At 41.8% G+C, this 144,179-nt stretch overlaps 3 protein-coding genes across 3 annotated transcripts in view; 2 read left to right on the forward strand and 1 right to left on the reverse strand.

The window, feature by feature from the left end:
• Window positions 1–1,382: 1,382 nt before the first annotated feature.
• On the forward strand, window positions 1,383–65,878 carry kbtbd12.L (kelch repeat and BTB (POZ) domain containing 12 L homeolog). The gene is made up of 6 exons (XM_018257135.2): window positions 1,383–1,494; window positions 4,486–5,672; window positions 8,328–8,598; window positions 18,474–18,624; window positions 27,539–27,736; window positions 65,177–65,878. The coding sequence occupies exons 2-6, from the start codon at window positions 4,603–4,605 to the stop codon at window positions 65,344–65,346; spliced, it is 1,860 nt and encodes a 619-aa protein (XP_018112624.2). The 5' UTR covers window positions 1,383–1,494; window positions 4,486–4,602; the 3' UTR covers window positions 65,347–65,878.
• A 29,572-nt stretch (window positions 65,879–95,450) lies between these two features.
• Window positions 95,451–105,734, forward strand: sec61a1.L (Sec61 translocon alpha 1 subunit L homeolog). The gene is made up of 12 exons (XM_018259078.2): window positions 95,451–95,685; window positions 98,129–98,196; window positions 98,823–98,888; window positions 99,117–99,195; window positions 100,689–100,820; window positions 101,614–101,723; window positions 101,884–102,037; window positions 102,138–102,298; window positions 102,533–102,730; window positions 103,578–103,769; window positions 103,859–103,935; window positions 104,755–105,734. The coding sequence occupies exons 1-12, from the start codon at window positions 95,679–95,681 to the stop codon at window positions 104,939–104,941; spliced, it is 1,431 nt and encodes a 476-aa protein (XP_018114567.1). The 5' UTR covers window positions 95,451–95,678; the 3' UTR covers window positions 104,942–105,734.
• A 20,533-nt stretch (window positions 105,735–126,267) lies between these two features.
• ruvbl1.L (RuvB like AAA ATPase 1 L homeolog) overlaps window positions 126,268–144,179 on the reverse strand; it is a 32,288-nt gene continuing 14,376 nt past the window's right edge. Inside the window, exons 5-11 of the mRNA XM_018259079.2 lie at window positions 143,740–143,829; window positions 142,127–142,276; window positions 139,903–139,966; window positions 138,480–138,678; window positions 132,611–132,713; window positions 128,710–128,801; window positions 126,268–126,654 (exon numbers count right to left, since the gene is read on the reverse strand). Coding sequence (XP_018114568.1) covers window positions 126,495–126,654; window positions 128,710–128,801; window positions 132,611–132,713; window positions 138,480–138,678; window positions 139,903–139,966; window positions 142,127–142,276; window positions 143,740–143,829 — 858 coding nt within the window. The 3' untranslated portion in view covers window positions 126,268–126,494. The remainder of the gene's footprint in view (window positions 126,655–128,709; window positions 128,802–132,610; window positions 132,714–138,479; window positions 138,679–139,902; window positions 139,967–142,126; window positions 142,277–143,739; window positions 143,830–144,179) is intronic.

The following is a 144,179-nucleotide window of genomic DNA, read 5'->3' on the forward strand; positions in this document are numbered from 1 at the left end:
TGGTTTTAGGATGGAGCAAAAAAGTCACATTGGTGACTAATAAAAAGGATGTGTTTCATGCCTCTGCAGGTATTTATCTCCTTGTGTAGCATAAGCCTAACTTTTAGGCCATGCAAGACTCCAATCAATCAAAGACAATGGCCCCCTGAGCAATGTCATGCCTTTTGCCACCTGTCTGCAAAGATGGAAATTACATGGGCAGCAAAACTCGGTGGGGTAGAATTGTGGCGAATTTTCGACAGCGTCAGCTTCGCACACCTCGCACCACTTTGCAGGGTCAAATGCGCTACGACTACACCAATTCACTAATATGCAAAGTTTCGTCCTGGGCAACGAACGCTTGCGACTTTTTGCTAGTGTTACTTCAGCAGTGCGAGCATTTCATAGCAAAGATGCGCTTGCGCTCGTTTATACCTAGTGAAAATTCACTAGTGATCTTGTGCTTAGGTCAATTTGCATAGGGTGGGTAATTTAAAGTTGTATGGACATCTTTATTATATTTGTTGGTGCAAATGCTTGAAGTGGCCACTTTTTATTACAAATGTCCGGGGAACCTTAATAAAGACAAGAGAGTTAATATAATGCCCTACACATGAACCCACTGTAAAATGAATGTTCCATATGTTATGAAATATCTGGAGAAAACCGTTTACCCAAAAAAGTTTGATAGGACTTTTGCAGGCAATCTCGCTTAAAAAAGAGAAAAGTCGCCATTGTTTTTTGAACTTGAATGCATTTTCGGCACACAGGATATGATGTAAGTGACAGAAGATTGAGGAAGATCTAGCTGCTTTATAGCACTTCGTCTGGTCTGAGGTGGCAAAGTCAAATCTGGCAAAAGAGGTAACGTTCAGTAAAATCTGCACTTTACTGACTTTGCGGAGTAACGACCTTTCGAGAGAGCGAAAAGTCAACTGCCGATAGCGTGCGAACGAACTCTAGCGACAGTCTCTTTCGCTAGCGAATTGGCGGCTGCGCCTGTTAGCGAATAGGCGATGTCCCTGCGGATGGTAACGCTGGTGAATTGTCACTAGCGTCAATACTCACCTTGACATCCTTTAGTGAATCTGCCCCTGTGTGCCATAGCCCTAGGATCTAGCTAAATAGGTGCACAGTCTGATCACAGGGCAACCAAGGTGAGTATTGACTATATTATTATATAGATAAACGGGTATATTCAGTGGCTCTACCATGAACTAATGAACTGGTTCTATTTTCTGACCCCCTGCACTTCCCGGAGAAGGAAGTTTTTATTCCCCTGTTTGCAGAATACCATTGCGTCCTGAAAAAGGGACAGCTTGTTTACAGACAGGGGTGGGGAAGGGTTTAAGAATAACCTTGTGACTCTCTAGAGCTCATATCCCTTTTTTAAGGTCCTATTTATATCCCAGGTTTTGACTAAGTCTGGGATCCACAACACGAGCAGGACGTGAGCAAGAAATTCACAGGCCCAAACACAGAGCCTTCCCAAGAAAAGCGAAACAGCAGATATGGGTAAGGATACTGCCAATAAAAAACAATGTTAAGCACTGAAGAAAAAGCAAGTGTTTTGTAACGGTGGGGAAGGCTGAGCCTATTGGAATAGGGACTGTGGTGTCAACCTAGGGAATTTGTTAATGCACTCATTTTTATTATATTTAGGATACGCTTTCTGGATTATTAACAAACATTCTCAAAAAGTAAAGAGGTTTCTAAAATACCTTAAAGGGATCCTGTCATGGGAAAACATGTTTTTTTCAAAACGCATCAGTTAATAGTGCTGCTCCAGCAGAATTCTGCACTGAAATCCATTTCTCAAAAGAGCAAACAGATTTTTTTATATTCAATTTTAAAGTCTGACATGGGACTAGACATTTTGTCAATTTCCCAGCTGCCCCAGGTCATGTGACTTGTGTCTGTACTTTAGGAGAGAAATGCTTTCTGGCAGGCTGCTGTTTTTCCTTCTCAATGTAACTGAATGTGTCTCAGTGGGACATGGGTTTTTACTATTGAGTGTTGTTCTCAGATCTACCAGGCAGCTGTTATCTTGTGTTAGGGAGCTGCTATCTGGTTACCTTTCCATTGTTCTTTTGTCTGGCTGCTGGCGGGGGGGGGAAGGGAGGGGGGTGATATCACTCCAACTTGCAGTGATTGAAGTTTATCAGAGCACAAGTCACATGACTTGGGACAGCTGGGAAATTGGCAATATGTCTAGCCCCATGTCAGATTTCAAAATTGAATATAAAAAAATCTGTTTGCTCTTTTGAGAAACGGATTTCAGTGCAGAATTCTGCTGGAGCAGCACTATTAACTGATTCATGTTGAAAACATTTTTTTCCCCATGATAGTATCCCTTTAAGTTTTACCCTTTAGTTAACATTAACACAAAATATAAACATATAACTTTTGATAAAAACAATATATTTTTCTGCATGGCAGGGATGGGCTTGCACTGGCAGCAGCCTAGCTGTCTGTTTAAGTTCCATTAAAGCTAGTGACAGGCTTTATGGTCAGGGTTGGGCACATGTCAGTAGGCCCCAATTATGATCCAGGCACTGGCTTTGGGGGACAAACAATTGGATCATCATGATTTGGCCCATTTTGTTGGTGGTCAAATCTTAAGATGAATTGCTGCCAGCTTAAAGGGAACCTGTCACCCTAAGAAATCATTAAAAATCTAATTTTATTGTGCTTGTCAGGCAAAACAAACTTTATTTACATATAAAATATTGAAATATTGTTTCCTATATTCTTTTTGAATATACAATCACAGCAGGCAGGCAGCAGCAATTTTGTGGAAGCTGTTGTCCAGTTTGTAACATCCCAAAATCACGTGTATGAACCAGAAACGGGAACCTGATGCCCATGTCCATGCACAGGGTAGAAAATTATAGACAATGAGGACCAAGGGCGAATGTGAGTACTGCAAATACGTCTAGGAAGTACAGACTGGAAAGTGAAGCCATAGAGGCAAGGAAGGCACAATAAGATTGAAAGGCTGTGATTTTTAAGTGCAATATTACAGGTATGGATGTTTCAATAAAAAAAGGATTTGGGTTTCATGTTCATTTTAAAAAGGACTTGTATTATACAACTTTTTTTGTCCGGTTGACAGGTCTCCTTTAAGAAGTACATAAAGGCAATCAACTCCAATATATTGTTACTTATCTAGAATAGGCTGATAGGATTGTTGACAGGGCTAGGTTGAATATTATCTTCAGCCTTTAAAGCAATGTGGCAATTTAACAGAATAACGTTCTCCTTTGGTAGCTGTAATCTCATGCTCTATCTATTGGCATATTTCAGTATCTTTTTTTCCCTAAATTGTATATCAGGGAAATTGACAATGTTCTTCCAATGATCCTTGTGGTTGAACTAAAGCTATCATTATCTGACAGCCTAATAGAAAATGATATTGGGCTTGTACACAAAATCTATAAAAAATCTATACAATATATATCCATATTATACACAAGCGCAGTTGTTGTTATTCAGTTGGTTGCTCATTATGCGAGATTCTTAGTGTGTGAATGTTTACAACACCTGTTTTCCATGGGACATGGTATCATTTGCCAAATAATACATGTTATTACAGATTCCTGTAAAATAAGATTTTAAAATAGTATCTGACAGCAAAAAACAGTCAGCGATCTGTGGACACCATATTGAATATTACTGTAGACTTAGAACAGAAGCTTGCTATCAGAAATGTGATTTGCGGTACAGCATCAGAATTAGTGATGTGCGGGCAGGTTCGGGCTGACCTCGAACCCCCTTTGCGGTGGCTTCCGAATTCCGGCTTCCTTTTTTATAGATGCACGCCTGATCGCCCCGTCCCTTTTGACATCATCGGCAGGGCAGGTCGGTACAGGTCTATAAATGGAAGCCGGAAGTCGGGCTCGGGCAGGTGGAGGGAGGGCGGGTTAAAGTCGGATTTTACCCGCACATCACTAATCAGAATATCATAACTGGCACTAGCCAAAAGGAGGCTATCACTTACGATTACCCTTAGGGCAATGGCAGACATGGAGATTTATCACCCTTGGTAAATCTGCAATACCACCTGCGACTAATCTCCCAAAATTTCTTTACCTTTTTTATCATAAAACATATTACTCGCGATGATTTGGCTTTGGAAAATACATAAGGAGTCGTTTACCCGCAATTAGGTAGGATTGCGTGAGTAATGTGTTTTATTTGTGGCAAGCCAAATGTTGGGAAAAGGGAAGGCAATTTTAGGAGGTTTGTCACCCAAAGTAGCTCTGATTTACTGTGGGAGACAAATCGTGTCTGCCATTGTTCCTAGGCTGCAGTTCTAGTGGGAGACTTTTGCGTTTCCCTTTTACTTGTATATCTGTGTCTGTATATCAATTAGTCTCCAGTCATGTGATCCTCACATTATGATGATCAATGGTAATCTAATTACTTAAATATTACATGTTGGGTGCATTATGTTTTAGATGATATTCCTTTATGTAAAGGTAAGTGTGTGTTTTCTCTTATCAGGGCATCTCACTTTCCGACATTCTTTGAAACATCTGCTTTGAGGGACGTGCTTGGCTAAGGAGACATAAACTGAACCGATTTTATTAGAAATATCATTTTTCTCTGTTGTCTTCTGCTATGGAGAATGATCGTGAGCACAAGAGGAAGCAGCAACATGGTATTGCTCTGTTGGACCAGCTCAATAGGATGAGGGGAGTAGCAGAATTGACCGATACTGTCCTGGTGGCTGAAGGACACAGGTTCCCTTGTCATAAAGCAGTCCTTGCATCATTCAGCCCATATTTTAGGGCAATGTTTACATGTGGCTTGATGGAATGTAACCAAAACGAGGTTCAACTCCATGACATAACTGCTCAAAGTGTCTCCATTATACTTGATTATATGTACACATCAGAACTCACTATCAACAATCTCACTGTGCAAGTAGTTGCCACCGCAGCCTACTTCATGCAACTGGATGACATTTTTACCTTGTGTCAAAACTACATGCTAGAGCATATGGATCCTTCAAATTGTGTTGGGGTATATTATTTCGCAAAGCATATCTGTGGAGAAGAACTTGAGGAAAGGTGCAGGAAATACCTGTACCAACACTTCACCGAGGTTGGCTTACATGAAGAGATTTTGGGGATCGAGTTTGACCAGTTGATGGGAATGATCAAATCTGATGACCTTAATGTTTCTCGAGAGGAGAGCATCTTGGATTTGGTCCTAAGATGGGTAAACCATGACAAGAATGCACGCTCAGAATATCTTGTTGACCTACTGAAGCAGGTGAGATTACTACTAGTCAGCCCTTCCTTTCTCAGGGAGGCTAGAAAGAGGAACACTGTGCTCTTATGCAACTCACGGTGCTATGACATAGTCGAGGAAGCACTGGAAACTATAGAAAAGTCCAAACAGACTTCTCTAAGCCTACGTTATGGCATGGAGACCACAAACCTTCTCCTTTGCATTGGCAACAACGCAATGGGCATCAGGTCAAAATATGGAAGTTTTGGGGATGCAAGCTTCTGCTTTGCTCCTGCGACAGGTAAATGTTGTTTCATTCCATCGCCAAAACAAGGAGAGGCATTAGGCTCTGTCCTCGCTGGAGTGGTTACTGAGAACAATGACATTATTTTGGCTGGAGAAGCAAGCTCTGTGAGGTTGGCAAGGCAGAAGAACAAGATGGTTGAGATATGCAGGTAGGAATGAGATGGAATATCAGGAACCATTCCCAATTACTAGTAACATATGTGTACACAAAACATTGATTACATACAAATATTGACCAACACAGGAGGTAACAATGGCCCCCTAGGTTTTTGGAAGGGCTGTCTGGGTGAAAACTGGTTGCCCAGATTTTCAAATTAGGAAATCCGGAAACTCGGCTTTAAATTGAATGATGTGATGATCAGCCAATTGCTGATCGCTAAGTCATAACTCCATCCCCTAACTTCATGAACCCACCCCCAAACATCACCTAATCCTCCCCCTGACATCGTCCACCTGTCCCAATATCATTGGGCCCGCCCCTGTCCGGACTCTCAAACGCCAGAAGGCGGGAACATTATGGCCCCTGCTCATGAGAAGTCCAGGTCTTTGATGAAAGATTTCAGTACAGAATTATATCCCTTTGCTTTAGAAATTACAGTTTTGTACCTGTAACATATATTCGTACAATACTGTGTAAAGATTGAACAGCACCATCGATTCTTGAGTCGTTTAAAAAGCCTTTATTTGTGCTTTTGTGGGCATCACCGCAACGTTTCAGGCCATGCGGCCTTTTATCAAGCTTGATAAAAGGCCGCATGGCCTGAAACGTTGCGGTGATGCCCACAAAAGCACAAATAAAGGCTTTTTAAACGACTCAAGAATTGATGGTGCTGTTCAATCTTTACACAGTATTGTTTGCCAATGGGAAGTGGCCATTGCAGAACGTGCACCATCCCTAAAGAATATTGAGAATCCGTGTGCTGACTACTCTTTCTCTACATATACATTATTCGTACAATACACAAGAACCATAAGTACCCGGTAAATTATATCCTTATAAATGGTGCTTAGTGATGTCATTGGTTATAATCGGAGCTTAGTGATGTCACCTCTGTCACATGACTCACTTGTGTATTATAATAAATAATAATAATGACAGTAAGGATACAATTGGGACACGTGGGGAAAGAGATGTGAGTTTTGTCTTGGCTTTGTCATGGGGGCACTGAAAACAAGTGCACAAAAGCAGTGTCATGATCGGCTCCTTGGCCTCAGCTACTCAGATGCCACCAGGTCTTCATAAGAGAGGAGCAAAGCATGAATTCTGGACAGGCAAAGGGGCACGGTTGTTACTGAGGATTTGGACAGAAGGCAACAGTTCAGGGCATAAACGAAAAGTGTAGTCAGGCAGGCCGGGGTCGGTACAGGCAGAGTTCAAGCAGGGCCATTCCTGCCATGAGGCAAGGTGAGCACCTTGCCTCAGGCGGAAGTGAACGGCCAGTTACAAGGGGCAGCAAAAAGCCGCCTCCTGTAACTTTAAGAGTCGAATTTCCGTTTTTTAAACCGGAAATTCAGCTCTGCTAGTGCAGAAAGTGCAGTACGTTCTCGCTGTGCTAGCGATGCAGCCCCCTTTGACCTGCTCCGACGCTAAACTTTTAAGTGTGAAGCGGGAGAGGGGGGTGGCATCGGGGTTGCTGCCTCAGGCGGCAGCAGCCCGCGGTTCGCCAATGAGTTCAAGGATATTCAGGCAGGCAGCGGTCAGTTCAAGTGGAGTTCAAGCAAAGTCAATCATGCCCGGGTCTGTACAGGCAGTGTTCAAGGATAGTCAGGCAATCTAGGGTCAATACCGGTAGAATCAGAATATTAAGGAAGGCAAGGGTCAGGATTGGTAGGGTTCAGAGTAGTCAGCCAGGCAGGCAAGGATCAAAACAGGAATCAAACAATACAAGGATCACACCCTGGAACTAACAAAACAAGTTAGACCTAAAAACGGGCAATCAATTCCAGCCCAAAGCCCCTTTAAATATGTTTGAATCTCATGCCACAACGCGATTGTCAGGCGCCAGGCACGTAAAACCCGCCATAGGAGAGACCGGCACCAGAGGGAGAGGAACCATGCGACTCTATACCACCAGGGTAAGCGTTCATTACAAGCAGCCATCTACCTGGTAAAAAATAACTATTTCTCTATATACTTTGTACAGTATTTATAGTGTGTGTGTATAAAAATACTTTATATAGACAGAAATTACATCACTAAACACCAATAATAACTGATGACATCACTAAGCACCATTTATATAGTGAATAAAGTACCCCCTGTTGCAAAATACGATGATATTAGAAGTCGCCGCAGAGTTCCATGACCTGTATAAAAGCTTGTGGCCGTGGAACTCCTCGGTAACTTATAATAACCCTATATTTTACAATAGGGAATGCCTTATTCACTATATAAATGGTGTTTAGTGATGTAATCAGTTATTATTGGTGTTTACTGTTGTAATTTCTGTCTATATAAAGTCTTTTTATACACACACTATAAATACTGTACAAAGTATATAGAGAAGTTCAGAGGATAAATAGTTATTTTTTACCAGGTAGATAGATGCTTTTGTGCACTTGTTTTCAGTGCCCCTATGACAAAGCCCAGACAAAACTCCCATCTTTTTCCCCCACGTGTTCCAATTGTATCCTTACTGTCAGCATTGTTATTAACCTGCACATAGTCTGTCTGGATCCCATCACCATAGAGGTGTCTGTAGATACAAAGGCAGGAAAAGAAAAGAGTCCTTGATGCTCTGAATGAGAGGCAATGAATGGAGTCTACGTTAGGCAGCGTTTCTAACAAGCTCCCTATTGTACAGGTACCACAACCGAGGGAACTACTGCTGGGAGAGGCTTTGCAGCGCCGAGTATCGAGAGCTTTATGCTCTTGCCAGTCTCTGTAATGACCTCTATCTCATTGGAGGTCAGATGAAGTACAAAAACCAATACGTCATCACCAATTGTGTAGAAAAGTTCTCCATGGAGAAAGAGAGTTGGAGGAATGTGACCCCCCTGCCCATTCCGCTGGCTTGCCATGCTGCCGTCACCTTGAACAACAAGCTCTTTGTCATGGGAGGATGGACACCTCAGGTTGGCTATGAAAGAATGTTACATAACAGGTGTGACCTGTACTGCTGGGTGTTACATGAATGTGCTGCCTACAATACCCTACAAGCAATGGGACTTCTGTATATTGCTGATGAATGAATTGCCCAGCAGCATTCTTGCAGTTGTTACACACCAAAATGATTTTAAAGGAGAACTAAAGCCTAACTAAAAGTAGATAGAAATGTTGTACTTTATGTTTTTGGCTTCTGTACCAGCCCAAGGCAACCACAGCCCTTTAGCAGTGTCTCCAAAGATGCCCCAGTAGCTCCCCATCTTCTTTTCTGATGATTCACTGTGCATGCTCTGTGCTGCTGTCACTTACTGAGCTTAGGAACCCACTCACAATATACAGTACACATAGAATAGAAATGTCACAATATAAGGCTGATTAGTAATTAATACAGATAATTACTACATGGCAGCACAGAAACCAGTGCAATTAGCATCAGAATTTATTAATCAGCCCTGTAGCATCAGCTTATATTACAGACCAACCTCATTTTCTGCTGGATAATTAGTGACGAGTCCTAAACTTAGCTTCTCAACAGCTGCTCAGAGCCCACTGAGCATGTGAGTGTCACAGACACTTTCCAAGATGGTGACCCCCTGTGACAAGTTTGAAGTCCTGGATCATTGCTGCTTTTGACAAGCTGAAACTTTTGGCTGGTGCAATAAGTTCAGTATATAAAATATGGCATTTTTATGCATATTCAGTTTTAAAGTTTAGTTCTCCTTTAAGGAGATGAAATGAAAGGCATGCAGAAATAAAAACGGTGAGCATGGTGACTGCACAGGTGGCTGCATTAGAATACAGGCTCAAAGATTTGCAACAATGCATGCCTAATTCAGAAATAGCAGTGAACTTTTTACCCCATTCATAATACATATGAATCAGACTCATTTGTAAGATACTGAACAGCAGAACAATAGTCACTAGGGATGGATATTGCTGCCAGTGTATAAGAATTTCTACCAATGGGCCCAAGCCCCAGTGATCACCAGCCTTGGGATCATTGTCAGTTATAAATAAGCTGTCATAACTATTACTTAGCATTTTTTATTGGTGCAGTACCATGGTCAGTATTGAAAATGTGGCTTGTCCATCTCAAATAATAATAATTATAATAATATAATACATAAGAGCCATGAATATCCTGTAAATCATATACTTATAAACAGTGATTAGTGATTTCATCGGTTAAAATCGTAGCTTAGTGATGTCATTTCTGTCACATGACTCACTGAAACTTGTGTATTATAACAAATAAAGTACCCCTGTTGCAAAATATGAGGATATTAGAAGCCTTCGGCCTTGTGCTTTTATATAGTCATGGAATTCCTTGGTAACATAATATCCTTATATTTTACAATAGGGGGTATTTTATTCACTATATAATGCAGTATATACACTTGTGATAACTTGACTGGGTACCAAACTATTGTCTTCACAAATCCAATTTAACCAGGGCATAGACATATGATCTACATTCCACTCTCCATTATGTCACTCATTTGTAACATATACATCAAACAAGGAAAAGGTATACAGTCAGCCTCTATGTGGACTGGCAGCCTACCGGAGACTCTGTTTGGCAGTACATCTGGTTTTTATGCAACTAAAACTTGCCTCCAAGCCTGGAATTCAAAAATAAGCTCCTGCTTTGAGGCCACTGGGAGCAACATCCAATGGGTTGGTGAGAAACATGTTGCTCATGAGTCACTGATTGGGGATCACTGCAGTAAAGGATAATTTTTTCAGGATAATAAACATTAAAATTCACTACACTAACTAAAAAGTGGCCAAAATGCAGCTAATAACAAATGCACAGTACGACACACCACTTTGACTATGCTGTTCTCCTAGATCATAAGTCTTTCTGGGGCAATGTGACAGTTTTGTGCCTGATGTTTTTCACCTACAGTTTTATCATAGAGCTTGCATGCAGTCTCTTTATAACTCCCTTAGCCAACACACAGTTGTGCATGTATGTGGAATTAGCATGGTGTTTTAGCTCAAGTTAAGTTCAATATAATAATACACTATATTTTTATTTAATTTTTGAGGCCTTTGCACTTGAGCATGATCTGATAGCAGAGGCAGGACAGATGAAATGGCGCATAGCACTGCTATACGAATGTGCAAGGAGCACGGACCCAAGTACTTTAAATGAATGGTGTAAAAAATGTCCAATATTTGTGTCCATTTAAGCACAGCTAAACGTGTGGCTGCATTCATAAACGATTCTCATATTTTGAAGAGCTTTATCTGGAATCCAGCAAGCACATAAGTAAGTACAGTAAGGGCAGCCCTTAGGAAGAAGCCACTGGTGCCCTTCCGCCATTCTGGCATGACTCATGAATTCTTTATAGGAATTTTTTAGGATCCATAAGTGGCCAACGATCAGTATGCAGGACTGAGATTTAATTGGTATTAATAATGCCTAACTCTGCCCCAACCAAGCCAGAACCCACAGCTAAAGAAGAATCTGATGAAATATTGCACAGTTTTTGTAGACTTTTCCAGGGCAAATAGGACTATTATATGTTTACATGGAGTGTGCCGAGCTGTAGCTGTTAAGGGACGTGGGCAGAATGTTATAAGCTGCTGCTGTGCCTTAAACTGACACCCCTGTTTACCATTTCATTTCACTCTCAAGAGTGACTTTAATGGAAGCAGGGATGGTCTTTAAAGGTTTGTGTACTCTGAAGACTCGGAAATCCGCTGGTAATAACAGGGAAAAAGCAAAAGAAATGGACGTGAAAAACTGCGCTGAACCTTATAAACCCTGTGGGCCTCTTAATCATGTAGGTTTCTGTCAGAGCCTTTTAGAATATCCTTAAGGGACCACATAGTCCATTAAAAGCTATAATCTCATCGCTGTTGACTCCACACTTTTCCAGAAGCTGAAAATGCGCACGGAGCACTGTTCTGCCATCTAGATGGCAATTAGGAGTGTTAAAGCCTGCTTTGTGCCAGTGGCCATTAAATCCCAGCAGTGGGAACTAAGAACTCAGAATATAGCTGAGCTAAGGTGCCTGTCGCTGCAGCGCTGCCATATTTGCTCACTGCCAAGGTCGTGTAGACTAAACTGCCTCATTGATATGGGGGAACTGGGAAGCAGAGAGATGGTAAAAATGGTATAAAAAAATATATAGCAGATACATAAGGGTTTCATGAAATTCATGGTTATTAGTAGTAGTAGTACAAAGGTGGCCCACAACTGGTGGTATAGACATTTTGAAGTCTCAGATAAGTTTTTTTTAACTTTCACTTGTCACTAGAAGGGGTACTAGAACTGGCAACAGTGTCATAACTACCAGGGGTGTGGGGGATGTAATTGCACCCCCTTGGGGTCCGTTGGAGCCATGACAAATGTTTTTGCGGGCAGCAGGGGGCAATTTCTTGGCCATGCACCGAAAGCGCAATGCCACATGATTCTTTGCAAATTCTGCACCAGGCCCATCAATTGCTACTTATGCAGCTGTCTGGCAAGCAGTTACTAGAAGGGTGCTAGATCTGACAAGCAGTTACTACAAGGGATGCTAGATCTGACAAGCGGTTACTAGAAGGGGTGCTAGATCTGACAAGTGGTTACTAGATGGTGTGCTAGATCTGACAAGTGGCTACTAGATGGGGTTCTAGATCTGACAAGCAGTTACTAGAATGTGTGCTAGCTCTGAAAAGCGTCACTAAAAGGGGTGCTAGATCTGACAAGTGGTTACTATAAGGGGTGCTAGATCTGACAAGTGGTTAATATATGGGGTTCTAGATTTGACAAGCAATTACTAGAAGAGGTACTCGATCTGACAAGCGTCACTAGAGGGGGTGCTAGATCTGACAAGTGGTTGCTAGAAGGGGTGGTAGATCTGACAATCATCACTAGAAGGGGTGCTAGATCTGACAAGTGGTTTCTAGAAGGGGTGCTAGATCTGACAAGCGGTTACTAGAAGGGGTGCTAGATCTGCAAGCGGTTACTAGAAGGGGTGCTAGATCGGACAAGCAGTTACTAGAAGCAGGCTAGACAGGTCAGACTGGACATTGTGGGGCCCACTGGGTTCCAAACCTCTGGGGGCCCCTGCATGCATGCGCCAACTCTGGGCCCATGTGCGCATGTGGGAACGGTGGCACGCATTCGCAAACGCCGGAACGGAGTGCAAACAAGCAGTTACTAGAAGGGGTGCTAGATCTGACAAGTAGACACCATAAACATAGGTGGAGGTTGATTTTTATGTTTCAGGAGACTAATTAAAGTTTTCTTTATAGATGTGTTTATATAATCCCAGGGCCAGTTACACATATAATACACCAGAATTTATGGCAGGATAAATACTGCACCTATTCCAGATATTATGGCCCTAGAACAGATCATAATGCAAATACAGTGCCAATATCATGTAGAATAACCCCAGAACAAATATCGGACTAAATGCAGTGCCAGCCTCATGTATAATACCTCCATCCTGTTTATTATAGGGAAATTAATTGAGTGTGATTTCATTAAATGAATTAGCCTTTATTATAATATGCCCATTACTAGAAATGGCTGTTAGGTGTAGAAAACAGTCATTAAAAGGGACTTTCATTGATCTGTACATTTGGACAGTCCATAAGTCTGGACAAATGAATGTTGTGGGCGTTTACATTAGTACTAAATGAATAAAACGTACTCGATTGTACCTGTTCTTTTGCTATCATTTTCTAAGTTTCAATATTCAGATTGCTGATTGGTTGCTATGGGTAACTATGCAAGTATGTTAGTAATACACCAATAGTATAGGATAGAGTGCTGAAGAGGGAGGTATGGGACCTGTTATCCAGAATGCTCGGGAGATGGGGTTTTCCAGATAACAGATCGTTCGGTAATTTGGATCTTCATACCTGAAGTCTACTAGAAAATCATATACACATGAAATAAACCCAATAGGCTGGTTTTGCCTCCAATAAGGATTAATTATATCTTAGTTTGGATCAAGTACAAGCGACTGTTTTATTATTACAAAGAAAAATGAAATAATTTTTAAAAATCTGGATTATTTGGATAAAATGGAGTCACGGGATGGGACACGGCCTTTCCGTAATTCTGAGCTTTCTGGATAATGGGTTTCCGGATAATGGATCCCTTACCTATATGTCAATTAAAACTAAGGCTGCCATATTCCTAAATGAATCTTAGAGCAAAGATGAATAGAAACGTTCATTTATACAGTTCTACTAATGCACAGGGCACACTGAGCGAGTTAATAGAAAGGGAATGAGAGGTACAATCTGAAGTTAGTATTAAGTGGGAGAAGTCTGTGCTCCATTTTGCAAGACTTTGGGATACAAGAGGCAAAGAAACAGAAGATGCACTTGTGCTATTTATTCAGCCTGAGTGCTGTTATGTGAGATGTCAATTTTCTGAATTGCTGCTTTCGCTGTGGGTGTCTTTGTTGTCTTTAATAAAGAGAATGGAGGAGGCGAAATGAAGGAGAGTAGAATAGAAACCATCCTGGCACCGTGAAAATTGTGATACCTGTGATGCTAATTGTCACGGTGCAAATATAACTCACTGCCAAATATAAAAGGTCTTCATTGAAGGAAAGCTCATATATAATGACGTGTGATATGGCACTTAGTAGCTCACAAGCGCCAGTCATTAGCCTGCTTATGCTTTTATTAAAGAGCCCAGGTGGGAGGAAACAGAAAGGCAATTAATGTAGGGAAAGGTTAGCAGCAGAGACTTGTGGGTACCTATGCACAGGGCTTACTAAGGGCTCTTACACGCGGGCAGTTCTTCCTGCGCTCCCCTGCGTTGCGATTTCTTCCGTTTAGTCGCAGGGGAGCGCAGGAGAAGACGCACTCAATTATTGTGAAGGGGGCTGTACTCATACAGACGCATGTATGCGCCGAACGCAGGTGAAATGCAACATGCTGCGTCCCACCTGCGTTTGACGCTTCCATGCGTCTGTATGAGTACAGCCTACTCCTGGAAGAAAGCGCAACACAGGGGAGCGCAGGAAAAACCGCCCGCGTGTAAGAGCCCAATCCCATTAGATTAACTATTATCAGGTTTTTAGTTCAGCAGCTCAGTGATCCTAAAGGTAACTGATTATGCAGGTGGCACATAGTCACTTAGGGGCTGACTGACTGCAGGGTCAGACTGGGGGGGAAAGAGCCCACCGAGGCTTCTACCTCAGGGTCTCTCGTGAGGCAACCCCATCTCTGCGCGTGTGTGCATGTACGTGTGTGCATGCGCGTCAGCGTGCATTAGCGTGCGCACTCTCACTGCTTTTTCGATGTGACCGGCCGGCCGTGGGAGGAGGAAATCCAGGGTGCAGATCTGGGCTGGCTGGGCCCACTATAGTCGGGGGCCCATCGGGTTTTTTCCCGGTGTCCCGCCGGCCCAGTCCGACCCTGACTGACTGTGAAAGAAAGCCGTTGAATTGAAAGACTGCTATTAGCAGTCTAAAACTGCAAACGTTTCAGAAACCACAAAAGATTTATTTTGAGTGCCCAACTGCTCAGAGAAGCACTCAACATGAATTTGCATCAATTTATTTTTAGGGGTTAGGTCCCCCTTAAGAGCATTTTGGGGCTTAAAAACAAAGTTAAGCGATGCTGTTTATACAAAAGCCCCACAATTGCCCTCACTTATAAAAGTCTTTCCTTTCTTATGATCAAGGCTATACTTGAGGCTGATATTTCAAGTGAGAGGCCACTTAAAAACTCATTAATTTAAGTTTCTAAACCAGAGTGAAAGTCAGAGTGTATTGGTTTTACTTTCACACTTGCACATACCCTCTGGGTTTAATAAATCTTGAAAAATTTGTGTTTTTTTGCCATTAAAAATTCAGATTTTATAGTTAAAAAACTTGAATTTTTCAAGTTTTTTGGATTCGGACTAGTAAATAACCCCAGCAACCACACTTGCAGATGCATTCATAAACGAGTTTATATATATATATATATATATATATATATATATATATATATATATATATATATATATATATATGTGTGTGTGTGTGTGTGTGTGTGTGTGTGTGTGTTGGGGACTAACTAATACTATAAGAAAAATTGCAGCAGTAATTCACTCTAGACGCCGTTGCCCCCTGACTTTTCTAGAAGGGGTTTTCAGTTCTCTAAGAGAATTACAGTTCTGTAAAAGCGACGAGGCAGTGATACTTTGTGATATTCTGTGTCAGTGATAGCGTTTCTAGTGGATTTTCTCCAACTATACTGCACAATGGCGTGTATTGGAATCACAGTTACCCGTTCTGTGCCAAAGAGTCACCCTCAATCTCAGTACGGAGGAGTAAATGTTGATCATTTCATGCAAGGCATCTCGGCAGAATCTGTTTATCATGAAAGATATTGCACTGAAAGAGAAGCAGGTGTGGGAGGCTGAGATTAAAACAGACTCACTAAACAATTTCAGGAGCTAATTAGTCGTCTTGGACTTTCCAAGCCTAAACAGATCTGTTCTCCAGAGCCTCAGAAATGCCGCCGGCATGGACATGGTTAAGGATTTTGTGTTATAGTTAGAGACAAGTTGTCAAGGAAAGTATTGAGGGTCTATTTATAGAGCCGCAAGACAAGAACAAGTAAAACTCAACTCACTCTTTATGTGCCAGAATCATCCAGTGGGAGTCTGGTCTGGTGGTGAAGTGGAAATAGTCCCTGAGGCTGATTTGATTTTAATGATGAGCCTGTGGCTGCTGCAGAATCTCTTGGGACGCAGGGTGGACAATAAACACCATACCGCATATAAAATAGTATCAAGAAGCAAAACTGTGATTGGTACCGCTCATTCCCAAGAGGTTCACAGCAAAAAAACTATTTATTACTCCCTTTCTCCCATATAGATTAGTGAAATGTTTAAGCACAACATGGCTGCACCCGTCATAAAGCCTACAGACCTTTCCTCTGTTGTTGTAGAAGCCACTGCCTGTCAGCACAGGGGTTACTGTAAGATACACAATAAGTGGGTGTTTATTGGTGAACAAAGGCTGGTATTAATATTAGACATTCTGCTTTTGTCAGCCAGTACTCAAAACAGATGGCAGCAAGGAAAAAATATTTTACCAGATACCAGGAATGAACATCAAATTACACAGCTCGGCTTAGTCGCTGTTTTCATATCAGAGAATGTTTTGCTGTTCGAAATCTATGTGCCTTCAGAACATTTCCTCTAATTGTCCTTCTCCTTCCTGATTATATTTGTTAGTATAATGAGGTTCGTTCATCCCTTTTTTTTTTAGAAGAACGATGTCCCTACCTGGCACCAAAGGGGCTTATGATGCTCTTCTACTGTATCTCAGTGTTGGGCTGGATGCCACCACCACTAGCAAAACATTCTATTCTTTTCACCTTTTAGCTTTCCATTCTTTCTTACTACTATGTTCTTTTTTATTCACCTCTTTGGCTTGACTGGTAACCATACTACTAGGCATCCGACCGCATGTAGGGCACCTGTATTATCGTGTAGAGATAAAGAAATCAGCAACTCTTTGGGAATGTTTTGACAGCAGGACCTAATTGCAGCTCATTCTTTCCAGTAAATTGTCCATTAAATCAATGAAAGGTATGATCTCTATAGAACTAGAAGTGTCTTTAGGAGGGTGCAATGCGGTTGATTGTCGGGGTCCCTCTCACTCCGACTGGGGGCTCTACAGAGTAGCATTTGAAAAGAGCAAGAGTACTAGATGATATGTATACAGGAACACATGAAGCTTGATGATTTCCGTAGGGCAAGACAACACTCTATGCTCACGCTCACTGCTCTGTGGCTATCTCTAGTGCTAATGTTCATGCTAGTTTCTTGTTAGATAACCTGTATCTATTTAGGCTAGTGACAAGCTAAGATTCGGGGAAATTTAGTCGGCGGGCAACAAATTGTCTCTTCTTTGGTCGACTAATCTTCCCGCCGGCTAGAATCTAAATCCGCAGCAAGGTGGCACCTGGAGCGCTTCGTTTTTCGAAGTCGCCTGAAGTTTCCTTGTGAGACGACTTTGGAAAACAAAGTGATTCGAGTGCCATCCCGCCGGCAATTTACATTCAGCACGAAGGTTTTTCGGGGAGATTAGTCACCCAAAAAAGCGGTTATTTGTCACCAGGCAAGTAAAACTCCCGATCATTTATCAACAGTGGGCAAATTTGCCCATGGGCAGTAACCCATGGCAACCAATCAAATTGCTGCATTCATTGCTCTACTTGCAGCTGGCTTCAAAAAGCTAATCCCTGATTGGTTGCTATAGGTAACTGCCCATGGGCAAATTTGCCCAGGGTTGATAAATGAGCCCCCCTGAATCTCTCCGTGTGTCACTGCCCTTAGGGCCTGATGCTTGTGCTATAGTAATGTGTGGGTTGAGACCCATGAAATGACCACTGGTCGGGTTGTGACCTGGCCAAACATTGCAGGTTAGGGTTTTGTGCAAGTCAGACTGGGGAGCACACTCCTGTTAGCTATCTATACATGTGAATGTCCACTTCTTTGGAAAGCTTATTCTAGCTTCTTCTTAGGCGACACTTATGTATTTACAGCTCTGATACTTATGTTGGCTTCCTATTGGGTACCTTTAGCTACCCCCTAATGCTGAAACTTTTACTTCTATGCTGTTAGGTGCCCTGTGTCTATGCGCAATTCCGATATTTATGCTGCTATCCTATTCCCAAACTGTCATTTCCCCCAGTGCTGGCACTTTGCTGTTTCTTGCACATGACTCTGTTCTGCATAATTGGCAAAGCTCGAGATAGAAATATGTATGTCACCTAAAAGTTTCACCCATTTACATTAAAAATACTGCTATAACATATGCTTTTGACTTAAGCGATATGGCAGGAGCTAATCTATTCTGCGTTTTATATAAATCTACAGACAGATCGCCCTTACGATGAACCTGATCGTTTAAGCAACCGATTGCTGCAGTATGACCCTGCCCTGGATAAATGGACCATAATGGCCCCCATGAAATATTCAAAATATCGATTCAGTGTGGCTGTTGTTAACAATGAGATCTATGTCCTGGGTAAGTTTACTGTGTTGTTTCAACCTCTGTAAATACTTATACAAGATTAATAATTTATCCGTCACGACTTAAAGGGAGTCTATTACAAAAAAAAAAAACATTTTTCAACGCACCAGATAGTAGTGCCGCTGCTTTAATCCGTTTTTCAAAAGAGCAAACAGATTTTTTTAAATATATATTTAATTTTGAAATGTGACATGAGTCTAGATATGTTGTTAGTTTCCCTGGTGCCCTCAGTGATGTGATTTTACTGCTGTGCTTCAAGTTACATAGTTAGATCGGTTTGAAAAAAGACCATCAAAAGTCCATCAAGTTCAACCCCTCCAATACATACACACACTGACCCCACCATACACTCACATAAACTACAGATACTCATACACTAACTATAGATTTTAGTATCACAATAGCCTTGGATATATCACAATAGCCTTGGAAGTTGGAGTGATACCCCTCCACAATGGGAGAACAATGGGGAAGTAACAGGATAACAGCTCCCTGGCACATGCATTGCTAGGTGTAGATATGAGAATAGCACTCAATAGTAAAAATCCAAGTCCCATTACGACTTCTTCAATTACATTGAGTCGGAGAAACAATATCTTATATGAAAGCAGTTCCATTGTGATGTGCTGGCTCTTTCTGAAAGGATCAGGCACGATGAGATGGTACAGGAATAAAATTGATATGGTAGAGTAAATACAGGATTCGGTTTGGTATTTGGCTTTTTCAGCAGGATTTGGATTAATCCATGTGCCTGGCTGAAATGAATCCAAATCCTTAAAATCACATGACTTTTCATCACAAGCAGTTTAGCGTAATCATGAAAAGATGGTCAAGAGCTACTGTTTTCCTCTTTGTCATTTTATAGAACAGAGTTGGAAAACTTGTTTCATTCCTGATATTACTCAACGATAACATCTATCATCTCACCAGTAGGAGAGGCCTGTTAGGGTACTAATAGCTGTAGCTTAGACAGAGCTGTCTTTGGTATGGGGACTAATAATGGGAAAGGCGACTGTCAAACATATTAATGCAGCTTTAGGTTGAGGATAGAAGTGTAAGAGAGCAGAAGAACAGGTACTTTCTGGGGCACCTTTTTAGCAATAATCTTAAAGTTACACACGCTCACAATTGGCATAGGGGTTTATCTCTAGAGATCATATGGGTTTTTCCTGATTATTCACAAGAGCGTTTTCCTGAAACTGAAATACAGGTCCTTTGAAGATACAGTTCACGGTTTACTTTCCAAATCCCAAGAGGTTGAATGACTGTTGCACCCATGTTTTTGCTATTTCTTTAGGGAGGAGGGCTTATAAGAAAAATGACCTACTACTGCCCTATGGAAATAAAGAGTCCCATTTATAACTGCCATTTTTCCATTCAAAAGCTCATGAATTCTGCTGCAGAGCATGTAGGCCAGGGTAAAAAATGAATACAAATAAGGCCCTTTTTAGCTTTCAATAGACTTAAATTTAACTGCTGGATGGCTCAGCTGAATATGTATTGTTGAAATGCCTTCTATTTGTGATTCATTGATTCAATTTGTGTTGGAATGAATGGAAGACATTTAAACCCTGGGCATCTTGTCCAACCACCCAGAGGCTTCAGTGTATTGCTTTTCAGTGTTTCATAGGCAAATATAGCCAGAAGGCTGTCCTAAAATATGTGATTTTATATGAACATGGCTTTTGTCCCTTTATGATCAAAGGGTTGTATTTAATTTATTCTTCTTATCTCTGTAGGAAGGTATACATAGTTAATGAGGGCAAAAAGGTTCATTTTTTATATCTTGTATTTAAACATTGCCATATTGCCATATTGCTTGCCTCCCTGGAGCCAATTCCTGTAGAGAGCCAGTGTCTATTTTTGATCAGTTTATGGCATTGTTCCATAGACATCTGTAGAGAATTCCAAGTTTAAAACCAATATTTGGGGGTGGGATTTTTTTTGGGTTGTGTGGGACCTGGATAGTGTTGATAATGCCTCAACCAAGGCTAGTATCATGTTCTGAAAACAAACTATGCCCTCATATTGCTGCTGCGTGTTTAAGTGGAAAATGCGGAAATGAATTAAATATTATTAAAGGGATAGAAAAAATTATTCATGAGAATTATAAAAATTCCCAAAAAATATTCATAATGTAATATTTGTAATCAGGGTCGGACTGGGGCCCCCGCCCATACTACAAAGCCCCCTCTGGGCCCGCACGCATGCTCGCCCCCCGCGTGTGACCTAAACAAAGTGCTACTGGGATAGCTGGTGGAGTCGTTTCGGGGCAGCAGTGACAGGGAGTGGGTCTGGACTGACAGGGGCTGAGATCGCCGGGGCCCACCGAGTTTTATCCCGGTGTAGCGCCGGCCCAGTCTGACCCTGTTCGTAATAGATAGTTTTACTGCAGATTTTAAAGATTTGAGTTAACTTTTAGTATGTTATGGAATGGATAATTCTAAGCAGCTTTTCAATTGGCCTTCATTTTTTCTTTTTTATAGTATTTTTTAATGATTTGCCTTCTTTTTCTTCTGACTCTTTCCAGCTTTCAAATGGGGGTCACTGACCCCATCCAAGTGCTCAGTAAGGCTACAAGTTTATAGTTATTGTTACTTTTTATTACTCATTTCTATTCAGGCATCTCCTATTCATATTCCGGTCTCTTATTCAAATCAATGCTTAGTTGGTAGGGTAATTAAAACCCTAGCAACTAGATTGCTGAAATGGCAAACTGGAGAGCGATGATGAATAAAAAGCTAAATAACTCAAAAACCACAAATAAAAATCAATTGCACTTGTTTCAGAATATCACTCTCTACATCATCCTCAAAGTTAATTTAAATGGGAAAACCTCAGTGCCCCCTGAAGTGCATAACAAAGGCCACAGTGTCATAATAATAATGCAATTCCAGTATGGTTGTTCAGACCAGGAAATCCTCACCCCCAGTTTGGAAAGACAAAACTCAAAGATGGCTCATGGAAAGAATTCTTTCTGTTCTGTTTAAAAAAAAACAAAGAGCTCTGGTTACCCTTAGTGCTCTTTATACACAATGTACATAATGGTATATGTGTCATAACATTGTTAGTACCCCAGAAAGGAACTGGTATACAATATGTATTACATAGAATGACCTGAACTACTTACATACAATAATAGTGCCCTATTAGAAAACACAGGCCTATCAAAGCTTGAGAAGGGACATTTTTCCCAGCATTGAATATGTTTTAATTAGCTGTCTGGGAGCAGTTACCTTGGGGAACAAACCAGTACCTCTTTGATCCTTTAAGCTTTCTCTAATAGGATTTCCCAATCAATACCAGCTCTGCACTTCCTATTTAGAAGAAACGTGTAAGAGGCAGTAGGAAACAAAGCAGGACTTATGTAGATGCAAAGAAAATGACATCACGCTTGGATTTGACCTTCAATTGGTGAAAATCTTTTCTTCAGCGAAGCCTTTATAAGAATTTTGTGGGGTGGGTGTCCCTTTGAAATGACACAGATTTGGGGCCCCCGCTCTGAACACTTGCTGTATTTGTATAGACATCTTTATTTGGAGCATTCCATTAAGATGCTTGTCCTGAAACATTGCCTCTGCTTCTGGGGCCCATCCAAGACTCTCTGAATCAGCTCAGTCATTACTGAAACAATACCATTATTTTTAGTGCATCCTGCGAATAGAATTGCTGGCCTGAGAGAGAAAGCAGAACTGAGCCCAGAATGCACTGGAGAAGGGAGCCATACTTATTAACAATGGGCCTGGCTGGCAATAACAGGTGCTTCACTGGGGCCCCCTGCTGCTCCCTATGCCTGGACTGCCAACTGAATTATAGCATGTGCTAGAGGGTTTAAAAACTACAAAAAAACAGAAGAAAATGCATCCAATCTAGGGATTTTGCAAGCTAACCGTAAGCATCTCTTAGACATGGGAGTTACCCCATGGAGTTGGTTTGCACCATGCTAAAGCCATACAGAACTCAGTAGCATTGTAGGTTGCTGCATATTTCACAAACAGTTTGCAGCAGTTAAAGAGACAGCACCATAACATGATTTTTTATAATCCCATGTACATTTCTACACAATCTTATTAGCTGTTGAGATGTTCCTCTTGAAGCTCCTAAGACTCCAAAATCGAATTGAGCCCTACATGATGTATCATTATCTGTGATTGTGTTCCTCTTTATCGGGGCCAAGGTTAACTGTGCTACTAGACCAGTGTTCCCCAGTCTTTTTACCCGTGAGCCACATTCAAACGTAAAATGAGTTAAGGAGCAACACAAGCATGAAAATGTCCCTGTGGGTGCCAAATAATGGCCGTGATTGGCTGTTTAGTAGCCCCTATGTGGACTGGCAGATAGTATAAGTTGAGGTCTACCAATGCAAACACTTACAATTTAGCAACACCCTTATACATGGTGTCTAAATATTTGGACCTACCAACTCAGTAGAAACATTTAGGGGGGTCCCAACCAATACCCAAACTTATAACCAATTGAAGGGCTGATGGCTGGGCAACATTGAATGTAGACACACTGTTTCTGTCTCCATCTTGCCTCATCTTATCCTATACCTGTTATCTCCAGCTTTCCTTCCTACACCCTCTGCTCTCAGGGCCCCACAATATGCAGTTTTTGCACTCTCCTAAAGAGAAGTAGAAATTTCTGCCATGCCTTGTGTAATATTTAATTCGTTCTCGTGTTGAATTAAAAGAATACAGAATGGCAGGTTCAGGTCAGGCGCTTCACAATGGCTATTCCAGGAGAGAAAATAGCCTGTGGGCTGACAGTTTCATTCAAGGGATCAAATGGGAAATGTGAGAATAAGAATAGGTCAGGACAGTTTGGTTCATTTCTATCCAACAATTAGTTTACAGTGCAGATGCCAGAAGACAGTGTGGGTGCAATTGTACACGGATTCCCTGAAGAGAGTGTGGGTGTGATGGTACGTGATTTCTCTCAAGACAAGGATCAATAAAGGAGAAATACATTTTATTCCTCAGATACTCTCTAGACAGTTCAGTACAGCTGTGGTTTCGACCCAATTTCAGTCTTGAATGAGATCAAACTCAGATCAAAGTTAGGTCACTGCAATATAGGATGTTGCTCAAGAAGTGGGTACCATGGGCAATTACCCTAATCATATTCCAGCTGTCATTGTCATTGAGAGAGTTGTAGTTTAACAACTGCTGGAAGGTCAAAGTTTAATTGTAGTAGAGCAATTGTAATTGTAGGAAAAATTGTAGGAAAAACAGCAGATATGTTTTGGTTAGTCCTAGGTGCCTTATAAACTGCTTTGGGCAGGGGCTTTGTTGTGCTAAACATTCTGGCAAAGTGAATTTGGTGATACTGCACTTGTTGGTGGACCCAATGGGCACTTCAGGGCAATACTGCCAATAGGCTGCATGACCAATCATGGCAAGCAATGGCGGTGGTGTTGATGTGATTGAACAGATATGGGGAGTAAGAACATGTTAAAATGTGTAATTTTATGCTAGGAAGGCTTTACTAAGTGACCCATTCCCTTAACCTATTTTCAAACCCGTTCTTACCGAGAACAGACCTGCAAACTGACCCACCAACAAGGCAAGGAAGATGGAAGACGTGCTGAAGACTTTCAAATTGTTCACATTGAATACATTTTGTTCTGTGTTTTTTATTAGATCCCTTGGGCCCTATTCATTTCCAGGTTAAATTCCCTTTTAGGGCAGAGACACAATGGCGACTTCGGAAAACGAAGTACTCCAAGTGCCATCCCGCCGGCGATTTAGATTCTAGCCAGCGGGAAGGCACTGCTGGGAGATTAGTCGCCCCGAAGAAAAGGCGATTTGTCGCTGGGCGACTAATCTCCCTGAATCTCCACGTGTGTCCCTGTCCTTAAGTGCAAAAGTGAGGGTTATCCCATGACCTTGTACTGGATTGGATCCAACATGGTATCACAGCGCAGTAGAACCTCCACCTGCTCCAAATATACCCATCTCCCTCATGAACAACTCCCTTCTGGCTGCATCCCAGCTAATGCATATAGAAGCTTCAATATTTCCATTATCTGATTCGATTGAGATGACTTGCAGCATTCAGCCTGTTCCACAATTCCTGCAATATGAATGTCCCTCAGTATATACAGATCTATTTATATTTTCTGTTTACTTAAATAGCTACCAAGGTTTAAAAAAAATGCCTTCAGTGTCAACCCATATTCAATCTCTATTCTATTTTGCTTTTTTTTAGCTATTTTGTCAGAGAATTATTTTCGGTTATTAAATCTGATTTCTCCAACATAAGGAACCCACTCAGGGGGAAACTTATAAAGACATGGTCTGTATTCTGTCAAAGGCATAGCCAGCCCTTCTTCTTTTCGTTCATATGATTTTCTTATTCTCTTTAAGCCAGCTACTGCTCCAGATATGATATAACCAAATATACACAAGATAAGAGCCACAAGTGGTCGTATTTAGACCTGGGATAGACCAGAAAGTGCACAAGCCCCACAGCAATTTGCATCTCAAGTGGAGAAGCAGCATGACTGGAGCCAAACAATATGGAGTTGGGATGGTGCCATGTTACTCAGTCACTACATCGGGTCTAACAGAAACCTATGAATTGAGGGTGGTTTTAGTAGGCCTGTTCTTATCTTCATCATTTATTTTGACAGTAAATATTTCCCTGCATGTTGATGGAGGATTGTATTTTCCTTCAATATCTTAGAAGCTTTCTCCATGTTTTTGAGACTATTACAATGGACGTTTATGTACAGGAATGAGTGGAATTTTACATTGGAACTGCTGCCTGCATAATGGCCGCTGGTAACAAGCCTTCAACAGTGTTTGGCCGGAGCAGACTCACATATTTTACATTCTACAAGCTCTGGAGGTCAGTCAGAGTTCAACATGGAGCTCAGTCTGCTCTCTGGGCCCAAATGCTGGCCATTTTATACCATCAAGCTGACTGACTGTAGTGGAGACCAACTGCAGCTTTCCGGCTCTACAGGGAGTCCCTGTGTTTTGGTATTTGTCCCTAAAAAAGTCAAACTTTTAGAAATACAGACTACGCAAAGACCTTTCCAAGTTCCTATATTGTTAGAAAGGGGTGTTTAAAGGGGATGTATACCTGACTATTTTGTTTGCTTTAGCTATCCAAAGTAGGCACCCCAAGATGTAATGAAATTATCAAATGAAATTAATTCGCACCAGTCCAATATATGGTGACTATTGTGCAATTTCCTCTATTATTACACTGCAATCAAATGTGAAAAGGACAGATATGTAGCACTCTTTAGGTGCTTAGGGCTAGAAACAAAGTAATTTGGAGTGCAGAAGAACCATTAGGGCTCTGCCCCAAATGCCTAGGGGAAGACTATGTGTCCATGAGGCTCCAGACCTCCCTGACTGTTGCTCAAAGATCCTGAGAAGCCTCATCCGATCTCAGTGGAGAAGGGGACCCTACCAACCAAACTGAAGGAGGATATAAAGACCCTTGGCCCTATGTGTCTTCTGGCCAGGGGGCAGGAATAAAGGGGCTCTCCTTAGTTTCGTTGAGGGAGAGCTGAAGTCTCTGGATCATTTTAGAGCCCTGCACTGTGCAGCTGATTTTAGCTCAGAGCACTTCTTGAGGAATGAAATCATTGAGCTTTAAGCAACATTGCTATGGAAGGTATTTGTCCCAACACATAGGGCATATGTCCATTTCAAGGGCAATTGAAGAAGCAGCACAAGTACAGAACAATGCATTGCTTTATGTGACCAGCAGCTCAGTGCAATATAGGCAATGCAAGACTCTGCTGAGATTTGATAGGACACTGTTGGTACAAAGGTGATCCTTCTATATTAATATTATTACCCACACCTGATAATAAATTATAGCATAACAGCACAGCATGCTAAGAATTGCAGATCCACAGTTACTAGAGGGACCGGGTGCTTGGTGTCAATTTTAATGGCAATACATTGTTTAAAAATAAAATGATAGGTCCTAAAATATAAGACATTCCCATCTGCTTGGAATTTTTTTAAGAGGAGCTAAATATTATTTGTAGTAAATATTGCACAACTTATACGCAGTTTAGGGCTGGGGCATATCTGGAACAGCTTGCAACAAAAAGACAGAAATAAAACACTGCCATGAATTGACTTTTCTCTACAGATCCACTAACCCAAACAAATGAACTGCAAATTACATTCTAGGATACATCTAATTTAAAGATAGGAATCTCATATCAGTCCCAGAGGAGTTGTGTCGGTTAATAGCATTACTGAATCTGAAATAGCAAACTCGACTGACTCCTGCAGGACGCCATTATAGAGAAGCCATTGTGTTTCCATAAACGTTGATGGTGTGAAATTTACTTATGGTATAAGTATACTAAAGGCAGCCATACATGGGCCGATCCTGTACAGTACCCAAGGCTAATCAAAAGGTTGAGGGGCTATACATGATATGACCGTAATTTTTTAATATATTTTTTATCAGTACATACATGCAACTTTGGGGCGACTATAGAAAACGCATTGTCGCGTGTGCATTAGCGCAGGCGACTTTTCATTGTAGCCTGTGGGGAAAAACGCTAAAGCAGTTCAGGGAGATAGTCGCTCAAAAGACGAGGCGATTAGTCGCCAGGTGACAAAATCTCCCTGATTCTCCTCGTGTGGACTAGCCCTTAGGGTTCCAAGTATATGTGCAAAATGCAAGAATTGATCTGTATCCCAAGGAAGTTGTTAAATACAGGTCTCCAATGCACCTCATACACTAAAGGAGCACCTTATGATAATAAATAAGCCTTATAGTATTGCCGGAGCTGTTTTCTAAGCAGTGGGGATGAATTTTGTTTGAACTTGTCATAATGTAAGTTACAACCGCTCACTTGGTAAATCAGATGGGCAACCACTGCTAAGACACTGCCTAACCAGAAGTATTTTTCCCTGATGGACAGGTGGCATTGGTTGTACTGGGCCAGACAGAGGCCAAGCAAGGAAGTGTCTAGATGCCGTGGAGATTTATAACCCAGATGGAGACTTCTGGAGAGATGGGCCTGCCATGCCTTACCCCCTGCTTTCACTAAGGAGTAACGCCAGCAGCGCCGGGACAGTAGAAGGAAAACTGTACGTCTGTGGAGGATTTCAAGGAGCAGGTAATAGCATTCATGAGTGGAGAAAGGCAAACCATTACTAATAGGTCTGAGATCTGGAATCAGGATCATAGATGAACACTGTTCCATATACTCTCTGGGTCTCCTTGGTATCACCATCCAGCAGACTAGGCAGGGATGCCTTTACCTCTTTGCCTGCTAATGACATAGGTGCAATTAGGCATCAAGCAAAGTATGGCAAAAATGTAGCGAACAGATTTTGGTGTTTAAATTCACACTACAGGAAAAATGCTTTGCCTAGTGCCCTTTACTCAGCCATTGCCCTTGAAGGGACATGAGGCAAAACAGACTTTGGGCAGCCACTTATTTATATGAGGTGTGACTGTGCAAACTTCAGCTGTTAACTACCACTCTCTGCACCCCCTAACACAGGGGTTCCCAAAAGGTAGATGGGGGTCTACCAGTAGACTGTTGATCAGTAGATCTGAAGACACTGTCCACAAACAGCTTGTCTAAATCACCCTCCTTGCTTTTCATTCAAATCATTATTATGTTAAGGTTACATAAGAAACAGTTTTTGTGAAATATAGAAATATATATTTTACATGAATCAGTTTTTAAGGAATACTTTCCATGGAACAGAATGCTAACAATGCTTTTATGGATGTAGATCATAATGGGACAACATCACTAAAAGTAGACCTTGCATTAGAAAAGTATGGGCACTACTGCCCTAACAGCTTTTGGCTGTCAGATTCTGTGAATTTGTACTTCAGTAACACTGAACGCCTGGAGATTGAGGATCTCTGATATAAAGTCTTATTGATGGCATCTTAAGCTGGCCATAGATGTTGAGATTTTTAAAAGATCCGATCCCCATCGTGAGACCACGATTTTCTCGGAATGATCGTACGATCATACGAATTGACCATCAACTAAAAAGACCAATTTGCCAGGAAAACAAAGGGGAGCTGCCTGCTTGGCCCTGCAAACATAGATAGATTGCACTGGGGCCGACAAAGATTTTTTGACTTGGCCGATCAATTTCCTGACAGATGTCGTAAGATGGGCGATCGTTCGATTCCCACTAACCGCACCATAATTTCGAAGGATTGGTCGGACTTCCCCAAAATCGGTCGTTCTGCAAGAAGAATCGTCGCGTCTATGGGGAGCTTTACCCTACTATTTCCTTCTTGCCCTACTGGCCCCAGACTATACTTCATATCCACCACTCTTTCTTTGTACAACTTCAGCCCTGAGCAGTCTTCCCAACTCTCTGGTTAATGTGAGGCACAGATAGGACAGCTCTGCTATGGGGCAGTTTCTCCCCCCCCAGTAATATTTAATAAGTAGTCGGCAAACTACAACCATAACAAGTTTGCTTTTGTGCACCTGTGTCGGATTGGGGTGTCCAGGTCACCCAGGGGCCCCCACCCCAATCGCAAGCTCCAGCTTCTACAAATGCCACCCCCTCCCCTGTCACGTACCATTTACCTTGCTTCTCCCTTGTGAACGCAATCAGGGGTGGGGGAGAGTGAGGAGAAGCAGTTTACGGCAAGGGGAGCAGGCTTGGGTCTTGAATGTCCTAAAGTAAAATTTGGGCTACTTCCAAATCTCTCCACATATAAGTCAGTTCAGTTCTGGATCCCCTTTACCTTTAGAGTCAACATTTTATCAGCCTATCCCCTTATCATAATAAAGATATGTTAAACATTGGCGTATCATCAGTGGGACAGCAAAGTGCTCACTCTATATCTCTTTATAACTCCCAGGAGTATCTGTGAGGCGTATATATACGCCCCAAAATCGCCCATGGAGTTCCTCCCTAAAGGTGGCCATACAACAATCGAAAAGATCTTTCCAAGAAAGATTGTTTGTTTCAATATTTCAATACACACGTATAGAGCTGAATCGTCAGATATACAGGTAGAAACAATAGAATTCTACCTATATCTGACGATTCAGCATTAACAATGGCCTTCAAAGGCATCCGATCAAAAATTTCCATCCAGCCCGATATTGAAGTCTTCTGCCGATATCGGTCGGCTCTTTTCCCACCATACATACACTGAATATCGTATGAAAATTCACAATATTATCGGTGCATCTATGGCCACCTGTTGGAGTCTATAGCAGGAAAATGCAAATAAGACAGACCTAACTGCTATGCTTATAGATAACTAAGCTACTGGCTAGGTAAGCCCTATAACTGCCTTAAAAAATAATACCATTTTTAATCATACTCAAATCGTTTTTGTAACATATGTATACACTATTATTTCTGTTGGATGAAGGATAGCACTTACAGCACATAAATACAAAAGTGATTATGTCCCTTTAACCTTCAGCAACCCCCTGAAATGCCATTATGTGGTTCAACTCTCTCAAAGGGATTAATTCTGCATTGCTCATCCCACTGCCCGCTGATAAAATTAGACTCTAAGCCCTCTCATTCTGCAGAGCAGTGGAATGAACACATCACGATAATCGGATTCTGGGCACAAGAGAAACAGCTTTTAGACCTCCGCTATGTGATCAAAGACAGAATCTGGCCCCTGATCTCATTGTATGGGGGGTTCAGATGGGGTTTTCTCTGATGGTCGTAGGTCAATGTTTAAGTTAGTTTAAAAGGGAAACGTGCATTCATTTTTATTATAACCCTATACAGCGCATATGTTTCTTTTCCTTGATGGGCAGTACGTGCTTCTATTTATCAGGCTGTGGGAAGCAATTTAAAAGGATTTCTCACCTTTAAATTAACTTTTTAGTATGACGTAGAGAGTGATATTCTGAGACAATTTGCAATTGGTTTAAATTTTTTATTATTTGCTGTTATTGAGTTATTTAGCTTTTTATTCAGCAGCTCTCCAGTTTGCAATAGCAGCCATCTGGTTGCTAGGGTCCAATTTACCATTGCAACCATGCATTGAGACTGGAATATGAATAGGAGAGGCCTGAATAGAAAGATGAGAAATAAAAAGCAGCAATAACAATAAATTTGTAGCCTTACAGAGCATTTGTTTTCTTAGATGGGGTCAGTGACCCTCATTTGAAAGCTGGAAAGATTTAGAAGCAAAAGGCAAATAATTAATAAGCTTTAAAAAATAAATAATGAAGACCATTTGAAAAGTTGCTTAGAATCAGCCATTCTATAACATACTAAACGTTAACTCAAAGGTCAACTACCCCTTAAACTTGGACATTTCTTTTCCTAATGTATTTTCCCATTGAAAATAAAGGCCTTCGGCAAAGGAAGTACAGAGTACCAAGGAATTAAGTTCCTTAGTTGACATAGCTGAAGAAACAGAGATAATTGAGACAAGGATATTGAAATGAAACAATGCCCTTTTCTTCTACGTCCCTCCATGTCAGTACACATGGGCATTGCCCCTCCCAGACCTGGAGGTAGGACCTATAACATAGCCAATCAAAATTAATCATGACCTATAAGACCACATGACTTCCTCCTCACCACAGTTATTTTTTGTCCTACTGGACAGGGAGGTAGGATCTCCCTCCTCACTTTTTATTTTTTGTTGAATTTTGAGAGAAATCAAACACAGTTTTTGTTTTTCTTTTTGTTTATTTATTTATTTATTTTTTACCTCTGTGTAGACACAGAGGGATGATTCCCAGGTAATGGAGAAGATTTTACCTGATGCCTCAAGACGCATAATCTGTAAATTATCGCTTATTGGGAAGAAATGCAGGTGTGGGCATATCCATGGTCCTAGCCCTGTGCTAAAATAGCCCCCCTGCTATATGCCCAGCGAGGCACAAGATTAAATCTAGTGCTTTTTGGAAAGAGACACAGTTGTGGGCTTCCCACATTATTACCTGTGAGCCTTTTGTTTTTTCTTCTGTATTTTTATTTATTTATTTATTTATTTTTGCTTATTTTTTACCTCTGTGTGGACACAGAGGGATGATTCCCAGGTAATGGAGAAGAATTTACCTGATGCCTCAAGACGCATAATCTGTAAATTATCGCTTATTGGGAAGAGGTGCAGGTGTGGGCATACCCATGGTCCTAGCCCTGTGCTAAAACAGCCCCCCTGCTATATGCCCAGCGAGGCACAAGATTCAATCTAGTGCTTTTTTGGGAACAGACACAGGTGTGGGCTTCCCACATTGTTACCTGTGAGCTTTTTGGACTCCCCTTTTATTTTGAGTTATGTGAGACTTTACAGAACTCTACAGAACTTCTGCAAAAGGGCCTTGGGTATGCATATGGGCTAGTTATAACAGCCTGAAGCTGGTGAGTATGATTCTTCATTATCTACTGTGTGTAGTGCACTGGGAAGTCTGCATGCTAATTAGCTAATTATGTCCCTCAGCTGAGAGCTATTGGGGCTTTGGCTGGAGTTTCCATCCAGCTAATTAGCCACTCTGATAAGGTGCAGGTGTGCCTTCGCCCCGTTTTGCTATTGCTGTTTAATATTTTAAGCCTTGTATGGGTGACCCTGCATCCTCTGTGCAGACACAGAAGTTATATTGGCACCTCCAGGAAGGGCTAGAGGTTGCACTGCTCAAGTAGTATGGCACCTCCTTCCTTCTTATGAGTCTGCTCTTAACAAGCAGTGTTCCACCTGGATATTCCTGCTGACAAGCCTGAGCTATCTGGTAAGGTGCCTGTGTTCCCCTGACTTCTTGTATTATCTGAAGTCTTATGTTGTGAGCTGGCGTCCTCTGTGCAAAATACAGTATTGGCTCTTGCTATACTTTAAGTACTGGCTGGTGAATCCCTCTGCCTAAGCAGTGTGGTACCTGAATCCAGAGATTTTGATTTCTCAGTATCCATTGTGTATTTGAAACATTAATTTCACTGGGAAGTCTGCATGTTAATATGCTTAATATGTCCCTCAGCTGAAAGCTATCAGGGCTTTGGCTGGAGTTTCCATCAAGCTAACTAGTCACTATCTGGTAAGGTGCAGGTGTTCCTTTGGCCCATTTGCTATTGCTGTTTAATATTTTAAGTTTTGTATGGGTGAACCTGCATCCTCTTGGCTGACACAGTGGTTATATTGGCTCATGTGCTCAAGCAGTATGGCACCTCCTTCCTTTCTTATGAGTCTGCTCTTAACAAGCAGTGTTCCACTGGCATGGATATTCCTGCTGACAAGTCGGAGCTATCTGGTAAGCTGCCTGTGTTCCTTCTTATATTATATGAAGTCGTATGTTGTGAGCTGGAGTCCTCTGTGCAAAATGCAGTTACACAAGGTACTAAGTCTGCATGTTAATAAGCTAATTATGTCCCTCAGCTGAAAGCTATCCGGGTTCTTGCTGAAGTTTCCAACCTGCGGACTTTTCATTGCTATCAGGTAATGTGCAGATACTCCTCAGTTTGCTTCTGTTGTTTCTATTGTCCTCTGTGCAGACACAGAGGTTATATTTGCCTTTTATTACACTGGGTGCTTGCAGGGTTGGCTGGAGGCTTGCACTGTTGAAGCAGTATGGTAGCCCCTTCCTTACATTGAGTCTGCTCAGTGCTGTAACCTGATGTCATCCAGAGGTTGTGCTTTTTTTTACCAATACGTATTGAAATTGCTCTTTATTTGGGCCTCATGGGTCCCTATACCTTTTGGGCCCACCTGCAGCCGCAGGGTCTGCTTCCTCTTTAGTTACGCCCCTGAGTCTGCTCCTTAGAAGCAGTCTGCCACCAAGGATCTGTCTGGATTATTCCTACTGTCTAGCGCATATTATCTGGTTAGGTGCCTGTATTCCTCTGACTTCTTGTATAGTTGTCATCTGAGGTCTTAGGTTTGTGAGCCCGAGTTCTCTTTCGCAGACACAGTAGGCAAGTGTGCTCTTATTACACCTGGTATTTCCAGGACCGGCTAGGGGTTTGTTCTGCTGTAGCAGCATTGTACCCCATTTTTTCCTATGATGTTTCCACACTTAACAGGCAGTGTTCTGAGTTATATGGTGTCTTTTTGTGTGATGTAAGCCTTCTCTTAGATATTCTATTCCCATCTGGTGGCTTTTGTTGGGAGCTCAGTTGTTGTTATACTACATCTACTGAGTTTTTGTGACTGTAGGTTTCCCTTCTTTAATTGTTGGTAGATTAAAGGGCACTTACTGTTATGTCTATTGGCACCTTAACATGCTTGAAGCCAGCTTGTAGTCTATGGCCCTTTGTGTGGCCTCGGGCATCTCGCCAGGGAGCTGGGTTTGTGTGGCCTCTAGCTTTCATTATGGCCCTTGGCTTGGGTTAGAGCCCTTGTTTTGGTCCATGGCTTTTTACCATGGTCCTCGGCTCCTGGGTCTGCTGGCCTTTTACAAGGGCCCTTGTTCTGCTGGCCTGTTGCATGAGCCTTTGGCTCATGTGGTCTTTTACCCTTGGCACATTTGTTTGGTTGTCCTTTACCTGGGTTATTATGGCTGCGGGCCTGTTTTCATGGCCCTTAACTTAGGTGCTTGCTTGCCTTTTACCAGGGTTCTTGGGCTGTTGGCCTTTTCTGTGGCCCCTGGCTAAGGTGGCCGCTAGTTTTTATTATAGTCCTTGTGGGCTTGTGGCTGCCAGTCTTGGCTGTGACCTATGGTGCATAGGTCACCAGCCAGGCTGTGGTGGCTGATAGGCATGGTTACTATTCTTGCTGTGGCCCATGGTGGGCATGTCTGTTTGCCTTGTGGCAATCCTTGGCAGGACAACAGCCATTGGTTTTGTCTTGTCTGCAATCCTTGCAGGTATGGTTCTGGTTACACCAGCAGTAGGCATGATTGACTATTTGGTTGGATCTAGCATGGGTTGTACCATCAGCTGGTGTTTGCTCTGAGTTTCACAGCCCATAGCTAATTTTGTTGCTGATTGGTATTCAGCAGCTGATGTTGGTCATATGTTGGCTTACAGCTAACCTTTTCTTCTGCCTTACATGCATTGTTTTTGGTCTTGTATGCCACTGCTTATTATCAATAAGGCTGGCTTGTGGACCAGGGTTTTGCAAGTTCAACAACTGACGTGCTCCGTTGTTGCATGTATGGAAATTGACTTTTGTGTCAGGTGCCAGTGCAGTTGGTTACCTTGTCCCTAAGGGTGGCATTCACAATAGCTGGCTTATTTACTATTGCTTGTGTATTCGAATTCCACTCTGTTTTTTTGCAAACACTTCAGCTGACGGGCATCTTGGCCTGCTAGTGTGACAATGGCCTTGCACATCTATGTTGGAATACATAATAGCTGGCTGGTCCACCACTGGTTGCATGTATGGTGGCTGGCTCTCTGCCAGTGGATTGTGCATCATTGCTGGTTGGTACCAGTTTTTGTAGGCTATAAGCTTCTGGCATGCCTGATTTTGGATTGTGATCCCAGCTGTTGGCTGGTTCAGTAGCTTCTATGTATGGTCACAGGTTTGGTTGAGTTTTTGCATAAACTGTAGCATTGTGCAGCTTGAGCTGTAGTGGCCTCGGCTTTTGTGGGTGTTTTCTAGAACTGTAATTGGCTTGGGTCCCATTGCTTGCTTGTGTAGCAGTTGGCTGGGGCAACAGCATAGCTTACTGGTAGATGGCTTTAAGTCACATTGGTTGGTTCAGCAGCTTATCCTTGTGCTGTTGTATACACAGTTTAGATTTGGTGGTTGGTGGAGCTACTGGGCGGTACCAGCTTGGCTCTACAATGGTTACAATGATATGCTGATTTATGATAACCCAGAGTTGGTGTTCATTTAGTTAAGTCTTCATTAGGTATTATTAGCATGGAGTTAGTGGATCTTGGACTGATCTCTGGTGTAGAGGTGTCAGGGAGCCGGGAGCTCCCTCCAGGGAGGTAGTCGGGATCAAGGAGGAAGCCTTCTTGAGGGTGCAAGGTCGCGGTGTCCAAGGGGTTAATCCAGAGAGTAGTCAGAATCCAGGCAAGAGTTCAGGGGCAGGCAGATAACAGCAAAGTCCAAAGGCCAGGCAGGGGTCAAGGATAATAATCAGGATCAGGATAAGGAATAATAGCACACAGGGAACCCAGGAAATACTTAGGGCAAGGTTTCCTATACTTGGGCGCCATCCTGGCATCTAAACAGGCTTTTTATTTGAATTTGGCGCCTTAATGACGTCATTGACGTCCTTGCGCCGACGTCGGCGCACTGACGTCATCGCGCCGGCGCCGCTTACCCACGTGGCGGCCATGGGCGCCGCCATCTTGGGAGCGACGCCGGCAGGAGAGGACGCGCCGCCCGGAGCTCCTGGGCCTGCTCCGGGCGGCGATCGTTACAGTACCCCCCCTTCACGGGGGGCCTCCGGACCACCAGGACTTGGCTTCTGGGGAAACTTGGAATGGAACTCCCTCACCAGACGAGGAGCATGGACATCAGAGTATCCTTCCCAGGAGCATTCTTCAGGGCCAAAGCCCTTCCACTTGATGAGGTACTGAAGAGACCCCCTGGAGATTCTGGAGTCAAGGATCTTCTCCACTTCATATTCTTGTTGACCATCCACAGAGATAGTAGGAGGAGGAGGCTGGACAACAGAAAAGCGGTTGGAGGTAGCGGGTTTCACCAAGGAGACATGAAACACGTTGGGAATTCGCATCTCAGGAGGAAGCTGAAGTCTGACAGCCACAGGATTGATCACCTCCAGGATGGAAAAAGGACCTACGAACCTCGGACCCAACTTAGGAGATGGTACCTTCAACCGAATGTTCCTGGAAGACAACCAGACTTTATCACCGACCTTGTAGGGAGGAGAGGGTCTACGTCTACGATCTGCAAACGTCTTAAGAACCAGAGCACTCTTCTCCAGACTGGACTTGGTTGCGGCCCAAATAGCAGACATGTGGGCTGCATGGTCATCAGCGGCCGGAACATCGGACAACACAAAGTCTTGTGGGAAGGCTTGAGGATGTTGACCATACACCGCCATAAATGGGGACCTTCCAGTGGAAGTGTGGCAGGCATTGTTATGAGCAAATTCCGCCCACGGGAGGAGATCAGACCAATCATCTTGACAAAGGGAAACGTGGTTCCTCAAGAACTGTTCCAGGGCTTGGTTGACACGTTCAGCTGCCCCATTCGTCTGCGGGTGGTATGCAGATGAAAACTGAAGAACAATTCCCAGGTCTTTGCATAGGGAACGCCAGAACTTGGCAGTAAACTGTGTGCCTCTATCGGAGACGATCTCCACCGGGAAACCATGCAGGCGGAAGATGTACTGGATAAATAGCTGGGACAACTCCACCGCAGAGGGCAACTTCTTCAGAGGGATGAAATGGGCCATTTTGGAGAAACGATCAATGACAACCCAGATCACCGTGTTCCCACAGGAGGGAGGAAGTTCGACAATGAAGTCCATGGACAGGTGGGTCCAGGGACGGGAAGGAACTGGCAAGGGCTGTAGTAACCCACTGGGGCGGGAGTGGCTTGACTTAGATGTGGCACAAACATTACAAGCAGCAACAAAGTCTTTCACATCTTTGCGGATATCAGGCCACCAGACCAGGCGTCGTAAGAGTTCAAGAGTTTTAGCTGGGCCAGGGTGTCCGGCTTGCCTGGAGCAATGGGTCTGTTGCAGGATAGGCAGACGCAGCTCAGGAGGAACAAATGCCATCCCAATGGGAGTACCGGAAGGAGCAGAAGACTGACCAGCCAGGATTTGGTCGGCAAACTGTGGATACAGGGAGGCAATAATCTTGACTGGAGGGATGATTGGCTCTTGTCTCTCAGGAGAGCGGTCCACCGGAGTGAAGCTACGAGACAAGGCATCGGCCTTCCGATTCTTGGAGCCTGGGCGATAAGTCAAGATAAAATTAAATCGAGAGAAGAAGAGAGCCCACCTTGCCTGTCTGGGGTTTAGCCTCTTGAGGGACTGGATGAACTCGAGATTCTTATGATCGGTGTAAATCTGAACAGGAATCAGAGAACCCTCCAAGAGGTGACACCATTCTTCAAGGGCGAGTTTAAGAGCCAAGAGTTCTCGGTTCCCGACATCGTAGTTCTGCTCTGCGGACGAGAACTTCTTGGAGAAATAAGCACAGGGGTGCAACTTCCCATCAGCGGGGTGTCTCTGAGACAGGATGGCTCCGGCTCCGACTTCAGAAGCATCAACTTCGATGCAGAAGGGTAGTTCAGGATTGGGGTGTCGGAGGACAGAAGCGGACGTGAAGGCCTCTTTCAAGGACTGAAAAGCATCAATGGCAGATGGAGGCCACAAGCTGGGTTTACCCCCTTTCCGGATGAGGGCCAGGATAGGTGCAATGCGGGAAGAGAACCCCCGGATGAACTGCCGATAGTAATTAGCAAATCCGATAAATCTCTGGATTGCCTTGGTACACAGCGGGAGAGGCCACTCCTGGATGGCAGACACTTTCACGGGATCCATCTCAAATCCCTCAGGAGAGATAATGTATCCTAGGAAGGGGATCTTAGACACCTCGAAGACGCACTTCTCCAACTTGGCGAAGAGAGAGTTCTTCCTCAAACGAGAGAGTACCTCCTTCACCTGGGAGCGATGGCTTTCTAGGTCTTTAGAAAAGATCAGGATGTCGTCCAGGTACACGACTACGAACCTTCCTAGGAGATCCCGGAACACATCGTTAACAAACTCCTGGAAGACGGCAGGGGCATTGCAAAGGCCAAAGGGCATAACGAGATATTCATAGTGCCCGTCACGAGTGTTGAAAGCCGTCTTCCATTCATCACCCTCACGGATGCGAATGAAGTTGTACGCCCCACGGAGATCCAACTTAGTGAAGATTTTAGCCCCCTTCAATTGGTCAAAGAGTTCGGCAATCAAGGGCAAGGGATACCGGTTCTTAACCGTAATCTTATTAAGACCCCGGTAGTCGATGCAAGGACGAAGGCCTCCATCCTTCTTTTCCACGAAGAAGAATCCAGCCCCGGCAGGAGAGGTAGAAGGGCGAATAAACCCCCGCTGAAGATTTTCTTGGATATACTGCTTCATAGCAGTGGTCTCCGCTGGAGAGAGAGGATAAGTACGACCTCTAGGGGGCATGGTTCCAGGCAGGAGATCGACAGGACAATCGTATTGTCGATGTGGAGGAAGGAATTCTGCAGACTTCTTACAGAACACATCAGCGAATTCCTTGTAAAAGGGGGGTAGAGTCTTCAGATCAGACAAAGAGATATTCACCCTCCGGAGGGGTTCAGCAGGAAGGCAGTGCTGCTGGCAAAATGGGCTCCAACGGGAAATCTGTCCTGCGGACCAATCAATGGAAGGATTATGCAGGCGCAGCCAAGGAAGACCCAACACAACTGGAACGGATGGGCAGGAAATAATTAGGAACGAAAGTCTTTCTTTATGCAATGTCCCAACCTGCACAGGCAATTCCCCAGTCGTCATGGAGATAAATTCAGCCTCCAGGGGTCTGTCGTCAATGGCTGTGACTCGGAGAGGAGTAGACAATGGGAATAAGGGAACTTCCAAGTGTTTGGCGAACAGAGCGTCCATGAAGTTCCCCGCAGCTCCAGAGTCAATGAAAGCAGAGCCAACAATAGTCTTAGTGGCTAGGCGAATCTGTAAAGGAAGGAGAAACCTGTGAGTGTTCTCTTGAGACTTTGGAGTAGTGCCCCCTACATGTGTTACCCTAGATATACCTCGGGGAACAGAACTCGTGGGCTTCGCTGGACAAGAATTCACAAAATGAGACTGTCCGCCACAATACAGACATAAGCCAGCCATTCGTCTACGGAGTCTTTCTTGTTCGGAGAGACGAGCCCTTCCAACCTGCATCGGTTCCTCCGGAGGAGAAGGAGGAGCTTGAGCAGCTGGAGTTTGCAAGAGAGGTCTCTGGAAGCGAGGTGCCAACACGGGTTGAAATCGTTTACAATGCTCCCTCTCTACTTGATGCTCTCTGAGACGAGTGTCCACTTTAATGGACAGTGCAATCAGATCTTCCAGCAGATCAGGGAACTCCCTGGAGACAAGATCATCTTTAATGCGAATAGACAGACCTTGATAGAATACGGCCTTATAGGCATCGTCATTCCAGGAAGTTTCAGCCATCAAAGTTCTAAAGTCAATAGCATAGTCACTGACGCTGCGGTTTCCCTGTCGGAGTTGCAGGAGACGAGAAGGAGCATTAGTGACCCGACCCGGGGCATCAAACACAGTACGGAATGTTTGCAGAAAAGCCTTGGCATCAAAAGTCAGTGGAGAATTCTTCTCCCAAAGAGATGTTGCCCACTCAAGCGGTTTGCCCACCAAACGAGACATTACATACCCCACCTTGGAACGTTCATTGGGGAAGTGCGAGGGTTGAAACTCGAACTGGATCTGGCACTGTGTAGCAAAACCTCTGCAGGCCTGTGGGTCCCCACTGAAGCGAGGAGGAGGCGGAATACGAGGCTCACCAGACGAGAAACTTGTGTTAGATGAGACGTCCGCCAAGGGAGGATTTGCAGCCGCTTGGGAAGCAGGAGGCGCTGGAGGCACTCGGGAGAGAAGGGTATCGAGTGCCTGTGCAATGTGGTACTGCTGGGCTTCATATTCCTCCATGCGGGATGCCAGTCCGCGGAGCGCTCGTCCGACATCAGGCGTAGCTTCCTCAGTAGGATCCATGGCCCAAGTATAATGTCAGGGAGCCGGGAGCTCCCTCCAGGGAGGTAGTCGGGATCAAGGAGGAAGCCTTCTTGAGGGTGCAAGGTCGCGGTGTCCAAGGGGTTAATCCAGAGAGTAGTCAGAATCCAGGCAAGAGTTCAGGGGCAGGCAGATAACAGCAAAGTCCAAAGGCCAGGCAGGGGTCAAGGATAATAATCAGGATCAGGATAAGGAATAATAGCACACAGGGAACCCAGGAAATACTTAGGGCAAGGTTTCCTATACTTGGGCGCCATCCTGGCGTCTAAACAGGCTTTTTATTTGAATTTGGCGCCTTAATGACGTCATTGACGTCCTTGCGCCGACGTCGGCGCACTGACGTCATCGCGCCGGCGCCGCTTACCCACGTGGCGGCCATGGGCGCCGCCATCTTGGGAGCGACGCCGGCAGGAGAGGACGCGCCGCCCGGAGCTCCTGGGCCTGCTCCGGGCGGCGATCGTTACAAGAGGTGACTCCGGTCAACACTGGTTTGAGCTGCTTCCATTAAGATGCAGGACCAGGCTAATGTGGGCCAAGTCTTTTTAGGGCCACTTGCTATTGCTGAGGATCGTGTATTTCTCCAGCACTGGTGATAGATGCATTCAAGTTGTGTTTAGTTTCTGATCTGATTGATTTCCTGGTGGTTTCTAGGGTGTTTTAGTTCTGAGATGGCTATTGCCATCATTCTGGTTTTGTCCTAGGCACCTTTTTTGTTTTAACAGTTGCAGGATTTTTGTTCTTCCCTAGGTGGGGTTTTGTCAGATAACCATATTGCAGGTATCCCTCTAGTCACTGAGGGAACCTTTTTAAACAGAATATGTTTATTCTTAATCTGCAATGCTTGATCCTCAAGTACCGGTCTCTGTAATTTTGTGGTTGATTTTGTAGCTCTTGTTAATCGTTTACCATGTCCTAGGACATGTTGTTATTGTGCCTTTTATCTACCCTTTTCAGGAGATATACATTTATCAGCTCCCCTGTTGGATGGATGTGATGCTGGCCTTTTCTCAGGGCCTCCTTAGCATCAGTTTGGTTTTTGCATTATGTTGGTTATTCCCACCCCTTGTTTTCGGTGCATGGCTTGGTAGATCCCATGTGTACTGACATGGAGGGACGTAGAAGAAATAGAGAATTTTACTTACCTACTTGACGTAAATTCCTTTTCTTCAAGTCCCGACATGTCAGTACAGGGTTTCCCATCCCAATTATTTATTTTGGTTACTGTACTGCTATGGCAAAAGTATAACTGTGGTGAGGAGGAAGTCATGTGGTCTTATAGGTCATGATTCATTTTGATTGGCTATGTTATAGGTCCTACCTCCAGGTCTGGGAGGGGCAATGCCCATGTGTACTGACATGTCGGGACTTGAAGAAAAGGAATTTACGTCAAGTAGGTAAGTAAAATTCTCTATTTCCAATGACCGGCTCGATTGTAGTGCGATGATATCTTTACACACAGACTTAAAGGACCTCCATACCATTATTCTTTTATCTGTATTTATCTAAACAATGCACATTTTAACACATATAATTATTTCCCTTTTGCTTAGTTTGAAATCATTTCTGTAAATGCCTTACAAGTTTGCAGTTTTGAGTAATACTTAATTGTTCCCAAATACTGTAGCTTGGCCGTAAGCTTTATCCCCTCCCATAGCCCTCCTGTATTGCTACAATTCCATTCCATTGCTTGTGAACATGGCAAGGTCTGACATAACCGGGGATGTTGTCAGCCAAAATAGTCTGTAATAGGAGAACAAGCTCAGCAATAAAGAACATATAAGTATGTTTGTAGTCTGTACAGACATTTAAGTATGAAACTAGGTCATCCTAGTTTTTTTTCTGTAATAAAACCAACTGCGGGAAATGTAATGGTATAGTAATGGTGGGAACCTAGCTGCTAAAAATATATGATATAAGTGTTCCCATAAAAGAGGATGCACTTTGATAATACAATAATGTCATACATGTAGTTTTCATTTAAGATCTAGCACAAGGTCACTTAACTCTATCCCCCGTTGCTATATATACATTATATAATTATGTGTCATTCTAAATCACCATCTTCTCCTGACCGTAGCATCTCTGTGAAGATCCTTTCAAAGACAGATTTTTTTTTTTTTTTTTTAAAGTGCTTTACTGGATGAATTCTTGGAACCCAATGGTAGTGACTGAGTGGTTCTTGTTGTGAATGCACAACTCCCTGTATTTTATTATAAGCCAATATAATTAAGGGGAGTTGCGCATTCACCGGAACCACTCAGTCATGACCATTGGGAGCCAAGAATTCATCCAGTAAGGTATGTTAGCAAAATCTGCCATTTTTCTAGTACCATCATCATCATCATCCATGACCCCACAATGGGCAGAATTCAATGGGATACTCTACAACAGGGCCCCAAGCACTATATCCCAAGAACCACAGCACGTGAGAGTTGGCCGATGAGGAGGAAGGAGAAAGTCAAAAAATATTTGATAATTTATGAATTATATGAAACATTTAAGGAAAAACTTTAAGAAAGAGTAATCCTACCCCTGAAATAGAAGTGATAGGTAGATTTTGCCTCTTTGGATCAGTTACATAGTAACTTAGGTTATAAAAATTGCACATATCCATTGAATTCAGCCTTTTATGTCTATATATAACCTGCCTAACTGCTAGTTGATCCAGAGGAAGGCAAAACACCCATTGAAGCCTCTCCACTTTGCCTCAGAGTGGGAAATAATTCCTTCCTGTCTCCAAAATGGCAATTGGACAAGTCCCTGAATCAATTTGTACTATGAGCTATTTTCCATAACTCTGCATTTTCTCAATTGAATCTAATGAATGATTGAGGGAGAGAGTTCCACAAGTTCACAATTCTTGCTGTAAAAAAACCAGAATATTTGTCAGGAACCTCCTTTCTTCTGATCGTAATGGGTGACCTTGTGTCTGCTGGAAGGACCTACTAGTGATTAAAGCATTAGACAGATTATTATATGGTCTCCTTATTTATTCATACATAGTTGAGCATTGGAGACCAAACCTGCACAGCATATTGGTCCTTACCAGCACTCTGCAAAGTGGAAAAATAACCCATCCTCCCAGGAATCCAGGGGCAGATTTTAACCCCCCGCCATTTGCATACTACCACACGCTCGTCCACCAACTCACAATCCCTCCCCGCTCGCACCGCCATTCCCTCACTTTCTCCCAGCTTGTGCCATTCACTGATTGCCAGCACTGGGGACTGAATGGGTGGGAGAATCAAGCAACTGTCACATTCTCCTGCCTAGTCCCCAGTTTGCATTCGGCCATCGGGCAGCATGCTGCTCCCAGATCTTTGCCCCTAGGCCCAGGCCTTTGAATCCTGCCTACAAATCCTGGCCTCTGTGATTCTATTCCCCTTTAAATACAGTTCTAGACCCTGTTGCATACCTCCAAACATTTTGGAAATAGAAAGAGGGACAAATTGATTTGCTGCACAGATCACGGCAAACATTTTTTGACCACGCCGATTTGTGTGGCCACACCTCCTAATTAAGATGTTCATTTTACAAAATGTGGCAGGTTATGAAGGTTTGAACACATTTCTGTGGTTTTTATGTGTTATTTCAGTTTTGCTAATGAAGGTGACATGCCCTTTAAGCTGCAAGTCACAATTTCCCCAAGAGACCTACTTATCTTAAATAGTAACAATTGTTTCTTTGCTTATATTAAATTACAAAAGTATCCAAGTGCCTCTGACACTTATTCTGGGCTCTCTGCCAAAAGCCAATTAAGTTAGAAACATTTATCTTTTTCTGGCTGTTCAGTACAGGAGATCAAAGAGAAAGTCGGGCGATTTCAGTAACAAACCCGGGACTGCGGGTTGAGCTGTCAAAATTGGGACTGTCCCGCGAAAAACTGGGCAGTTGGGAGGTATCCTGTTGGCCCTTGAAGCTGCTGACTGGCATTGCTTGCTACAGCCAAGTTTATTATCTACAATAACTCCAAAGTCCTTCTCCATTATGGCTTTGCCTAGTGCAGTCCCATAAAGGGTATAATTGGCTCCTGAATAAGCTTCTTCACCGGCAATATTTGAAATCACCTGCAATAAAACCTATGGGTCTCTTTGTTCTTCCAAAGTTGCCTTTTGAATTATTGCAAATGGTGAAGCATTTTGAGGAGATCTGTTGCCAACAGTTGTGCATTTTAATTGCGGACAAGAAATCTCCCCCTTGGCCATTCTTAAAGGAGAAGAAAGGCTAAAATTAAGTAAGCTTTATAAGAAAGGTCTATTTAAATACACCAGTAACCCCTCAAAGTAATGCTGCTCTGAGTCCTCTGTCAAAAGAAACACATCATTTCTTTCCTTCTATTGTATACTCATTGGCTTCTGTAACAGACTTCCTGTTTTCAACTTAAAGGAATAGTTCAGTGTCAAAATAAAAACTGGATAAATAGATAGGCTGTGCAAAATAAAAAATGTTTCTAAAATAGTTAGTTAGCCAAAAATGTAATGTATAAAGGCTGGAGTGAACAGATGTCTAATAAAACAGCCAGAATCAGACTTCCTGCTTTTCAGCTCTATAACTCTGAGTTAGTCAGCGACTTGAGGGGGGGCCACATGGTACATTTCTGTTCAGTGAGTTTGTAATTGATCCTCAGCATTCAGCTCAGATTCAAAAGCAACAGATATGACCCATGTGGCCCCCCCTCAAGTCTCTGATTGGTTACTGTCTGGTAGCCAGGGTAACCAGTCAGTGTAAACCAAGAGAGCTGAAAAGCAGGAAGTAGTTTCCTGACTGACTTGTTATACGTCAAATCACTCCAGCCTTTATACATTACATTTTTGGCTAACTAACTATATTAGAAACATTTTTTATTTTGCACAGCCTATCTATTTACCCAGTTTTTATTTTTACACTGAACAATTCCTTTAAACCACCAGGGCTAGGGCTTGAGCATGCTCAGTTTACTCCTCTCCTCCTTCCTCCTCCCCTCCCTGCTGTAATGTGAGCCCAGAGCTATGACTGAGCAGGGAAACTCAGGCCGGATGTGATGTCACACCAAGCTAATATGGCAGCTTCTATCCTAAACAATCAGAGAGAGCTTCTAGAGCAGTTTTCTCAGATATGGTAAAACATTCTGCAGAATAATTAGAGTGTTATAGCTTGCACTATTGTGGCTAATCTATTGACAATAAACTGCTTTAGTACCTTTCCTTCTCCTTTAATGTTTACAACACATTGTCTAGCAATGAGCAATACAATGTAGACTGCGTGTGTTGTACTGGACCGTTGAACTGGACTTTTTAGGACACACCAGATAACCTGAAATTGAGGGTACTCTCACATAAGCTTCGATGTAGACATAGTTAAATGTAATAGGCATTATGTTATGGCGGAGATAAAAAAGTGTTTTTCAGAGGACTTCTAGGGCCCGCTTGCTCTGGATCTACTATTGTTCTCGCCACAGTTCACTAGAGGGTCATTTCACAGCTCTCACATTACTTTTCCAGGATTTTTAAGGCATATTTATCACATGGTGAGCGTTCACTCTTTTGATAAACATGCATGAAAAATTCTGAACAAGTGCATAGAGATTTGTTAAATTACCCTCTGATAAACTGTAAAGAGCTCACTTTTCACCCTTTCATAAGTACAGTCATGGGATCCATGATCCAGGAACCCCTTATCCAGTAAGCTCCAAATTATAGAATGGCCATCTCCCTTATAATGAAATAATTTTGATTTTTTAAAATGATCTATTTTATAACAAAAATAATTCACATTTTTAAAAACTATTTCCTTTTTCTCTGTAATAATAAAACAGTAGCTTGTACTTGATCCCAACTAAGATATAATTAACCCTTATTGGAAGTAAAACCAGCCTATTGGGTTTATTTAATGTTTCAAAGATTTTTTAGTAGACAAGGTATGGAAAAGATCCCTTATCTGGAAAACCCTAGGTCCCATACTGGTATAAGATTCCCAACACTGATAACTTACTTACATACCCAGCTGGGTAACGTAGTTGCATACCTCCCAACTGTCCCGTTTTCAGCGGGATAGTCCGGCTTTTGACAGCTCAACCTGCAGTCACGGGTTTGTACTAGAAAGTCAATTTTCTCTGCACTGAACAGCTAAAAATAGATACAATGTTTCTTAATTGGCTTGTGGCAGAGAGCCCAGAACAGCCACAGGTTCAGATAAGATACTTTGTAACAACTGTGAGCAAATAAATAAAGTAATTGTAACAATTTAGATAATGAGGTCCCTTGGGAGAAGTTAGACTCACAGTTTAAAGGGCAATTCACCTTCATTAGCAAAACTGTAATAACTGGAAAAAAAACAAAGAAATATGTTCAGACTTTCATAACCTGCCAAATTTTGTAAAATTAAAATGGAAATTAGGAGGTGATGCCAATGGGCCAAATCAATGGGCGTGGTCAAAAAATTTAACGCGGCAACATTTTTGTCCCTCTTTTTATTTCCAAAATGTTGGACCCTGCAGAGCCAATGGTTTTGTGTCTTGGTAACTTAACAGTAAAACCTTCAGCCGCTTCACATTGCAGCCCACTGAGTCTATTTGTGAACCAACTCATCCAAGGCTGGGAGTGTTAATACTATAGCTCCTTTGTTTCCCACACCCCATAAACTGTTCTGAAGGGCAGCACTGGAATAGGAGGAACCCCAGGCAATGCAGTGAGGCTGATGCCCAACCATGGGGCTAGGAGAGTTACATAAACGAAGAATGGCCAACCTGCTTCCTTCCAGATGTTGTTAGACTACAGCTCCCACATCCCCTTGATATGAGTGGCTGTTCAACAACAACAACATTGTTCTTTCATTTTACATAAATTCTCAAGTGCTAAAGGGGACCCAGGGCAAATGCCTCCTTCCCTACCCTAAAACTGTCCCTGTATCTCTGAATTCCAGCCAAACCATGAAAGCCGCTGATATGTTGTCCCAGTTTGATATCATCGACTATAGAGTATTAGCTGGGGCTTAGTCAGCACAGAACGCAGCAGGGAAGTTGATGGGAAAATAATGTTTTGGAGAGGGAAAAGTAATTATTGGCAGAAAATTGGTTTAAAGTTGTGGTTGTATAAGTGCATATTAATGCACAGCTTGCAGTATAGTGTATATTGCTCTCATTTACATTGGAACACAGTCTTCTAGGTACAAATTGATATAGATCCATGCAGAGCTGTGAATTGTTCCCTCTGGCTGCGGGATTAGTACATTAACCCACTATCTCTGTCTCCTGCCTTACAAAACACAATATATAAGGATAGATCAGGGTTTTTTCAAAACTCTGCCCCAGGCTGTGGAATACGGAATCCTTAGTTATAAATGTCAAGTTACACTTCAGCTACAGCTAAAGCACAGCAGGTTGGATATTCTGCTGCAAGATTTACTAGGCCTGTACTAACACTGAAATACAAGAGATAGGGGGTTAGCTGAACTTGGAAGATAAATAGGACAGCAGACAAGTCAATTCTAGCGTATTTTTTAGGAGCCATCGCGGTAAGAGCCCAGTCTCCTGGCCTAAATCACTCCCTAAACTATTTCAGATACAGGCAATACAGGCAAAGCTGGGGGTGAGAACAGGGGTATGACTGTGGGTGTAACAGGGGATGGCCAGGCTACAATGATGTGTGTGTCCAAGACACTCAAAAAAAACAATAATGGCTTGACAACTGTGGGTTGAATCAGGGTTGGACTGGGCAGGCAGAAAAAAAATGGTGGGCCCGCTGAGCCAGACCCGATCCCTGCCTACGCCGTCAGTCACCAGCTACCATACCTCCCCCAAACCAGCAAAAGTAAGTTACAGTGCCCATTTGGGGGGAAAGGGGCTGTCAGTGTGTGAGAGGGTCGTGGGGGCCCCTAGGGAAGTAGCCTAGGTGGGTCTTGCACACCCTAGTCCGACCCTGGTTACAGTGGTAAACCATAATCTCTCCACCCTGATCAAAAAACATAACATAAAAACAGGGTGGCATAATGAAAAAATATATATTTTTACTCATATAGTAAATCCATACAAATGACCAATTAGTAATATTAACACCACATATTACAAAATACAGTACAGCAATAACGAAATACCACCTAGCTATAATGGAACAATTTTCCACCAAAAAACAGATGCGTTTGGTTCAATGAGAATCACCCCCATCTGTGGGTAGAGTTGCCACCTATCTTCCAGGGCAATACAAAGTTAATCTTTTTCCCCAATGGCAACTCAATGAAATTCACAGAATTTTAAAAACTTGCCACACGACTGTACTCTGCTCAGTCACAGTTATCAAACTGCTAATTGACTTACCTGCAAAATCTGCCCTTTTTGCAGCTCCAAATCCCTGGAGCTCAGAAACACATTGAATCAATAACATTTCCACGTCCTTTTTCTTCTCATAAGAATAGTTTATGGTGGGACCCTGCACCATTGGGGTCTTGGTATCTGTTCCAACAGGACACTATCTGCCTGTCTATGAAAAGCCAATAGGATTGTTTGTGCCTCCAATAAGGAATAATTATATCTTAGTTTGTATCATGTACAAGGGACTGTTTTATTATTACAGAGAAAAAGAAAATCTTTTTTAAAAAATGTAATTATTTTATTTATAATGGATTCTATGGGAGACGGCCTTATTGTAATTCAGAGCTTTATGGATGACGGGTTTCCATGTAACAGATCCCATACCTGTACTAGAGAAGGATAACAATATACTCTAACATAGTAATTTCCAAATTATTTGTGGTTGTTTCAGTTACCGGTATTAAACTTTTTATTCAGCAGCATTTCAGTTTGCAATTTCAGCAATCTGGTTGTTAGGTTTGAAATGACCCTAGCAACCATGCATTGATTTGAATTAGAGACTGGAACATGAATAGGAGAGGCCTGAATAAAAAGTAGCAATAACAATACATTTGTAGCCTTACAGAGCATTTATTTTTAGGTGGGTTCACTGACCCCGATATGAAAGCCGAAGAAAACAAATCATTAAAAAAAACTATAAAAAAAAGAAAACAGTTGCTTAGAATTAGCTAACATGCTAAAACTTAACGCAAAGATGAACCATTACTTTAATTAGGGGGAGATTCAGGGACGACGCATTACTTTCCTAGATTTTTTGGAAGTGTATCTGAATAAATTGTCAAATGTTGGACTGCAAAGAGGCCAACGTCGCTAGGTGTAAAAGCACCTCTCTTATATTTAATATTTGGATATTTGCCTTCTTCTTCTGACTTCAAGCTTTCAAATGGGGGTCACTGACCCCATCTACAAATAAATAACCTGAAGTTTTCTGAGATTTCGGGCAAAAAGAATAAGAAATCAGAAAATTGTGAAAATCTGATTTTTTTCCCGCAAAGCAAATTTTTGGGAAAATGTAATAAAAAAAAACCTGAGCGGATTTGTTTGGAGTTTGTAGCAGAAAATATTGAGATAAAATCGGACTTTGATAACTAGCCTCCATAATGTTGTATTTAGTAGGGATGTAGCGAACGGCGGAAAAAATATTCGCGAACATATTCGCGAACTTGCGTCAAAAATGCGAACGGTTCGCGAACGTCGCGAACCCCATAGACTTCAATTGGAAGGCGAATTTTAAAAGCTAGAAAAGACATTTCTGGCCAGAAAAATGATTTTAAAGTTGTTTAAAGGGTGCAACGACCTGGACAGTGGCATGCCAGAGGGGGATCAAGGGCAAAAATGTATCTGAAAAATACATTGTTGACACAGCGCTGCGTTTTGTGCTGTAAAGGGCAGAAATCACACTACGTCACTCAGGTGATGTTTCTGGACACGGAATGTGAAAAAGCTCACACAGCGAGGTGGCACTTGGTTAAAGACTGGGCAAACAATGCCTGCAAGGGCAACGTATACAGTAGTGGATACGGATATTATATATTACAATATATTATTGCTGCTGTATCACTCAGGTGATGTTTACGGACACAGAATTATTATTGTTATTTAGACAGAATGTGAAAAAGCTCACACAGCTAGGTGGCACTTGCATACCTCCCAACTGTCCCTCTTTTGACCACTCAACCCCCTGTCCCTCTTTTGTACTGGAAAGTCCCTCTTTTCTCTGAACTGAACAGCTAACTTAATTAGCTTTTGGCAAAGAGCTCAGAACAGCTAACAGGTGCAAATAAGATACTTTGTAACAATTTTGACTCTGGTTGGTGCTGGTAGTGATGAACTACTAGGAGGAGCAGCACACCAGTCCCACTCCCCAACACAGCTAGACTAATAGCACTGGGCTCTTATAGTAGCAAAGTAAAAAAACAAAAAAGAAAATAAAAGCAGTCCTTACAAGGACTATTGGGTTACAGGCAGCAGTCAGCAGATGAGAGATCAGCAGCAGGACAGCTGCCCACAGCAGCTACATACAGAGCACTGCAGTAGAAGGTAGATTACTAGCCAGCAAAGCTACCTAACCTAAAATGTCCCTCAAATCCCTGCAGAGTTCTGTCCCTACAATACAGAGCAGTTATCAAGTAGATTACTAGCCAGCAAAGTTACTATCAACTGTTCCTCAAATCACTAACCAGCTCTCTCCCTACACTAGCTCTTCCAAGCACACACAGGCAGAATGAAAAAACGCTGCAGGAAGGAGAGTGGTCCAGGGGGTGTAGGGGTGGTCCAGGAGGGAGAGCTTCCTGATTGGCTGCCATGTATCTGCTGGTCTGGGGTGAGAGGTCAAAAATAAGCGCCAGCTAAGGCGAACCCAAATTGGCGAACGTCGCGCGACGTTCGCGAACATTCGGCGGACGCGAACAGTCGATGTTCGCGCGAATTAGTTCGCAGGCGAACAGTCCGCGACATCCCTAGTATTTAGTTATGTGAAGAACAAGGATATCATGTGAGAGCAGACGGCTGGGAGATGCAGTTCACCAAGATGAGGAATGTTGAAGTGCAGCAGTGAGCCCAGGCGTGAATTTCTTCTTCATAAAGACAGAAGAAAGGAGCGTCAATTGAAATACACAAGTGTATAAGTGGGAGTGTGGCTGGTAGCAGGAGGGAGAATTTCCAGCAGTTATGTAGGTCATTAAAATGTATCAGGTTCTTTAATGAGTAGAACAATATGCTCCACATAATTACAATATCCCTTGAAAGTTTCCCTTAGAGCAGGCAAATACCAGGCAGAGGCAAAGCATAGCTATACTAAACACTTGCACTTCTTGGCTACCACTGAACCCTGGGACAATAAGCTTAGAATAATTATTCTACACACCAAACCCTAAATTATAGCAGAGCTGGACTCTGCCCGTAGCTTCTGGGTGTAGAGCAGAGACCCTAGATAATATAAGGTACGGAAAAACACACAGCAATTTACTGGCAAGAGGCTTCCTGGGTAACCTGTAGTATCTGCTATGAGAAGCTCCTCCAGCTTTACTTCTCCATCTGTTCCACAGCTGCTACTATCTGTCAGACTCTCCTTTAGGCTACGGCAGAGGTCCCCAAACTTTTTTACCCGTAAGCCACATTCAAAAATAAAAAGAGTCGGGGAGCAACACAGGCATGCAAAAAGTTCCTGGGGTGCCAAATAAAGGCTGTGATTGGCTAATGGGTGGCCCCTATGTGGACTGACAGCCTACAGGAGGCTCTATATAGCAGTACATCTGTTTTTTATACAACCTAAACTTGCCTCCAAGCCTGGAATTCCAAAATAAGCACCTGCTTTGAGGCCACTGGGAGCAACGTCCAAGGGGTTGGTGAGCAACATGTTACTCATCAGCTGCTGGTTGGGGATCACTGGGCTACGGGCACACAGGCTTTGAACTGCCGCAGTTTTTAAAAAAGCTGACCGCTGCGGAAATCCACTAACAGAATTGCCATAGCCTTAAGTTGAAACCACAGCACAGACCACAGCAAAAATGCAGTGGTTAAACTCATGTGCTCCCTTGTTCTTCTCAGTAAAATAGCCCATTTACTCCCTTGTTGAAGGAGTGATTCACCTTTTAGTTAACTTTTAGTATGTTATAGAATGGCCAATTCTAAGCAACTTTTCAATTGACCTTCATTTGTTTTTGAATTATTGTGAATCTTTCCAGCTTTCTAATGGGGGGGGGGGTCACTGACCCCCGTCTGAAAAACAAATGCTCTGTAAGGCTGCACATGTATTGTTATTGCTACTCTGTATTACTTGACTTTATATTCAGGCCTCTCCTATTTATATTCCAGTCTCTTATTCAAATCAGTGTGTGGTTGCTAGTGTAATTTGGACCATAGCAACCAGATTGCTGAAACTGCAAACTGGGGAGCTGCTGAAACAAAGGCTAAATAACTCAAAAAACAGAACTAATAATAAATGCAAACCAATTGCAAATTGTCTCAGAATATCACTAATTTAAAGGTGAATGGTCTATTTAAGCTGCAGACTGCAAGGCCTCCCCACTGAAACATTTGGCACTTCATTTATAACCTCTCACCTAGTTCCAGGCGTTCCTTTGCTTAGCAATGTCCTTACTCCCTGGGACTCTCTCTCTGAGATACAGGAATGCAATTGAATATAACAACAACCCTGTCATTACTCCAGCAGCAAATGCGACATGTGGAGAACATATGAGTAGTCAGATCAAGGGTAAAAGTTTAACACAAGGTGGAGCACAATCAGCCCCTGCAGTTGGGGACATTTATCATGATAAATATAATTTTCCATTGCAGGTCGTTCGTATAATTTGTCCTTCCGCCATTCATATATATATATATATATAATATCATGGCTGCCACCTGTCCCACTTTCTATTTTTTTTTTTGTTGTCCCTGATTCTTAAACATGACCAACTGCAAAGAAGTAGTTTACAGCCTTATGACTAAAACCAATTCCTTGTATTGGCTTTCACTCTACAACCTGCAATTTTCACCCAAAGAGGTTGCTTAAACCACAATCACATTGATATAGGGATGGGATCAATTATAAAGAAACCCAAGCCCAAATTACAGAAAGTTTCCCATAGACTCCATTTTAACGAAAAATTAAAAATGATTTCCTTTTTTCTCTGTAATAATAAAACAGTAGCTTGTACTTGATCCCAACTAAGTCATAATTAATCCTTATTGGAAGCAAAACCTGCTTATAGGGTTTATTTAATGTTTACGCGATTTTCTAGTAGACTTGAAGGTATGAAGATCCATTATCTGGAAAACCCCAGGCATAACCCCCATCTGCTATATTTTTCACAGAACAGTCCAGATTTTGACAGCTCAGCCCACGGTCCCGGATTGTTACTGAAATGTCTTGAGTTTCTCTTTGATCTCCTGCACAGCCAGAAAAAGATTCAAAGTTTCAGAAATGTAATTACATAAGAGGCTTTTGACAGAGACTTCCGACTACGCGGCACCTGCACTTAGATACATATGTAACAATTTAAGATAAGCAAAGATACAGTTGTAACTATTTTAGATAAGCAGGTCTCTTGGGAGAACTAACAGCTTAAAGGGCAATTCACTTCCATTAGCAAAACTGTAATAACACATAAAACCTCAGAAATGTGTTCAGACTTTCCATAACCTGCCAAATTTTGTAAAATGGATGTGGCCATAAAATGAGTGCGCAGCAAATCTTTTTATCCGTCTTTCTATTTTTCAAATGTTGGGAGGTGTGCCCAGGTCCTGCGCATTCTGGATAACAGATCCCATACCTGTTTCACTATGTCACATATCCCAAAGCCTGAACCTGCGGGTTTCAGGCCAGCCCGCATATCCCTAGTGACCGCATAGGTTGACCAACTAGGGAGCTACAGGTGGTCAAGCTTGAAATCTAGCTAGGATAAAGTCTATGATGAATGTTTATTTGATCTCCTAGTTATTCCTGGAAACAAAGCCCACTTGGGATGAACACTTATTCTAAATATTCTTGGGACTACAGCAAGAATGACTGAAAGGAAAATGTTTCTAAGGGGGCATTAAAGTGCATATAAAGGCAAAAAAATAGAACCCCATTTTTACTTTCTTTAATGAAAAAGAAACCTATCTCCAATATACTTTAATTAAAAAATGTGTACCATTTTTATAAGAAACCTGACTGTATGCAGTGAAAATCTCCCTTCATTTACTGCTGTGGATAGGAATTGTCAGACGGTCCCTAACTGCTGAGAAGGGAAACAATCATACTTATGAACAGCAGGGGGAGCCCCCGCTTTACTTCCCAGCCATGCAGAACTCAAGAAGCTTTGTTTATGATGATCCCTAAGCAGCCCAGGCCACATTGAGCATGTGCACAGTCTTGGTCTTGCAAAAATGTTTAACAAAGTTACAAGATGGTGACCCCCTGTAGCCAACTTTGAAAGCATTAATTATTTGTTTGATTAGGCTTGTGGTGCAGTAAGTTCATGTTTATATTTAGTATACAAAATACAGCATTTCTAACCTTATTCTATTTTAGACTTTACATGCCCTTTAAGTAAACAACTCCCTGTAGCTTGTACATTGTCGTTATATGCCGGTAGCTGTACTTGACTTTATTCCATATAAATAAATACCGCATGTCCTGACGCGTTTTGTATCTACTGATACATAATCATATTGATTACGTATCAGTAGATACAAAACGCATCAGGACATGTGGTTTTAGTCATATGGAATAAAGTCAAGTTTTATCTTCACCGGTTGGTTCAGGAGTGCGTGCTCATTTAGATGATTCCTGCATTGCCACACCAATCTACGGGTTCGGGGCGCAGCACCTGAGCCATCCACCGACATTGGTGAGTACGAATTTTAATTGTTTTACTTTGTATCGATTGATTATACTGAGTGGATCGGCCCTGAAAGTGATGGACCAAGGGTATTTACACCCAGGTCAATTCCGTTATCGAGTGAGCCGTAGTTTAAGCATGTAGAGTTTGGGGTTTTACATTCCCAGGACCAGTATATTTACATAGTCAGCCATTTATCCACCTTCCTTTAGGATAGAGCCGCTTTTTTGTCTTATAATAGTTTGGTATGGTAATTGTGCTTCCCTAACAGCTGTAGAGTCACAAGTTGCAGATCTTGGCATTCTGACTGATCCCAATAAGTTGTAGATGTGCTGTGTGGCCCTGGTCACATGGATGGTGAAAAAGCAGTGATTTTTTGTTTTGATTGGATGATCAGATGTGTGGTCCTTGTCACTTCCATCCCTTCTGTCATACTCAGCTGCAACGTGATAGAGTCGCCTGCATCAAAATTGGCTCTTGGTGGCTCCATCCATGCACCAATGATCTAATGACCAAGTTTAACTAAACTTTAACTAACTGTTCCTTGGCACGTTTGATTACTGCAGTATTTTTGTTGTTTGGTTGCTATGAGTTCCACCTCTTTCCAGATCAGATATTATATTGGTTTTGTGAATGATGCTGATTTTATCAATGTATTTATGTCAGTAGCACTCCATTGCAAATCCCTTTTTATCATTTCCAAGATGGCAGCACCCATGGCTGCATAGTGACATCACATTGCTGCGTCATTATGCATTGGCATTGCTCCGCGTATCTGCGCAAAAATTCGAAATAAAAGGACACCAGAGACCTGGGTTCAGTGGCTGAATATAGTCCTTTCTTGGTAAAGTTGCTGGGTGCCCCTAAATTCCTATTTTGACTTGATCCTTTGGTTCTTGATAGGGATGCACCGAATCCAGGATTTGTTTTTTTTTCGGCCAGGATTCGGCCTTTTTCAGCAGGATTTGATTGAATCCTTCTGCCTGGCCGAACTGAATCCGAATCCTAATTTGGGGAAATCACGTGACTTTTTGTCACAAAATAAGGAAGTAAAAAAATTTCCCCTTCCCACCTCTAATTTACATATGCAAATTAGGATTCGGATTTGGTTCGGTATTTGGCTGAATCTTTCGCAAAGGATTCAGGGTTCGCCGAATCCAAAATAGTGGATTCGGTGCATCCATAGTTCTTGACCTCCTGCCTTGATTCTGACTTCTGTATTTGCTGCCTGTCTGGATACGACTACAACTTTCTTAACCCTTTAAATATATTCCAAATTGGACCCTGTAAATAGCTTCCTTCTTGAACCTGACTCCTTCTTTCTAGACCCACTAGGCCCTGACAATTTATTTTACAATACTTGGTTTTTGTTTAAGAGGGTCAGTGGCAAAATCAGATGCCTCCCCAGAATATAGAGTTTAAAACTTGGGCCCTACATGTATGTGTGTGTGCTGAGAGGCATGGAGACAGTGCATGTAGATAAGACATGGAGAGAGTGTGCAGCTAGTACAGAGGCCAGTTGGCTGAGTGATTATATAGGGCAGTAATAGCTGTGCTGGTAATTACACGCTTGCTTCAGTGCACAAGCAAAATACCTGAAGTCCTTCTCTGTGTACATTCTCCATCTCGGGAGAGAAATCGATGTCAGCGCCTGACTAGAATGAGAGATCAATGATGCCACCAAACAGTCCTACAGGAGCAGCAGAGCAGTCTCATTTGCAGAGGCACTCGAGCATTCCCTGCTTTACTAAATTCAGAAAAAAAATACTGAAATCAGAGATATTAAGGGTCAGGGCCCACGCTCAGATTTGGGGAGATTAGTTGCCCGGCGACAAATCTCCTCTTCTTCATGGGGACTAAACTCCCCGAACTGCCTCCAGGCGGCTAGAATGTAAATCGCCGGGGAGATGCCAAACGAGGAAACTTCGGCACGACTTTGGAAAACGAAGCTCTCCGAGTGCCATCCCGCTGGCGATTTATATTATAGCCTGCGGGAGGCAGTTAGGGGAGATTAGTTTCCCTGAAGAAGAGGAGATTTGTCGCTGGGTGACTAATCTCCCCAAATCTGAGCGTGTGCCCTGACCCTAAACCTGCAGCCCTTCAGTTGTTGTTGATCTACAACTTCCGGCACCCCAAGATGCAGGGAAGTGGACTTCAAGGGTCAGACAGGGGTACCCTACCATTGAGTGGAGCAACTCGCCTTAGGCGGTAGCACCAGATAGGTTTCCAGGGGTGGCAAAAAGCTGCTACTGGTACATTTAAAAGCCGAATTTCCGATTTGAAACCGGAAATTCAGCTTTACTAGAGCAAGAGAGCATAATTGCGCTCTCCGCTCTAGTGTTCCTGCCTCCCCTCTCAATAGGTAAGCCCGCGAGTGGGGGCGGCATTTGAGGAGCCGCCTCAGTCAGCTTCTTCATCAGAATCAAAGCTGGCGCCAGAGAGCAGGCAGGGCATCCCTGATTTAGATATTTTAACCCCAATCTGGTTACCCGAAGATGAGGAGATGTTACCCAGGCAACTCATTAGGGGTCATTTCTGAACGCACCTACAAGTGCACCGACAAGAAGGTGCCCAATAGAGAAAGTATAGTGATGAAATTCATTAAAGGGTGAGTCAATCCCAAAATAAACATTTTCCTAATAAAATAAAACATAATTCTAAGCAACTTTCCAATATACATGCAGTAAAATTTTTCAGTGCTTTTAAAGTTATTTGTAAAAACAATTGTGATGGAAAGCAGCATTCGCTTAACTCCTGGTTGTTACTTTTTAAACAATGTTGCAAAAGTCTTAGAATGTCAGTTCTGTTAATCAGCTGCCTTGTCTTACATTGTATCAAGAGTCTAAACCACCAGTGCAGAGAATAGAAAGGAACAGACACTGGTTTCAATAGTAATACATATACTAATAACTTTAAAAAAAAGCATAAAAAATGTTTAATGAATGTATATTACAAAGTTGCTCAGAATAATGTTTTCTTTAATAAGGCAAAACATTTATTTTATGGGTTGACATTCTCTTTAAGGTGCATCCAAACACGCTCCTGTGTTATTTTTTTTTATTTAACCTTTTTTAAATCATTTTTGAGAAATAAGAAATAAATGAAACCTAAGAAGATAATCAGTATAAAAGGTGGATTTCAAGCCCTGTCAGCGCAGCCTGCTTCCCTGCTTGCTCACGCAGAGATAAAAAGGCCGAGAGCTGAAAACAGGCACAAAAATATCAAAGGTTCAGTTAAAAGTTGAAGCTTTTGCAGCTCGAATTTTAAAAGGCTGAGGAAGATCAAAAAAGAAATGGGCCTCATCTACACTTTCCTGTATAATGTGCATCTGTAAGGGTTTCTGTTCGGAGGCTTGGATGTCTTTTTACTGAGGAATCTCTGTTGTAGCTCTGCATTCTGTACTACTGATACCTAGGCCTGAGCAGAAACTAAAGGTGCCATAAACCCTGCCCTTTGCCACTAGATTGACACATGTTACACTATACCCTACCTACAATATCCCCCACTGTCCATTCCAAACATCTTAATTTGGCTGTCACAAAGCAACGAATATTTGTCTGTTTACTTTGCCTTCTCATCCAGTTAGACATACTATCCCTTGGTCACAATCCCATCCTGGAGGCTAATATGCCTACTGCTTCTCAACGGAACCATCTCTCCCTACTATACAAAGCCACACTCCCTTCCCAGAGACCATTATCCCCACTGCTACTATAGGCACCGTCTCTCCCTACTATACCTGCTATCCCACAGTCACACTCCCTTCCCAGAGACTATTATCCACTGTTACTATAGACACCATCTCTCCCTACTATACCTGCTATCCCACAGTCACACTCCCTTCCCAGAGACTATTATCCCACTGTTACTATAGGCACCATCTCTCCCTACTATACCTGCTATCCCACAGTCACACTCCCTTCCCAGAGACTATTATCCCACTATTACTATAGGCACCATCTCTCCCTACTTTACCTGTTATCCCACAGTCACACTCCCTTCCCAGAGACTATTATCCCACTGTTACTATAGACACCATCTCTCCCTACTATACCTGATATCCCACAGTCACACTCCCTTCCCAGAGACTATTATCCCACTGTTACTATAGGCACCATCTCTCCCTACTATACCTGCTATCCCACAGTCACACTCCCTTCCCAGAGACTATTATCCCACTGTTACTATAGGCACCATCTCTTCCTACTATACCTGCTATCCCACAGTCACACTCCCTTCCCAGAGACTATTATCCCACTGTTACTATAGACACCATCTCTCCCTACTATACATGCTATCCCACAGTCACACTCCCTTCCCAGAGACTATTATCCCACTGTTACTACAGACACCATCTCTCCCTACTATACCTGTTATCCCACAGTCACACTCCCTTCCCAGATACTATTATCCCACTGTTACTATAGGCACCATCTCTCCCTACTATACCTGCTATCCCACAGTCACACTCCCTTCCCAGAGACTATTATCCCACTGTTACTACAGACACCATCTCTCCCTACTATACCTGTTATCCCACAGTCACACTCCCTTCCCAGAGACTATTATCCCACTGTTACTACAGACACCATCTCTCCCTACTATACCTGTTATCCCACAGTCACACTCCCTTCCCAGAGACTATTATCCCACTGTTACTATAGGCACCATCTCTTCCTACTATACCTGCTATCCCACAGTCACACTCCCTTCCCAGAGACTATTATCCCACTGTTACTATAGACACCATCTCTCCCTACTATACATGCTATCCCACAGTCACACTCCCTTCCCAGATACTATTATCCCACTGTTACTATAGGCACCATCTCTCCCTACTATACCTGCTATCCCACAGTCACACTCCCTTCCCAGAGACTATTATCTCACTGTTACTACAGACACCATCTCTCCCTACTATACCTGTTATCCCACAGTCACACTCCCTTCCCAGAGACTATTATCCCACTGTTACTACAGACACCATCTCTCCCTACTATACCTGTTATCCCACAGTCACACTCCCTTCCCAGAGACTATTATCCCACTGTTACTATAGGCACCATCTCTTCCTACTATACCTGCTATCCCACAGTCACACTCCCTTCCCAGAGACTATTATCCCACTGTTACTATAGACACCATCTCTCCCTACTATACATGCTATCCCACAGCCACACTCCCTTCCCAGAGACTATTATCCCACTGTTACTACAGACACCATCTCTCCCTACTATACCTGTTATCCCACAGTCACACTCCCTTCCCAGAGACTATTATCCCACTGTTACTATAGGCACCATCTCTCCCTACTATACCTAATATCCCACAGTTACAGTCCAGGAGTCTATTGTGCCTGCTGCTAATGTAAATGCCATTGTGTCATTGCCATGGTAAATATTGGGTGCAATGTTAAGCTCTACTAACAACTGCTTCCCAATTTGTACCTGTCTCGCTTCTCTGGAAGGTATGTTGGACGTGGAAGCAGTCCGGGATTGAATGCACCCTGTATAAGCCAATAAGTAAGTGGTGTGCAGCAAGATAGTATTGTTATTTTGCTTCTCTGGACACCACACTAAAAACAGAAAGTCGATTTTGTGCAAGAAGGAATTAATTTATTCCTCATGTAAACATGAACTAAGGTTTAGAAGGTAAATGATATCATTGTAAATGGCTGGAATAGAAATAACTGCACAATCTGATCTAATTATCTGGAAACTTGGTTTATTAAAGTGCTTTAACATTAAAAGTGGGAACAATTCCAATTCCAAAATCCTTTTATTATCATTTGTTTATTTTACACTGAATATATTACATAGTTCATGGATAAATGTATTAATCTTTGCCTGGAACTGTGCTAAACAGATAAATATTTAATGCAGAGAGTGAATAAACATTTGTGTGAGGCACATTATAAATAAAATTAGGATGAAATATATGTAAACTAAGAACATTTTGGCACAGTAATTGGAATGCAAAACTCCTGAAACCTCCAGTACATTGACTTTAAATCCAGAAACCCTTCAAATGTGCATTTTAAGTCCGTTTATGGCTTCTACTAGAGGTTCCAGGGGTTTTCTATCCAAATAAAAGTAACCGCAGGAGGCGGCATGTAGCAGTTTTTATTTGGTTAAATTGTGCCATTTATTACATGCAGAGCAGGGTGCAAAAAGCAAGAAACAGGTACAATACAATATGTTTTTTATACCATGCTCTACATTTTAGAAATTGTTGAAAAGTCTCTGTAACGGTCGGCACCCAACACCAGAAAATATGCCAAGCACCCTGGTCTCGCCTCGTGCTTCACCTGTAGTGTGACCACCTTTGGCCTCGGGAGGAGCCCTCAGCCACCAGGACTTAAACGAGAGGTGCAAGGCTATAGGTTCTGGATAGGCAGAGGGGCACGACTGTAAAGCAAAGTTTTTGGGCAGAAGGTCGTAGTACAAAGCGTTAGGCAATAGAGTAGTCAGATCAGGCCGGGTCGAGGCAGGCAGAGAATAAACGTAGTCAGGCAGGCAAGGGTCAAACCAGGAAGTCAATCAGAGGGTTAAGCAGAAGAGGTAGTCGGAATTCAGGCAAGGGTCAGGATCCAGAGGTCAGAATAGTCAAAAGCCAGGCAGGGGTCACAACAGGAATCAAACAGGTTCAAAACAGGATTAGCAAAAGCTCAGAAAGCACCAGGAACAAACTCCTATCACGGGCAATGTGTAAAAAAAATTTACTTTTACATTTCGCGCCTTTAAGACTCAAGGAGGCGTGCCTCAAGCGCCCTAGGAAATTGGCGCAGCACACTGTAGAGGCGGGCGTCCCCGTCGACCCCCACGAACCCCACCAGGGTAAGATTTTATTACAGTCTCTTTGCTTCAATAAGAGGGAGGCTTCCACAAACAGTTTCCCAACCTTCCTACAACCCTGCCAATATTTCTGTTTGTTTGCTATGCCTTACATAACATTGACACCAGAGGTACACATTCTGTCTTCATTCTCTCCCCTATTTTTTAGCTTCTAGTAGGAACTTCTGCTTACCACTACTACTAATACTACTACTATTTCCTTACCCTCAGTGGTGGACCTCTATTAGTCCAGGCGGTTGGCCGGAGTCTATAGGAATAAGGGGCTTGGGCTGGACAGGGTTGGAACTGGTGCTGGTTGTGGATGGAGTAGAGCCCCAGACTCATGTTGGTAGATATCTTCTATAAAGTTGACCAAACATGTGAAGATCTGCTAGTTGGACAAGGTCGCCAAACAAGTGGATCTCTCTCCAATATGCTAACCTTGAGGTGGGCGATAGGCTGATCCGATTGTGGGCCCTAGGGCCCAACGATTGGATCATAAGGGGTGGTTGGATTGAGGACCACATCAATGAACTGAAGCAGTCCTCGATCCGACTGGATTTTTAAGCTTGGCCCGACCTACATCTGCCCGACTTATGGACAAATATTGATCGGGGAAGCCCGTCGGAGGGCCCCATAAAGTCGGCAATAAACTGTGACTTAATCTTATATCTGCTCATGTATGGGGCCTTAAGTAATTTACCTTTAGGTATAGCTCTAAGTGTACTTGGATTGTGGAATTTACACATAACAGATTATTTCTGTCAGTAGGTTTCCTGTGTGATTTTACCATTATTGATCTTCATTTGCACAGCCAGGAAATTAAAATACGTCTCAGAATTTCCCACTGTAAAATGGTTTAATATTTTTGAAGGAAGTGTACAAAACTCTTTATTGAACCCTCGTTGAAAGTATTTTATGCAGGCAAAACCTGTAGTCTATTTAGTAGATCATTAGTTTTGTCAAGGCAAGTGGGTATTATAACCACAAGTGGTTGTAGAAAGGTATTTACAAATGTAGTTTAAGAACTGACCCTAGCCCAGATGCTATAGGTCTAACTGGTGGGTTATTAAAAATGTTCTTGGGATTATACCAATATCAAAGGCATCATTAACGGGGGAATGTAATTAAAGTCGGTAACTGAAAAACGATTTGAATGCGATAAGTTATGCCTTTGCGCGAACACATTTTGCTTTGCACTAATTTAATACAGCTTTTGCAAACCCGGAAACTGTTTAGTGACCACTTCCGACAGTGGAAGACCGTTTGCGAATTTTATAGTTTGATTTGTGTAGTTTGCGCAGTAAATGTAATAAAACGTCTTACTGAAAAGGTTCGCAATGCAATAACAGTTTAAGTAACAATATTACATTGCGAGATGTGGATTTTTATACTTACTGGTGCGAATTGTTTTTCTCTTTGCGGCTTTAATTACATTCTCCCCTAAAAGTACTATCCACCAGTCTGTTAATCTGATTGGTGGAGTTTGAATCAATTTTCCCGGGACCTCTAGTTGTTTCAATGCATCATCGATGTATTACACTCAATGTATAATAATGATAACCTGGACTTTATCTGCCTTTTTTTTAATTATAATGTCTGGGTTCCAAGTGCTTTCTTCTCCTGGGTCGTGCAATTAATTGTCCCAGATCTCTTTCACTTCCATTTGACCATCCTTTCAAAAACATCCAGAAATAGTTTTTTTATAGGTGACTAAAAACCTGAAAAGAAACCCTCTGGACTTCCGACTTAACAGAAAAATTTATTTTTAACTTTAGCCGTCTCATAAACTGTCTCGGAAGTCAATCTCCTAGTTCCCAAGTGCACCTTTATATGCAGGTACATCCCTAGTTAAATACCAATAATGCAGCTGCAGAGAGTTGACATGTAGATGTTAATAACCATATTTACCTTCTTTGCCTCCTCCATATGTTGCCAGATATTCACCACTATATTCTTGAGGCAAACCGGGGTAAGGAGAAAGATGACTAATAACCGGTCCGTATGGAGACACAATATAGGCCCTGATATTTCAAGTACACAGAGGCCCAAAACAGCTCCCACAGTCCCATTAAATAGCGACTGTCTATGGCATCTTACAGCAGCCCCTCCACAGAGCCTGGCATCTAGTAGCAATGTCATTTTCAGACCGCAGTCCTGGGTTTCTTACTGAAATGTCCCATTTTTCTCTTTGATCTCCTGCAATGACTCCAGAAATAGATAAAAAGTTTCTGAAACGTAATTAAAATAAGAGGCTTTTTGGCAGATAGCCCAGAAAGTCAGTAGCTGCATATAGTTACTTTTGTAATAGTGATGCGCGGGTCTAGTTTTCCCCACGACCCACACCCGCCTGCCACCTTCCCTCCACCCATGCCTGCCCAAGCCCGACTTCCGGATTCCTTTTATAGACCCGCGCCTACCCGACAATGACATCACAAAAGTGGCAGGGCGAGCAGGTGCACGTCTATAAAAGTTCAACCCGGAAGTCGGAAGCGGGCATTTGGAAGGTCACAGGCAGGGAGAGCAGTCAGAACAGCTCAACCCGCACCCGCCCATGACCCGGAAACGGGGTGTGAGGTCGGCCTGAACCCACGGGTCCCGCGGGTATTGGGCTGGCCCGCACATCACTATTTTGTAACAATTTAAGATAAGCAAAGATAAAATTGTAACTATTTAAGATAAGCGGGTCTCTTGGGAGAACTGAGACTCGTAACTTAAAGGATTAGCAACATCAAAAAAAAATGTTTAAAAAAATTTGTTTGTTTACAAACTAATTTTTTTACAAATATGTTGATGTTACTGGTCCTTAGGGTTGCCACCGTTTCTGAAAAAGTTTACCGGCCTGTGGGGGGGCGGGCACCAAAGGGGGCGGTCCGTGATGCAAAAGGGTTGGTCTGTGATGCCGCAAAAGGGGCGGAGCAACATCACATGATGGGCTGAAGACTGAAAAAATGTAAGCTCTGAGTCAATTGGGGCAGGCCAAGGATTTTTTTTAAGGGTATTACAAATTAAAAATAAATTTGAATTACCAGCCTTGGCAGGTGTTTTACCAGCTATGCCGGTAAAATACCGGCCAGGTGCAACCCTACTGGTCCTTTAAAGGATGATTCCCTTTCATTATCAAAATTCAAACACTTAAAACATTGCACTAAAACTCCCAGAAATGTTTTAGACGTTTCATAACCTGCCACGTTTTGTAAAATGGACATAGGAATTAGGGGGTGTGGCCATAAAATGGGCGTGGCAAAAGTTGTTATCCCTCTTCGTTTTACAACTGCAGAGAGGTTTATAATTGAGGACTGTACGGTGTGCAGGAGTGACCACGAACAGTGCAATGTGATGCAATATAATGTGATCAGATATCAGGACTCAGGGAATGTATCTGTACTTAATTGTACTGTAAATAAATATTGGATATTACATGTTGAATGTGCTTGTGGGTGGCCTTGTTTTGCAGATCGCTATGAAGTCATTACAAAAGAAATCCTGGAGCTGGACCCGTGGGACAACCAGTGGAATGTGGCGTGCGTCAGAGCCCCCATGCACGATTCATACGATGTCTGTCTTGTGGCTCGGCTCAACCCGAGGGACCTAATCCCACCGCCTAGAGACTTGGTGGATACCTGAGCAGGATTTAGAAAGGAAAGAAAGTCTCCTAACTGCCTGTTTAATTGCCTGTGCTGAGCAGTTTGGATTTAATGTTTTATTGCAGAAATCTGCTTGGTAACTGCTATGGGCTGGGGGAATTTGCATTATAGAAAGCAAGGAAATGATAAAGATTATATAAATGTCAGTGTACAGTTTATCTCCCTTCATTAGATTCAGTCCATTAGTCTCCTCTGTCTTACCTGCCAGAAATTAGTCCTGATAAACAGCAGGAAATAGGGGATAAATATGATTTTATTGCCTTTAAGTAAGTGGTAATTGCCTCCAAAGGGTAGTATTTTCAGTATGATGCAGAGCCAATATGCAATTGGACTGGTTTTACGTGGCTTTTTTTTGTTCCTCAGTTTCCCAGTTTGGAATTTTAGCAGCTGGTTGCTAGGGTGCAATTTACCATAGCAACCAAGCAGTGATCTGAATGTGAGAATGGAAAAAGAATAGGAGAGTGTTTGGAGAGAAATATTAAGTAACAAAGCCAATAACACTGTAACCTCACCAGGGTCAGCGACCCCCATTTCAAAACTGGAAAGGTATTCAAAGAGGATTTAAAAAAGACCAGTTGAAAAGTAGCTATAAACACACTTAAGAGTTAACCCCCTTTTAAAAAAAAAAATACTTTCTTTAAACCTTATTTTATTTGGGTGTGTATAATATTTTTCTGTTTGATGCTCCTTAATTCAAAGTGAACTATAGGGTAATGTTTCTTGGTATGTTCCCTGATATGTATGAGTGTGAGCTGCTGTATTGCTTGTCCGATTCAGTTCTCTCATCCTAATGCATTGCAGAGTATTCTACTACAGGTATGAGACCTGTTATCCAGAATGGTCGGGACCTGGGGTTTTCCAGTTATCAGATCTTTATGTAATTTGGATCTTCATACCTTAAAGGGCACCTATCACAGCCAAAATCAAACACATATTAACAATCTGACCAGTACAAGCTAAACACGTTTAATCAAACTACATATACAGTATAGTTTTTTGAAAAAACTGCAGGTTTTAAAAAAATCCCTTACTTTGTCAAATGGGTTCTTTCACCGAGGGAGGCCATATTGAGACTATAAAAGAGACTGTAATATGCAAATTTCAGGAGCATGCTCAGATTGTAACACTGCTTTGAGTGTTCTACCCAGAATGCCTTGTTTAAGTAAACTCCTCCACTAGAATTATCAGTATATTTCCCTATCTTGTCCCCTGCTGGTAAAGTCATTATGCAAATGAAGGGCACACAGTAACTTCCAGCAGGTGGCAGCACTACTGAACAGCAGCTAACACAGGTTTGGCTGATTTGAAAATAGCTTAAGGTGGCCATACACGGGCCGATAAAAGCTGCCGACAGACCGTGTCGGCAGCTTATTGGCCCGTGTATGGGGCCCCCCGACGGGCTTCACCGATCGAGATCTGGCCGAAAGTCGGCCAGATCTCGATCAGATGGGACAGAAAATCCCGTCGGATCGCGGCCGCATCTATTCTATTGATGCGGTCCCGCGATCCGACCGCCCGTTTGGGCATCTTTAGGATCTGATCGTTGGGCCCTAGGGCCCACGATCGGATCAGCCGATATTGCCCACCTCAAGGTGGGCATGTCGGAGGGAGATCCGCTCGTTTGGCGACATCGCGAAACGAGCGGATCTCTCCATGTATGGCCATCTTTAGAAGGGTTGATAAGCAAGCAAGGAATTTCAACTGAGCATGTGCGAGATTTCAGAGCTACAGTTGGCTGGGAAGATATAGGTAGGAGGAGCCAGTGAAATCCAAGATGGCTGCCTCAGCTAGAACTGCAGGGGAGATAGGGGAGATCTTGCAGAAGGAATAGTGAGCTGATCATTTATATTATACAAACAATTCTAACTGTTTTAAAAATCGGATTTCTTGAACTTTCACATAGTGTATTTATTTAGGAAATGATTTTGCTCATGATTGGTGCCCTTTAAGTCTACTAGAAAATCATGTAAATATTAAATAAACCCAATAGGCTGGTTCTGCCTCCAACAAGGATTAATTATATCTCAGTTGGGATCAAGTACAAGCTACTGTTTTATTATTACAGAGAAATCATTTTTAGAAACTTGGATTATTTGGATAAAATGGAGTCTATCGGCGACGGCCTTTCCGTGATTTAGAGCTTCCTGGATAACAGATCCCATACCTGTGCTGCTTAGTCAATGTGCCTGTATCTGAAAGACTTTCTATTGTATTGCTAAGATATTAAACCTGTAGTGTAGTTGTTCTAGTTGCAACTGTATTATACCTTTGTGTGCAGAGATCTGTAGCCCCAGTCTCAATTGTGGTGCATGTGTTTCACTTGACTGGTGTGGACGTGGCCTGAGAGTTAATTGTGAGAAGCGTGTGAGGCCTTAGTGATAACAAATTGTGAGCCATAGGGGCTGAATCTGTGTTACCACAATGTTGCACTGCTGTAAATGGAAAAAAATCCAATAAATATACCTGTGGAGCTGGTGAAACATAACGGAAATCCAATGTTGAGTTATTTATACATATTTATGAAATTCGATTCTAGCCTTGTTAGGACAAGATTTATCCAAGATGTATCATTATCATTGTTATTACAATTCTTTATATAGTGTGACATATTCCACAGCACATCAGTCGCTGCTGCAGTGGAGCTTACAATCTTATGTCCCTGTCATATTCACACACACACTAGGGTCAATATTATGAGCAGCCAATGAACCTGCCTGTATGGAAAGTGAAAGGAAACAGGAGTACCCAGAAGAAACCCCACACAGACGTAGAAAGAACATACCTAGGGGCACATTTACTTAGCTCGAGTGAAGGATTAGAATGAAAGAAAATTAGAATTTCGACCATCGAATTGGCTACTTTGACCTTCGACTACGACTTCGGCTTTCCTAGCAATTTCTGATCGAAGGAAAATCGTTCGATCGATGGATTAAAATCCTTCAACGATTTCTCCTTCGATCAAACTAAATGTGGTAAATCCTTCGACTTTGCTATTCGAAGTCGAATAGTTTTACTTCGATGGTCGAATATCGAGGGTTTATTAACCCTCGATATTTGACCCATAGTAAATGTGCCCCCTAAACTCCCTGGACTAGGGGCATATTCACTAATGGGCGAATTTTCGCCAGCGACCTCTTTGCCACACTTCACGCCACTTCACCAGGCGCAAATTTGTAACCAATACACAAATTCACTAAAATGCAAAGTTGCAGCTCAGCAGATGAACAATGGTGAATTTTCACTAGCGTTACTTTGGCAGTGCGAGTATTTCATAGAGAATTTTCGCTAGCGTTAATTTCTGCCTATTGCAACTTCATTAGCACTCTTACGCTTAATCTAAATTTGAATAGGGCAGGTACATATAGGTCGTATGGACATCTTTATTAGTAATGTTGGTGCAAATGCTTGAAGTGCCTACTTTTTAATACAAATGTCAAAGGAACCATAATAAAGACATAAAAGATCCTCAAATGCCCTAGACATAAACCCACCCTGAAACAAATGTGGCATGCGCCTCAAATGTCTGGGAAAAAAATGTTAACAAGAAAATCTTTAATAGTTATTCCCTTTGAAGGCAATCCCGCTTTAAAAAAGTAAAAGTCGCCAGCGTTTTTTACAACTTTTATGAATTTCCGGCATACAGGATATGATGTCATTGACATAAGATTAAGGAAGCTGTAGCTTCAGTTTGCCTGGTCTGAGGTGGCGAAGGAAACTCTGATTTCACTGTGAGGCACCCCAAGGCCTCAGGGATGCACACACACCCCCCCCCGCGCGCAGCGAGAGCACGTATGCGCCATTGGGCAGGAGAACTCGGAGTTCCCAATGTAGATTAGAATGTGGCAGGGCGAGATGCCGCCCCTAAAATTTCACCGCCCTAGGCCTGGGCCTTTGTGGCCTCGGCACAAATGCGGGTCTGTCTGGCGAAAGAGGTAACGTTCAGTAAAATCTACATTTTAGTGAATTTGCAGAGTAACGACCGTTCGCCAGAGAGAAAAGTCGCCTGGAGAGATTACAAACAAGTGGACTGATTTGTCTGATCTGATCGTTGGTAAGTGATAGAAACAAATATTTGGAAAAAGCAGGGCCGACCAGCACTCAAACGGATCCACAGGACCAAGGAAAATAGTTAAAAAAATATATTTTATTTATACAAAGTTAAAAGTGTATATTTGCATCTCCATCCGCCCTACGCGTTTCGCACCCAATCAGGGCACTAAGTCATGGGCTTAGTTCTGAGAGCCCATGACTAAGTGCCCTGAGTGGGTGTGAAACGTCCTGTGGATCCGTTTGAGTGCCGGTCGGCCCTGCTCTTTCCAAATATTTGTTGCCGTACCGCTCTGCTGCGGGTCTGGGGCTGGAGCACCCGGACCACATTTACTATTCGGTGAGTAATTTACAATTTATTCTGGTGCACCACCTTCTTCCCAATTTTTGAAGTGACAGAATCATACAGAGGAGCCTACAGGCCCATCAGATGAGGATTGCATTAACATGCTGATGTGGTCCTAAACGGACAAGAAAATCAAACCTACCCAATTGATAGCTGGCCAATTTTCGGGCAGATATTGGGTAGGCAGGCCCGTTGGTGGGTCCCATACATTGGCCAATAAGCTGCCAACTCAGGCTAGGAGGACCTGGTCAGCTTGTGTATCGCACTGCAAACCACTGGGTCGCCTTGCTGCACTTATCTGGCAGAGGAACAGAATTTCACAAATCAGTGTGATGCAAAGCAAAGTTTTGATTCATTCAAGTCTGGAGAAAACCATCCTCAATTGATGAATTTTAAATGCTCTCTAGGTCCTCCTCTTGTTCCCTACAGAGATGGGAGGCATGCGTACTTGCTCATCGTATTTCTCCTTTAAGGGTGAGGCCACAACTTTAGCAATTCATTCAGAATAAAAAAAAACCCTGGCCAGTCGGCCCAGTATTACTGAAGGAGCTGCTGTCTTGTGCACAGTACTGATTAACTCCGTGTGAATGAAGATATTTAAAAGTAAAATTAAATAGCAGAGTAGAACCCAGGGCTATGTATATGATTCTCAACATACAGGGTTCTGGTGCCTCTAGTTTGGCAATTCCCTAATCACTTCCATTTAGTCTGCTATCCACTTCTGATTCATACTGCATATTCCTAATAAATTCACTGAGATAAAGCAGAAACTCTGAAGCCTTTAAATGACCAAAACACAGGATGTCGCAACAACTCCTATCTCTAATGCAGAGAGCAGAATAAGGCTGCTATGAACGGCTGGTGTTATTTCAGAAATAATATTGAACCATCTTTGAGTAAAGTAGATTTCTCACATGGCAGTGGTGTAATGTTTTTGGTGCCCCAAGGCTAGTATTAAGACACACACAGTCAATAAGAACAAGTCGTTTGACATCTTTCTTGCTGCTGCCAATTGGACTGGTCTGCCAGTACCAGAGGATCTTTGGGTGGGCCCCCAGCCAAGGACAATTCCCATCAGCAGGGCCGGCCTTAGGCCTATTGGACCAATTGGGCCCAATAGGGCCCCGCATCTCTGGGGGCCCCGCACCAGAGGGCAGCACAGATAGTATTTCCCCCAGCACATGATGCTGCCTGGCCTGCCCCCAACTTTGAGAGTCCAGCCCATCCCCAAATCCATAGGTCCAGCCCACCCCCAACTATGATAAGCCAGCCTATGCCCCAACTCCATAGGTCTAGCCCGCCCCCAACTCTCATAGGCCCAGCTTTCCTCCAACTTTGATAGGCCCTGCCTCCCCCCAATCCAACCAAGCCTGCCCCCAAGCTGAATCGGCCCAGCCTGCCCCAAACTAATTGGTCCAGTCCACTCTCCTATTTCCTCCCTCTCTCTCTTACCCTGTGTGCCCCTATTATGTGCCCCTATTTCATCCCTCTCATTCTCTTACCTTGTCTGCCCCTTTCCTTTCTATTTTGTGCCTGTATGCCCTTATTTTCCTAAATACTTGGTGTGTCAGTAGCCAGCAACACTTTGGCTAGGGGCCCCACCAACATGGTCCCAATTGGGCCCCACATTTGATAGGACCAGCCCTTCCCATCAGTGCTGATTTAGTATGCATGGTTGTTCCTATACACAGCACTCTTTATGTACACAATATATACAACCTTTCTTACCCATGAGCAACATTCAGATATAAAAAGAGTTGGAGAGCAACGCAAGAATGAAAAGTGTTCCTGGGTGGTGCCAAATAAGGGCTGTGATTGGTTATTTGATCACCCCTATATGGACTGGCAGCCTACAGGAGACTCTGTTTGGCAATACATCTGGTTTTTATACAACCAAAACTTACCTCCAAGCCTGGAATTCAAAAAAAAGCATCTGCTTTCAGGCCACTGGGAGCAACATCCAAGGGGTTGGTGAGCAATATGTTGCTTATGAGCCACTGAGCTATAGTAAAAATCCATCGAGCCAATGATCATGCTTGTAAATGTATATTTTCATTGTCAACCTTTGATAAATGTATGCTGCAGGGCCCTTCTAGTTGGCTTTTTGCTAGACCTGTCCCTGAATTTTCCAATGATCTGGTAACCCTATAATAAATGTTAATTAGAATTGATCTTTAATTATGGCTACCCATCTTGTTTTATACTCAGTTAAGCTTGAACCTCCATTTTTTCCTGTTCATATGTATATTTTTGTAATAATAAGATCAGTTTGACACCCACAGTCCAATAGGACTGTATTTAGGTCTGGAACCACCCTCAGATTGGCAGCTGGGGGGTTTATTTTATTTTGAAAACATTTTTCAAATATATAGATACCCGAGGGCCACATACCCAAAGCTGCCATCCTAGGCACAGGCCTTTGGGTACCTATATATAAATACAAACCTGCTAGCCACGACTCCTGCACCTAGACTTCAATGACTTGACTGTCTTCTTAATCTTTCCTCTTAATTATCGATCCATCAAGTCGTCCCACCACTAAGCTTAAACCAGTAAATAAATCATAAATGGACTTTATACCAATTTGTTGCACTTAATTTTCTTCAATTGCTCCCATCCAGCTGTGGAGCAAATACGTGCGTAAACACTGTAATGATCCTGAGCATTAAGGATAAGAAGGACATTGGTTTATTGATTTGGTGTTTCTTGCTCTTGCTTATCACCCTTCCCTCCATAATGAGTTTAATTATCCTGTTTTTCATTTATGCTGTGCACTTTAGGGTGGGCATTCCCATCGGCAGGTTAAAAGCAGACTAATAATCAATATCTGACTGGCTGTGATCACACAGAGCTGGGAGCAAATATGATTTGTAATAATGGTTCTTAAATGGGTAGCGACAAACAAGCAGAAGCCTAATCAGGATTATAATATTTATATGTTTATCAGTTCATTTTTGCTTCAGGTAAATGTTTCTGGTCCTAGGGTTTTGGATGCAGAAGGAAAAGATAGATCTGATGACAGAACATTTTGTTAATTGACCTTCATACCGTGCATATTTCTCAGTATCATCACTATCATTCTATTCATCTATCCAGGGAGTTGTATTTCACAGCAACAGGGGCTTGAGTTTATTAACTCTGTTAAACAGAAGGGCTGTCCTGCCATTGCCCTCAGTGGTGGTGGAACCAGGGCCAAATCTCATTCCTATAGCTCTTGAATGTCTGTGTTTTAACAGAACCTAAAGGACCACAAGTTGGACCTTTTATGGGATTTACACTGTGTAAAGAATCTTGTATTTATAGAGCCGGCATTAAAAAGCTGTGTCATTATAAAACTCGTGTAATACCTGCATTATGTCGGGAACCAGAACTAGAAACCAGTTACATACAAATAAAAAAATAGTTGACAGCAGCACAATTCTCCAATAAAAGGCTTTATTTAGGGACGCACTGAATCCAGGATTCGGCCTTTTTCAGCAGGATTCGGATTCGGCCGAATCCTTCTGACTGGCCGAACCAATTCCGAATCCTAATTTGCATATGCAAATTATGGGCGGGGAGGGAAATTGCATGACTTTTTGTCAGAAAACAAGGAAGTAAAAAATGTTTTCCCCTTCCCACCCCTAATTTTAATATGCAAATTAGGGTTCGGATTCGGTTCGGTATTCGGGCGAATCTTTGATAAAGGATTCGGGGGTTCGGCCGAATCCAAAAAAGTGGATTTGGTGCATCCTTAGTTTTATTAGAGTGCATTAAAAAGGGAGGCAAGGCCAGCGGCTTATGTTTTTCGGTTACTTCCACCCTTGGTGGACTATCATACTGCTGCCACTGTCTTTCTATTTGTAGGTATTGGAAGCTGTGGGACACCAAGGAATGTACAGCTCCTTATCCAGCAGGAGGTGGTAAGCTGGGAGAATTTAATATAAATCAGTTAAAGAAGCAGTTACCCTTGTAGACAGAGAACTAACAGGTACAAAATTGCACCCTTGGTGCCATTCAATGAAGCAGAGAAACCAACCTGGTTAGAATGAGAAGAGCTAAATGCTCAATGCAAGACATGCACAGGGTTATTAATCAAGGTCCGAATCTATCTCAGTACTTCTAATATCCAACTCAGAGCAACTCTGAATTCCCGAATGGACCTTATTTATGAAGAAAAAAGCCAGAAAAAAATAGGGTCGGGCAAAACTCTGAAAACTTCTGAGCTTTCCCCGAAAACTTTGAATTGTTTGGAGTTTTCCGCAAAAACGATGATTTTTTCAGAGTTTTCGGAGTTTTTTGCTCCGAATCCCTGAAATCATCGGATATTGCTACGGACATCAGCGCCTTGAGAGCTTTTAGATGCCGGAGTTTCGGATTCTGAGTTTTTAGACCATCGAACTTTAATAAATCTTGGATAATTCGTAGGTTTTTTTTTTTGCTCCGAAAACTAGTAATTTTTTGAGGTTCGGATAAATTGATAAATAACCCCCACAGTGTTTACCCTTCTTAAAACTGAATGTATTCATGTTTAGTAAACACTTGCATGCTGGGGATAGGATACCTGCTCCCCCAAATGATGTTCCTGGGTGCAACCAGTGTGGGGCTATGGAAGGAAGAGCAAACGGCTGTCTCCCCTGGGACTGAGGTCTTAGATTGTACGGCACAGATGAGAAGAGAAAAATAGTGACCTGAATAAAATATTACATTATTAAACTTGCTTTATTGCAGGTTCAAATTGGCCACCCAGTCCATTTACAGTATAGCCCCAATCATCTGCTAATGAAAGAACTAATGATGATATTTTTTTCCTTTTGTGCTGGCGGCTTATTACCACCCAAACACTGGCAGTGACAATGACATTACAATTGACACTAACAATGTGTAGGCAAGTCAGAATGTGACTCATGAACACAGGGATAAAAAGAACCATTAGGTAGGAAATGCCAAGGTTACACTCAGCAAAAAAGTCAATAATACTTGACTTTTCTACCCAGAACTGTAGCGATCTCTGGAAAGGAAGAAAAGAAATGCAAGAAAAGATCCCGAATGTTGGATCCTATATGAGCTCCCAGGGCTTGCAGCTAACGAGTTTGTCCACCCGTCAAGAAAGGGCATCAGCATTTTCTGTCTGTTCTGACTGCGATCCAATAGAACCAGAAGGCAGTCTGTGTAACCTGCATCCCCAAACCCTCTGATGATTGGACAAAGTCAAAATCAGCTAAGCTGCCAATCAATAGGCTGGAGATCAAAACCAGGCACAGACTGGTAACAGGGAGGCTGGCGGATGGCAGGGTGGCAAGTAGAAATGGGCAAGTTTTTCAGGCATAGTTATTATTTTTATATTATTTTCATTGTATTTATTTATAAAGTGCCAGCAATATTTTGCAGTGCTGTGCATAAGGATACATAAATAGGGGGTGCATCTTAAAGTTAAGTTTTAGTATGTTATAGCAACTTTTCAATTCTTCATTATTCAAAATGGTCATTATTTCTTTTTATAGTTTTTGAATTATTTGCCGATTAATTATTTGCCGCTTTCAAATAGGGGTCACTGGCCCCATCTAATAAACAAGGCTACAAATGCATTTTTATTGCTCATCTTTCTATTCAGGCCTCTCCTACTCATATTCCAGTCCCTTATTCAAATCAATGCATTGTTGCTGGGGGAATTTGGACTGAAATTGCAAATTTGGAGAGCTGCTGAATAAAAATCTAAATAACTCAAAAACCACAAATAATAAAAAATGAAAACCAATTGCAAATTGCAAAGAATACCACCCTCTACATCAGTGATCCCCAACCAGTAGCTCATGAGTAACATGTTGCTCTCCAACCCCTTGGATGTTGCTCCCAGTGGCCTCAAAGCAGGTTCTTATTTTCTAATTCCAGGCTTGAAAACAGGTTTTGGTTGTATAAAAACCAGGTGCACTGCCAAACAGAGCCTCAATGTCGGTTGACAATCCACATAGGAGCTACCAAATGGCCAATCACAGCACTTATTTGGCACCCCAAGAACATTTTTCATGCTTGTGTTGCTCCCCAACTCCTTTTTCTTTAGAATGCTGCTCATGGATTCAAGCGGTTGGGGATCCCTGCTCTACATCATACTAAAAGTTAATTTAAAGGTGAATAGCCCATTTCATATTTGGCTTACCGATAAACCATGACAGTAGCCAAGATGGGCCCTGCCCTCAAGGGCTTACAATCTATGGGGCAGGACATGACTTCCTGCTACTATCCCTTTACGTTTCCTTTATACTTCAAGCTGGCAGGGGATCTCCCATAAATTGAAACCTGTAAAATCTAATATCAAGGATACAAAAGTACACATAGAACATACAGCGATATAAATACCACTCTAGTAAGTGAATTTCCCCTTTAATAGAACATGATTAGTTATAGCTGTGGGGTAGTGAAGTAGCTGCAAACACACAGTACAGAATAAGCTGTCAGTTTCTCCTCTAACAGTCATGTCTCCCTTTTCCCTTCACTCTTTACAAGCAGATGTTTCCTTTTTCCCTGTAAATAGAGAAAACAATGCTGTAATTATAATGACCAGCAGAGGGGTAGAAGCCTGGGCTGCAACGACTCATCTGCAAAACATCAGACAAATCAAGAATGAATGGTGGGCAGATGAGTGACAAACGCCTGGCACAAAGCAGGTGGATGTTTAACCCTTTTCTTCACTTGCATTCTGGCTGAGAGAAAATGTCTTTTAAAAACCCTATATACACAAGTAGACCCTTCACACCCTCACCAACCCGCTGTATGGAGACTTGAGAAGGATAACGTTCAATAATTCACAATACTAACTGACAGGGCTGGTTTAGCCTACAGCAAAGAAGACATTTGCCCAGGGCCTACAGATCCTCTTGGCTGGAAAACATCCTTGCTTCATTTGGCATTGAACACAGAGATAGTTCAAGTATTCATCAAACAAACAAAAATGTTTATGGAACCCATATTGATAGCTAATCGACTATATACTATTCTAAAAAGATAAGCATCTTGGTCTGGATTAGTGGTCCCCAGCCAATGACTCATGAGCAACTTATTGCTCTCCAAGTCCTTGGATGTTGCTCCCAGTGGTCCTGCGTGGGTCCATTTTTTGGAACCCGTACCCGACCCGTACCCGAAACCTGCAATCCGCAACCCAAACCCACAACTTGCATTCTTATCCACTTGGACCCGCTATCCGATCCGACCCGCAAGTACCTTATCCGCAACCCGGACCCACAACCCGCTGACCATCAAAAATCAGGAAGTGCTGTCATTGTAAACAGGAAGTGACATCATCGGAAGTAGGCATTATCAGAAAAAAGGAGTAAAAACCGCTATTGAGAAGACCCGTGGCCCGACCCTCAAACCCACAGAACAGCCGACCCGAGTCTATACCTGCACCCTGAACTTCTACCGCAACCCGCAGGTTTTTGCGGGTACCCGACCAGCTGCAGGACTCTACCCAGTGGCCTCAAAGCAGGTGCTTATTTTTGAATTCCAGGCTTGGAGGCAAGTTTTAGTTGCATAAAAACCAGATGTACTCCCAAACAGAGTCTCCTGTAGGCTGTCAGTCCTCATAGGGGCTACCAATAGTCAACCACAGCCGATAATTGGCACACCCAGAAACATTTCTCGGGCTTGTGTTGCTCTCCCATATTTTTTCTACATTTGAATGTGGCTCATGGGTATAAAAGTTTGGGGACCCCTGATTAAGATGTACAAGGCAATACATTCTGCCCCTTTATAGTCATGGTTTTCTAGGTGTCTGTATAGCAGAAATGTAGGCATGTAGGGTCCATATTGAAATAACTTGTTATTTTTTGAAAGCCTGGCAAGTTCAGAAAAGGTAAGAAGAGGGATACCATTCTTATCATTCCCAATATTTGCTAAGATACCAAAGACACTTTCCAAGTCTGATTCAGATCATAAGAAGTCTATGGAGGCAGCCAACATCAAGGTACAAGTATAGGACCCGTTATCCAGAAAGCTCTGAATTATGGAAAGACTCTCTATCATAGCCTACATTTTATCCAAATAATCCAAATTTTTACAAATGATTTCCCTTTTTCTATTTAAAAATACAACAGTAACATGTACTGGATCCAAACTAAGATATAATTAATCCTTATTGGAAGCAAAACCAGCCTATTGGATTTATTTGATGTTTATATGATTTTCTAGTAGACTAAAAGGAAAACTATACCCCCCCCCGAACAATGTAGGTCTCTATAAAAAGATATTGCATAAAACAGCTCATATGTAAAACCCTGCTTCATGTAAATAAACCATTGTCATAATAATATACTTTTTTAGTAGTATGTGCCATTGGGGTAATTTCTAGACAATTGCTATTTAAAAAAAAAATAAGGGCCGCCCCTGGGATCGTAGGGTTTATGGTGCACACAAACACACTATACATGTTAGGTCACATGAGCCAATTAACAGACAGATTTCTATCATTTGCTTCCACACTTCTTCCTGTTACAGTTAGAGCTGCAGTATTTCTGGTCAGGTGATCTCTGAGGCAGCACACAGACCATCACAAAATGGTGGCTCAAGGCAAGAGATGTAAAAGGGCAATATTTACTTAAATATATATTCCAGTTTGGTAGGATTCTTTAATATGTAACTTTATTGATATAACCTGTTACTTAAATATTAATTTTGGGGGAAAAGTTTTCCTTTAAGGTATGAAAGTCCAAATCTAGACAACCATAATTCGTACAACCCTAAGTCCTGGGCATTCTGGAATGGGGAGTAGAAAGATTGCTGAAAGGCCTGATTTCAATGGAGTGTTCTTTGCTATTAAAATAAATGATGATGATGATGATGATAATGATGCGCATTTATGAATTAATGAAAGTAATTCTAGGGAGTCTAAATAAAAATCATCAGGGTAGATAAGCAACAGGGTCCCTTCAATTGCTCATCATTTTGGTAGAACTCCCAAAGCTAAAGATTTGCTTACTTTATGTTCGGAAATCGGAACCGAAAGATTTCCATTGTTGGTGTAGACTGAGGGATAAACTTAGAGGACACTGAGCTATTCTTTGAACCTATAATACACAGCCTTCTCGCTGTATGAGAGATAAAGGATGAGAGAAGTGTGGGTAACAGAACAGAGCTATCGTTCACCCGTGCATCACCTTTATGAGACTTTGTGCAATTATATAACGGCATCTTAATTATGGTAATTTAAATCCATTTCACCTCACCAGAGAAATCCACAAGGTTTTAAATTACCATAATAATGATGCAGTTATATAATTTTAAGAACTCTTCCAAGAAGGCGGTCTAATTTTATCTCATCGCCATGTCTCATTAGGGTTTAAAGAAGATAAGACTGAAGAGGGACTTCTATCCAGTGGAGTTAACTGCATAGTTTACAGTTTGTCAGAGGATGCTGGGAGTAGGATACTTCGTTCAATAACAGCTGGAGGCAGTATGTAGGACATAGCCCAAACCTGGGTGCTAGTACACATAATACAAATACACAGGAATACACACAAAAATACACAGGACCAAGGACAGCAGTCCTAGGATATAAAAAATTGTAAATGCACAAAAAGACAGAGCAAAAAGATTTTTTTTATATTTAATTTTTTTTTTTTCACAAATGTTTTTATTTATTTTCTAAACATATTAATAAGATGAGTTAAACAAAATCCTAACAAGAAGAATAAAATGAAATAACAATGTCAGTGTCAAGTGCAGAGTAAAAAGGTATCAACATTTTTAGTTTTTGTTAAGTGACCATAGGAAAAGGGCCGGAAAGATATTTCTCTATCCACAAAAGCTAGAAACAATTCGTTGTTCTATCTGTATACAAAATGGAAAGTCTTTAAAGTATTATACTCACGTTAAGTGCTTGTTAGTATTCGATTAAGGATGTGACTCCTGGGGGGTCCTGTCGGAATTAGTTGTGGTGAATTACCCATATTCATCAGCTGCAGCCCCGCCTCACGGACTAGATCGGTTCCCGTCAGCAGTTCTCTTTCATACCATGCGGTGTTTTGAAAAGTTTGAATGGTTAGTAATTTTGTAGGTTGTGCGAGGGTATTTATGTATGTCAGCCAGGTGTCCAAAAAGAATTCCGTATTTTTCTCTTTGTTTGTTAAAGTTTCAATCCAGTCTAGATGAAATATATGTTGCAATTTTTGTTGTACCATGGGTATTGGCGGGGGGAGTCGGGACAGCCAGGTGTGTAAAATGGTCTTCCTGGCTGCCGCCGCCACCCTTTCCGCTAGGGCCTTCTCTGGTTTGGAGAGGTGTGAGGTGAGTTGCAGTTTGCTGAACACGGCCCATGAGGCGTGAATGTTCAGCGTCTTTCCCGATAGGTTTCCCCAGTAACTGGCGACCTCCTTCCAGAATTGTTGTATGATTGGGCATAGCCATAAGCAATGTATCAGGTCAGCTCTAGATTCCCCGCATTTGAGACAACAGTCTGAGTTTGTCGTGCCAATGTGAGATCTCTTTAAAGGTGTCAGATAAGTATGGTGCAGTATTTGTAGGGACATTTCCTGGTACATGCTAGCTGGCAGTATCTTCATTATTCGTGTGTGATAGCGAAGAATGTCAGTGTTCTCTGACTGTGGGATAATTGTTTTCCATTTCGTGAAGCTCATAGTAGTATTGTCCATATCTATTGTGGTCCTGATTTGTTTGTAGATTTGCGCTGTTGATTTAACTGTATCATGTTTTGGCCATAGTGAGTCAATTGCATTGTTTTTATCTTTGGTCGTCAGTTTAGTCAGTTGTTGCGTGATAAAATGTGTGAGTTGTATTAATGAAAATTGATGGGATTGTAAGAATGAGTAATTTTGGAGCAGGTTTGAAATGGGTTGTATTGTATTAGTGGTCGTTATCATGTCCTTGATATTTAGAAGACCCTTCGTTTGCCATGATCTGAAAATTGGACTATTGAAGCCTGGAGGAAATGCTTTGTTGTTGAGCCAGGTAAGATTTATCGAATTAAAAGGAGAAAGGTTTGCTTTTTTCTTGACATAGTGCCAGGTTTTATATGTGTGGATAAATAAAGGGTTGTCTTGCACTTTTTTGGGAATTTCCTGGATGGGCGTATGTAATAGTGAGTTAAGTGATATTCCCTCTGTTAAGGCCTCATCTAAAGAAAGTGTGGTATATGTGCTCCTATGATGGAGCCAATCTCCCGCATATCTAAGAAGAGCCGCTTCATTGTATTCCATTATGTTTGGGAGATTGAGTCCACCTTCTTGTTTTTGTTGTTGGAGTGTTGTGAGTTTTATTATATTTAATTTTGAAATCTGACATGGGGCTAGGCATGTTGTTAATTTCCCTGGTGTCCTCAGTCATGTGACTCGATAGACTTCAGTCACTTTATACTGCTGTACTGCAAGTAGGAGTAATATTACTCCCTCTCTTCCCCCGAGCATCCCATCAGCAAAACAATGGAAGGTCACAGGATAGCAGCTCCCTGACACATGGTAACAGCTCCCTGGTAGTTAACAGAATAGCACAAATGGTAAAAATCCAAGTCCTTCTGCGACTCCCCCAGTTACATTGAGTTGAGAAACAACTAGTGATGGGTGAATTTATTCACCAGGCGTGAATTTGCATCGAATTCCCGTGATTCGCCGCCGGCGAATAAAATCGTGAATGCGCAGCGAAAATTCGCCGGCAAAAAAAAAGGACGCCGGCGTCAGAAACGAGGCGCTAATTTTTCGCCATTTCGCGAATTTTTCTGGAAATTCGCAAATTTTTCGGTGATGTGAAACGCCCTAAATTCGCCCATCACTAGAAAAAACAGCTTATCTGAAAAATGCTCCTACACCTGACCTAATGGTAGATGTGAAAATAACATTCAATAGTAAAACACCTGGCCATGACTCCTCCAATTACACTGAGTAGCAGAAGCAATAGCTTAATCTAAAAGCAGTTCCATCATGAAATGTAGTTCTTTCAGAAAGCAGTTCCATCCTAAAGTGCTGGCTCTTTCTGAAAGCACATGACCAGGCAAAATGACCTGAGATGCACCTACACGCCAATATTACAACTAAAATAAAAATATATATTTATTGATTCAGGAATAACATTTTATATGGTAGAGTGAATTATTTGCAATTAAAACTACACCACAAAATCATGACAGAATCTCTTTTGAATACCAGGCAGAGAGCCTAAAGGATTTTCTGCTAAGGGAAAAATATCAAAACATCTCAACACACTCTTTGTGTATATGTATGTATATATCAGCCCATAGACATTATAATTCTATCTGCCTTTGTTCCAGCCTCTTAACAGTTACAGTGATACATGATCAAGTTTGGGATAACTTATCCTTAACTGGTTCAAAACTCAGCAATACAACAGGACAAGTTGTCCTCCAACTTTGCTCCTCTACTCATTATTCCAGTTCTTAAGTAAGAAGGAGCTTAATTCTGGCATTTCCTCAGATGTATCTGATATTCCTCAAGCAAAGAGAATCTTTTGACATTTATTTACATACTTTTTAAAGATGTATGGCTCTTAAAAGCCTACAAGTTCTTTAGAACATCTCCTTTGAAACAGAAGAGCCGTTACTCTCTGGAAACCTTCCAAAAAGTGATCATCTAATCACTAAGTTAACAAGCACAGAATCCATTGCAGAAGAAGGAACACACAGTAGAATGCATCAATAAACCATGGCCGACAGGTATTTGTATTTCAATCCTTAAAGGGATTCTGTCATGAATTTTATGGTGTAATTTTTATTTCTAAATTACACTGTTTATACTGCAAATAATTCACTCTACCGTATAAAATGTAATTCCTGAACCAACAAGTGTTTTTCATTTAGTTGTAATATTGGTGTGAAGCCGCCATCTCATGTCATTTTTTCTGATCATGTGCCTTCAGAAAGAGCCAGCACTTCATGACAAATCTGCTTTCAGAAAAGCTATTGTTTCTCCTACTCAATGTAACTGAAGGTGTCGCAGTGGGACTTGGAAATTTACTATTGAGTGCTGTTCTTATATCTACCAGGCAGCTGTTATCTTGTATCAGGGAGCTGTTATCTGGTTACCTTCTCGTTGTTCTGGTGCTGCTGGGGGGAAAGGAGGGGGTGATATCACTACAACTTGGAGTGCAGCAGTAAAGAGTGAAGTCTATCAGAGCACAAGTCACATGACTGAGGGCATCTGGGAAACTTACAGATTTCAAAATTAAATATTATAAAATGAGTTTGATCTTTTGAAAAAAGGAATGTTAACTAGAGCATCACTATAAACTGATGCATTTTGAAAAAACATGTTTTCTCATGACAAAATTCCCATTGTTTAAAAATATTTTTAATTCGGCCGAATCCTTCTGCCCATCTGAACCCTAATTAGCATTTGTAAATTAGGGGCTGGGAGGGAAATCGCATGACTTTTTGTCACAAAACAAGGAGTAAAAATGTTTTCCCCTTCCCACCCCTAATTTGCATATACAAATTAGGATGCGATTTCAGTTCAGCATTCGGCCGAATATTTCGCGAAGGATTTGAGGGTTAGGCTGAATCCAAAATAGTGGATTCGGTGCATCCCTTAATTAACAAGGGCAATTCAATTGTAGCATAATTTACATGCACTGCAAATATTAAGGTTGTCAAAGTTTATAATATTTCCCCAGTGAATCAGATAAATGTTAGAGAGAATACGGTATCAAAGCAGATACGTACCAAATATGGTGGGAGTGTCCAAAGATTATAATATATATGTCTAAAGTATTTAGTATGATCTCAAAGTTCCTAAAGAAAGATTAGCTTTACTCAATCTAGGCATTGAGGACCTTAATCCAAAATATAAGGTGGCAACTTCCTATATATTAATAGCTGCCAGGGTAGTTTTGACTTATTATTGGAAAAATTCTGCCTTTCCATCATTTTCAAGCCATACAAAATTTTAAAGAAAATGAAGACAGAATCCCTTTTAAAGGGCATGTAAAGGCAAACAAAATAAAATCCCATTTTTACTTTCTTTAATGAAAAAGAAACCTATCTCCAATATACTTTAATTAAAAAATGTGTATTGTTTTTATAAGAAACCTGACTGTATGCAGTAAAATTCCCCCGTTATTTACTGCTGTGGATAGGAATTGTCAGATGGTCCCTAACTGCTGAGCAGGGAACAATCATACTTATGAACAGCAGGGGGAGCCCCCGCCTTATTTCCCAGCCATGCAGAACTCAAGCAGCTTTGTTTATGATGATCCCTAAGCAGCCCAGACCACACTGAGCATGTGCACAGTCTTAGTCTTGCAAAGATGTTTAAAGATGGTGACCCCCTATAGCCAACTTTGAAAGCTTAAATCATTTGTTTGATTAGGCTTGTGGTGCAGTAACTTCATGTTTATATTTAGTATACAAAATACAGTATTTCTAGCCTTATTCTATTTTAGACTTTACATGCCCTTTAACTTTTTTTTTATCAAAGATCCTTAAAATCTGCTTCCAGCAATTTCAATTAATAAAAAACAAGTGAAAGAGCAAAGTCTTGGGATATGTCTGTAGATTGAAAAGAGGCGACAAGCAGAAGGCAATTTCAGATTTTCTGCTGTAGATCTAAAAATAGTAAATATCTGTTGTGTAGGATTATTGTGGAATCTGTTAGACTGGCAATAATCATTGATCATTTTTACTTTAAACAACTGTTTATCTACATTTCTATTCATCCACTGAGATGTATGACATAAATAATACAGCTCTTACTTTTAGGATTCTTTCAGCCCTGGGAGTTATGACAAAGCTAAGGGGGGTTATTCACTAAACTTGGATTTTTTCTGGTCGAGGTTTTTTGGGCAAAAAGTCGAATTTTTAGAGGGGGAAAAAAACTTGAATTTTTCGAGATTTATTACCCCCCAAAGCTGCTAAAAGTCAGAATCCAAAAATCTCAAACCTGTTGAGGTTATGTATAAGTCAATGGGAAATGTTCCTTTTTAATTTGAAGACATCATGATCCGCACTGGGTTTTGTCCAATAATCTGAAAAATTCAAGGCTTTTGGGCGACAAACTGAAAAAAATCCCAACAATGTGTATGATTCGAGGTTTCACTCGATTTTGTTGAGTTTTTTTTTCTCCCAACACAACTTTTTTGAGTTAATATATTTAGAAACAAGATAAAATGGTGGATGGGAGTTTGGTCGAGCTTGGTTTAATAAAAATATGAGATAAATTCAAGTTTTAGTAAATACCCCCCTTTGTATTATTGTTACTGTTGCCTTGAAAATATTTGAGTGGTCCAGTTTGGGAACAAGATCCAGATTATCCAATAATGGGCCATATTCAGTTTGAAGAGGAATCTTATCTTATGGTTGAAGGGGTGGTTCACCCTAACTTATAGTATGTTATAGAATGGCTAATTCTAAGCAACTTTTCAATTGGCCTTAATTTTTTCTTTACATTTTTTGAAGCATTTACTTTTTTCTATCTTTCGCTCTTTCCAGCTTTCAAACGGGGTTCACTGACCCCATCTAAAAAACAAACACTCGGCCTAGGGCCGGGCCTTTCCAAAAACCTGGGCCTGCAACTAGGCAATGGTTTGAAAGAGAGACAGAGAGAAGGGTCTAAATAGAATTATAAGTAATAAAAAAAAGTAACAATAATAATGAAAAAATGTAGCCTCACTGAGCAATAGGTTTTTGGCTGCTGGGGTCAGTGAGAGCTGGAAGGAGTCAGAAGAGGAAGGCAAAGAATTAAGAAACTATAAATAATGAAGACCAATTGAAAACTTGCTAATAATAGGCCATTTTAATAACTTATTAAAAGTTAACCTAAATGTGAACTACCCATTTAATAATCCATATTATTCCAGTATGGTGTCTGAATTTGGCTTTCCTTATGAGTCCTTGACATAAATTTATTTCCAAGACCTGTTCTGACAAGCTGCTCTTTTTCCACAAATCCTTGCAAAATAAGTGAACTTCAGACCGTGTTTGTTCCAGCAGTTAATCTTCCTTTTCTGTCAGACCTGCTAGTAGAACAGACTATATATATTTTGTTTGGAGCAAAGGTATTCTCAGTTGCCAATCTGATTTGCCAGATATAATTGCTTTTCTTCTTCCCCCATCCATCTTCATATGAGGAAAAATTCAATAACGGGATGTCTGTAGTTCTAATTACGCTGAAAGGACAAATTCTCCCAGAGCCTTTGAAAAATTACTTTTTTTTTTGGTTTGAAAGAAGGAGAATGTAGTGTCAACGTCAAAATTTCTGCTTATGGGCATTTAAAGTTTATTAGAAGCTGTTCCTCTAGATCAGGTGTTCCCAACCTTTGTTACCCATGAGCCACATTCAAATATACAAAGAGTTTGGGAGCAACACAAGCATGAAAAAGTTCCTGGGGTGCCAAATAAGGTCTGCAAATGGCTATTTGGTAGCCCCTATATGGACTGGTAGCCTACAGGAGACTCTGTTTGGCAGTACACCTGATTTTTATACAACCAAAATTTGCCTCCAAGCCTGGAATTCAAAAATAATCACTTGCTTTGAGGCCACTGGGAGCAACATCCAAGTTGGCAGGGCTGGATTTGCATAGCGGGCGCCCCTAGGACCACTGCCGTGCGTCACTCCTGCCTAGGGTTGCCATCTGGCCTGTATTTTACTGGACTGGCCGGTAAAAATGACGGTTGATCCCAATGTTTTTAATAGGAAAAAAAGATAAATATATAGGAAGGCTGGTATTTTTTTAGAGAAAAGGAGGCAACCCTACCCCTGCCCCCTCCCCTTTATTCATGCAAAGTTTCATCATCGCAACTGGAGAAATGGAGATTGTTGCATGGGAAATTACTATCATATCTCCTGCGCATCCCCAGTGTTTCTGAACCAATGTGGGTGTGGTTGGGCAGCATGCCGCTCCTCTAAAATCCTGCCATCCTAGGCCTGGACCTTGGTGGCCTTTCCACAAATCTGGGCCTGGGAGTTGGGGAGCAACTTGTTGCTCACGAGTCATTAATTGGGGATCACTGCTGTCAGGGCCGGATTTGATAAAGCGGCGCCCCAATGCCGAATGGTCCCCTGAACCGTCGATTCGCCCTCCCGTGGCTGCAGGTTCCTAGCGCCGCTGCAGCGCTCTCCGGCACAGAAGCACTGGGGAGCATTAAGTCCCCAGTGCTACTAAGGATGCGGCTGAGCGACATGCTGCCCCTAAAATATCATCCACCCTAGGACCGGGTCTTTGTGGCCTTGCCACAAATCTGGGCCTGACTGCTGTAGTTCTTCCACAGAACAGACACTAGATCATTTCCTTGACTTCCAGACATTATACACACCCCCTGCAACTTTCCAGTGATACAACAGAAAACCAGGGGCCTGATTTCAGCATCGGGCTAGGGGGGTCTGGTTCCACTGGGGCTGCAAAATCAAGGGCCGCACACACGCTCCCGGGTCCCACACCCCTAGGGTTGCCACCTGGCCAGTATTTTACTGGCCTGGCCGGTAAAAATGATGGTTGATCCTAATTTTAATAATACGTGTGGAGCAGGTTTGGGCTGGCCGGCCGGCCGGCCCATGAGGGTTGGGGCCCATCAGGTTTTTCCCCAGTGTCCTGCCAGCCCAGTCCGACCTGCCTGATTTACAGATGGTCAGGAGAGGGTGCAAGTGCAAAAAAAAGGTGCAAGCTCCGATGTCCTCTGCCTTTTGTATCCATAGGTGCTTGGTCCTTGCACAGAGCTTTATTCACATGGGTGGTCAGCAGGCTAAATACAAAGACAGTGCAAAGGCAGTTTGTTAACACACACATTGACAATTGGGAAAAAAAATCAAAGATGAGAAGCCAGCTATAAAGGCCTTCATCCTTACTGTTATATGGCTGTGGAACCTCTGGGCTGGTACTGTATGTATATATATATATATATATATATATATATATATATATATATATATATATATATATATATATATATATATATATATATATATATATAAAATACAGCACTTCTGCATATAATCTTTTCTAGCGCTTCTTTAATTAAAGATGCAATAGCGTTGAAATATAAGTATCTACTTGCAATTACTGTTTTTTTATAAGCTTTCTGCTCCTAGATTCTCGCCTCCTAAGGGAAAAAGCATTCAATTGACACCATATATTCCAGGTGCCTGCTGCTTGATTGTTTCTTTATAAAGCAAGCTGGGGATTTTAAATCAATTAAGAGGAGTTAAATATACACAATAAGAGAAAACAATAAAGCAAGTACATTTATAAGAAGGGTTTCATACAACAACAAAATCAGAAAGCATAACTTACTGTGTGCTGAGCGTTCCTTCTCTATATACATATAATGAATGGGGGGTTGTGTTTAGGGGTATGGTGCACATGTATCTTTACAATTGAAACATGTGCATTTCTATGCAATTCAATATCAAGTGGCTTACACGTGACATATAATAACCATACACATAAGCTATTTTTCTATGGCAGAAATGATAACCATAGTAATTTAAAGCCCCATAGCTGGCAAGTGAATGACGTGCAGGAATCGGTACACATATACAATAAAGATGTAACAAACCAGTGGTTTATTAAATGTCATCATGTTATTGTAGTTTACTATAAGTCAATTGCACCATCTAGTTGCCAGCAGGCGTGTTGCAGGGACCAGAAGTTACAGATGGTGGTGAATTCTCTTGGGACATGTACGCTTAGGCACTGTCAGGATGGGGAAACGATGCCCATAAAGAAATCTGACATTAATCACATACTAATTAAATATCCGCCCTTCCCTTTTCATTAACCAGTGCCTCCTCCCTACACATCTCACCGATGCACAACCACTCACCCCTGGCACAGGAGCAGATAATCTTCATATTTTATGTACAGTCCTTTTCTACTTTTAATTCCTAATTATAGGGCATTTGCAGAGGGGCTTGCATACACCCCCAATCTCCAGACCCAGAAGAACAAGGCCTCCAGGAAGATCCACCAGTTTAAGTTTTACAGCACAAGCATAAAGTCGCAGTCAAATGCAAACAGAGGAAAGTCACAATTTGTAATATTTATATCAGTATTTAAGCAATTTATAAATCATGTGTTTTCCAGGAATTTTCCAATTAGCCTGGAAATCTATGGGAAAATGCAATTCATGACTTTCCTGCACTTTTTACCCCATGACTTTACGTGATTGTGATGAATCCACACGCACGCGTCAAAAACGAGACGCCGGCGCCGTTTCGCGAATTTTTCGCCCATCACTAGTGCTAACATTTCCTAAGTGCTAATATTTCACAAGTGCTTAGAAATGACAGTTATACAAGGCAGTTCCATGGAACTAACTCCTATCTCGTCTCATTCCTACAGGTAATTCTGCTTATCTATTTACTGCTATATCCATATACTGCTACAAATCTATTGAAACTCCTTATTCTTGTAATTCTGCTATATCCATATACTGCTATATCCATATACTGAATGCCCACTCCCATTCCTTGTGTATTACTCCCTTCCCTTTAGAGTGTAAGCTCTTTTGCATAGGGCCTTCCTCACCTTTTGTACCGGTATTGATTGTGATGTATGTAACTCCATATGTTCTATGAAGATAAATCATGTGATGTAGTTGTATAATCACATTTACTTTACAGCCCTACGCAATATGTTGCCACTATATAAATACATGTTAATAATAATAATAATAATGTCATACAAATAAATCCCTAAATATTGCCTAGAGTGACATCTAGTGGTTGTGAAAAGAAGACAGTTATTACAAATATCATTACAAATTGTAGGTATGGTATCCCTTATCTGGAAACCCATTATCCATGAAGCTCTAAAGTACGGGAAGGCCACCTCCCTTACAGTCCAAGCAAATAATATTTTTTTTTGAAAAATGATTTCCTTTTTCTCTGTAATAATAAAACAGTAGCTTGTACTTAATGATAACTTAGCTGCATGAATCCATATTGCTGCCAAAACAATCCTGTTTATTTAATTATTAAATTATATTCAGCAGATGCAAAGTATGCTGATCCAAATTATGGGAAGATTCCTGATTAGGAAAACCCCAGGTCCCAAGTATTCCAGATAACATATCTATACCGGTATATAATTACTATAAATAACTATATAACATGAACAGAAACCCTGCACATATTGTGGAACTACAACATCCAGCATTCTTTTCTGTAAAGCAATGGAACATGTCAGTATCACTTTAATAAACAGCTATGGGAATTGTTATGCAGAATGTTTGGGACTGAGGGGGGGGAGAGGTTTCTGGATAATGTAATTTGGTTCTTCATACTTTAAGGGGGTTATTTATTAAAGGTCCAATTGTTTATTTCCTAAAAAATTCGAGTTTTCAAGCATAGTTTTCAATAAAACTCAAATTTTTGGGTTAAAAACAAAAACCTTGAATTTTTCAGGTTTTAAAGGAGAACTAAACCCTAGAAATGAAAAGGGCTACAAATGCCATATTCTATATAGTGAACTTATTGCACCAGCCTAAAGTTTCAGCTTGTCAATAGCAGCAATGATCCAGGACTTCAAACTTGTCACAGGGGGTCACCATCTTGGAAAGTGTCTGTGACACTCACATGCTCAGTGGGCTCTGAGCTGCTGTTGAGAAGCTAAGCTTAGGGCTCGTCACTAATTATTAAGCCAATCAGGTTGGTCTATAATATAAGATGATGCTACAGGGCTGATTATTAAATTCTGATGCTAATTGCACTGGTTTCTGTGCTGCCATGTAGTAATTATCTGTATTAATTACTAATCAGCCTTATATTGTGACATTTCTATTCTATGTGTACTGTATATTGTGAGTGGGTCCCTAAGCTCAGTAAGTGACAGCAGCACAGAGCGTGTGCAGTGAATCAGCAGAAAAGAAGATGGGGAGCTACTGGGGCATCTTTGGAGACACTGATCTTTACTGCTAAAGGGCTGTGGTTGCCTTGGGCTGGTACAGAAGCTCAAAACATCATGTACAACATTTCTAGGTACTTCTTTAGTTAGGCTTTAGTCACATTTTTTAAGATTTATTATACCCCAAAGCTGGAAATAGCTCAAATCCCTAAATACTCCATCTTAAACCTGTCGAGGTCATGTAGGAGTCAATGGCTGACGTCCCTTGAACCATTTGAAGATGTTAATAGCCTTCATGATGTTCTGTTTTTTTCGGTTGTTCTCAATTTTGGCTGAAAATGTAATCAATTTGAGTATTCAAGTTTTTTACATTCGAGTTTTTTCATAAATTAGAAAACATTCGAGTTGTGAGTATAAAAAACCTCTAAAACAGGCATGTGCAAAGTGCGTCCCCGGGGGCCAATTGCGGCCTGTTTTCAAATTTACACCGGCTAATGTGCCCAAATATTATGACTACACGATTCCTTGTTTAAATGAGGCGCGGAGAATAAGTCCAAACAGACTCCACTTCCTAAACACCGTGTACATGTCCAACTCCAGGAGTGAATGATCCAGATCACAAGCTGGCTACCTCAGAATGGATGTCAGGCTGAATGGTCGGCCCTCACACATTTTCACCTCACCAAATCTAACCCTCGTTGCAAAAAGTTTGGACCCCTCTGCTCTAAAACATAATTTCAAGCTTAAAGGCAAGCTTAACGGGGTTGTTCAACTTCCAAACACTTTTTTTTCAGTTTAATTGTTTTCAGATTGATCCCCAGAAATCAAAACTTTTTTCAATTACTTTCCATTATTTTTTTTCAAAATCTAAGTATAAAGTTGAATGTTCCTGTCTCTGGTGTTTGAGTCTGGCAGCTCAGTAATTCAGGTGCAGATTCTGAACTGTTACAATTTTGTTACATTTACTTGATACAATTAGTTGATTCATTTCTCAGCAGTATCTGTGGAATATCAGCAACTATTGTATCAAAACAGCTGCCTTTAAAGGGGTGGTTCACCTTTAAGGTAACTTTTAGTATGTTATAGAATGGCCAATTCTAAGTAACTTTTAAATTGGGTTTTTTTCCATAGTTTTACAGTTATTTGCCTTTTTCATTCTGACTCTTTGCAGCTTTCGAATGCGCTGATGCTGACCCCTTCTACAAAGCAAATGGTATTGCAACTTGCTATTCCTCTTCTTTCTATTCAGCCCCTCTCCTATTCATATTCCAGTCTCTCATTTAAATCAATGTATGGTTGCTAGGGGAATTTGCACCCTAGCAACCAGACTGCGTAAAATGCAAATTGGAGAGCTGCTGAATAAACAGCTAAATAACTCAAAACCTTAAATAATAAAAAATTAAAACCAATAGCAAATTGTCTCAGAATCTCACTGTCTACATTATACTAAAAGTTATCACAAAGGTGAACCACCCCTTTAATGAAAGTCAGGGATTCTGCTCAGCAGGGACAAACAAATTTAGAACAGTTTACAGGGTCGACGACCCCCCACCTCCAAGAGCTGCTTTAGAAGGTTAACAAAATTACACTTTACACTTGAATATTAGAAGAACGGTCACACATAGAAAATGGAAAGTAATTATTTCTGGTGAACTGTCTGAAAACTAGGTATTAAAGTGGTTGTTCACCTTTTTAATTAACTTTTAGTACTATGTAAACAATGATATTCTGAGAATTTGCAATTGGTTTGCAGTTTTTTATTATTTGTGGTTTTTGAATTATTTAGCTTTTTATTCAGCAGCTCTCCAGTTTGCAATTTCAGCTAGTTGCTAGGGTCCAAATGGCCCTAGCAACAATGCATTGATTTGAATAAGAGACTGGAATATGAATAGGAGAGGCCTGAATAGAAAGATGAGAAATAAAAAGTAGCAATAAAAATAAGTTTGTGGCCTTACAGAGCATTTGATTTTTAGATGGGGTCAGAGACCCCATTTGAAGCTGGAAAGAGTCAGAAGAAAAAGGCAAATAATTATAAAACAATATATGCCATTTTATAATATAAATAAAAGTTAACTTAAGGGTAAACCACCCCTTTAAGTAGTCCCTTGATTCGGCTATTGCCTGCAGCTGGATCATGGGTGTTGGCCACGAGACACTGACTGCTGAAAAGACAGCCATACAACCTGGCTAGAGAGGAGCAAACAGACGGGGAGTGAAGAGAGGGAGAGCGACGGAGGAGTGAATGAAATAAGGGAGCAAACACGTACTAGGGGTAGGCAGAATACAATTTAAGAATTACCTGCCCATCACCCCCCTGTCGTTGCACCCTAGCAGGGTCGGACTGGCCCACCGAGATACCAGGAAAACCCCTCATGCTGCTAAACATTTGGCCTATTTCATGGCCATTCCCTATTTCTATGAGGCTAAATAGATGGAATAATAGTTTATAGTATGTAAAGAATAGAGATTAGAAGAATAGAGGTTGAGTAAAGAGATGAATATTAGTACTGAGAGTGGATCCCTGGTGTCCTAGTCCAACACTGCACCCTAGGCAGCTGCCTCTTCTGCCCACCCTTAGTTCAGGCCCTGCCTGGCAGGCTACAAAAGCAGTGCCTCCTGTGGCTCAATTCTAGGAGCAGTGGACAGTATACAATAGATTCCTGATTCCGACCCAGAAAGCTCTATAACTCTGAGTTAGTCAGCGACTTGAAGGGGGGCCACATGGGACATTTCTGTTCAGTGAGTTTGTAATTGATCCTCAGCATTCAGCTCAGATTCAAAAGCAACAGATGACCCATGTGGCCCCCCCTCAAGTCTCTGATTGGTTACTGCCTGGTAGCCAGGGTAACAGTCAGTGTAAACCAAGAGCGCTGAAAAGCAGGAAGTAGTGTTCTGGCTATTATGTTAGACATCCAGTCACTCCAGCCTTTATACATTACATTTTTGGCTAACTAACTATATTAGAAACATTTTTTATTTTGCGCAGCCTATTTATTTACCCAGTTTTTATTTTTACACCGAACTGTTCCTTTAATAACAGTCAATAAAATGGCTCCTGCCTGTGTGCAGTGATTGTGTAATTCCAAGACTGAAGGAAACTTTTTTTTTTTGCTCAACTAACATGATAAAAAATAATTTGGAATTATTTCTTTGGGTGACAGGTCCCCTTTAATAACTTTGGTTTCAGAGTGAGATGTTGGGCGGGTTAGTGTTCCTGGAAATTTTGTGCATGAGTAAATAAATGACTTTGCCACAGTGGGCCCTGTTATAATTTATCACAGTCACATTCCAAATTTATAGGAGAACAAAATCACTGGGGTGGCAATTTGTTAGGCACCCCTAGGGGCAGATTTATCAAGGGTCAAATTTCGAAGTAGAAAAAGCTTTGAAAATCGACCATCAAATTGAAATACTTCGACTTTGAATATCGAAGTCAAGTTTTTTTTACATAGAATTTGGCCATTTACGGTCGAAGTAAAATCGTTCGATCGATTAAATCCTTTTGAAATGAACGATTCAAAGGATTTCATCCATCGATCGAACGATTTTTCAAAAATCGTTTTTTCAAAAAACTTCGAAAAATGCTCTAGAAGGTCCCCATAGGCTAACATAGCAGTTTGGCAGGTTTAATTTGGCGAAGTATTGAAATCGAAGTTTTTTTAAAGAGACAGTACTTCGATTATCGAATGGTCGAATATTCGAACTATTTTACTTAGTAGCTTATTCGATGGTCAAAGTATCCGAAAAATTACTTCGAATTTCAAATTTTTTTACTTCGAAAATTCCCTCTAATTCACTTTCGACCCTTGATAAATCTGCCCCTAGTGTTTATAATCTCTCCTCTCCTTTAGAAAATACACCACCCTGGAGAATTAAGATCTTTGCTCTAGCCTTGTGGTGTGCCCATGTGCAGTAGTGCAACATTTTAACTTTACACATTTATAGGGCTTGTTCACCTTTAAATTAACTTTTTTGTGTTGCAGAGAGTGATATTGTGAGACAATTTGATATTCTGAGACAATAGGGTTTCTTTTTTTGTGGTTTTTGAGTTATTTAGCTTTTTATTCAGCAGCTCTCCAGTTTGCAATTTCAGTAATCTGGTTGCTAGGATCCAAATTACCCTAGCAACCGTGCAATGATTTGAATAAAAGACTGAAATATGAATAGGAGAGATCTAAATAGAAAGGTGAGTAATAAAAGCAGCAGTAACAATAAATGGGAAGCCTTACAGCGCATTTGTTTATTAGATGGGGGTCAGTGACTCCCATTTGGAAGCGGAAAAGAGTCAGAAAGTTGCAAATAATTTAAACATTATAAAGAAAAAAATTAAGGCCTATTGAAAAGTTGCTTAGAATTAACCACTCTATGAGAGACTAAAAGTTGATGTTAAGGTGAAGCAGCCCTTTAAGTTTAAATGTTCCTTTCTTGTACAGGACCAGCCCACAGAATCCCTGTGACCGACTAAAAGATGGCAGCACTGCTCTCACTAGACTACTACCCTGCGCCAGTATCCTTTGTATATTAGAGTAGCACCAAGCTGCTGCCTTAGATATACGTGTTCTTACTAGTTCCAAAATAACATGGCGCCTTTCCCGTTATAGATGACGCTTTCAATACAGCCAATAGCAGAAGCGCCAGTCACTATTTTAATCAGACACCGGAAGTAGCGTCACTTGCGCCTCCGGAAACCCCGGTGTGTTGCTTCCGAACTACGCCATTTTGAGAAATGGCGAAAGTAAAAATTATCCGTCGGTACGGATGTCCCGCTTTCCTTTTTAAACGCAGGCACGTTTGAGCAATAAGCGACTTGCGTGTATTTTATCACCCAACGGTATGCATGTATCAGCAAGGCGTAGATAAGGTGGAAGAGAATGAAGTAGTCCATTATAAAAATGGCCGCTGCTGCAAGCCGCCTCAGTGTGGAATGCCCAGAGCGTGGCAGGAAGCGGAAATGCTTGCGATTTCTGTCTTCCGGTTACTGACGTGTGTGTGCGGCGCCTAGGAGGGGTGACGTGTCTCGGGAGGTTCTTCCTATACAGACGGCGGCGGCTGCGTGTCAGTCTAAGGAGAGACCGCGGATTAACAGGACCGGTCCCCCAGCCCGTCACACCCCTAGAGGCCGCTGAGCCCACCACAACACCTTCACGATGGGCAGTAAGTATCCCTGGGGCGCAGATCAACAGCCTGCAACTCTGTAGTGGGGATACCCACCACCCAATAGGTGCCAGCATCACCTTATCACTGGGGCCTGCCTCGGGCATGAGAAGCCTTATTTAACAATACTTGCCTGGGGAATGGAGATATCTGGAAACTCCATGTAAACATCTAGATTTCTCATTCATTTCCTTTTGCTTTTTATTTTGACAACTCTGCTGCTTTCTGTTCTAAACCCCACGTTTTATTCCTTCTGCTGATCTCGATTGTCTGGGGTGCAGTGAGTTTGTTGGGAGTCTAGGGGTTAATACTTTTTAAAATCCTTTCCCCAATATGTAATAAAAGGCACTAACTTTGCCCAGGAGCAGCAACTCCAAACAACCAATAAGATGTTTGCTTCTAAACAGCTGAACAGTAAAAGCAGCCTTTTGATTGGTTGTTATGGTTAACTATACTTAGTGCCTTTTATTACACAACCCCCTTTATGGTGTAACCTTCCCTAACTATGTCGTGGCTACTGATATATACACAGATATTCCAAGGAGACCCATGTTTTTCCAGTGCAGGGACTAATAACTGCTATGTCCATTTCTTTTGTAAATGTATGTGTATTGCATACGATTTGGGTATATCGATTTATACATCAACTGATTGAGAACACACATATATATATATATATATATATATAAGACCAGCAACACCAGGATTTAGTGTTGCTAGAGAGAGAAAGAGAACTGTGAAGCCTTATAAAGTAGCAGCAGCTGTAGGGATGTATTTTGGGAATCCCTTAAAGCTGTCTCTCTCACCAATGCCCATTGGGTGTATATATCTCTCATGAGCCATGTGAGAAGATGTAGCCCATGCCATGTTGTTATATGTATATATATATATATATATATATATATATATATATATATATATATATATATATATATATATACAATATAAACACTGTAGCTCTTTCTCTAGTTGCATAGGGCTGCACATAGTACAGTAAGTTCAGTTACAGTGCAGTTCTGTGTATATTTATCTTATAATCAATTTACATGTAAAAAAGTGACAGTGTCAGGGTTAAGCCAATATGTAAGATGAATAACATGTACTACTAGGGTATTGGCCAGTGGTCGTTGCACTTGGGTTATGGGCAGTGTTGGTGTTAAATGCATTTAGTAAACTAAGGGGCCTGTTCATCATGCTGTGTAAAAACTGGAGTGAAGCAATATCGGTGATGTTGCCCACGGATTAGATTTCAACAGTTTGAAAATGCAAGCAAATATCTGATCGGTTGCTATGGACAACATGCGCGATAATGTTTCACTCCACTTTTTTACACAGCATGATAAATAGACCTCCCCTTAACGGAGAACTAAAGCCTAACTAAAGAAGTAGCTAGAAATGTTGTACATTATGTTTCGTGCTTCTGTACCAGCCCAAGGCAACCACAGCCCTTTAGCAGTAAAGATCTGTGTCTCCAAAGATGCCCCAGTAGCTCCCCATCTTCTTTTCTGCTGATTCATTGCACATGCTCTGTGCTGCTGTCACTTACTGAGCTTAGGGACCCACTCACAATATACAGTACACATAGAATAGAAATGTCACAATATAAGGCTGATTAGTAATTAATACAGATAATTACTACATGGCAGCACAGAAACCAGTGCAATTAACATCAGAATTTAATAATCAGCCCTGTAGCATCAGCTTATATTACAGACCAACCTCATTTTCTGCTGGATAATTAGTGACGAGCCCTAAGCTTAGCTTCTCAACAGCTGCTCAGAGCCCACTGAGCATGTGAGTGTCACAGACACTTTCCAAGATGGTGACCCCCTGTGACAAGTCTGAAGTCCTGGATCGTTGCTGCTATTGACAAGCTGAAACTTTAGGCTGGTGCAATCATTGCTGTGTATAAAATTTGGCATTTTTAGTCATGTTAATTTTTAGGTTTAATGTTAAATTATTTGTTTGTGACAATCTAAATGCAGCGCTGATAGAAAAGGGATTTTAGTTAAAATAATCTCCCCAGTATTCAGTCGCAGCTTTAAAAAAGGCATATGCCACTGGTTTTGTTTTGGATTTTTTTTTTGTCTCACCTGATGCACCCAGGCAGTTGCACTAATTCCCAGTACTGTAAGTTAATGTCAATATTTCTTCCATACACACACAAGCACTGAACCCTTCCGCCTCTGCTCTCTGTGTTGTATCCAATAATCTTATTTAAAGGTTTGTAAGTACAGCACTAAATACACAACTTAGTTGCAGGTTTGCACATTCATTAAACAGAGATATTAGACAGTGATTGCTGCATTATTCATGGGATTAATTAATGTTCTACCAAAGGAAAATGGTCTGAGAGAATGTATGTCCTTTCTTTACTGCTCTCACCAGCAGTGGTGCCAGTTAAGTTAAATGTTTCTTTCTTTTTCTCTTTTTTTTTTTTCAGTCAAATTTCTTGAAGTCATCAAGCCATTCTGTGCAGTACTACCAGAAATCCAAAAGCCAGAAAGAAAGGTATGATTTTGCTTTATGGGTGTGTATTAATGTACAGGTATGGGACCCCTTATCCAGAAAGTTCTGAAGTACAGGAAGTCCATCTCTCATAGAGTCCATTATATAGTGAATAAATGAACCCCTCTTGTAAAACATAAGGCTATTATAAGTTACAGAGAAGTTCTATAAAAATCAAATTGGGTTTATCTAATGCTTAAAGAGATACTGACACCGGAAATGAAACTCTTTTTTTTTTTTTTTTTTACATCTTATCATAATATATATAATATTGCCTTTGAAAAGCAACTTGTAACTTTGCTATAAAGTATTTGCACAATGCTTTCTTATTACCTGTCTGATGCCCCATGTTCCTGTATGAGGGGGCTGCCATATTTGTGCAGCAGGATTCTGTTAGCATTAGAAACTCTTACATGACAGGCTGAGATCAACATGACCTATAGGTAACTTTTAATGTACTATTTTAGCAGACTTAATTTATGGAGATCCGAATTACACAAAGATCTCTTATCTGGAAACCTCATGTTCCAAGCATTCTGGATAATCGATCCTATACTTGTATACAAAAGCAGATATTGCATCTTAGTCCACCTGTTTGCATGTAATTAATGTTTTATTTCTCCCCTTAGATCCAATTTAAGGAAAAGGTACTATGGACTGCCATCACTTTGTTCATCTTCTTAGTATGTTGCCAGGTAAGAAAATATAATACTTTTTGCTTGCCTTTGCTTATAATAACACACTCTATATATAACTCACTGGGTGAAATGAGCCAGACCTTCCTTCTCATGCTATTAAGCAAGACTTGGAGCTTTTGTGCCCTTAAATGTATGTTGTAGTTATACGTTTTCTTTCTGCACTTACACTGTACATAAAGCATTCAGCAGAATAATGTTTTTCTTACCTGTTGCATTTATCTTTAGATCCCACTCTTCGGTATTATGTCCTCGGATTCCGCTGATCCTTTCTACTGGATGAGAGTCATTTTGGCTTCTAACAGAGGTAACCTGTCACTTTCAGCATTTGTGTCCTTTTATATATGTTGGACAGTTTGAACAAGAACATTAGTCTTAATAGTGTTTCATTGAATAAATGAGAATACTGGGTTAGCATACACAGTCTTCTCTATGTGCAGCAGTTGGACTCATTTTTTTACCTGTGAGGGGTTGAATGAAAGGGATGGATTGTCTCTACAGTTGCGATACTATACCACCATCTACCCTGACACTGTATTAAAGGGGTTGTTCGCCTTCAGTTCAGTTGTCAATCATTTATTTTTTAACATTTTTGCAGAATTGAAGTTGAATGTTGCAGCTCAGTGATTCAGGTGCAGATTCAGAACCGTTACACTTTGCTCCATTAGTTGATACATTTCTTAGCAGCATCTCTGGAGTATTGGGCTAAGGGCACACCTGGAGTTTCGGGGAGATTGTCACCCAGCGACTAATCTCCTCTTCTTTGGGGCACTTAACCCCCCCCCCCCCCCCCCGAATTGCTTTCCTTTGTCTTCCGTCTGCTTCAATGAGAAAACGCCTGCGCCAATGCACTCGCGGCACTTCGATTTCCGAAGTTTCCTCGCGAGTAAACTTTGGAAGCAGTTAGGGGAGATTAGTCACCCCAAAGAAGAGGCGATTAGTCGCCAGGCGACTAATTCTCCCCGAATCTCCAGGTGTGCCCTTACCCTTAGCAAATATTGTATTAATTCTAACAGCTGCCTTTAAGGAAACTCAGGGATTCTGCTCGGCAGGGACAAAGATAAGAAATGGATCAACTAATGTACCAATTTAGATCAGTTAATGACCTATTTCTTGCAACTTTGAAATTGGCAGTCATTATTTACTTATTATAGATTCTGAATCATTTGCCTTCCTTTTCTAAATTTCCAGTTTTCAAATGGGGGGGGGGTCTGACCCCCTCAGCCAAAGGATCGCTCTGTGAGCTAAAAATTTTATTATTATTGGCACTTGTTATTCCTTATGTTTCTATCCAGGTCTCTCCTGTTCATATTCCAGTCTCTCCTATTTATATTCTAGTCTCCTATTCATATTCCAGTCTCTCATTCAAACCACTGCCTGGTTGCTAAGGTAAATAAGACCCTAGCAACCAAATAGCTGTTGCAATATCAAACTGGAGAGCTGCTGAACAAAAGGCTAAATAACTGTAAAACCATAAAACATTTAAAAACAATTTGCAAATTGTCTCCGATTATCAATGTCTGAAAGTTAACAGTAAACAACCCCCTTTAGGGTACACCTTTGCTGTTTTGCAAACTGGAGAGCTGCTGAATAAAAAGCTAAATAACTCAAAAACCACAAATGATAAAAAACAATTACAAATGGTCTCAGAATATCCCTCTCTACATCACACTAAAAGATATCTCAAAGGTGTACAACCCCTTTAAGGCTCACTGTTGCTTTTATTGACATGTGTTCTCTTTGAGTGGTGTAATTGTACCTGAGGCCGGCTGCTCACTTTCCATTTTGTCTCATGCGTAGGTACCCTGATGGAGCTCGGTATCTCTCCCATTGTCACCTCTGGTCTAATCATGCAACTTCTGGCTGGTGCCAAGATTATTGAGGTTGGAGATACTCCTAAGGACCGGGCTCTCTTCAATGGTGCTCAGAAATGTAAGTTCTGTCTTACCTTGGAATGGTTTAACAAAACAATACAGACTCACTCGCTAAAATGAAAGGACTGCTGAGAAATCAGTGTGCCTATACTCTTGCAGAGCTTCTCCAACTGTGATAATCCAAGACAGAAAAAGTTGAAGGCACATCACCTCATAAAGTAAAAACTGTTTATTGTAACATTAGGTGGCTGTTGTGTAATGAACGCCCAACCCTTAAAGGAGAAGGAAAGCTACCAAAGCAGTTTATTGGCAATAGATTAGCCACAATAGTGCAAGCTATAACATTATACTTATTCTACAGAATGCTTTACCATACCGGAGTAAACTGCTCTAGAAGCGCTTTGTTTAGGATAGCAGCTGCCATATAAGCTTGGTGTGTCATCACTCCCTGAGTGGAGGAGGGAGATGGAGAGAGGAGCAAACTGAGCATGCTCAAGCCCTAGCCCTGAAGGTTTAAGCTGAAAACAGGAAGTCTTATACAGAAGCCCATTTGTACACAATAGTAGGAAAGAAATGTGTTTCTTTTGACAGAGGACTCATTACTTTGAGGGTTTACTGGTGTATTTATATAGACCTTTCTGACAAAGCTTACTTAGTTTTAGCCTTTCCTTCTCCTGTAATCATAGGTCTTATCTTTTTTTTGGTCTTATATTCTACCTTAGCTACTGAAAAGCCCTGCAAGTCTCTGTTTTAGATGAATGCCAGCCATATAGTATAACCTGGAGGGTCACTAGGCTTCACCTATGATAAAGGGGAACTTGCTATTAAACAAAGACTATTTCTCTTTCCAGTATTTGGAATGATAATCACCATCGGTCAAGCCATTGTGTACGTCATGACTGGAATGTACGGGGATCCCTCAGAGATGGGAGCTGGCATCTGTCTTCTTATCACCATCCAGGTAACAAATACAACTTCACAGCGGATCTCTAGTGCTCTCAAGTAGTTGGAAGGTTCCGCTTGGAACACCACATAAAACTGCTGAGTTTAAGCTCCTTGTTTTGAGAGTAATTGTGCTTGTAATTCCCAAACTCTGTAACTGTATATTTTTTTATCTTCAGCTCTTTGTTGCTGGCCTGATTGTCTTGCTCCTGGATGAATTATTACAGAAGGGATATGGTCTGGGCTCTGGTATCTCCCTCTTTATTGCTACCAACATCTGTGAGACCATTGTATGGAAGGCATTCAGTCCGACTACTGTGAACACAGGCAGAGGTAAGAATGGAACATTTTGATTTGTCGCTGACCTTATATAAGAGTTGCAAGAACATTAATAAGCATTTACATAGACTCTAATGCCTCTCTTTCTCTGCAGGCACTGAGTTTGAGGGAGCAATCATTGCTCTTTTTCACTTGCTTGCCACACGTAGTGACAAAGTCCGTGCTCTGAGGGAGGCCTTCTACCGCCAGAACCTGCCTAATCTCATGAACCTCATTGCTACCATTTTTGTTTTCGGGGTCGTCATATACTTCCAGGTCTGTATTCTCAGGCTTCTGCTGAGGTGTCACAATTGTATTGTGTGTGGATTCATGTTTAAAGCCAGTCTGGTATCTAGTTTAACGTCCTCAGGTTTCAGGTTTAACAGGAGTTTCAGACTCCGGAATACAGCTTAGTGAAAAAAATAGGCTTAGTTACAAGAGATATTCCAATTGAGGCATAAACGTCAATTTCTATGTCTTATTTTTTTTATTTTTTTTCCCCCTCATCAGGGCTTTAGAGTGGATCTTCCAATCAAGTCAGCCCGGTACCGTGGCCAGTACAACACTTACCCAATCAAGCTCTTCTATACTTCTAACATCCCCATCATCCTCCAGTCTGCCCTGGTCTCAAATCTGTACGTCATCTCCCAGATGCTGTCTGCCCGTTTCAGTGGCAACCTCCTTGTCAACTTATTGGGCACATGGTCTGTAAGTATCTTTTTAGCTCCATATTTCACCGAGACATTTTTACTGAGACATTTGCAAAAAGATGCTTTCTCAGACTTACAATATGACTTTTGAGGTCCATAGTGCAGTGCTGTTCTTATATCTACCAGGCAGCTGTTACCTTGTAATGAATAAACGTTGGAGCACTTACCAGTCAGAGTTAAGCTCCAGCGTGCTGCACAAACACTGCACTCTCACACAGCCAAGCTCCATATAGAGCACGAGACAAATGGAGCACCAAAGGAGCCGATTATTCGTCCTTTAAAAAATAGAAATTTATTGAAGAATCATTAAAAATGGTGAAGGCATGCCCAGTACATATTGTAGGCTGCCCACTTCTGAGGAAGTGGTCGGTAGCCACGAAACAGGTAAAACGGGCAGCCTACAATATGTTCTGGGCATGCCTTCACCATTTTTAATGATTCTTCAATACATTTCTATTTTATAACGGACTAATAATCAGCTCCTTTGGTGCTCCATTTTTCTTGGGCTGTTATCTTGTGTTAGGGAGCTATCTGGTTACCTTCGCATTGCTCTGTTGTTAGGCTGCTGGGGGGGAGGGGAGGGGTGATATCACTCCAACTTGCAGTAAAGAGTGACTGAAGTTTATCAGAGCACAAGTCACATGACTGAGGGTACCCGGGAAACTGACAATATGTCTAGCCCCATGTCAGATTTCAAAATTAAATATAAAATTTGCTCTTTTGAGAAATAAATTTCAGTGCAGAATTTTGCTGGAGCAGCACTATTAACTGATGCGTTTTGAAAAAAAAAAAATAATAATTTTTTCCCATGACGGTATCCCTTTAAAGTTTATCTTGCATTTCAGGATACATCCTCTGGAGGTCCTGCTCGGGCCTACCCTGTAGCCGGATTATGTTATTATCTCTCGCCTCCGGAATCATTTGGTTCGGTGCTGGACGATCCGGTTCATGCCGTTATTTACATAGTCTTCATGTTGGGATCCTGCGCTTTCTTCTCCAAGACCTGGATAGAAGTATCTGGCTCTTCAGCAAAGGACGTGAGTGCCTGTCTCACCTCATCTAGATGCTAATATCCTGTTTATCTGAGGTTTTATTTTCTAATAATTTTCTGCATGATTTTATTAAGGTTGCAAAACAACTAAAAGAACAGCAGATGGTAATGAGAGGCCACCGGGAGACATCCATGGTGCATGAACTCAATAGGTAAGCGCGGCCAATTCTTACAGCATTTAATCTGTATGGATATAATTAAAGTCTGTAACATACATACTGAGAATGTACCGTATATACTCGAGTATAAGCCGAGTTTTTCAGCCACCAAAATATTCTGAAAAACTCTACCTCGGCTTATACTCGGATCAAGCGCAAAAACAGTCGCCGGCGTCCAAGAATAGTCGCCGGCGTCCAAGAATAGTCGCCGGCGTCCAAGAATAGTCGCCGGCGTCCAAGAATAGTCGCCGGCGTCCAAGAATAGTCGCCGGCGTCCAAGAATAGTCGCCGGCGTCCAAGAATAGTCGCCGGCGTCCAAGAATAGTCGCCGGCGTCCAAGAATAGTCGCCGGCGTCCAAGAATAGTCTCCAAGAATATTTGCCGGCATCCAAAAACGAGACGCCGGCACCTCCAATGGGAGCAGAAACCCTCAATTTTTTGATTGAAACTTACCAGAAGCTGCTGCATTTCTCACCCTAGGCTTATACTCGAGTCAATAAGCTTTCCCAGTTTTTGGAGGTAAAATTAGGTACCTCGGCTTATACTCGGGACGGCTTATACTCGAGTATATATGGTAACCAGTCTAGGCTTGCACTGTCTAGTAGTTTAGTATGTATTTGGAATAAATCGGCCATCTTCATCCAACTGTAAATACCAATAGTAGTCAATGTTCCTTTTTAGCAGTAGCTGGAAAGTCATGGGTTGGTGCTTTTTAGTCACATAAAACATGATGGCAACACTGAATTACCTAGACCAACAATAGGACGATCATTCTTTATGTAAAGATGTTAATTGTGTCTCTTCTTCCATAAGATACATCCCAACAGCTGCTGCTTTTGGAGGTCTTTGCATTGGAGCACTCTCTGTCCTGGCAGATTTCCTGGGAGCCATTGGTTCTGGAACGGGTATCCTGTTGGCCGTCACCATCATCTATCAGTATTTTGAGATCTTCGTCAAAGAGCAGAGCGAAATGGGAAGCATGGGAGCATTGCTTTTCTAATTGGCTCACCCCAGTGGGGTCTGATTCATCACACAACTTGGAAGGCAAATGCTGCGCTTGTATTCCAAGGACTTAACGTGAGGCTGATGTGCACCATCAAGTTGGTGTCCTCCATAAGATTTCTTTTTCCTTTTACAAGATCTGGCCATTTTATATGGAATTTTGGACAATAGCAATTTTTTTTTGAGATTTTTTTTAATTTCCCAGCTTGAAAGGCATGCCTTTAGGTTGGGAATCTTATTTAAGGTCTCTGCTAGAAGACCACACACCCTGGTTAGTTCACACCACACGAGCAATGGAGCAATGGTTTATTTTTTTTTTAACATTTTTTTTTTCAATAAAACTTCTAGAAAACAAGCGCTGTGCCAGTTTTTCCTGCTCATAAAGACTTTGTGTTTTTGTGATCAGGACACTTCCTTATTGTCACTGCTGCTATTCTGTGGTTACATCTGCTAGAGGCTTTGTTCATATTTGGGCTGTTTGCAAATTTCCTAGGACTTTGTTATATGGTAAACAAGCCAACTAGCTTGCTAGGCCTGACAACTAGCTAGACAAGGCACAATCCCCATAATGTGCCCCTTTAAATGGGCATAGTCCTTTGAATATGGAGATATTTCTTGTGATTTATCCTTCCGGTAGCCATGGCAGCTTCTCGTCTCGTATACCTCAAACATGCTATCTCACAAGTTCATGTATAATCTGGCACAATGTGTATTCTTCCGAGAGGCAAAACCAACCTCCAGATGTTTTACAGCATGGGTATAATGATTAATAAAGGCATTTTTCTCATGTATTTTAACTGCAGAACATTCAAATTTCAGGGCAACCAAATTCCCATTCCCCAAAACCCCCAGGGGCTTTAGGTTCCGAATCCTTGCAGGAAACTGCCAAACCTTTTCTTATTTCATCTTTTGGTCTTGAAAATGAAAATTTGCAACTCTGAGTGTTTCAGCAGTTGGGATTGGCCATTGAATATCACAACAACACTATAGTCATATACAGATTTATTTATACAAAAATGTTCATTCCAGTGGACTCTGCTTCAATTATTGAGCAGTGGCTTTTTCTGGGGATGCAGCAGGTGAGGCAAAATATAATTTTTCTCCCTGCAGTAGAATCTTATGGTGGCTTTTGTATTTGTCTTTGCTGTACGAAAGCCTTATTTTTGAATGAACAAATATTTGCTAGTGTTTGTTTTATTTTTTTGTGCCTCTTGTCACAGAGTCCTGCTCTGTTTTGGCTTTTAATATTCGCAGGTGCTCGGTTTATTTCTGCATTCATGTTGTATTGCACATTACAAACCGTCTGTGAAACACAAATGTGTTTGTGGTCAGTACAGTGTACACCTGCTGCTAGTAACGCACAATTGGAATTAAAACGATTAATGATCAGAATTTAACACAAACAAAAGTATACAGCACTGTTTCATTTCATCCCTAAAGGTTGATACAATGATTTATATTAAACAACAAATCAACAGAGATTTGTATATTTGGCATAATTCCAGATCGTCCATAGAAATCCCCGCCCACACACAAGTATTCACTTACTAATACTTACAAACACCGTAAAATGCTGCAAGATGGAACTCAGAACTGATAGACAGATGTTAAAGGGGAATTAAACCTTGACAAATACCGTAATTGTTTCAGCAAAGCAACTATAGCCCTTGAGCAGAGAAGATCTGTGCCAATAACTCCTATCAGTGCAGGGCCTACAGCTGGAGGCACCCAAGGGTCTCACCCCAACCCCTATTATGCCCCTCACCAGGCCTCACATGCAACCCTATGGCCCCACCTTTTTAATGTAAGGATCTGCTTATCCTGCCATCTTGAGAATCTTTATCTCTGTGGGAGGAGCGATCTGCAGCCCTGAGTACAGGCCACTTGTTTGGCTCAGCTAGGATCATGGGCAGTGAAGGAGGGCTGGGAAACTACCCCCAAAACAGCCTCATTGGCAAGTGGGTAACATCTCACCATTGCACCCTAGCCACGTTTACTGTTCCTTCCACATGGCAGTGGACACAATAGGGTTAATCCCTCCTGTCACGTGGACGGAACAGGAATTTGTAACAAATAGATTAGCCTCCCTTCCTGTGCGCCATTTTTTTTCTTCCTGCACTCCCCCTTACTAGTGCAAGCATGGCGCTATCTCCTGCGTTGAAGGTCCGGGACCGAGCTAATTTGCTTAAGAGAATCTTTGGAAGGACTGGTGAGTCAATGGCCATCCGTTGCCGATCAACATTGTAAGCCGCAATTTGGGAACTTGGCACATGCGCAATAAAAACTTTATTTTATGAAAAAGAAACCTATCTCCAATATACTTTAAAGGGATACTGTCATGGGAAAAATTTGTGCCTGCACTTTAGGAGAGAAATGCTTTCTGGCAGGCGGCTGTTTTTCTTCTCAATGTAACTGAATGTTACAGCTGTTATCTTGTGTTAGGGAGCTGCTATCTGGTTACCTTCCCATTGTTCTTTTGTTTGGCTGCTGGGGGGAAAAGGGAGGGGGTGATATCACTCTAACTTGCAGTACAGCAGTAAAGAGTGATTGAAGTTTATCACAGCACAAGTCACATGACCAGGGGCAGCTGGGAAATTGACAAAATGTCTAGCCCCATGTCAGATTTCAAAATTGAATATAAAAAAATCTGTTTGCTCTTTTGAGAAATGGGTTTCAGTGCAGAATTCTGCTGGAGCAGCACTATTAACTGATTCATTTTGAAAAAAAAAAAAAATTTCCCATGACAGTATCCCTTTAAATAAAAAATGTGCAAAAAGCCGCTCCTGGTGCCTTTAAGAGCCGAATTTCCGTTTTTTGAACCGGAAATTCGGCTTTACTAGGGCGAGAGAGCGCAATTGCGCTCTCCGCACTAGCGTTGCTGCCTCCCCCCTGGAAATCAAATCGGGCTGGGGGGCGGCATTACTGGAGCCGCCTCAGGCGGCAATGCATACAGAAACGGCGCTGAGCACAGGAACAGACTGAATGGGACAGGACGGTGCGGGTGTTGCTCGGGAACGGACTTGAGATCGGGAACCGGAGAACAGGATAGCGGGAGGAGACTAGAACAGAGAGCAGGAAAGGACTGGATAGAGAGAGGACTGGAGCAGAAAGCAGGAGAGGACTGGAAAAGGCAGGGCAAGATGCAGAGTATTATTATAATTATCCATTGTTGTACGGGGGCCCCGTGATTTCTAATGGCGGCTCTGGGGACACTAAAGAGGAACCCAGAAACACGCTACACCACTTCAAGAATGCAAAGGTTTGTGATTCTGCAGGGACTGTCTATATTATTATGTTAATTAACAAGTTTTTAAAAAGCGTCAATATCTTCCGCAGCGCTGTATAACAGATGGGTCATGTGACTTTTCAAGTGTATCAACTTGGACGGCATGTTATCGAACCCTAATTTACATATGCAAATTTGAGAAAAATCCATTTCATACAATTTTTTCATACAAAATTGCAATGAACGGCAATTAGAAACTTGGCCAGATCCAAATCCTGCAACAAAGTGGAATAATTTGGCAAAATTCCAAAACTGAATCCTGGATTTGGCAGTTTATTTTGGGGAATGTTAAATAATTTGCTATATCAGTTTTTGGACACTAGGGGCCACTGGTGATCCATATTATTAATGGTCACATGTACTGGCCTCTCCGCTTAGTGAAGATGGAGCAGCCTTTTATTATTACCATTTAATATTTAGGCAGCACTGAGGTAGTGTGGAGCACGTTGCCAAGGATTTAACTGCTTTTATATAAGACTGAGCCCCAGTGAAATTTTTATTGCATCAAAAATGTAAAAAAAAAAAAAAAAAAGAGTGGAAGCCTGGGCCAGACTTGGAGGGAAAATAAGCACATTCAGCATTGGATGGGGGATCTGGGGCCCACTGATACATATAAACATATGAATTTTATTTATATAAGTATATGTGTTATATATATTACCATTTGTATTCATTCATATCAGGGAGACTCTTGCTTCACCAGTACTTCCCCTTTAATCCCATGCTACTACATAGCCGAGATATATTGCGGCTCTGGATATAACAGTGACCTCTACTGCTGCTGATGTTTTCTATTAGAGAAGTAAATTTCCCAGTATAACCATAACACACAGGCTCCGACAGCCTTATTTCCTTCACTGGACCTTCTAAATCATCTTTAGTGTTATCGGCCAGTTAAAGGCTCCCCCCTTGCACATTATGGGCACCAGTGCAGGCGACAGATAGAGGTTAGAGATGACCTCCCTAAAATCACCAAGTGCTTAGAAGGAAAGTCTATGTGGATGAGGGTCAGGGGCTGACAAGCTTAAATCAGTGGCTGGGAAAAACTGCTGCAATTGCTGAAATGTAATATTTAGTACAGTCGTTGAGATTAGCACTTTAATTTATGTACAAATGTATCAAGTCCCTTGTATTAAATGCACAATCAGCAACTGGTAACATTCCGCCTGGTACAAATAAGCAACATGAAAGGCAGATTACAACATCTGTACTAATTGTTATATATTTTTTAAAGGTGAGACTTTATTGTAAAAGTAACTAGAACAATATTATTGAAACTATGGCTGAATGTTTCATACGCTCATATGTTCCTATATGTGTAATATGTAAAATCAAGCGTTAAGGGGCCCTGACCAAAACTTCAAACTTGAATTGAAAAAACGTGACCACTGTGTTAGCCTTACACGTTATCCTGACTAAAGGTGGCCATACGCGGGGAGATTAAAGCTTCCGAAATCAGTTCAACAATCCGGAATCTTATCTGTCTGTGTAGGAGGCTTCCAATGGGTCTCCTGATCTATATCAGGCCAAAAATTAGACAGACATCGAACTGGTGGGTTTGATTTTTCCTGTGATCGAGGACCGCATTGGCTAGTTGATGCTGTCCTACGACTCATTGGCGCCCATTCTCTTCATTGTAATCCGATCATTTGGCCCTAGGGCCGATGTTCGGATTAACCCAATATCACCCTGCTGTTGGTGGGCATATTGGGTTAAGATCTTATCGTGTATGGCCACCTAAACACAGGACAACAGAGATTGCTGGAGGCAATTATCTTATCCAGACTGTCCAATTTATTATCCCTGCTACATTAGTAAATGACTATCCCCAAGGCCGCCATTAGAAATCACGGAGCCCCGTACAACAAAAATTTCAGGGGCCCCCTGGGCCCTGCCCACACTAGCACCCAAGCCCCACCCCAGATCTCCCCCAAGCCCCACTCCATCCCGCCCAAAGAACATACAGACATCAGCGCTAAAAAAGTAACCCCCCCACACACAAGGTATAAAAAGCTATTGATGGTCAGGGCCCCCTTATAAATTAAAAAAAAAACATTGGTGCCAGGGTCCCCCTTATAAGTTAAAAAAAAAATTGGGGCCCCAAAAATTAAATAGAAAACATTGGTGGCAGGGGCCTATAGAATATTAAAATAATACATTGGTGGCCAGGGGATTAAAAAAAAACAAAAAAAAAACACATTCGGTAGAATTGAACTCGTGGCTTCAGCACTTCAACTTCGCCTCCTTTTATAGCTTTGGGTCTTTTCACTGCTTCAGGACTTCAATTTCGGCTGTTTTTGTGACTTTGGGTCTTTTCGCCTCTTTGGGAGTTCAGCTATTTTCGTGGTTTCGGGTCCTTTGGCTGTTCGGCACTTCCGCATTTCGGCTGGCCACACGCACGGCTTCAGTGCTCGCAAGAGGGGCCTGGCTCTTTTCAAAACTGCAGCACTGCCGGGCCACTTGTCCCCCCTGATGGCAATTTGGTGGAACAGAGAGAGGGTTCAGATTCAGTTGTAGTAATTCAATGACTGTAGCAATGAAGTTATTACTTATATACAAGTAGGGATGTCGCGGACTGTTCGCCCGCAAAACTAATTTGTGCGAACATCGACCGTTCGCGTCCGCCGAATGTTCGCGAACGTCGCGCGACGTTCGCCAATTTGGGTTCGCCTTAGCTGGCGCTTATTTTTGCCCTCTCACCCCAAAGCAGCAGATACATGGCAGCCAATCAGGAAGCTCTCCCTCCTGGACCACCCCCACACCCCCTGGACCACTCCCCTTCCATATATAAACTGAAGCCCTGCAGCGTTTTTTCATTCTGCCTGTGTGTGCTTGGAAGAGCTAGTGTAGGGAGAGAGCTGTTAGTGATTTGAGGGACAGTTGGCTTTGCTGGCTAGTAATCTACTTGATACTGCTCTGTATTGTAGGGACAGAACTCTGCAGGGATTTGAGGGACAGTGAGTTTAGGTTAGTTAGCTTTGCTGACTAGTAATCTACCTTCTACTGCAGTGCTCTGTATGTAGCTGCTGTGGGCAGCTGTCCTGCTGCTGATCTCTCATCTGCTGACTGCTGCCTGTAACCCAATAGTCCTTGTAAGGACTGCTTTTATTTTCTTTTTTGTTTTTTTTTACTTTGCTACTGTAAGAGCCCAGTGCTATTAGTCTAGCTGTGTTGGGGAGTGGGACTGGTGTGCTGCTCCTCCTAGTAGTTCACCACTACCAGCACCAACCAGAGTCAAAATTGTTACAAAGTATCTTATTTGCACCTGTTAGCTGTTCTGAGCTCTCTGCCAAAAGCTAATTAAGTTAGAAACTGTTTTTTTTCTGGCTGTTCAGTTCAGAGAAAAGAGGGACTTTCCAGTACAAAAGAGGGACAGGGGGTTGAGTGGTCAAAAGAGGGACAGTTGGGAGGTATGCAAGTGCCACCTAGCTGTGTGAGCTTTTTCACATTCTGTCTAAATAACAATAATAATTCCGTGTCCGTAAACATCACCTGAGTGATTTTTTTACAGCAGCAATAATATATTCCGTACCCACTACTGTATACGTTGCCCTTGCAGGCATTGTTTGCCCAGTCTTTAACCAAGTGCCACCTAGCTGTGTGAGCTTTTCACATTCCGTGTCCAGAAACATCACCTGAGTGACGTAGTGTGATTTCTGCCCTTTACAGCACAAAACGCAGCGCTGTGTCAACAATGTATTTTTCAGATACATTTTTGCCCTTGATCCCCCTCTGGCATGCCACTGTCCAGGTCGTTGCACCCTTTAAACAACTTTAAAATCATTTTTCTGGCCAGAAATGTCTTTTCTAGCTTTTAAAATTCGCCTTCCCATTGAAGTCTATGGGGTTCGCGACGTTCGCGAACCGTTCGCATTTTTGACGCAAGTTCGCGAATATGTTCGCGAACATTTTTTCCGCCGTTCGCTACATCCCTATATACAAGCAACAATATAGAGGATAAATTACCTTTTTTTGTTTTATAGGGGTTGTTTACCTGTGAGGTAACTGTTAGGGGCAGATTTACTAAAGGGTGAAGTGGCAAGTGCTGGTGACAATTCGCCAGCGTTACCGCCAACAGGGACATTGGCAATTTACTAACAGGCGCAGGCGCCAATTTGCTAGTGAAAGAGATATACGCTAGCGCTCATTCGCACTCTATCGCCAGTTGACAATTCGCTCTGGCGAATGGATGTTACTCCGCAAATTCACTAAAATACAGATTTTATTGAACGTTACCTCTTGTGCCAGACTTGCCTTCACCAGCTCAGACCAGGCAAAGTGCAATGGAGTGTATAGATCTTCCTCAATCTTCTGTTACTTACATCATATTCTGTTAGTGGAAAAAGCATCAAAGTTCAAAAAACGCAGTGATAGCCTGCAAAAGTCCTTAAAATTTATTTTAGGGTAACCGGTTTCCCCCATACATTTTCTAACATATGGAACATAAACTATACACTGGGCTCATGTGTAGGGCAATATAACAACTCTATTGTCTTTATTAAGGTTCCCTGGATTTGTCTAATTTACAGTGTAAATGTAATGTATTTGCTGCAAAATATATAACATAAAGACGTTCATTCAACTTGAAATTTCCAGCCGTATGCAAATTAACCTGATTGCAAGACCTCAAGCAATTTGCGCTAGGCAGAAATGAACGCTAGCCTATCTTCACTTTCAATTGCTCCCATTGCTGAAGTAACGGTATTGAAAAGTCGCCAGTATTCGGCGCCCAGGACGAAACTCGCATTTTAGTGAATTAGAGTTGTCTGAGTGAATTTTTGCCTGGCGAAGTGTAGCAATGGATGCAAAGCAGTTGCTAGCGACTTTTCGTCGGTTAGTGAATCTGCCCCTTAGTATGATGTAGAGAGTGATATTCTGAGACAGTTTGCAATTGGTTTTAATTTTTTATTATTTGTGGGGTTTTTTTTTGTTTTATTTAGCTTTTTATTCAGCAGCTCTCCGGTTTGCCATTTCAGCAATCTTGTTGCTAGGGTCCTAATTACCCAAGCAACCATGCATTGTTACGAATAGGAGAGGGTCTGAATAGAAGGATGAGTAATAAAATGTAGCAACAACTACAAATGTGTAACCTTACAGAGCATTTGTTTTTTTTTAGATGGGGTCAGTGATCATCAATTGAAAGCTGGAAAGAATCAGATGAAAAAGGCAAATAGTAAAAAAAAATAAAAATAATGAAGACCAATTGAAAGGTTGCTTAGAATTAGCCATTGTACAAAAATTAAAAGTTAACTTAAAGGTGAACCACCCCTTATCGCGAACATTTAGGGGCACATTTACTTAGCTCGAGTGAAGGAATAGAATAAAAAAAACTTCGAATTTCGAATGTTTTTTTGGCTACACGACCATCGAATTGGCTACTTCAAACTTCGACTACGACTTCGAATCGAACGATTCAAACTAAAAATCGTCGTATTTGACCATTCGATAGTCAAAGTACTGTCTCTTTAAAAAAAACTTCGACCCCCTACTGCGCCACCTAAAACCTACCGAACCTCAATGTTAGCCTATGGGGAGGGTCCCCATAGGCTTTCTAAGATTTTTTTGGTCGTAGAAAAATCGTTCGATCGATGGATTAAAATCCTTCGAATCGATCGAACGAATTGCGGTAAATCCTTCGACTTCGAAGTCGAAGGATTTAACTTTGACAGTCGAATATCAAGGGTTAATTAACCCATCTATATTCGACCCTATGTAAATCTGCCCCTTAATATTAGCTTCAGCATACTGAAATAAGAACATTTCTAAATACAATCAATTAAAAATGCTGTACCATTTCTGAAAAAAATCAAGTTTATCTTCACTATTCCTCTCTCAGCATCTGTTTCTCTTCATTCTGTCTTCATTCAGTAGTTGGGTGTCAGATGAATGATCCAATATTAGTGATGGGCGAATTTATTCGCCAGGTGCGAATTCGCGGCGAATTTGCGCGATTCACCGCCAGCGAATAAATTCGCGAAACACCCGTGAAAATTCGCTGCAAAAATGAAAAGCCAGCGCCATTTCGTGAATTTTTCGCCGTTTCGCGCAAAATTCGCTAATTTTTCGGCGAAACAGCGCAAATTCGCCCATCACTATAATATATCTTATAGGGGGGCTCCTTTTGCCTAGAAGATGTATTAGAGCTCACTCTATTAAAATCACCAGACATCATGTCTCTCTATATGCAGAATTTGTGCAAAAGGCAGTTATTTTGTTTGATTTTGTTTGTACTGGAATCAGTTATTTGAGTGAACTCTAATTCATCTGCTGGGAAAGGAATCCCCCTATAAGATATATTGGATCATTCATCTGACACCCAACTGCTGCATGAGGACAGAATGAAGAGAAACAGATGCTGAGAGAGGGATAGTGAAGATACATTTGATTATTTCAGAAATGATAAAGAATATTTTATTGAACGTTTCAGTATGATGAAGCTTACATTAAATTTTCATATGCATATTGATTCCCCTTTTAAGGTTAGGAAGTATGCAATGCATGGACAATCTTATCACTTCTTAATTCCTTTTATAGGTCAATATCCGACTTGAACGGTAAAATGCATTAAAGGCCACACATTATCGAGGGCAAATGAAGGACTTGCTTCCAGGTTTGACATGAGGTTAGCATGGGATCTACAATGGGTGGGTGATCTCTAATTAGTAGGATAAGGGAGGTGCCTAAGGAAAGGGTTCTGAGATATAGCAGGGTTAGACAGCTAATAGCAAGCTTTTTGATAAATGAGCCCCAGAGAGTCAGCAAGGGGTGGTTCCCCTTTATGTTAACTTATAGTATGTTACAAAATGGCTATTTCTAAGCAACTCTTCATTTGGTCTATTTGCCTTCTTCTTTCCAGCTTTCAAATGGGGGTCGTTGACCCCATCTAAAAACCAAATGCTCTGTAAGGCTACACATTTATTGTTATTGCTACTTTGTATTACTCATCTTTTTATTCAGTCCTCTCCTATTTATATTCCAGTCTCTTAGTCAAATCAGTGCATGGTTGCTAGTATAGTTTGAGCCCTAGCAACCAGATTGATGATATTGCAAACTGGAGAGCAGCTGCATAAAAATAACTAAATAACTCAAAAACCACAAATCGTAAAAAATGAAAACCAACTGCAAATTGTCTCCAAATGTCACTCTCTACATCATACTAAAAGTTATCTCAAAGGTGAACAACCTGTGCTGATTCATTTATGTGATTATTGATTTCACGATTGTTCCCCTTTAAAGAGTCAAAACAACAAAGAGTCAAACTGGCTAATCATTTTATGCTATGCGCCAATCAGCTGATCACTCAATACCAATCAGTATTCAAGCAGTTCAGAGTCGGTTACTTTGGACTAAAAGACACAGATCCAATGAATGTGTAACCGTAGGAAGGTCAGGGAAACCAGTCACTGGGGTAACCAGGAATGCATTCCTCCTTGAGCCCAACAATATAATCATGTCTTCCAGCAAAATGACACTGAGCACCTTGAGAAGCTAAAAACCCTATGTAATACATATAACAATAATCAGTGGCCTCCTCAGGCGAGGACTTCTAAAGCCGTATGACCTTTTTGAAAACATTTCCCCCCCGCCCCCTTTGGTGATACTTAAATCCCCTTTCCTCCACTGGCGAGAGCTGACCTTGAATCTGGCTCAGAGTAATGAGGAGAAATCATTCTCGGCATTTACCTTGGATGTCCCCTCCACACAATCTCCTCCTAATCATAAACTCACAATGGCACATTCTCATGAAATGACTTGTTTTGTATGTAACAACGCACGGAGGGAGCGCAGAAACCATCACTGAAAGCTCAGCACCTATTTAGTTTCTGTAATTGCCCCTCTATGCACTGATTCTTTCAATAGCAAATTATTTGCACACACCTGCTTTGATTTACAGAAGGCAGAGAATACCAACCTACACTTACCAGCTGTGCCAGTTTAGCGCCACAAGTTGACCTCTCCATGGACCAATGATCACTGTCATCTTTGCTACATTTTTTTCTAGTCCCTTTTTTTTAACACATTGATAAATTGCTCATTATTACCTATTTGTAAGGAATTCCATAACCTGTAAGGAGAACATAAATAAACTGTATTGTGTCAATATACAAATCTCCAGCAGTTCTATTGACTGTTCCTTTTGATGCTGCGTTAGAGTCCTGCGTGGGTCCATTTTTTGGGACCCGTACCCGCAATCTGCAATCCGAAACCCGGTCCCGCAACCTGCATTCTTACCCTCTTGGAACCGCTACCGGACCCGACCTGCAAGTACCTTATCCGCAACCCGCTGACCATCAAGAATCAGGAAGTGCTGTCATTGTAAACCGGAAGTGACATCATTGGAAGTAGACATGATCAGAAAAAAAGTAGTAAAACAGGAAGTGCTGTCATTGTAAACCGGAAGTGAAGTCATCGAAAGTACCCGTGACCAGAAAAAAGGAGTACATATCGCTACTGAGAAGACCCGCAGCCTGACCCGCAAGCCCGCAGAACCGCCGACCCATGTATTTTCCCGCACTCAGAACTTCTCTCCTCAACCCGCAAGGTACCGCAGGTTTTTGCGGGTACCCGACCCCCTGCAGGACTCTACGCTGTGTTATCTCTTACCAGTAAACCCCCGATTCTCTAAAGAATCGTTAATGAAAGAATGGTAACAACAGTGAGGCAGCAAAATGTGATGGGTGCTGATTCACTCTCCATCCCCAGGCAGCAACTGGCGACGCTAATTTGTGGGGATGTAGAGTGAATCTGTGCCGATTGCTTGTTGTTACCTATCTGCTATTAGAATTCTCACAGAGGAGTAGCAACATGGCCGATGGTGCGTGCTGATTGGGCAGCGCGGTGCCGCCCACTCAGGTACGCAACGGTTCCCCAGCAAAGAAGAGGCGGCGGGAGGCAGAAGGAGACAGCGGTAAGAGTGAGGGGGACGGTCTCTGCCTGAATCTTATGCCAGCAACCTATGTCCGGAGTGTCTTTCTGCGCGCGCATCTTTCCTAGCCTTTCAGCTGAAGATGCGCGCATCTGCCTCCCCGACACGGCGGGCATGAGTGAGGGGCCTCCCCGACACGCCGGGCATGAGTGAGGGGGACGGTGTCTGCCTGAATCTTCTGCCAGCAACCTATGTCCGGCGTGTCTTTCTGCGCGCGCATCTTTCCTAACCTTTCAGCTGAAGATGCGCGCGCATCTGCCTCCCCGACACGCCGGGCATAGAAACAACCTTCGTTTAGTATATAGGATCCTGAATTTAAAGGAATTGTTCAGTGTAAAAATAAAAACTGGGTATATAGATAGTCTGTGCAAAATAAAAAATGTTTCTAATATAGTTAGTTAGGCAAAAATGTAATGTACAAAGGCTGGAGTGACTGGATGTGTAATGTACTAGCCAGAACTCTACTTCCTGCTTTTCAGCTCTCTTGGTTTAGACTGACTGGTTACCCTGGTTACCAGGCAGTAACCAATCAGATACTTGAGGGGGGGCCACATGGGTCATATCAAACTCTGTACTAGTATGGTTCTTAAAAAAAGAGATACGCTCCTTCCGCGGCCCCAGCAGGACTGTCTGTGACTGACTGTCACGATCGCCGCCCGGAGCAGGTCCAGGAGCTCCGGGCGGCGCGTCCTTCCCTGCCGGCGTTCGCTCCCAAAATGGCGGCGCCCATGGCCGCCACATGGGTAGCGGCCGGCGCCGCTACCCACGTGGCGGCCATGGGCGCCGCCATTTTGGGAGCGAACGCCGGCAGGGAAGGACGCGCCGCCCGGAGCTCCTGGACCTGCTCCGGGCGGCGATCGTGACAGTCAGTCACAGACAGTCCTGCTGGGGCCGCGGAAGGAGCGTATCTACGTATGACCCGCGTATAAGCCGAGGTTGAGTTTTTCAGCACATTTTGGGTGCTGAAAAACTCTGCTTATACGCGAGTATATACGGTAATTTTGGGCTGGTTTTGTAGCTGACTTTGGCTGGTTTTGAAAATTAGACCTGGCAACCCTGGTTAGTTTTGCAGGTTATGGTCGGGTGCGGGTTAAGTTTTTGTTCCATATTTTTTTAAGAACCATACTAGTACAGAATGGTGCTTTATGATGAAACTGATAGTTTATATATTTTATTAGGAGATGGTTGGCTTATAGGTACTGGTACACCAAAGGGTCCATTTAGGGTTGCCAACTGGCCTGTATGTTACCGGCCTGGCTGGTAAAAATGATACTTGATGCCAATGTTATTAATAGGAAAAAAGGCAAGACTATAGGAAGGATGGTATTTTTTTCCAGAAGAGGTGGCAATCCTAGGTCCATTGCTTGTGTTTCCTGAGGGGTAGTGGGTGCCAGAGAGACAGGCCGGCGAGAGGTGACTGACAGATTAATAACGTGCTCCAGTCGCTTCTCTCACTATCGAATCCTACCCCTTCCTCGACTCCCCGCACCCTCTTTTTGAAGCAATGGCAGGAGACCAGCGAGACAAAAATATTATCAGCCATGTCCCTTCAACAATGATTTATTATTTGCATTTAGTTATTACAATGTGCCAGAGCACTCTCCTGTTTCCCTCCCCCCCTCCCCGACACTTTGCTGATAGCCCTGGAGTCATTTATATTTAGTGGAGACTAATATGATTTGGGTACACACAGAAACAGCCCCCCTCTCTCTCTGTCGTGTGCCCCCCTCCAACCTTTCCCTCAGGCTGCATTGTTATGGAACCGGCCTGTTTTGTGAAGGCCCAGCCACGCTGACAGCCCTTGTAAAAAAACAGTAGTCGATCTTGCTTTGGCTTTTCACCATTAATCAAACTGCCCAAGGATTGCAAAATAACACTGACAGGCCTTTATCTGGCGGGGAGAAGCGGCCTGGCAGATGTATTTTATTACAGACGAAGCTTCAGTGGATTTCTATTAGATGTGGCGCTGAGGGAGTGTGAGGCGGGAGAGGGAGGGAGGCCATTTTGTTATGGACAAGGTGCGCGCGGGAAAAGTAAGGTGGCGAAGGGGGGAAGCCAAAGGGCAGGAGAGAGAAGGGAATGGAAAAAAAGAAGGGTGGGGGCGGCTGGTAATGGAGAAAGAGAAGCCTGCAGATAGATAGATCAGTCAAGCAGGCAGAGAGGTCCCAAACGGTGAAAGCTATTGTGGGTGACAGAAAGACCAATCAAAGAACGAGTGAATCAAAAGGTACATCTTATCAGCACTGGGCCAGCTGGACTGGCGGTGCTCTAGCAGGACCCTTGGAGGGCAACAGGAATTAATCGTGCTGTCTTGCCGTGAGAAATTGTACCCGCTCCAGGGCCTTAAGTTCAAGGCAAGGCAGATATGATTAACCCTGTCAGGGACGGAGAGCTGCAATACAAGGCAGTTTCAGGCCTTTCACTCCCACAGGGTTAATCTCTTCCCGCCTGAGAGGGGCAGTGGGAATATAAAGGCGCGGGCGTATTGAGACAAACACCTGCACTTATTACCTTTTCTAATAAAGCGCTGTCACACGGCCCAGGACCCCTCCGCGCACTTCTTCATCTGCGCCTCTCCACGTTTTCCCGCCGATGGAAAGATACATGGCTAATAAGGGAGCGCACGGTGAGCAGGAGCCGGGGGAAAAAGTTTTTCAAGAACATTAATCAAAAAGTTGGGAGCGGCCAAGTGACAGGACCATCAATACCGCCGATCTCCCGCCTGCTGCCTCTGACGGATGGGGAGAGCGGCTTCATTATATTTATTTATGTGTTCATTTTTAGTAGTAACTCCACCAGTGCTCCACACAGCCCCTGTCTGCTCCAGATAGGGACAACGAGCGAATAAAGGGGCTCACAGGATCCCCCCACCTCATGTAAAATGGATTAACCCCTAACAATATACTGGAGACTCAGTAAGGTAGATTTTGTGCTGAGGAACCGCTGATTTTAACATAATCTGTTAAAATCGCCTACACTTCTCCTTACACATCCACAGTGCGAACAATCGTTCCAACAAAATGGCCCAGAAATGTTTCAAAATTTTCGTGAACTGATGAAATCGGCCAGTGAATGGGACAATCAGATAATTCTTGTTAAACGATTGTTTACTTTCGCAAAAGGCACGCACCGTGAACAAAGGAACAGAAAGCCATTGGTTAATATAAGTAGCCTACACAGCAAAGATACGTCCAAAGTCTCCTCAGATATAGTTTACCATTGATGGGCGAATCCAGTGCCAGGCCAAGTCGGCTGGGTGCCCTAGGCAACCCAGCCTACTAGGTCGCCTCTTCCTAAACCAGCGCACATGCCGAAATGCGTATGCACATGCATGTGGCCAGAATACCAGAAGAGGTACCGTGCCTTGCAGTCCAGGCCCGGACTGGCAATCTGTGGGTTCTTGCAAATGAGGGGCTGCTGTATGGTTCCATAGAAAGTTACCATATAGTGGGCTGGTAGGGGGCTGTTTGGGCCTCTGTGTACTTGGAATGGCAGGGCCTATTTTGACTCCCAGGCCTGCCTGGCACCCCTCCAACTTGGCAGCCTAGGCACAAGCCTCTTCTGCCTACCCCTAGTTCTGGCCCTGGGCAAATTGTTCTGGCAATCATTAAGCCAATCAGAACATTCATTTCATGGGCAGGTGTGGGCAATTCCTTTGTTATGTCATTATCAATGAAGCAGATAAAAGCTCTGCAGTTGATTTGAGGGGGGTGATTGTATGTGGAATATTTTGCTGTAAACAAACAACATGCGGTCAAAGGAGCTCTCCATGCAGGTGAAACAAGCCATCCTTAAGCTGCAAAAACAGAAAAACCCCATCCGAGAAATTGCTACAATATTAGGAGTGGCAAAATCTACAGTTTGGTACATCCTGAGAAAGAAAGAAATCACTGATGAATATCTGGACGTCCACGGAAGACAACAGTGGTGGATGATCACAGAATCATTTCCATGGTGAAGAGAAACCCCTTCACAACAGCAAAACAAGCGAACAACACTCTCCAGGAGGTAGAGTATCCATATCCAAGTCTACCATAAAGAGAAGACTATGAAAGTAAATACAGAGGGAGCACTGCAAGGTGCAAGCCACTCATAAGCATCAAGAATAGAAAGTCTAGATTGGACTTTGCTAAAAAAAAAAAAAAACATCTACAAAAGCCAGCACAGTTTTGGAAAAACATTCTTTGGACAGATGAAACTGATCAACCTCTACCAGAATGATGGCAAGAAAAAAGCATAGCACATGATGTATAAAACATTTGGGAGGCAGTGTGATGGCTTGGGCGTGCATGGCTGCCAGTGGCACTGGGACACTAGTGTTTATCCATCATGTGACACAGGACAGAAGCACAAGAATGAATTGTGAGCTGTTCAGAGACACTGTCTGCTCAAATCCAGCTAAATGCAGTCACATTGATTGGGAGGCGTTTCATAATGACCCAAAACATACAGCCAAAGGAACCCAGGAGTATTTTAAAGCAAAGAAGTGGAATATTCTTGAATGGCCAAGTCAGTCACCTGATCTGAACACTGAGCTGCATTTCACTTGTTGAAGACTAAACTTCAGGCAGAAAGACCCACAAACAAACAGCAACTGAAAGCCGCTGCAGTAAAGGCCTGGCAGAGCATAAATAATCAAATAAAAATATAGAACGACATAATGAGTAAGAATTTATTAGGGGCACATTTAAAGAAAAACACCAAATGAATTTTATCACTGGATAATAAAGAGTTAACAAAAGGAGTAAATAGAACAATGGAGCAATAGCACATAGTCAAACGTATAGGAGACACTAGAAAGAAATAAGCTAAGTACAAGGTAGTTTAAATTTGAAAGGAGAAGGAACAGGAGAAACTACATTTCCCATGATCCCCTTTAATCGACTTATGTATATGCTGTTAAAACGCATGCATTGTGTATATATAAAAATTGTTATATTTTATTGCAAACAAACGATTGAAAAAGGTGAGAACCTACAAAGTTTAAGTGGCAAGATCTTTAGCATAAAAAAGAAAGTATGTCTTTTACTATAACTTGTGGAACGAAGGAGGATCCAATGTCAGGTGCGCCAAAGAGGAAGCGAGTGCGCTGGAACGCACCAACTGGAATGCATTAACCGGAAATAGTAGCGGAAGTCAAGATACCGAACCGGAATGAGCCTTTAAAAAGAAAAACAGGAACCAACATGGATTACGCCTTTGAGGAAGCTGACGATTACAGCGAAACGCGTTAGGCACGGTTGGGGCATATAACGGCCCAAGAAAGGCACCACGAGGGAGTCTGGAGCAAGCCGGCAGGACTATCCCCTGGGACCACACACAAACTTTTTTGGACTGAATGCTAAAACCCGAGAGGGTAAATGTGAGTGTAAATTTTTTTATCTGATCTTAACTATATTTTAATAAAAAACGTTATTACTCTATCATTGGTTCCCATTTTTGGTCCGGAGCCTGGAAGGAGTGGCGACTCTGGAGGAAGAATCAGAAAGGGCTTTTCTCTACATGAATAATGCCACAGTAGTGGTTTGTAAGTAGGTAATCCGCACAGAGGGTGGAGGCGCTTTATTCCTGGAATACATTTCGCTTCATAGGAAAAACACCTTCTCTCCCTGCACTTACCTTTAACCTATTTTCCATTTTCATAATTAACAGTTACCCGAAGGAAAGGGGGAGCACACCTATTAATAAGCTATAATACACAAAAGCCATGAATATCCTGTAAATTATATCCTTATAAACGGTGAGTTCTGATGTCATCAGTTATAAATGGTGAGTTCTGATGTCATTTCTGTCACATGACTCACTGAAATGTGTGTATTATAATAAATAAAGTACCCCCTGTTGCAAAATATGAGGATATTAGAAGTTACCTCTGAGTTCCATGACCTGTATAAAAGCACTCGGCCTTCGGCCTCGTGTTTTTATATGGTCATGAAACTCCTCGGTAACTTCTAATAGCCTTATATTTTACAATAGGGGGTACTTTATTCACTATATTATATACACGGGGTGACATCCCTTTTAAATGGACGTATTACGCTATGCTTGTTTTTAATTTCTGTTAACACAGGCGCTGATCTCCTATTATATATCCCCCTGGGAATACATATATGTTTGATCTGGACTTTTTTTTTTTACAGTTGAGAGACTGTGAAGGGATCGGCGAGAAATAACCCAAGAGACTGATATTTTTAACCAATTGCATATGTAAGCAATATACGTTTTAGAGCATTAAAGGAGACATTTTGTGTAAAAAAATAAGAACGTACCAGTGCATTATACTTGTTTAGATATCAAAGAATTGCACTTAAAAAGTAGTGTTTCAGGCTGATTTATTGAATATTTCTGGTTATACACTTTCAAGCAATTCAATGGGAGGTGGCCAGGGCCGCCATCAGGGGGGGACAGGGGGGACAAGCGTACCGGGCCCGGGCATGAAGGGGGGCCCGGTAGCGCTGCATTTTTTTGAAGATCCGGGCCCCCCTTACGAGCGCCCGAGCCGTACGTCATTCCTCTTGAGTGCCGAATGCGGAAGTGCCGAAAAGCCGAAGCCGATGCGCCGAAAAGACCCGAAGTCACGGAAAAAGCCGAAGTCACGAAGCGCCGAAAAGACCCGAAGTCACGAAAACAGCCGAAGCCGAAGTCCTGAAGCAGCGCAAAGACCCGAAGTCACGAAAACAGCCGAAACTGAAGTCCTGAAGCGGTGAAAAGACCCGAAGTCACGAAAGGAGGCGAAGTTGAAGTACTGAAGCCATGAGTTCAATTCTACTGAACACCAGTTTGTGTTTTTTTTTTTTAATCCCCTGGCCACCAATGTATTATTTTAATATTCTATAGGCCCCTGCCACCAATCTTTTTTTTAAACTTTTTTTTTGGGGCCCCAATTTTTTTTTTAACTCGTAAGGGGCCCCTTGCCACCATTGTTTTTTTTTGTTTTTTTTTTTTTAAAAAAAAATTAATTTTCTTTTTGGTGGCCCCAAATTTTTTTAACTTGTAAGGGGGCCCCTGCCACCAGTTTTTTTTTTTTTTCAAAAAAAAAATTTTTAATTTTTTTTATTTTTTTTTGGGGCCCCAATTTGTTTTTAACTTGTAAGGGGGCCCCTGCCACCAGTTTTTTTTTTTTCAAAAAAAATTTTTTTTTTCTAAAGTTTTTTTTGGGGCCCCAATTTGTTTTTAACTTATAAGGGGGCCCCTGCCACCAATGTTTGTTTATTTTTTAGTTTTTTTTACATTTTTTTTTGTTGGGGCCCCAAGTTTTTTTTAACTTATAAGGGGGCCCCTGCCACCAATGTTTTTAAAAAAAAAAAAAAAAATGTAAATTTTTTTTTTTTTGGGGCCCCAATTTGTTTTTATAAGGGGGCCCTGACCATCAATAGCTTTTTACAACTTGTGTGGGGGGGGGGGGGGGTTACTTTTTTAGCGCTGATGTCTGTGTGGTCTTTTAACTGCGATGTGGGCGGGATATGGGGCGGAGCTTGGTCGTCAGTGTGGGCGGGGCCCAGGGGGCCCCAAAAATTTTGTTGTACGGGGCCCCGTGATTTCTAATGGCGGCCCTGGAGGTGGCAGATGCTTTTTCAGGGTCTTAACTTCTGGCTGATATACAGCAGTGGAGAAAACCCCCCCTAATGGTAACTAAGATTTTATAAACACGTATGGGGGTCACTGAAAGACATCTAAAAAGCCATGAGTGTGTATTAGATTTCATGTCCACATCGTAACACTAATATCCCAGCAATGAGCACTGTTCTCTGTGTGATACTTCTGCTTTAATACACTATATACCTTCTGCTTCCCGGGCTTTAAATTAACTGACCCAATTTTCTCCCTCTGATGGGCCACAATCTCATTTGCTGTATGCAGAATTCACAGCCCTCTCCTCCAGCGCCAACTTACCATCGCATTTCTCCCTTCCGTGGTGCAATGGAAATTTCAGGATATATGTGTCTGCTGTAATTGTTGCTAGATTAGGTGTCAGGCTGATAAGATGTAACAAATATGTCCCTTTTCGGCGGGCCCCTGCTCCAAGGACATAACAAATTGGGCAAGCTGCTTACCCATCCTGGCCATTTGGCTGTAAAAACTTCACCACGGAGATGGATTTGATAATTGCGACTGTTTAGGAGAATAACAAAACATGGGGGGAACATTGCTCTCTCTCTCCACCTCTCATTCTTTATATTCACATTTACACTACCATCAGTGTTTTAAAGGGGAAATAAAGCCAGCAAGTCTTTTCCAAAACGTGCCAGAAACCCCAAATCCATCTGCACACAACTCAAACCACTAGTGAAAATGCCTTTACCCTTTTGTATCCCATACTTGTCTGTCAAAGCGTTTTCCAGCCAAGGACAGCCCTTTCTTATTTCCACCATAGGTCCATACAACACCTATTACATTTAACAATGCCTACACCCAATTGTAAAAAAAAAAAATAGTAGAAATAAATTTGTGGCCTTACAGAGCATGTTTTTTTTTTAGATAGGGTCAGTGACCCCCATTTCAAGCTGGAAAGAGTCAGAAGCCGAGAAATAATTCAAAAACTATAAAGAAAAAAAGACCAATAGAAAAGTTGCTTAAAATTAGCCATTCTAGAACACACTTAGGGGCCGATTCACTAACTTCGAGTGAAGGATTCGAAGTTAAAAAACTTTGAATTTCGAAGTTTTTTTTGGGCTACTTCGACCATCGAATGGGCTACTTCGACCTTCGACTACGACTTCGAAATCGTTTGACTATTCGACCATTCGATAGTCGAAGTACTGTCTTTAAAAAAACTTCGACCCCCTAGTTCGCCATCTAAAAGCTACCGAAGTCAATGTTAGCCTATGGGGAAGGTCTCCATAGGCTTGGCTAACTTTTTTTGATCGAAGGATATTCCTTCGATCATTGGATTTAAATCCTTCGAATCGTCCGATTCGAAGGATTTAATCGTTCGATCGAAGGAATAATCCTTCGATCGTACGATCGCACTATTTGCGCTAAATCCTTCGACTTCGATATTCGAAGTCGAAGGATTTCAATTCCCAGTCGAATATCGGCCCCTAAAAGTTACATTGAAAGTGAATGCTACACAGACACAAGAGCACTAAAGGAGGGAAAGAGAGAGCATTACTCCCATTTGATGGTTTTAATGAAAAACATATTATAAACAGTATTTTCTATATCAAAAAAAAAAATATGTTGAGATTCGACGAACTGGTGAAAGGTTTATATCAGTTCGGAGCCTCACTCTCCCATATCAGGGAATGCAGACGATGGGCAGGTTTACTCCTTCCGATATAAATATAACCCTGTGCAGTATTGAGGTGCTTTTGCTCCACTACAGAGACCCTTCCTTTCTCATTTCATGAACTTTTCTTGCTGTTCGGCGAGGATTTTGGCAGAGGACTTTGCATCATAAAACAGTTCACTAATTTCTTCCACGTGCTCTTTTTCGATACTGTCTTTGCCGTTGATCTTGGCCAACAGGTTAGCCGGGGTGAGCAGCTGAACAGAGTACCTGCAATGACACCGGAGGGAGAGAAAAATCAATGGAACAAACATGCAGAACCCAAGTAGAACGCTTCACTATAAATGAGTGTGAGAACAGTTCAACGATAATACTAAATGTTCATTTTCTTTCTTTTGTCTCCCGCACTCTCATTTGATAGGACATTAATTACAATATTGAGTTCTGTATAGTAAAAAGGGATGCAGACGGGAATTCTAAGCAGATACATTCCTTCACATTTTAGTGTGTTATTGGGATTGTCATACGGTGTGTAAACGCATGCGGACATTATAAGCATGTTTAAGTGTGTGAATCAGCCATGACGAAAACAACCCATGATTTGTTCCACTCTCTAACAAACCCTTGCACTATTAATGTTTCACTACAACGTTACATCAATAACATCCCATGCATTGCTGCATAAGGCTGCGATGTGCAAAAACAACAAACCACAGCAATCGAGCATTGGGCATTTATATCTGTAACATAGTAAGTTAGGTTGAAAAAGACACACGTCCCATCAAGTTCAACCTTTAAACTCTATTTTAACCTGTCTAACTGCCAGTTGATCTAGAGGACGGCAAAAAACCCTGTTTAAAGCCTCTCCAATTTGCCTCAGAGGGGGAAATAAATTCCTTCCTGACTCCAAAATCGGACTAGTCTCTGGATCAACAAATGACTCACCACAAAATGCCTACAACAAATACGAACAAAAAGGCATTAATAAGAACGGTACTGCAGGAATTCAGTAATGATGTCACAATTAGGTGGAATGAAGCGGTCATGTAATTTCATTAACCACCTTCAAATACTCTATATTCATACGCCACGTCCGTGCTATAATCCACACCCATATTTTAATAGATTTTGATTCGTCCTGGCGTGTTGGCTCTTATGCAGGAAAACATGCATTCAGACATTTTCTGGTGGATATTAGCATGTAAAATATTGCGTTTTATAGGATTTTCTATATTAATGCTTATTTGGCATTTTTACACCACACTGGAACTTCCTAACAATGCTCTGTGCGCCAATCTGTTCACCTTGACATTAACTTTTAGTATGTTACAGTATGGTTAATTCTAAGCAACTTTTCAATTGGCCTTTATTTTTTCTCTTTTTATTACTTGCCTTCTTCTAACTCTTTCCAGCTTTCAAATGGGGGTCACTGACCCAATCTAAGGGTCAGGCCACACAGGGCATTTTGGGGAGATTTGGTCGCTTGGCGACTAATCGGCAGGAGACCAAATCGCCCCAATGAAAAAACGCCGGCGCTAATCACACGCGGCAATTCGTTTTCCGAAGTCACCCAAAGTTTCCCCACAGGGCAACTTCGGAAAACTAGGTGATTAGTCGCCAGGCGACCAAATCTCCCCAAAACGCCCAGTGTGGACTTACCCTAAAACAAATGTATTGTTACTTTTTTATTACTCCTATTTCTATTCCAGTCTCTTATTCAAATCAGTACATGGTTGCGAAGGTAATTTGGACCCTAGCAACGATATATGAAATTGCAATCTGGAGAGCTGCTGAATAAAAAGCGAAATAACTCAAAAACGACAAATAATAAAAACTTTAAACCAATTGCAAATAGTATCAGACTATTACTTCTACATCATACTAAAAGTTAATTTAAAGGTGAACAACTCCTTTAATGTTCTATGTAAAGGTCATTGCTTTGGAATGCATGATTTGTATTCTCCCTCTGTGTTTCCAGTTTCCGTCATATCAAATAAATGTAAATATTATTCTACCCCTCCCCCCTTAGTGTATAAATGGTTAATCTAATGCATTGTTCATAACCATTCACTGAATATAGTAAACACAGTGGAGAGGACTGATGGGATGTGATGGAAGCAAGTAACCAGACGAAGCAATAAGGCAAGTACTGAGGCTTTTCCGATGACATCAGAGTGTGATTAAAGCACATGTGCTATTTAGATGCCTGACAGTTCCCATCTGTCTAACCTGAGCACTGCTGGGCCCCAAGGATATTTCTCATGCAGTCGGCCCTGTTAGAAGCTCCCGTGTGAGACTGACATGATACCGGTTTGTATCACTTACCTTAATGTCGTCTTGGTACCGATTTCTCCGAGGTGATTCAAGGCCTCTTCACTGATGTTAATCCCCTCTGTCTGAGCTCGGATCTTAATGATCTAAAACACAGAAACACCCCAATTATTAAGTCTCTGCCAGCAAATATAGCAGGATCCTAGAAGAGCCAATGGCATTACTCCAGCACTGTAATCCATGGCCTTTTCCAGATCTAGTTTTATATTTTTATATAGTTATTTAAGGGGAAATTAGAAATCCAGGGACAAACAGAGCAGATAATAAATGCCGAGACTCTTATTCAGATTATAGCCAGGAGGAAAGAAAAACAACTCAAGCAGAAATGGAAAAAAAGAAACAACAGCCATTCTTTTCATTGATTGATTTGCTAATCCTTGTTAAGGATTCAGTATTAAAGGACCAGTAACATCAATTTAAAAAAAATAAAATCGTTAGTATACAATGAAAAAAAAAAAAAAAACCACAAAGAAAAATTAAAGCCTTAAGTCTTTATTAAGAAATAATTTACCAAAACTCTGCTTGTGCTCCTCTTTAGAAAAGAGACAGGGCGACAATCGCCCCATTTCTCCTCCCTGGCTATCTCCTATAAGGAAGGCAGGGAGGAGAAATGGAGCGCCGCACTATGGATTGCCTTTTCTAAAGAGGAGCGCAAACGGAGTTTCAGTAAATTATTTCTTAATAAAGACTTAGCGATTTCAACGTTTAATTTGTCTGTGTTTTTTTTCGTTGTATACTAACGATTTTTTTTAAAAAAAATGATGTTACTGGTCCTTTAAGAAAAAATGGTTATAGTGGACCCCTACTTTTTATTAAATATGTTTCTATTCTGGCCTCTCCCATTGTATTCCAGTCTCTTATTTAAACCCCTGAGTGGTTGCTAGGGTAAATTGGACCCTAGCTATCAGTGCCAGGCCACAATTGCAGGACGCCCTAGACAAAGCCGTTATTCAGCCCCCCCCTCCTCACACACTCATGTGACAACAAAGAGAGGTGATGGGTTTTTAGTGACAAGCTTGTCAGGGCCCATACCCTCTTTCTCTGACCAGGGACCAGTACTAGGGGTAGACAGACAGAAGCAGCATGTTTGTAGTGACCCTGCCAGCACTGCACCCTTGGCACATATACAATAAATAAAAAATTAGGGAGCACCGAATCGACTATTTGGGATTCAGCCGAATCCTTTGTGAAAGATTTGGCCAAATACTGAACTAAATCCAAACCCTATTTTGCATGTGCAAATTAGGGGTGGGGAAGGAAAATGTGGAAAACTTTTTATTTCCTTGGTTTTTGATGAAAAGTTACGTGACTTCCCTTTCCTCCCCTAATTTACATATGCAAATCTGGATCTGGTTCGTCCAAGCACAAGGATTCATCCAAATTCTGCTGAAAAAGGCCGAATCCCAAACCGAATCCTGGATTCAGTGCATCCCTGTAAAAAATAATGATTAAGAATAGTTAGTCCTTCAGGCTTGTTTCCCATGCCTATCTTTTCCCAGTCTCTCAGCTGTACATGAGTTTAACAATTTAATAGCAGCTCTTATGGTACCTATGGTAACAGAGAAACCAGAAACAATATATGGTGTAGTATGTTGAAGTTCCTTAGATAGCACCCTGTGTTGGGGAAAATACTCTATTGTGTGTGTTTACAATTTACTACTGTCTTGTAAGTAGGCACTTTGGCCAAATTGGTGAAGGTTTTTGGAATAAGCATCTGTGCACCATTCTAAGTAATGGAAGGTTTTTAAAGGGAATACACAGGGTGCTAAGGAACTTGAACATACTACACCATATTTTGTTTCTGGTTTCTCCGTTGCCATAGGCGCTGAGCTGCTTTTAAATTGTGAAGCCTTGGCACGTGCCTACCCCTAGGTCCAGCCCAGCTGAAAACTGCAGAGTCTGTGACATTCACATGCTCAGTGGGCTCTGAGCAGCTGTTCAGAAGCTAAACTTAGGGGTCGTCACTAATTATCCAGCAGAAAATGAGGTTGGTCTGTAATATAAGCTGATGCTACAGGGCTGATTATTAAATTCTGATGCTAATTGCACTGGTTTCTGTGCTGCCATGTAGTAATTATCTGTATTAATTACTAATCAGCCTTATATTGTGGCATTTCTATTCTATGTGTACTGTATATTGTGAGTGGGTCCCTAAGCTCAGTAAGTGACAGCAGCACAGAGCATGTGCAGTGAATCAGCAGAAAAGAAGACGGGGAGCTACTGGGGCATCTTTGGAGACACAGATCTTTACTGCTAAAGGGCTGTGGTTGCCGTGGGCTGGTACGGAAGCCCAAAACATAATGTACAACATTTCTAGCGACTTCTTTAGTAAGGCTTTAGTTCTCCTTTAATGGTGAATTATCCCTTAAAGGGCATGTAAAGGCAAAAAAAAAAAAAAATCCCATTTTTACTTTCTTAAATGAAAAAGAAACCTATCTCCAATATACTTTAATTAAAAATGTGTACCGTTTTTATAAGAAACCTGACTGTATGCAGTGAAATTCTCCCTTCATTTACTGCTGTGGATAGGAATTGTCAGATGGTCCCTAGCTGTTGAGCAGGGAAACAATCATACTTATGAACAGCAGGGGGAGCCCCCGCCTTACTTCAAAGCCATGCAGAACTCAAGCAGCTTTGTTTATGACGATCCCTAAGCAGCCCAGACCACACTGAGCATGTGCACAGTCTTAGTCTTGCAAAGATGTTTAACAATGTTACAAGATGGTGACCCCCTGTAGCCAACTTTGAAAGCATAAATCAATTGGTTGATTAGACTTGTGGTGCAGTAAGTTCATGTTTATATTTAGTATACAAAATACAGCATTTCTAGCCTTATTCTATTTTAGACTTTACATGCCCTTTAAAGAGCCAACATATATGCACAGCCTACGCCTGGAGCAGTCATTTAATTTAGATAAAGTTCTCTATAATAGGAAAAGAATGAAATGAAAATGCTTCATAAATATTTAAGCCATGCTGGTTGTGAATGGGTTAAACATTGCTACCATGAACCATAAGGTTCCAAACAGTTTTTAAAATAAGTTATAAATCAGCTGGCACAGGCCGTCATTTCTTTATTGTAATGTTGTCCTACATTCATTTTCATCACGTAACAGATCCCAGGTTATGAATGCTAAAATGATTTCAAGCTGCAGCACAAGTGATAAATGAAAAAAAAAAATTAAAAAAAACGCAGCGCGGCAATTGCTACATCCTAAAAAAATTACATGTTTTACTCTACAGTCTCCTGCTTCAGCCGGTGTTATTTTCCATTATGCCGTAGAATTATTAAATCGGTCCAAGCTCAGTGCTTGAAAGTCCCTGTTAGGTGGCCACACACCTTGCCCCTTTCACATTTACTCATTTCCAGTGTATTAGAATATAGTCCTAGAGCAGCAGCAGGATTTCCAGGCTCAAAGCCTTGTTAGTAATATCATTAAAGACTAGAGGAAGGGAACGCATGGGACGGAGACTTGGAGGAAGGTGGCACAACACTCCCAGAAGCCCACGCTCGCTGCTGAGTGATAAGAAGCAGTCTGGATAATGATGTTGTGTGTTGTACTGCTGAGATAGCAAGTCTCATATAATACAGGTATTTTTCACTTTGGCAGCTCGGTAAACAAGATAGCAGGAGGCGCCTATTGAAATTAAACCTGGGAAAAGCACTGCCTGCGAGCTCTCCTGAAACTTTATATAGACGGCCTGTTACAAGTAGAGAATTCTAAAGCCACGAAGATTTGTAGTGGGTGCTGGGAAGGACTGCAGAAGGTTTCTGACCAACATCACCCTTTAGAATTCAGCACAGAGGTCAATCAAAACATATTTGGCATGTGGGTGCAGGACAGGGGTCAGCGACTCTCTCCTTTCCTATAGGAACCCATTGATATGTTCGTACCTGCTTCATTTCTTGCGGTGTATACAGCATGGTACGTATGATCATCACTCTGTCCAGGAGATCCAGGGGTATGCCATGAGGAGACGCCACATCTTCTGTGCCCCTATAACAAAATACATGTAAGATTTGGAAATTTTTAAATCCTAAGAACACAACTTGATCTCGAAATATCAATTCTGGATACTGGGGTGAGTGTGAATTTGCATCCATTAAAGAAGAACTTAAGCCTAACTAAAGAAGTAGCTAGAAATGTTGTACATTATATTTTGTGCTTCTGTACCAGCCCAAGGCAACCACAGCCCTTTAGCAGTAAAGATCTGTGTCTCCAAAGATGCCCCAGTAGCTCCCCATCTTCTTTTCTGCTGATTCACTGCACATGCTCTGTGCTGCTGTCACTTACTGAGCTTAGGGACCCACTCACAATATACAGTACACATACAATAGAAATGTCACAATATAAGGCTGATTAGTAATTAATACAGATAATTAATACATGGCAGCACAGAAACCAGTGCAATTAGCATCAGAATTTAATAATCAGCCCTGTAGCATCAGCTTATATTACATACCAACCTCATTTTCTGCTGGATAGTTAGTGACGAGCCCTAAGCTTAGCTTCTCAACAGCTGCTCAGAGCCCACTGAGCATGTGAGTGTCACAGACACTTTCCAAGATGGTGACCCCCTGTGACAAGTTTGAAGTCCTGGATCATTGCTGCTACTGAGAAGCGGAAACTTTAGGCTGGTGCAATAAGTTCAATATATAAAATATGCCATTTTTAGCTATATTAATTTTTAATGTTTACTTCTCCTTTAACCTTCCAGACCATGCCAGATATAGAGTACATATATGTACTCAGTACACTTCCATATAGTGGGCTATGAGAAATCAGTGGATTGTAGACTTGCTGGGATCTACCTCATCCCCACACCACCTTTCTGATTCAAAGGTACCGGTAATCGATCCTTGCCTTAAAACAAGGTTACACATAAATGACATCACTGTTGTATCAGCTCCAAGTAGATAACAAATAAAGGTGGCCATACACAGGGAGATCCTGTTGTTTGGCGATGTCTCCCTGATATGCCCACATTGAGGTGGGCCATATTGGGCTGATCCGATCGTGGGCCTTAGGGCCCAATGATTAGATCAGAATGTAGGCCAAACAGGCAGTCAGATCACAGGAAAGCATCAACGAAAATATGTAGCCACGATCCAACAGGACTTTTTACCCTGCCAATCGACATCTGGCCAACAAATTTGCCCAGTGTTTATAATGAGCCCCAGCGTGTATTATATTACTATGTTGAGATGCAGCGCACTCACTGAACAGCATTACTCTATGGCAGTGGTCCCCAACCAGTAGCTCACGAGTAACATGTTGCTCACCAACCCCTTGGATGTTGCTCTCAGTGGCCTCAATGCAGGTGCTTATTTTTTGAATTCCAGACTTGGAGGTAAATTTTGGTTGCAGAAAAAAAACAGGTGTACTGCCAAACAGAGCTTCCTATATGCTGGTAATTCACATGGAGGCTGCCAAATAGCCAGTCACAGCCCTTATTTGGCACCCCAGGAACATTTTTCATGCTTGTGTTGCTCCCCAACTTTACATCTGCATGTCGCTCACAGGTAAAAAAAGGTTGGGGACTCCTGCTCTATGGGATTAATGGCGTTTTTTTTTTTTAAGGTTATTTTGCATTATTATAGCAAACCAAACAATAAAACATTCATAGTTCCATAATCATTATAGTAATCTCAGTACATCATATGCATTCATAGTTCCCGTACATTAGTATTCGCTGAAGTGACGAGTTTAGCTACGGTTCTGTACCCAATACCCATAGGCAGCCATAACAGTGGTATATATGGCTGTGCCCTTACTAGCTTGGCATCTCTGAGATTTAAGGTTCCTCTGTGGCTTCCAGCTGGTCTCCCCACACCAGGTCAAATTTCTGGGGACAACCTCTTGCAGCATAGGTGAGTTATATCAGGGGGAGTATTGCTTTTAGAAAGTTTAGCCAGCCATTGAGTGTGGGGGGGTTGGGGGACATCCAGTTCAGGAGGATAATTTCCTGGCATAGAACAGTAAGTTAAGGAATAGTATTCTCATGGCCGCCCATGTGGTGACCTAGTCCAATACACCAAGGAGGCATGCTTTGGGGGGGGGGGGGGGGGGTTTAGCAGTTTAGGTAGTGCTGTCTTGTCCTGGATATATATGAGGACTTTAGACCAGAAGGCTTGGATTCGGGGACATGACCAAATAAGGTGTAGGTGAGTCGCGTTTGTTCATACAGAACAGTCTAGTTGGGGGTTAATGGAGAATTCAACCCTAAACTTAAAAAACCCCTACCACCCTACAATACATAGACCCCCCTCCCCCCCCAGCCTAAGTGTTACCCCGGGCAAATGCCCCGTACGTATTAATTACCCCAGGTGCCGATGTAGGCATCGGAGTTCCCAGGTGCCATCTTCTTCTCTTCGGAATGAGACCGGCGTGTCGGCGCATGCGTAGTTGGAGCCATTTTCTGTTTCGCAACAACTACGCATGCACTGAAACTCACGAACATTGCCGAATCGCCGGACTCATTACGAAAATTACCGAATCGCCTGAAGATGTCGTCCGTGAACTCCGATGCCTGAATCTGCACCAAGGACTGAGAATCAAAATAGGCCCTGCCATTTCAGGTACACAGAGGCCCAAACAGCCCCCACCAGCCCATTAAATACTGACTTTCTATGGGACCTTATAGCAGCCCCTCTGGCATTTGCCAGAATCCACAGATTGCCAGTCCGGGCCTGAGTAAAACGTTAGGGGCATTTACCCGGGGTAACACTTAGGCTGGGGGAGGCGGGTCTAGGGTCTTTTTTAAGTTTAGGGTTGAATTCTCCTTTAAGTGGAGACTGTGTAGGATTTTGAATTGGATCAGTTTATCTCTGGTTGAGACCAAGTAGTCATAAGCCCAGTGAGTTGCCTCTTCCCAGTCCTCGTCCTCCAACTCTGGAAAGTCTCTGCTCCAGGCTAAACCCGCTGCATTAAATGGAGGCTTAATTGTAGCTAAGAGAAGCGAATATAGCGTGGTGACAAGTCTCCTTGTGGAGGTAGCTCTAAGAGCTGAGTCTATCTTAGTAGTTGTGAGGTCCATGGTGTTCCCCTGAAATTGGGTATTGGTAGCCTGTCCTGCCAGGGGAGAGCTTCCTGGATTTGAGCACGTTTTATTTTGTTCCAGGGGTGTATAATTCCGTCCTTAAGCAAGTCACCTAGTGTGTGTAGACCCCACTGTGGCCAGATTTTATAAATGGCGTTTATAATTAAAATATGGACATCGGGGTTTTAGGGAGGCAAGTACTTCTATCAGCAATAACTGGAAAAAAAACACTTACACTCTCCGCTTTCATATCCAGTAAATATATATCTGCAATATTAAATCTAATCCCTGAGAAAGTTCCTGCGTGGAACCAAAATGCTTGATCAATAAACTTCACCTTTGCAGTTAGTCTTGAGAAACTTCTTTTTGTATTACTACACGAGTGCACCATTACTCTCTCTCTCTCAAAGGAGATTCTATATCTTTATGGGAGCACCAGAGCAGAAAGTTTATTACTCACTTTTCTTTTTTTTTTTTTTGTTTGGCAATCCTTTAAAGTCTTGTGAGTGCTGCCTTGGCCCTCCATATTTTATTTGCTCTATCGCCCATGTTTTGTTGTTGGATATGTTGCGCTGGACTTTATATATAATATACACACATTGTATTTATACATAAATAAAACTGCAGCATCAGGCTGGACTCACGGTGGGGTTAAACCATTATTAATATGAATTTCACAATTTGAAGATACCACAGTAGCAATAGATATTTTTTTCCTGCTTCTACTAGTCTTCCACCAGATGGCGTCAGATGCATGAATGGGTATCCACAACTATCCCATACCCAGAGCAAGGCACTTTTATCTAAAAAAAAATATTCTCTCTCATTTAATTGCTTTGAGTAAACAGATTCCCCCAGTGAAGGGAATAGAAACACATAGAAAAGAGTCAGGTATGGGCTAGCATCTGTCAGTTTAGGAGGCAGATATGCTACAACCCTGTACAAAGGTGTATCTTATTTATCTTTGCCAGTACTTCTTATTGTACAGCGCTGTAGAATATGTTGGTGCATCACACTATGCATCAGCGGTTCACAGATTTACCAGAGGTTTGGGTAAATACAATTTATGTGCAATTACATTATTAATTTAGGTTTTCAATTTAACATTTCTTTTGCAGCTCTCCGGTTCTGCATTTAAGACCAACCCGGCATTTATCTAAATGTCAGACTGAAGTGACAGGGGCTAGACAAACAGACTGAATAAATAAAAATTGTCACAATCAATTTGATTTCTGGTTGCCAGGGTCACTACTCTTAACAACCAGGTGACATTTTGTTTTCACTTTGGAGATAGACTAAAATGTCAAATTAAAAAAAAAAAAAAAAAAAATGCCGGTGCAAAGCCAAGCCACTTAATATAGTTCTCTTTGCAACATAACGGCTTGTATAAAGGTGAACTTTACTTTCAAGATTTGCAAACTTGGAGCATTCTTGGTTCTGGGATTTTCCTGATGTTTCAATCCAAAGATGGGCACATTTAAACAAGGTTTATATCTTCCCTAAACCAGCATTTTATGCCCATGGGCTACCACTGTCCAGCCTTAAGTACAGCTGTGGTTAACTAAGCCTACACCAGTTTATGTGCTGATACAGCAGCCCTTGGTTCAGCCCTTCATGGATCTTCCTACAGTGGACAAACCAGCTCTATTACCTGGGGTACCCTGCTGTAACACCAGCTGCTTGATTGGTTTTCCTGTGCAGTGAGCCCCATTGCTCAACATCTTGCAGAGCTCACGTATTCTACATGCTGTGTATGCAAAGAACATTTCTATTCTCTTTTCTTTTCAGCCAGGAGTAGAACAGGCTACTACTAGGGAGAATTGAATGGGGCATTTAATGGAAAACTTTACCCCCAAAATGAACACTTGAGCAACAGGAAGAAGTGTGGAAACAAAAGACACAACTCTGTCTGTTAATTGGCTCATGTGACCTAGCAAGTATGGTTTGTTTGTGTGCACCGTGAATCATACGATCCCAGGGGGCGGCCCTTATTTTTTAAAATGGCAATTTTCTATTTAGGATTACCCAATGGCACATACTACTAAAAAAGTATATTATGAAAATGGTTTTTTTATAGGGATGGGCGAATTTGCCCGTTTCGTCAAAAATTTGGCGTAGGTGAAACGACGTAGACACCCATTAAAGTCTATGGGTGTCAAAAAATTTCGTGCGGCAAAATTTTTTGAGGCGCATCTTTTTTTTTGACGTAAAACGCCATACAAGTCCATGGACGTCATTTTTTCAGCAAAACAAGGCGAAAAAAATTCGCCCGTCCCTATTTATTTACATGAAGCAGGGTTTTACATATGAGCTGTTTCATGCAATATCTTTTTATAGAGACCTACATTGATCGGGGAGTATAGCTTTCCTTTAGCCTTATGATCTCTGGAAGCAGAAAACCCACCGACAATCTAGTGTGTTCCACAACTTGGAAACCACAAGGGCACGGAATGCCCCCAAAACATCACAACCATACCCACTGAGACAGTCTTGGAAATCTATGCCACAGTAGGAGGACAATCATGAATGGGAGCAGCGCCCAGGGCACTATACAAAGTTATAGCATTGAATCTGTTGGGAGCCAGTGAAGAACAAAGGTCTGCATGACTAAACTAAACACAGTTGTGAAAAGCATTAGGGAAAACAGAAATAAAACACTTTAATGTTTTGGTGTTACTGTTCCTTTAAGGGAGATATAGTTTGACTTCGGGTCGGGTACTTACCTAATGATGCAGTTACCACGATTGGTAGCGAAGATGACAATGGGCGCAAGGGATGACTCCAGAGCGCGGTGGAGGTATGTAAAACATTCTATATCCAACATGTGCACTTCATCTATAAACAGCACGCCCGGGACAAGTTCAGCTATGCCTTGATCAATGTACTTGTTCACTACTTTGTTGATTTCCCCTCTCAGCTTATCTAGAATATTAACAGAAAATTGTATTACTGTAACATTATTATTATTATTATTATTATATATGGCACAGAAACTGAATATGACTGATCCCAAACACAGCAAGGGTCAAATTGAAAATTAGAATTTTCAAGGTTTTTTATGGCCAAAATTGTCAAATTCAACTAGAGAATTGTTCAAATTGGATTCGAGTTTTTTTTTAAAAAAAATCGAATTCGATTTTCTATATTTATCATACTCCTTTCAAAACTGCCGAATCGCTGTTTTAGTCAATGGGAGATACAAAAATTTAAAGGGCAAGTCAACCTCCAAATTGCCACATTTGCTTAACTCCTGGTTGTTACTTTTTAAACAATGTTGCAAAAGTCTTAGTTCCCCAGCAGCAAAGACAGGTCTGTTAATCCGCTGCCTTGTCTTACATTGTATCAACAGTCTGAGCCACCAGGACAGAGAATAGAAAGGGACAGACAAACTGCTTTCAATAGCAATACATTTACTAATAACTTAAAATCCATAGAGAATTTGCAATGAACGTACATTGCAAAGTTGCTGAGAATTAGGTTCTTTTATTAGGCAAAAAGATGATTTTTTCATTCCCTTTAAATGTGGCTTACACTGACAAATACACTCTACCTACTGTCGTAAAGAGAGACTAATATTCCAATTAGGGATGCACCGAATCCAGGATTCAATTTGGGATTCAGCCTTTTTTAGCAGGATTCGGATGAATCCTTCTGCCTGGCCGAACCAAATCTGAATCCTAACTTTCATATGCAAATTAGGGGCAGGGAGGGAAATCACGCAACTTTTTTTTATCACAAAACATGTTTTCCCCTTCACACCCCTTATCTGCATTTGCAAATTAGGGTTCGGATTCGGCTGAATCTTTCGCGAAGGATTCGGGGGTTCAGCCGAATCGAAAATACTGGATTCGGTGCATCCCTAATTGCAATAATGCATACATAAGAATTATTATTCACCGACTAGTGAAACAATGGTTTGAAATGGGCTGATTATGGTAAAACAACACTGCGGATTTCTAGCATTGTACAGGTATGGGACCTGTTATCCAGAATGATCAGAGCCTGGTGTTTTCCGGATAATGGATCTTTCTGTAATTTGGATCTTCATACTTAAGGTCTAATAGAAAATCATGTAAACATGAAATAAACCCAATAGGCTGGTTTTGATTATGTAAAATCACTGTACTTTCAATTGGGCTACCATACCTGTAATTTCTGTTTTCTTTGGCTTCATGAGCTGTCCCATCATTGACAGAATGTCCTGTCCTCCCTTTAGAAAAGCAAAAACAGGATATGGTCAGGTCAGTCATTCTGAAATTACATATACACAACGTTTTGGTGGATTTTCCTAAAATTTACAACACCCAGTGTGACATTTATATTGGATTCTTCCACTCTGTTAAACATGAAAGAATACTGCATTAAAAAAAAGTGAGTGAGCAGAGAAGTGGGAAGAGCAAGTAAGTAGGTACCAGAATGGGGAGGGAAGAGCAACAGGATGACATGTACTGGCTCAGTGAAGGGTGGAAGGAACAGGCATGTTCGGGAGGAAAGTTCAAGTTAGTATGTATCAGAGTTGAGGGTGGCTGCAAGTATCCGATCAGGGAGAGAAGAAAGGAAATGGCAGGAAAATACACAGAACAGCAATTGGGAGTGGAGGAGCACACACAGGGATGTTACTGAAGGGAGCCATGTTCTACAAGTAGATGATTTATATTCCTTACCAAGTTGCTGCTGTGTGTGGAGGCAAATTGTTTTTTGGGAGTTGCTGTCTGATTAGTGGTTTAAGCTGAAAACAGGAAGTCTGATACAGAAGCCCATGTGTACACAATAGAAGGAACGAAATGCTGTGTTTCTTTTGAGAGAGGACTCAGAGCAGCATTACTTTGAGGGTTTACTGGTGTATTTATATAGACCTTTCTGACAAAGCTTACTTAATTTTAGCCTTTCCTTCTCCTTTAAGTTTGAGAGTAAAGTAAAACTCAGCAGATTCTGGGGCAGTTATTAGAGTCCAATGTCCCTGGTGTACTTATATAGCTGGGCAAATATTCTAAAACAAACATAGGTACGGTTGGCCAGCAAACATCCTTAAGAATGAATGAATAAATGGACAACACACAGGCCTGGTTGAAGAGATACAAAGTTCATGCTGATGTGTTAGACATGCTAACAATATTGCACAGGTCAGTATTTGGGGTTGGAGGTCTCCTAAGCTAACAATATCGCATAGGTAAGCATTGAGTGTTAGAGGTAAAGAAAGTCTTTGCTTTGGGTTAGTAGCTTCGCTAGTACTTTGGATCATAGCTTTGTTATTGGGAACCTGAAAGATTAAGGGCCTGAAAGATTACCTGTTCCTCTTCTTTTGTCATTTATGTTATCAAATGCCCTTGCGGTTTCCAATATATTGGGCAGACTACACGCATGGTGAAGGAGTGAATACGAGAGCACAAGTCAGCCATTAAGACAAAGAAGGTGGAACACGCAGTTGCCGGTCATTTTGTTGAAAAGGGGCATGGTGTGCACCAATTGAAATACCAGGTGGTCGATGGAGTTCTGAAAATGCATCACCGGGGTGACAGAGTAAAGGAACTATTGAAAAAGGAAGCTAGGTGGATACGATTGTTAGGCACCTTGACACCATCAGGTTTAAATAGGGAATATGAATTACACAACATTTTCCGGTAAATCGTTTTTTTAATCATTTTTAGTAAAATATTTTAAACGATTTTAGCTTTTTCAGACATTGATTCATTGAGATGAAGTATTATGCATGGATATGCTTCAAACAATATAAAGGAAGAAAATGGTTATACGATGTTTAAATGTATATAATGCCTATTCGCAACATTGTTGTTTAATTTGCTTAAGGAATTGCACCTGTGTGTTTCAGAGTTCAAGCTACTCTAAAGTGTATGTGTTCACTAACTTGTACCCAGTAGCTTGAGGAAAGCTGAAGTGTTGCTGACTTGCTGTGCTGTATTTCTGTCTGAGAAAAAGCCTTCTAAATAAAGGCTTTTTAAGAAAAATTGCCTTGTCTCGGTGCTGTCTAATCCAAAAATTGGGAACCAATCATGCACCAAATGTTGGTGCGTTGAATTGATGCTATCTGGCAAGCTCTCTCTGTAAAAACTTCATATTAAGCTAAGTAAATCTATTTATTTCTTGTATTACTTGTTCTCGTCTGTTATTGCTCACTAGCAGTTCATCAGAAGGCTTAATCACTGATCCTGTATATTCATATTTTTGATAATACTAATGAAATTATTCATATTAATAAAGGTTCACCCCTTTATTACACTAATTTAAGTTTGTCTTGGAATACTGCGGTCTACATCATACTAAAAGTAAGTTGTAAGGCAAATGTATTGATTACTGACCCTTTAAACAATTCTGCAACAGATTACCCATGCAACCATCCGTGCTACTGTACCTGTGGCCGTGCATTGGCAACATCCAGGTCATGCAGGGTGACGTCCTGAATCACTTCTTTTTTCTTGTGAACATCTCCCTTCGGCAAGGGGACGTACTCCTCAGCTTCAAGGTCGAATTCCGTGGCGTATGTATCACATCGGCCTTGCCTCTGGTAGAAGTGGAGGAAGGGAAAACAGGTGTACCATAAGTGTGCTTGCCAAAATCATGACGGACAAGCTGCTGATAACAGGCAAAGGTTACTCGCTTACCAATTACTGCCCTGTTGACAGCTTTAGAAAAAGGATTCTTTCTAGCTGGAACTCCCCTTTGCTTTATTACAAAAGCTCAAACACACAAAACCTGAACGCCAAAGCCTTTCATTCAAGAGATGGTGAGCTGCCAATGGCAGAACCTTCAGCACAATTACAGAGAGCCTTAGGAAGTGAAGACTCGTAGCATTTTCCCCTACTAAAACCATGTAGTACATCCATACATCCAGCTTTGAAAGGGTTACACAGAGCACTGATAAAATGCTTTGATCATGTTAATCAGGAACCAGAATTATACAAATAACTTGGGCAACAGAAGAGAATTATAAATTGCATCATTGTTGCAGTTTCAGCCCAAAAGACTGTTGGCCAATTCTGATGGGTAGAAATAAATGTGGCCCCTCATTAGTGCATTTAAAGAACAAGGAAAGCCTCAGTCACTAGGTGGTAGCAATTTGTTATGCCATTACAGTAATTCAAATCACTTACCTCTAATCCCAGGTCAGCACTCCTCTTCTTTAATTAGTGTCCAGAGTAATATTCTGCATTGCAGGCTGCTGCCATTTTTCCCCCAAGCCTTCCAGATACCCCCTGCACCCTATTCAGACTTGAATTATGAGCAGCACAGAACTTTCCCTGAACACTTCTGTACCGTGATTTTGCCAAGTCTGCTTAAGGCAAACGGCCCTTTCACCAATGACTGCCACTTTCCTTGTCATTGAACTATCGAGAAAATAAATATTTAATATATGCTTCATCATACTGAAATAAGAAACTTTCTAAATAGAATCAATTAACAATTCTGCAACGTTTCTGAAATAATCAAGTTTATCTTCTATTCCTCTCTTAGCATCTGTTTCTCTTCATTCTGTCTTCAGGAGCTGGGTGTCAGATAATCATGGACAGTTAGATCCAATATAACTAATAGGGGGGGCTCCTTTTCCTAGATGAATTAGAGCTCACTCAAATAACTGATTCCAGTACAAACAAAATAACAGCTTTTTCACATATCCTGCATGTAGAGAGACATGATGTTTGCTGATTTTAATACAACGAGCTCTAATAAATCTTCTAGGCAAAAGGAGCCCCCCTACAAGATATATTGGATCATTCATCTGACACCCAACTCCTGCATGAAGACACAATGATAGAAACAGATGCTGAGAGAGGAATAGTGACGATAAACTTGATTATTTCAGAAACGGTACATCATTTTTAAAAGATTGTATTTAAAAAGTTTCTTATTTCAGTATGCTGAAGCTTATATTACATTTTCATTTTCACGATAGTTCCCCTTTAAAACAGGAATTAAAATGGTTTGTATGAGTGAAAATGAACATGAATATATGCAAGAAGCACCAACCTTTACAGCTCCACTGTTTGCTTCAATGTAGATCACATCTCCAACTTCTACTCGCTCCTTCTGCAGACTCTCGTAGATACTGGGATCAAGCTAAAAATATTAAACAAAATCAGTGCTGTGAACCTCTGACATGAGTACATGCAACAGGTTGCTACAGATAAGGGATATTCCATCTGCAATTTCAAGTCAGGCAAGAATGTGGAAAGTGGTACTGCCAGTTTTCCCAGCATTCTGGATCATATCTGTCAGTGTAATGGACGTCAAAAACCACAGAAAATATCCCCTATAACCAGCAAAAGAAGGACATTAAGAATAATCTTGGGCAGAAATGGATACACTCTGGGTAAGGTAATTATATTATTAGGGTTGCTGTATGTATTGCGGTTGCTGTATGATTTACTGTATACAATTAAAGTGTACACTTGATTAGAAATGAATGG

Source organism: Xenopus laevis, chromosome 4L (assembly GCF_017654675.1).
Source record: "Xenopus laevis strain J_2021 chromosome 4L, Xenopus_laevis_v10.1, whole genome shotgun sequence".
Taxonomy (NCBI): Eukaryota; Metazoa; Chordata; class Amphibia; order Anura; family Pipidae; genus Xenopus; species Xenopus laevis.

Bases quoted from the DNA above. Each gene is read 5' to 3' on its own strand.
- kbtbd12.L (XM_018257135.2), top strand. From the start codon at position 4,603: ATGGAGAATGATCGTGAGCACAAGAGGAAGCAGCAACATGGTATTGCT. The intron at 18,625-27,538 runs GTAAGTTTACTG...CCTGATGGACAG, and splicing joins CAATGAGATCTATGTCCTGG to GTGGCATTGGTTGTACTGGG. The intron at 27,737-65,176 runs GTAATAGCATTC...CTTGTTTTGCAG, and splicing joins TGGAGGATTTCAAGGAGCAG to ATCGCTATGAAGTCATTACA.
- sec61a1.L (XM_018259078.2), top strand. The intron at 100,821-101,613 runs GTAAGTTCTGTC...TTCTCTTTCCAG, and splicing joins CTTCAATGGTGCTCAGAAAT to TATTTGGAATGATAATCACC. The intron at 102,299-102,532 runs GTCTGTATTCTC...CCCCCTCATCAG, and splicing joins GGGTCGTCATATACTTCCAG to GGCTTTAGAGTGGATCTTCC.